The sequence below is a fragment of the Mobula birostris genome, chromosome 28 (genome assembly GCF_030028105.1).
Source record: "Mobula birostris isolate sMobBir1 chromosome 28, sMobBir1.hap1, whole genome shotgun sequence".
Lineage (NCBI taxonomy): Eukaryota > Metazoa > Chordata > Chondrichthyes > Myliobatiformes > Myliobatidae > Mobula > Mobula birostris.
In genome coordinates this window covers 12,972,568-13,094,796 of record NC_092397.1, presented here as the reverse complement: position 1 = coordinate 13,094,796, position 122,229 = coordinate 12,972,568, and the positions used below count along the sequence as shown (strand labels likewise).

General features: G+C 50.5%; 2 protein-coding genes and 1 long non-coding RNA gene across 3 annotated transcripts in view; 2 read left to right on the top strand and 1 right to left on the bottom strand.

Moving 5' to 3' along the window:
• The first annotated feature begins 1,704 nt into the window (after nucleotides 1–1,704).
• Nucleotides 1,705–86,597, top strand: LOC140189308 (EH domain-containing protein 1). Its single transcript, XM_072246018.1, has 5 exons — nucleotides 1,705–2,176; nucleotides 24,245–24,342; nucleotides 75,574–75,986; nucleotides 84,145–84,309; nucleotides 85,617–86,597. Exons 1-5 carry the CDS (start codon nucleotides 1,773–1,775, stop codon nucleotides 86,139–86,141), a joined length of 1,605 nt encoding a protein of 534 aa, XP_072102119.1. The 5' UTR covers nucleotides 1,705–1,772; the 3' UTR covers nucleotides 86,142–86,597.
• LOC140189309 (uncharacterized) lies at nucleotides 62,617–65,692 on the bottom strand. Its single transcript, XR_011883499.1, has 2 exons — nucleotides 65,581–65,692; nucleotides 62,617–62,934 (listed from the first exon to the last, which is right to left on the bottom strand). It is a non-coding gene; the product is annotated as an uncharacterized lncRNA (long non-coding RNA).
• A 14,186-nt stretch (nucleotides 86,598–100,783) lies between the features above and the next one.
• Nucleotides 100,784–122,229, top strand: part of LOC140188933 (serine/threonine-protein kinase MRCK alpha-like) — a 117,611-nt gene continuing 96,165 nt past the window's right edge. The window contains 4 exon segments of the mRNA XM_072245584.1: nucleotides 100,784–101,193; nucleotides 119,853–119,944; nucleotides 121,336–121,366; nucleotides 121,369–121,418. Of these exon segments, the coding sequence (XP_072101685.1) occupies nucleotides 100,956–101,193; nucleotides 119,853–119,944; nucleotides 121,336–121,366; nucleotides 121,369–121,418 (411 nt within the window). The 5' untranslated portion in view covers nucleotides 100,784–100,955.

Genomic DNA, 122,229 nt, shown 5'->3' with positions numbered 1-122,229 from the left:
TCCCCCCTCCTCCTCCTCCCTGTGCCCCTCCATCTCCCCCCTCCTCCCCGTACCCCTCCATCTCCCCCCTCCTCCCCGTGCCCCTCCATCTCCCCCCTCCTCCCCGTGCCCCTCCATCTCCCCCTCCTCCCCGTGCCCCTCCTCCTCCTCCCCGTGCCCCTCCATCTCCCCCCTCCCCCTCCTCCCCGTGCCCCTCCATCTCCCTCCCCTCCCCCCTCCCCCTCCCTCCTCCCCCCCTCCCTCCCTCCTCCCCCCCCTCCCCCCCTCCCTCCCTCCTCCCCCCCCTCCCCCCCTCCCTCCCTCCTCCCCCCCCTCCCTCCCTCCTCCCCCCCCCTCCCTCCCTCCTCCCCCCCCCTCCCTCCCTCCTCCCCCCCCCCTCCCTCCTCCCCCCCTCCCTCCCTCCTCCCCCCCTCCTCCCCCCCTCCTCCCCCCCTCCCTCCCTCCTCCCCCCCCTCCCTCCCTCCCTCCTCCCCCCCCTCCCTCCCTCCCTCCTCCCCCCCCTCCCTCCCTCCCTCCTCCCCCCCTCCCTCCCTCCCTCCTCCCCCCCCTCCCTCCCTCCCTCCTCCCCCCCCTCCCTCCCTCCCTCCTCCCCCCCTCCCTCCCTCCTCCCCTCCCCCCCTCCCTCCCTCCTCCCCTCCCTCCTCCCTCCTCCCCCCTCCCTCCCTCCTCCCCCCCTCCCTCCCTCCTCCCCCCTCCCTCCCTCCCTCCTCCCCCCCTCCCTCCCTCCCTCCTCTCCTCCCTCCCTCCCTCCTCTCCTCCCTCCCCCTCCCCCTCCCCCTCCCCCTCCCCCTCTCCCTCCCCCTCCTCCCCATCTCCCTCCCCATCTCCCTCCCCATCTCCCTCCCCCTCCTCCCCATCTCCCTCCCCCTCCTCCCCCTCCCCCTCCCCCTCCCCCTCCCCCTCCCCCTCCCCCTCCTCCCCCTCCCCCTCCCCCTCCCCCTCCCCCTCCTCCCCCTCCCCCTCCCCCTCCCCCTCCCCCTCCTCCCCCTCCCCCTCCCCTCCCCCCCTCCCCCTCCCCCTCCCCCTCCCCCCCTCCCCCTCCCCCTCCCCCCCTCCCCCTCCCCCTCCCCCTCCCCCTCCCCCCCCTCCCCCTCCCCCTCCTCCCCCTCCCCCTCCCCCTCCTCCCCCTCCCCCTCCCCCTCCTCCCCCTCCCCCTCCCCCTCCCCCTCCCCCTCCCCTCCCCTTCCCCCCCCTCCCCCTCCCCCTCCTCCCCCTCCCCCTCCCCCTCCTCCCCCTCCCCCTCCCCCTCCTCCCCCTCCCCCTCCCCCTCCTCCCCCTCCCCCTCCCCCTCCCCCTCCCCCTCCTCCCCCTCCTCCCCCTCCCCCTCCTCCCCCTCCCCCTCCTCCCCCTCCTCCCCCTCCCCCTCCTCCCCCTCCTCCCCCTCCTCCCCCTCCTCCCCCTCCTCCCCCTCCTCCCCCTCCCCCTCCCCCTCCCCCTCCTCCCCCTCTCCCTCCCCCTCCTCCCCCTCTCCCTCCCCCTCCTCCCCATCTCCCTCCTTCCCATCTCTTCTGCCTCTCTGGTGAACACAAGATCTCGCGAGAACCCGCCAGGCTCTCACCTTCCTGACTGAGGTGCTGTGCAGTCGACGCGGCAGCGGGTGTGGACTCGCCCACCACCAACCCCTCCCCCCGGCACCGGAGGAGATCTCGCGATAGCGGCGGTGCAGCCCGGCTCTCCGCCGCCCTATAAAAGGCAGGTGGGCGTGCGGCGCGCAGGCGCGGCTGCTGGCGGTTGTGGGGAGTGGACGCACGGAGAGTCAGTCGCTCGCCGTCATGTTCAGCTGGATCGGCAAGGACGCGCGGCGCAAGAAGGAGCCCGAGCTCTTCCAGACGGTGAGCGACGGCCTGAAGCGCCTCTATTCGCAGAAGCTGCTGCCGCTGGAGGAGAACTACCGCTTCCATGACTTCCACTCGCCGGCGCTGGAGGACGCCGACTTTGACAACAAGCCGATGGTGCTGCTCGTCGGCCAGTACTCGACCGGCAAGACCACCTTCATCCGGCACCTCATCGAGCAGGACTTCCCCGGCATGCGCATCGGACCCGAGCCCACCACCGACTCCTTCATCGCCGTCATGTACGGCGACCAGGACGGCGTGGTGCCCGGCAACGCGCTGGTCGTCGACCCCAAGAAACCCTTTCGCAAGCTCAACGCCTTCGGCAACGCCTTCCTCAACAGGTGGGCTGGGGCCCCGAGGGTGGGGTCGTCCCGTGGCTCAGGGTGGGGGTGTGCTGGTGGTCATCCTCCTCCTCCCCGTGCCCCTCCATCTCCCCCCTCCTCCTCCTCCTCCCCGTGCCCCTCCATCTCCCCCCTCCTCCTCCTCCCCGTGCCCCTCCATCTCCCCCCTCCTCCTCCTCCCCCTCCCCGTGCCCCTCCATCTCCCCCCTCCTCCTCCTCCCCGTGCCCCTCCATCTCCCCCCTCCTCCTCCTCCCCGTGCCCCTCCATCTCCCCCCTCCTCCTCCTCCCCGTGCCCCTCCATCTCCCCCCTCCTCCTCCTCCCCGTGCCCCTCCATCTCCCCCCTCCTTCTCCTCCCCGTGCCCCTCCATCTCCCCCCTCCTCCTCCTCCCCGTGCCCCTCCATCTCCCCCCTCCTCCTCCTCCCCGTGCCCCTCCATCTCCCCCCTCCTCCTCCTCCCCGTGCCCCTCCATCTCCCCCCTCCTCCTCCTCCCCGTGCCCCTCCATCTCCCCCCTCCTCCTCCTCCCCGTGCCCCTCCATCTCCCCCTCCTCCTCCTCCCCGTGCCCCTCCATCTCCCCCCTCCTCCTCCTCCCCGTGCCCCTCCATCTCCCCCCTCCTCCTCCTCCCCGTGCCCCTCCATCTCCCCCCTCCTCCCCGTGCCCCTCCATCTCCCCCCTCCTCCCCGTGCCCCTCCATCTCCCCCCTCCTCCCCGTGCCCCTCCATCTCCCCCCTCCTCCCGTGCCCCTCCATCTCCCCCCCTCCTCCCCGTGCCCCTCCATCTCCCCCCTCCTCCCCGTGCCCCTCCATCTCCCCCCTCCTCCCCGTGCCCCTCCATCTCCCCCCTCCTCCCCGTGCCCCTCCATCTCCCCCCTCCTCCCCGTGCCCCTCCATCTCCCCCCTCCTCCCCGTGCCCCTCCATCTCCCCCCTCCTCCCCGTGCCCCTCCATCTCCCCCCTCCTCCCCGTGCCCCTCCATCTCCCCCCTCCTCCCCGTGCCCCTCCATCTCCCCCCTCCTCCCCGTGCCCCTCCATCTCCCCCCTCCTCCCCGTGCCCCTCCATCTCCCCCCTCCTCCCCGTGCCCCTCCTCCTCCTCCCCGTGCCCCTCCATCTCCCCCCTCCTCCTCCTCCCCGTGCCCCTCCATCTCCCCCCTCCTCCTCCTCCCCGTGCCCCTCCATCTCCCCCCTCCTCCTCCTCCCCGTGCCCCTCCATCTCCCCCCTCCCCCTCCTCCCCGTGCCCCTCCATCTCCCTCCTCCCCGTGCCCCTCCATCTCCCTCCTCCCCGTGCCCCTCCATCTCCCTCCTCCCCGTGCCCCTCCATCTCCCTCCTCCCCGTGCCCCTCCATCTCCCCCCTCCTCCATCTCCCCCCTCCTCCATCTCCCCCCTCCTCCATCTCCCCCCCTCCTCCATCTCCCCCCCTCCTCCATCTCCCCCCCTCCTCCATCTCCCCCCCTCCTCCATCTCCTGCCCGTGCCCCTCCATCTCCCCCTCCTCCTCCTCCCCGTGCCCCTCCATCTCCCCCCTCCTCCTCCTCCCCGTGCCCCTCCATCTCCCTCCTCCCCGTGCCCCTCCGTCTCCCCCCTCCTCCTCCTCCCTGTGCCCCTCCATTTCTCCCCTCCTCCTGCCCGTGCCCCTCCATGGTCTTTCCCATTATTCTTTGGTGGAGTTTAGGGGAAATTACCCCCCTTCCCTTCCCCAATCTCTGCTTTACCCCAATCCCAGTTGGAGGCACTGCCCTCGCCCTTTTCCCCTCTTCCATCTCCCCCCAGCCTTTGTCCTCAGGGTCAGAATGTCGGTCCCTTTCCTGCTCCCTCTGCCCACCATAGGGTTACTATGGGGGAGCATTTCCCCTCCATGTCATCCCCATTTGTCTCCAGAGATGTGGGTCTTTCCCTATATTTTCTGTACTGCAGTTGGGGTGTGGGGTGGGAATCCCCTCTTCTCTCTGAGTAGCCACTCTCCCCCACTTGGTTGCAAGTCAAGGGACTCTCCTCTCCTTCCTGATTGTAGGGGTGTGGAGGAAAGAATTATTATTGATAGGCCGTTTCTCACTCTCTGTGTCCATTGTAGTGACAGAACTCTGGTAAAGTCGTATCCTCTCCCTCATCCGGGGAGAGGTTTCTATCCTTGGGGTATGGACGTCTCCCATGACCTCTGTCGGCAACTGCTCGCTGTGCAGGGTTAATTCTGTGCTTTGGGGGCACTCCTTGCCGCGTTCTTTTCATTCCTGCGCTGAAACAACAGATTTCCTGACGTACGCGGGTGACATTCGACCTGATTTTGGTAGTTCATTCCCATCGTTAAGGGGTGCTGAAGTCGAGACTGGGGCGTGAGATAAATCAGCAGTGTCTCCCGGACGGGGAGGTAATTTCTCCGAAATCCTCCCCACTGGGGGCACGGGCTTATGTCAGCCGGCAGGCTGCTGCCATAGTAGTCTTGCTAGTCTTAAAGTTCAGGGGATGGTCTTGGTGAGAATGTGGTTTCTGTCATTGAAGCCGCTCAGCCCCAAAGCAAAGCTGCCAACATTTGGGGGTGTTCAGTGCATTATTTGACACGCTGCTGCCCCCGCACACCTGTGAATTTTGTCTGCCGATCCCAGCCGGTGCAATGCCTTTCCATGTTTGTCTGCAGGCGGCTGTTCTGCCTCCCCCACCCCCACCCCAGCCAGCACTGGAATGTCGCTGTCAAAATCTACAGTTTGGATTCCAGCATCCAAGTTCCAGTCTCGGGATTGTTCAGCTTGTGTTGGCTGCATTCCAGCAGGATACTTGCCTAGTGAAGAGAGAGAGAGAGACACTCAGACAGACACTGGTGATCCCTGTATTTTTCCTTTCACTGGTTCTTGTGATGTGGATTTTGTGGCTGCAGAGCTTGCCTCCCGGGCTGCCGGGGTCTATCCGATGAAGGTTTCCCGGGATTCTGAGCTAGCGACTCTTCTCCAAGACGTTTGGCTGTCACAGTGCCGCCCTGCCCTGCCGCCCGCGTGCAGGATCTGTGCCCTTCTTGATGTTCCTCGTTTTCAGTCAAGACCGCTGTCGGGAGAGCGGGCTGTACACCAAGAGAATCTGGAACTGTGAAGGAATCGGGTTGTCCTCGATCTGAGAAGGATGGATGTGGTGCTCCTGATAGGAGCTGGAGTAATGAGTTCTGATGACCCCCCCGCCCCCCAGTGCATGTTCCGGAATCAGCCAGACTGGATTCGATGCCGAGTGTTCGGGTTCCCGCCATCTGCGACTCCCGGTGATGGTTGTGTCCCGGGATGAGGCCCAAGGATGTATCGGACATCTGGAATTTGAGGCCTGCTGCTCCGCGAGCCTCCTCGCAACCGCCGGGGAGGCCGCAGCCCAATGTCTCCGGGGCCCGTGTCTGCTGGAGCTGCAGCCCTGACCTGGAGTTGGAGGACTGCGTACGGGCGTGAATGGGGATCGTTTTTGCTGCTTGTCCTGTTCTGCGCTGCCCCACCAAGCATTGCGGGCTCGGGATGTGTGGTGACACTTGCAGGCTGCCCCCCCAGCACACCAACGGGGGTGGGGGGGTGTTCGGACGTTAACGCAAAGGATGCATCCCACCGTATGTCTTGTTGTACGCACAGGGCAATCTTGAATCTTCAGGAACAGGAAGATGCTGGAAATCCAAAGCAACACACACAAAACGCTGGAGGAGCTCGGCAGGCCAGGCAGCATCTTTGGAAAAGAGTAAACAGTCCGGGCTGAGACCCTACATCCTTAACGGTCTTAATGAAGGGTCTCTGCCCGAAGCATCGACTGTTTCCTCTTTAACATGGCCTGCTGAGTTCCTCCAGCATTCTGTGCGTTGAATCTTCACAGACTGAATGTTACATGCTGTTGAACCATAGTCCAGGACTTGCTGCATCTGGGTGTGTTTAGTTATATCTGAGCATTTACGGGAGGTAGTTGCCTTGTTCCTGCAGGTAAAACTCTTTGTCCTCTCGGTGGTGGGCTGCTCCCCCACCTTCTGTGTTTATAAGACATTGGAGCAGAATTAGGCTCTTTAGCCCGTCGAGTGTGTTCTGCCATTTACATAAGGCGGACATAAAGGCTGACCCTTTTTTTTCCTCCCCCTTCTAAGACCAACTTCCTGGCTTTCTCCCCATTTTTAGACCAAATCGTTCCTCGAAGCCGGACTTATGAGGGGCGTTAGATGGCTCTGGGGCTCAGAAGATTTGAAATTGCCACAAACAACTGTGGAGGCATAGTCTAAAGCAGCAGTTCATAGGTTCTTGATTAGTAAGGGGTGTCAAAGATTACGGGTGGGGGGAGCGCAGGAGAATGCGGTCGAGAGGGATAATAAATCAGCCATGGTGGGATAGCAGAGCAGACTCGATGGGCTGAATGGCCCACTTCTGCTCTTGTGTCTTATGGTCTCGATCAAATATTCTTAGTGCCCTGTTCCTAGTATTTGGCTACAGTTGTAATGTTGCTGTGTTTGGGAAGCCTGTTTTTGTGATGAAGTTTGCATCATTTTAACCCAATGCCTTGATGGGATTGTAGAATTTTTACTGGAATTTCATCTCTGCCCCCTGAATATTTCAGATCCAGATTTATCACTAGTACATGAGCATGCAGTAAAAATGCATTTGCATTAACAACCGACACAGTCTGAGACATACACACACACACACACACACACACACACACACACACACACACACACACGCAAACGCACGCAATGCTGGAGGAACTCAGCTGGCCAGGCAGCATCTATGCAAAAAAAAGTGCAGTCGACGTTTCGGGCCGAAACAGTCTGAGGATGTGCTGGGGGCAGGCTGCAAGTGTCGTCACGCATTCTGGTTCCAGCAGAGCGCGTCCATGACGTTCAGTCGAACGTGCAGTGACATAACAGCCAGCAACAGCAGGACAAACTCCTTCTCTTCCCCTCCCAGCCACACACCACTCGCACACAAGCAGGCCTTGAATCTCAGGACCCCTCACTGGCTCGGACCTCTGACCCCAGGCCTCGCCGACTCTCGTTCTCAGTGATTGCTGACATCCGACCTACAGCTTTTTCCCCTAACTCTTCCTTTACTGCCCCTGACCTCACTTCCATCATCCCTGTCCCTACTTCCTAACCTGACTCTTCTTCTCTCTCCCCCCACCCCAACTTCCCATGCTGTCCCAAGAAACATCCGTATGAAACTGAAAAGAAAAGTCAAATCTGAGACACGAACCCCGACAGACTTAGTAGCTCGGCACCAGCCTTGGAGTTATGGTGAATGGAGCTGCTTCTTCACGGTCCAGTGTTAGAAGAGACTCAATGGGCCGAATGGCCTAATTCTGCTCCTGTGTCTTGTGAGCCAAGTGGGGTTTTTTAAAAAATCAAAGCTCAAGCTATTGGGATACCTCAGTAGCACCTGTAGAGGGAAACATCAACAGTGCCTTTCCCACTGTAAATACTGTCTGACTTCAGTTCCATCAGCAGCTTGCCCGGTTTGCTCCACGCTCCGGCACCTGCAGTCTCTCGTTATGATGCTGCTCGATTTGCATCTGCTGCGACAACTGCTTTGTTGCAGATCTGCCCGTGGGTCTGTATTTGCATTTGCCGGCCGCCTCCGTGCACTTGGAGCTTCTGGGTCATGAGAACGGCCCTTGGCATGAAAGGGTTAACGTGTGAAGCGCTTTCGATGACCCTGGGCCTGTACTCCCTGGAGTCTAGACGAATGGGGGTGAGGGGGTCTCGCTGAAGCCGATTGAATATTGAAAGGCCTCGGTCAGGGGTTCCCATCCTTTTTTTAGGCCACGGACCCCCTACCATTAACAGAGGGATGTGTTTGCCCCTGCCTTGTATAGAGTGGACGTGGAGAGGGGATGTTTCCTATAGTGGGCGAGTCTGACACAGCCTCAGAATACGAAGGCATGACTGTAGACCAGGGATGAGGAAATTCGTCAGACGGGGTGATGAGTCTGTGGAATTCATCACCACAGACGCCTGTGGAGGGCAAATCACTGGGTACATTTAAAGCGGAGGTTGATGGGGTGCTGACTAAGGGCGTCACAGGGTTACACGGAGAAGACAGGAGAGTGGAATTGAGAGGGTTAATAAATCAGCCACGCTGGAATGGAGGAGGCAATTTGATGGGCCGAATGGCCCGATTGTGCTCCTGGGTGCCGGGTTGCAAGCGGGGGCTTTGGCCATGCAGAATATCACTGCAGACCTAGATTCTCTCACCTGGAGTCGCACAGTTCGGCGGCCAAGCTGAGAGCCACGGGGTGTCACCATGATGTGATCCATTCAGCCGGCAGGCGACAAGAGGTGCTGCCCTTGCGTGGGACCGAGCTGTGAAGCAGGAAGCGTAGTGTAAACTCCCGCGGCAGGTTCCTGTCGGCCCTTCGACTGACAAACTTTTGTTTAGATGGGCCGTTTCCCGAAGTGTCCACACTGGTGCTCAGCCAAGGGAGGAAATTGGCCTTCAAGTGAATTCGGTGGGAGGGGGAGACACTTTGCTTATGGGAGGGAAGGAGTTACTCAGGGTGGGGGAGGGGGATGAAAACTAACTGGATTGACCCCTCGTATGTAGTTTTGGTCACCTGCCCACAGGGCAGGGTTGGACTTGCAAAGTGAACAATAGTGTCCTGGATAAATCAGAGGGAACTGGGAATACAGATCCATAATTACAGCTAATCCAGAGCCAACTACCCAGGTTTAATTTCCCACCACTGTCTGTAAGGTGTGTGTGTGCGTTCTCCCGGTGGCCGCGTGGTTTCATCCCACAGTCTGAAGGCATGTCGGCTGGTCGGTTAATTGGTCACGTGTGTGAGTGCGAAGGTATGGAGCAGGTCAGGATGCAGGCAGCTGGGGCGAGGCGTTAAAATGGGTTGGCGCAGGCTAGATGGGCCGAAGGGCCTGGTCCTGTGCTGTACGACTCCCTGCCCAGCTTTAGCCGCCGGATGAATGCCAGGAATCGTGGCTGGTTCTCAGCGCCTGTGGCTGGTCCGCCAGTGTTGCAGCTCCGCGCTGAATGCTAAGCAAAAGTTCGTCCAGCATTTTGCATGCGCTGCTTTGGACTTCCGGCGCCTGCAAGGTCTTTCCCCCCCCCGCGTCCACGTCGAACCCTGCTGTCCTTACGACTCCTGTCTCTGTCTAGCACATGGTCATGGGATTCTGATCCTGTTCTCTGCAGTGGCCCTGCCTCTCTCCTCTCCCCAGCCCCCATCACCTTGGGCGCTGTCATCATTAATAGTGTCGGTCTGGTCACTGCTTCCATGCTTTGACAGCCCTGCCCTGCACAGTTATTTGAGACTATCGGGACTAATTACATCATCCTCTAGGCCTGACCCAATGTTTCCCATGGCCTTCTGCTATAAAAAGTTTTCCCAAAGTGCTTTAAACAAGGATTTGAAGGAGGATGCTGGTTCAAGGCTGTTGTTAGTGAAGCTGTTGTTAAAGCACTTGTCCTTAATTAGTACAGGTGTCAGCAGTGCGGGGTCTTAATTAAAATTCTTGGAGTTTCCTTGTCCGGTTGCTCGAGGAATTCGGTGATGTAACACTGCAAGAATGCCAGGCTTGTCCTCATTGTGTAAGCACAATTGGCCGGGGTTGTTCCTGGAATGTAGTCTGCCGGGCAGTGGTGATTCCTGTCCTCCCTCTGCAGACTGGGACTGCTGGCACCTTCTGTTTGTTCACTCGAGAGCCGTCGTTCGGTTGCCCTTGAGGTGACTGTGAGCTGCCTCCTTGCACCACCGCCACCCTTGAGAGAAAACTCGGGGAATTTTGACCCAGCGACAGTAGAGGAATGGCAGTGTGTGTGGTGTTGGATCCTGATGTGTTTGCGGTCCAGAGAATGAGGCGTAAAGCTTGCTGCTGGCAATTTTATTACGTGTTACATGAACAAAGAAAGACAAAGGGAAGAGTAGCCATGGTTCATTCTCTCTCAGACTAGAGATAATCAAAAATTCCAGTGATAACAATTAGCCTATTAAAATAGCCAGATTCAAGTGGCATGATACCTGCTACAGACAACTAAGAAGCTTTTGAAAAAATAGTGTCAACTTTCAGAATCAGGTTTAATCTCACTGGCATATTTCCTAAAAGTTGTTGACTTGAATTACACTATTTTAAATTAGTGCAAAATTAGTTTTTTTTAGAAAAAAGGTAGTGAGGTAGTGTTCATGGGCCCATTCAGAAATCAGATGGCAGAGGGGAAGAAGCTGTTCCTGAGTCGTTGAGTGTGTGATCAGCGTCCTGTGCCTCCTTCCTGATGGTAGCAATGAAAATAAGATATAACCCGGGTGATGGGGGTCCTTAATGATGGACGCCGCCTTTCTGAGGCACCGCTCCTTGAAGGGGTCCTGGTATCTTCGGAGGCTGGTGCCCATGAGGGAGCGGACTAAAGTTCACAACTCTGCAGCTTATTTAGATCCTGTGCAGTAGCCCACCGTCCCGTCCGTGCCAGACGGTGATGCAGCCAGTTAGAATGTTCTCCGCGGTACATCTGTAGAAATTTGCGAGTGTTTTTGAAGACATACCAAATCTTCTCAGCCTCCTGATGAAACATAGCTGCTGTTGTGCCTACTCAGTAGCTGCAGAGATATGTTGGGTCCACCCCTTGTGGCACATCGGGCGAGAACCTTGCTGGTTCCTTAGCGTTTGTCTGTGTTTTTTACAAGGCTGAGTCGCTGGCTCGGTGCTCAACCCCGCACGGAGGGAAAGCATGTGAGGAGCCAGCCGGATTCGAACCTGGGACCATTCGCCTCGAAGTCCGGTGCTGATGCCACTACACCAGGGGCTGGCTAAGGGGGTCCGGGTTAGCTCCTCAGAAATTTTGAAACCCAGGAACTTGAAATTGCTCACTCTTTCCACCTGATCCCTATGAGGACTGGTGTGTGTTCCCTCGTCGTACCCTTTCTGAAGTTCACAGTCAGTACCTTGGTCTCGCTGACATTAAGTGTAATTGAGCTGTAGTTGCTGGAAAACTCACTGAACAATCGTATGCACATCTGTGATCATAAGTAGAAAATTACGAGCAAGAATAGGAAGGTTAATCTAAAAGAAAAATAATAAAGGACAGAGATGAGGAACTGCGTTTCCCGGAGAGTGGTGAATCTGTGGAATTCTCTGCCCAATGAAGCAGTGGAGGCTACCTCAGTAAATATATTTAAGACAAGGGTGGATGGGTTTTTGCATAGTAGGGGAATTGAGGGTTATGGGGAAAAGGCAGGTAGGTGGAGATGAACCATGATCTTATTGAGTGGCAGAGTCAGCTCGATGGGCCAGATGGCCGACTCCTGCTCCAATTTATGTTCTTGTGTTCAAAGTACGTTTATTATCAAAGTGCATATATATCATTACGTAAGATTCGTAGGCTCCCCCAGCACATCACCGAGGTTCACCAGTGCCAATTTATCTTGAATGACAATATTCTTGTAGAATGACAACTTTACATCCTGGTACAAGAGTGTCTTGGAGGGTAATTTCCAGCAGACGTTGCATCCCCGTGCCCTTGTCCTTTGAACTGATGGAAGTTGTGGGTGTAGAAGGTGCTACGCACGAAGTCCTGGTGACTTGCTGTAAATTGGTGTACGAGGGGTGATTGATAAGTTCGTGGCTTAAGGTAGAAGGAGTCAATTTTAGAAAACCTAGCACATTTATTTTTCCTACGTTTACACACTTAGTCCAGCGGTCGTGGAGCATACGGATCCCTTTTTTGTAGAAGTCGGCGTCTTGGACCTCCAGAAAATGGTCCACAGCAGGGGTGATTGATAAGTTCGTGGCCTACAGTAGGTGATGTTATTAACTTCAAACTTTCTGTATTTTCACTCAGAGTTGAACTGCACGTGCATGTAACAAGCGCTGTATAACTCATCTCCTCGACCTAAGGCCACAGACTTATCAATCACCCCTGCTGTGGACCACCTGGAGGTCCAAGATGCTTTGATAATGCAGAAGGTTTGAAGTTAATAACTCATCTCCTTCTGCCTTAGGGCACGAACTTATCAATCACCCCTGCTGTGGACCACGTCTACAAAGAAGGGATCCGTATGCTCCATGACCGCTGGACTAAGTGTGTACATGTAGGAAGGGATTATGTTGAAAAATAAATGTGCTAGGTTTTCTAAAATTGACTCCTCCTACCTTGGGCAACGAACTTATCAATCACCCCTCGTACATCAGTGAGTGTTTAGCCCTGCAGTTGGTGTTGGCTATACCAACAGTGCAGGTAAATTGCTGTCAGAATGTGTAGCGACACTTGCGGGCTGCCCCCATCATATCCTTGGGTTGTGTTGGCAGACGGCACATTGCAGTGTGTCGATGTATGTGTGTTAAATGAACCTGAATGTAAAGAGGGTGCCCTGACTAATTTTCTTCGTAGTAGGGTAGCAGCTTTGGAGAGAGGAGGTTGAGTGGTTTTATGGTGCCTGTTTAGAAAAATATCACTGAAAGACATCTGGTAAAGATGGATGCCGAGCTGCAGTCTCTTGTCGACTGTCGCTCGGATTTCATTGGTTTTTAAGTTCTTTGGAGGACCTAGGGGTCAGGTTAAGAATAGGGATGCGAAGGGGTTAGATGTTAGGCCACTGCTCTGCTCGAAGTCCGGTGATGTGAAGGTGAAGGGCACCTGGAATTTAAGCCTCCGCTCCGTGATCAAAGGCCAGCAACGTGCCAGGTGATGAAGGACGTCTGTGGATGCCGGGCTGTCCCAGGTCGATGGGTCCTGGGATCAGATGGCTTTGTGGGCAGAAGGCTGGTCAGTTGGCGAGCCTAGAGTTTGGGGACCCGTTGTCAACCGGTCCAGGGCTGGTATTGAAGAATGATTGGAAGTTGAAGCCTGATGCCAGGAGGTCTGTCCCGGGGTTGAAGGACTATCGACGTGTTGGAACGGGGCTTGTTTTGGTGTTGCGTTCTGTGCATGCTGATACTGGAATGTGCAACGACACTGGAATGTGCAGCAACACTTGTGGCTTCCCCCCAATCTCATCCTGGTTGTTAACACAAACACAGTGCATTTTAAGATGTGTTTTGATGCATGTGCGATAATTGAATCTGAACCCAAGGGTGGAGTGGTGAGGCAGCGGTTTCTATTCACCCGAGTCGCTAGATGAAAGGTCGATGTAATTGAGGTGTTTAGGATCATTAAAGCATTCGATCGGGTAGATAAGGAGAAACCATTTCCTCATCTGGATAGAGTCCAGCACAGAGAGGTGATTTCAGCTGGCCCATTGCAGGGATGATGATGGGGGCTGTTTGTGGAAACTGGGACCTCATCCGGTCAAGGCTCAGTTGAAAATTTCAGCAGGCAGGGATTAGATTGTGGGTGCTTGGAGGTGAGCAGATTGGATGTGAACCTGCTCCCTTTCTGCCATTCATTTTGCTTATTGGATTATTGATCGGGGGTGATTCTCTCAGAATTAAGCTTCCTCCATGTTTTCCAGTATCTTTAAAATCGGGCTTATTTTCACCAGCAAGTTTGTTGTTTTACAATAGTAGTACAGTTCACTACTTACAAGTAAGTAGTGCAGAAAGAGCACAATACTAAAGTAGTGTTGATAGACGTGTTGGGGTGTATTCTAGAGTATGGTTTACATATAGCTAATATTAATTTCAACAACAACAACTAGTCTTCAAATCTGAATGGGGATTGTAGGTTGAAATTAAAATACAGCTCAGAACAATGGTCTTCCAGGAGCTGCAGTTTGGGGTTGATTGCAAACTGGGGAATGCCCGTTGACCTGAGATGTCTGCATGTGCATGAATGCAATAAGCACCCCATTCGCCTGAGATATCTGCCTATGCATGAATGCAGCTTAGAGAGGGCAGTGATTAACATTCGTTTTGGATGTCTTGAGCATTGGTGTGAAGATCTAGGTGTTTGAAAATTGTATGTAATTCAAAGGAGGCATTGTAGATATATTGTAACTATAGAATTGTCCTATTGTTACTTTTGATCTTTGGCATATAAAAATGTAATGTTGGTCACGGAGCTTCTAGTAAGAGAGTCTCCAATGATGCTTGCTTGTTGTCCTGAATAAAGACTTCCATAATCACCAGTTTCAATATCACTCCAGTCACAACAGACCATTCAGATATCAGATGGCAGAGGGGAAGAAGCTGTTCCTAAAACGTTGAGTATATGTGTCTTCAGGCTCCTGCATGTCCTTCCTGATGGTATTAATGAGAAGAGGACCAGTCCTGGATCGTGAGGGTCCTTAATGGTGGATGCCACCTTCAAAGAGACAGCACCGTTTGAAGGTGTCATCAGACGATGTGGATGCTGTGTCTATACCCTCTGCAGCTTTTTCCTGATCCTGTGAAGTGTCCCCTCCATACCAGACAGTGATGTAACTGGTCAGAATGTTCTCCACTGTACATGTGAAGAAATTTGCACGTGTCTGCTGTACAGATGGTTTCCTTGACTATGGTCCAGTAGGGAATGTCGGACTGGTGTGGAGCTTGTTCCGTCAGCTCTGGTGCAGCTGTGCCAGTTATAATATCTTCTCATCAGCGGGACTCACTCAAGGGACGTGCAAGTGGCCAGTCCCTGTCCTGCTTTATTCCTCTGATCAATTGCATTTGACTATGTGTTCTCCACAGCTCGCAAATACCCAACTGACGTAAAGACAACTTGTACAAACCAGCAAGCATCCGGGAGACCAGTGTGATGGATTTGACGGCTGCAGGCATCTTCTGCTGTGTGGAAACTTGGCTCATGCCGGCATTTTGAACTTGGGGGCTGTGTGGGTTCAGGCTGGGAACTCCCAAGTTCCCAGTTCCCTAGCTTTTCGTAGCCCAGGAAGGCAACCCTACTGTAACCTTGGAAGGACTGGTTTGTGGCTGTCAGCAGTTGTACGGTGCGGAGGAGAGCATATAATCTGTGAGCTCGTGGTGGGTTTAACAATAATCTGGTGACTTCACGGCTGCTTACTGAACCCAGCTGTTCCAGATTTAAGCCATCGTAGTCATTGGACACCACAGGCTCTTCGACCCATCTAGTGCGTGCAAACCTGTTTTCTGCTTAGTCCCATTTACCTGCACCCAAACCATAGACCTTTTCAAGTTTCTCTTAATTTATCAAATCTCCCTTCGTTCTCCCACTCTCCAGGGAATAAAATGCTAACCTATTAAACCGCTTTCTGTGATTCAGGTCCTCGAGTCCTGTCAACATCCTTGTAAACCTTCTCTATTGTTCGAGCTTAACCATCTTTCCTGTAGGTAGGTGACAGGGCTGCATACGATTCACCAAATTAGGCTTCACTGAAGTCTTGTATAACTTCAACATAGCATCCCAACTCCAGTACGCGTGCTCTGATTTATGAAGGCCAATTTTCCAAAGGCTCGCTTTTCAATCCTGTCTACCTGTGATGCATCTTCAACGAATTATGGAGCTGTATTCCCACATCCATAGGGTGGAGCTGTATCTCTACCTAAGGAACCGCAAGACGTTTAGCCCCCCCACCCGGACTAAGGGTCACATGACGCTATGGGAACAGGTTGTATGAGCAGCTGGTGCATATTATGCAACTGCTGACAATGGCTGGGGTCACCCATCTTGTAAAGACTCCTCCCCCCCCCCCCCAAAAGAAGGCAATGGCAAACTACTTTAGAAAGTATTGCCAAGGCAATGATCGTTTACATCAAATGAAACATTGCATAATTATAATAATTCCCAAGTCCCTCTGTTCCACCTTCCCAGATTCCTCACTGCCCTCCATTCCATTCACTGGGTAAGTCCTACCCTAGCTGGTCCTTCCAAAGTATAACACCTCGCACTTGTCTGCATTGAATTCTGTCTGCCATTTTTCATCCTATTTTCCAGCGGGTCCAAATCCTGCTGCGAGCTTTGATAGTCTTCCTTGCTGTCCACCACACCCCCAGTCTTGGTGTTGTCCTCAAATTTGGTGATCCAGTTTAGGCCAAGTGGCCGAATTCTTCTCATGGCCTTAAGTACTGAGAACAAGAGCTGTAGAGTCCTTGAAAGTGAGTCTGTAGGTTGTGGAACCAATTTGGAGTTGAGGTAAATCAATTCGGAGTTGTGGGGCCTAAGGCTCCTGCACCACCTTCCTGAAGGCAGAAGTGAGAAGAGAGCACAGCCTGGATGATGGGAGTCCTTCATGTTGCCTCCTTGTGCCAGTGCTCCTTGTAGGTGTGCTGAATAATGGGGAGAGCTTTTCCTGTGAAGGACTGTTTGGAATGCAGAGGGCCGCAATGTACACTGGAGGCGGTCTGGTAATGTGTGATTAATCTTGCCATAGAAGCAAAATCGTTGGGGAGATCTGTAGCTGATTTACTGTGAAAGATTGCAACCCGGTGTGACGTTCCAAGTTGGATCCTATTCCTGCAAGGAGTGGGCAGAAGGCCAGCGGCTGTAAATAGTTTCCATTTTTTTCAGCTGAGTCTTGTGTACAGTTGTGAGGGGGGAGGAACGCAGAATTTTAATAAAAAAAAAAAAAAAAAAAATTGGCCTTGAGTAGTTGTTTCTTGAACAGTTGCTTGTGGGTTGGATACGTGGCGGAGCTGTGCTCTGCACCCCAGCCCAGGGGTGTTTCGCTTCGGAACAGCTGTCAGGGCGGGGGCCAGAGGAGGGAGGTGTGTAAGGAGTTTGTACGTTCTCCCTGTGACCACAGGTTTTCTCCGGGTGTTCCAGTTTCTTCCCACCTTCCAAACGTGTGAGGTTAGTAGATTACTGGTTGCGTGGGTGTGATTGGGCTGGAATGACCTGTTGCTGTGCTTTCTCTCTCTCTCTCTCTGTGTCTGTGGTCATCTTCTCTCTTGCATTCAGCTGAGCTCTGGAATTCCTGCCGAACGTTGACACAGTAGTGGATAACCTGAGTATCATCTGCTCCCTCAGGGTGGGGACTGAACCTCGGTTAGGTTAAGATCTGGACTCTGACTTGACCATTCCAAAACATGAATTTTCTTCTTTTTTTGAAACCACTCTGTTGATTTACTCTTGTGTTTTAGATCATTGTCTTGTATCATCCAATTTCTATCATTTTATGTGTGTGTGTCTGCCATCAGTTTTCTGAACAGACACTGAACCCATCAACTCCTTTGAACTCTGCCTCCTTTGCTTTATTTTGCACCACTTATTTCATTTTTATATAAATATTGTGTATTGTGATTTCTAATTTTTTTCACTGCGGTTGGCGTCCGTCTGTCTCGAAGGGCAATAGGTTTGGTCTGAACCTCTTGACCACGTCTACATGCTTGCATTATCTTGAGTTGCTGCCACATGATTGGCTGATTAGATAGTTGCATTAACGAGCAGCTGCACAGTTGTACATAATAAAGCAGCCACCAAGTACACGTCAGTGATAAACCTGCCTGATGGGTTATAACTAAAAGGGAGTCGGGTGGCGAAGGCTAGAAAGTCTGGAGGCCAAGGATGGATCAGACTACGAGATTACTGCATTCAAAGCAGCCCTGAGGTGCTGACGAGCCTTCCCCTGCTTATCGTCTAATGAGGCAGACACCGCGAGGTTGTTTAAACAGGCACAGAAACACCGGCAGTTAACCGAGGGTTGAGGCTTTGACGTAGATTGCTCCAATTACCCACCCACAAACCGCAACAAAAATCCTCTGTCTCGGTGGGAACCTGAGAAGAGCACAGCAGGGGGGAGAAATGTGACCTGAGTGACTTTAACCATAGAATGATTGTTGGTGCCAGATGGGGTGGTTTGAGTATCTCAGAATCTGCTGATTTGCTGGGATTTTCACGCACAACAGTCTCAAGTTTACAGAGAATGGTGTGAGAAAAACGTACAGATGAAGGCTAATAATTAATATTCTGAAGATAAATTGTGCATATGAAAAAAAGCCGAGAACGCCAGTTAGAGTCCTTGAAAGCAAGTCTGTAGTTTGTGGAATTAGTTCAGGGTTGAGGTGCAGTGAAGTTATCCACACTGGTTCAGGTGCCTGATGGTTGTAGGGTAATAACTGTTCCTGACCTTGGTGGTGTGGGACCCAAGGCTCCTGTACAGATTTTCCCAATGGCAGCAGTGCGAATAAAGCACAGCCTAGATGGTGGAGTCTTTTGGATGCTGCTTTCTTGATGGCAGTCCTCCTTGTCGATGTGCTCAATGGTGGGGAGGGCCTATCCCATGATGGACTGGGGTGCATCCACAATTTTATGTAGACTGTTCCGTTTCTGGGCATTGGTGTTTCCATCTGAGGCTGAGACGCAGCCAGTTATGATACTCTCCACTGCGCTGCCTTAGAAGTTCTATAACAGCCCTTTGTAGGATGTATAGATGGAGACAATAAGCTTCGATTGCTCTCTTTCAATAGTTATTTCAAGTCAAGTTTATTGTCATTTAACTATATACATGTACTCAGCTAAAGGAGACAATGTTTCTCCAAACCAGGTGTAAAGTGGTGGTACAGTACAGATAAAACACAATAACTTAGGAAAATAGAACTAAATCTACAAATGAATTGCACATAAATGAAGTGCATAAGTTAAATATTGTAAGGTACAGAACAGATTAACTGGTAGCACTTTGAATACGATGCGGCAGGGAGTTCAGAAGCCTGATGGCCTGAGGGAAGAAACTGTTTCCCATCCTGACTGTTCTTGTCTTTATGCATCGGAGTCTCCTGCCTGATGGTAGAAAGTCAAAGAGGAATCTGGATGGATGGGTGGGATCCTTGATAATACTAAGACCATGAGACATAGGAGCAGAATTAGGCCATCGGGTCTGCTCCACCATTCAATCATGGCTGATCCTTTTTTTCTCTTATCTCCTCCTCAACCCCAGTTCCCGGCCTTCTCCCCGTAACCTTTGATGCCGTGTCCAATCAAGAACCTATCAACCTCTGCCTTAATTACACCCAATGACCTGGCCTCCACAGCTGCCTGTGGTAACAAATTCCACAAATTCACCACCCTCTGGCTAAAGAAATTTCTCTGCACTCTGTTTTGAATGGGTGCCCCTCTATCCTGAGGCTGTGTCCTCTTGTCCTAGACTTTCCCATAATGGGGAAACATCCTTTCCACATCTACTCTGTCAAGGTCTTTTAACACTCAAACGTTTTCAATGAGGTCCCCTACCCCCCCCCCGCCCCATCTTTCTGAATTCCAGTGAGTACAGACCCAGAGCCATCAAAGGTTCCTCATATGATAATCCTTTCATTCCTGGAATCATCCTTGTGAACCCCCTCTGGACCCACTCCAATGCCAGCAAATCTTTTCTAAGATGAGGGGCCCAAAACTGTTCACAATAGTCAAGGCCTCACCAGTGCCTTATAAAGCCTCAGCATCACATCCTTGCTTTTGTATTCTAGACCTCTTGAAATTAATGCTAACATAGCATTTGCTTTCTTCACTATCCACTGAACCTGCAAGTTAACCTTTAGGGTATTCTGCACAAGGACTCCCAAATCCCTTTGTATCTCAGATTTTTTGGTCTTTCTCCCCGTTTAGGAAGCAGTCCACACATTTATTTCTACTACCAAAGTAGTAGAACAATGCATTTTCCAACATTGTATTTCATTTGCCACTTTCTTGCCCATTCTCCTGATCTGTCTCAGTCCTTCTGCATCCTACCTGTTTCCTCAACGCTACCTACCTCTCCACCAGTCTTCGTATCATCTGCAAACTTGGCAACAAAACCATCCATTCCATCATCTAAATCATTTATATACAGCATAAAAAGAAGTGGTCCCAACACTGACCCCCTGCGGAACACCACTTGTCACTGGCAGCTAACCAGAAAAGGATCCTTTTATTCCCACTCGCTGCCTCCTACCAATCAGCCAATGCTCTAACCATGTTAGTACCTTCCTGTAATGCCATGGCATCTGAACTTGCTGAGCAGCCTCATGTGTGGTACCTTGTCAGAGGCCTTCTGAAAGTCCAAATATACAACATCCACTGCAACCCCTTTATCTATCCTACTTGTAATCTCAAATAATTCCAGCAGGTTCGTCAGGCAGGATTTTCCCTGAAGGAAACCATGCTGACTTTGTACTATCTTGTCCAAGTACTCCATCACCTCATCCTTAACAATTGACTCTAACATCTAAGGTCAAGTTAACTAGTCTATAATTTCTACTGCCTTCCTCCTTTCTTAATGAGTGGAGTGACATTTGCAATTTTCCAGTCCTCTGGTACCATGCCAGAGTCCAATAAATTTTGAAAGATCATTTCTGCCACCGTTATCTTTAACGCTACCTCTTCTGGAATCTTAGGATGCAGTTCATCTGGTCCGGGTGACTTATGTACCTTTAGGTCTTTCAGCTTTTTGAGCACCTTCTCTCTTCTAACAATAACTGCACCCACTTCTCTTCCTTCACACACTACAACATCAGGCATACTGCTAGTGCCCTCCACAGTGAAGACTGATGCAAAATACTTAACTGCTATCTCTTTGTCCCCCGTTATTATTTCTCTTGCCTCATTTTTATTTTTAACATACTTTTTAAAAAATTTTATTATCCACTTTATTATTTGCTAGCTTGCTTTCATATTTCTTTTCCCTGCTAATGATTTTTTTTAGTTGCTCTCTGTAGGATTTTTTTAAAAACTTCCCAATCCTCTATCTTCCCTTCTCTCTCCCCCCCCCCCCACTAATTTTTGCTCTGCTCTATGCCCTTTCTTTTGCTTTTGTAAAAGCTTTGACTTCCCTTGTCACCCATTTGAGTATTTCTTCATTTTTGGAATACACGTGTCTTGCAGCTTCCTCATTTTTTTCCCAGAAACGCACACCATTGCTGCTCTGCTGACACCCCTGCCAGCAGCTCCTTCCAATTTACTTCGACCAACCCCTCTCTCATACCACTGTAATTTCCCTTGCTGCACTGATACACTGCTACATCAGACTTTACTTTCCCCCTATCAAATTTCAAGTTGAACTCAATCATATTGTGATCACTGGTTCCTTTTACTATAAGCTCCCTAATCACCTCCAGTTCATTACATAACACCCAGTCCAGTGTAGCTGATCCCCTAGTAGGCTCAACTAACATGCCATCTCGTAGGCATTCAGCAAACTTAGTCTCTTGAGGTCCATTACCAACCTGATTTTTTTTTCCCTAATCGATCTGCATGTTAAAATCTCCCATAACTACCATAACATTGCCCCTTTGACTCGCCTTTTCTAGTTCCTATTGTAATCTGTGGCCCAGCTCCCAGCCACTTTTATCCTTGCAGTTTCTTAACTCAACTCACAAAGGTTCAACATCTTCTGATCCTATGTCACATCTTTCTACTGATTTGATGCTATTCCTTACCAGTAGAGCCTATCCCTCTGATATAACGTGTAACCTTGGACATTCAGCTCCCAACAACGCCATCCTTAATCCACGATTCAGGGATGGCCACAACTTCATACCTGACTATCTGTAATAGTGCAACAGGATCATCTACCTTATTTCTTATACTTCGCGCATTTAGATACAACACCTTGTGTACTGTATTTGCTATCCTTTCTGATTCTGCATCCCTAATGTTTTGATACTCAGACTGTTGGCTGCAACCAAGTCCCATCACTTGCCTGCCCTTCCTGACAGTCTGACTGCACGCTATCTTTACTTTTTCAGCATGCGTCCTATCCTGGTTCCCTTCACTCCAGTTCCTACCCCCCCCCCCCCCGCCAAATTAGTTTAAACCCTCCCCAACAGCTCTAACAAACCTGCCCGCAGGAATATTGGTCCCCCTCGGGTTCAGGTGCAACCCGTCACTTTTGAATAAGTCATACCTCCCCCAGAAGAGATCCCAATGAGCCAAGACCCTGAAGCCCTGCCTCCTGCACCAGCTTCTCAGCTGCAGATTTATCTGCCAAATCATCCTGTTTCTGCTCTCACTTGGCACGTGGCATAGGCAGCAATCCAGAAATCACTACCTGGGAGGTCCTACTTCTCAGCCTTCTACCTAGCTCTCTAAATTCTCTTTTCAGGACCTCTTTGCTTTTCTTCCTATGTCATCGGTACCAATATGAACCAAGACATCTGGCTGCTCTCCCTCCCTCTCCAGAATGTGGAGGACGCAATCTGAGACGTCCATGACCCTGGCACCTGGGAGGCAACGTACCAACTGGATGTCCCGGTCATGTCCACAGAATCTTCTGCCTGCATATGCAGTGCTCCTGATAAATGTCCCTGATGGATGGTAGGGATTTCCCTATGATTCTCTCGGCCATTCTCACAGTCCTTTGCAGGGACTAACGATCGACTGCTCCCACACCGGATGAAAATGCAGCTTGTCAGGACGTTCTCGATGGTGCACCTGTAAAATTCAATTATTATTGGGGTGGGGGAGCCTCACGTACCTCAAATGTCCTTTGGGTGTGGTGACGTTGCTGTTCCACCTTGTATTGGGAGACCAGTTGAGGTCATCAGTAAGGTGGACGTCCAGGAACTTGGTGCGCAATGGGTGACGGTTTATCTGTTCCTTCAAAAGTCTGCAATCATTTCCTTGGTCTTCTCCACCTTCAAACTTGGGTTGTTATTCCTGCGCCTCACCTTCTGTGTCTGGAATTTTTCGGCTGAACTCTTAGCTGCAGAATTGCCGTGGGCCAGAATTAAGGTGAATTGGCAGTTCTTGAAGCCAAAGAAACAGCTAAGTGGAGGAACTCAGTGGCTCAAACATCATCAGGGAACGGGCATCAGTTTAGTTTTCATTCTAGGTATCACTGCAGGCTCTGCAGAACACTCGGCATGGGCTAGATGGGCTGAAGGGCCTGTTTCTGTGCTGTGTTTTCTGCGACTCTATGGTGGCATGGTAGCGGAGTAGCGGCAGCAACCCAGGTTCTTTTCCGCTGCTGTCTGTAAGGAGTTTGCAGGTCCTCCCCGTGGCTGTGTAGGTTTCCTCCGGGTGCTCCGGTTTCAAGATTCAAAGCACACTTATGTATGCTGTGTATCACCCTAAGATGCGTCTTCCCCCATACAGCACCATGGAACCAACTCATTCAAAGAAAAGCATCAACCCCACCCATGCGTTAACAAAAATAGTGCAAACTGCAACTAGAGGAACAAGCAGAAGCATGAATATATAATGCAAAATTAAAAGGTGTATTTTAGTACAGTTAGCTTAGTGTTCATCTGCTGGCTCCCTCAATTCAAAAAATGTTCCCACTTTCTAAAGGGTTAATTGGTCACATGGGTGTGATTGGACAGCTCAAGCTCTTCAGGTGTTAAAGACCTGTTAGCATACAGTATCCTACCTGAAAGGAGTAATTCCTTTCCCTCATAATCCAGTGTCTTCTGTCATTCATTTTTTCAGCCCCCTCTTCCACCTGTCACTTCACACTTCTCACTTCATCCCTCCTCCCTGACCAATCCATATTCCCCCTCACCTGAATTTGCCTGACACTTGCCATCTTGTACTCCTTCCAGACCTGATGAAGGGTCTCGCCTTGAAATGTTGGCTGTCTATTCCTCTGCATTGATGCTGCCTGACCTGCTGAGTTCCTCCAGCATTGTGTGTTCGTGTTCCTTTAGATTTCCAGCATCTGCAGGTCGCTTATCTGGGGATGTGACGTGTTGGCTCCCTTGTTAAACACAGGCCCTTTGGCCCACGCAACACACAAAATGCTCGACCTCAACAAGCCAGGCAGCATCTATGGGGGGGGGCGGGCGTAGAAAGTACAGTCAACGTTTCGAGCCAAGGCCTCTTGGCCCACAGTGTTGTGCTGAACCAGCTGAGAAGCAAATCAAAAACGCACAAAACACAAAATCCCTTTTCCCCGGATGAAAGTAGATCTGGAGCTGAAGTAGATCATGGAGGCCACAAACACGAGAGATTCTTCAGATGCTGGAAGTCCAGAGAAATACACACAAAATCCTGGAGGAACTCCCCAGGCCAGGCAGTATTTATGGTGAGGAATAAATGCTGCCTAACCTGCCGAGTTCCTCCATCATTTTGCATTGCAGAGATAGGCAGCCTCCCTAGCACTACAACACCAGGACAAAACTACTCTGGTCTTTCCCCGCGTTACTGGCCGCTAGCTTGCCTTTCTCGCGTTACCGACCGCTAGATCGCCTTTCCCGCGTTATCGACCGCTAACTCTGCTTTCCCGCGTCACTGACTGCTAGATAGCCTTTCCCGGGTTATCAACCTCTAACTCTCCCTTCCTGCATTACAGACCACTAACTCGCCTTTCCCTTTCCTTGCTCAGGTTCAACTGTGCACAGTTACCTAACCCAGTCCTAGAGAGCATCAGCATCATCGACACCCCTGGCATCTTGTCTGGAGAAAAGCAGCGAATCAGCAGAGGTGAGAAGTAGACCTGGGCTGGTGCCCGTGATGAGACTTGGTTCTCCCCCTCCCTCCTGCCCTGGTGAAATTGAATGCAAGTAATTCGGATGATCTTTGGTGTTTGAACAATAAGTATCGGCTACTCTTGTGCACTAGTTTTGGTTTACTATTGTCACCTGTACAAGTGGTGTGGTAGTGTACTGGTTTACATAACACAGTTTTCATATTAAATTCTGCTTCCGTCGTGGCTGATTCATTAACCCTCTCAACCCCATTTTCCTGCCTTCTCCCCTTTGAAACCCTTGCTAGTCAAGAAACTATCAATCTCTGCTTTCAATACACCTAGTGTCTTGGCCTCCACGATCATCTGAGGCAGTGAATTCCACAGATTTACCACCCTCTGTCTGAAGAAATTCCTCCTCATCTCCGAAAGGGATGTCCTATTCTGAGGCTGGAGCCTTTGGTCCTACGTTTTCCCACTATTGGAAGCGTCCTTTTCACGTCCAGCCTGGTGGTGGGGGGGAGGGGGAAGGGGGCATGGAGCACTGTGGTTAGCGCATGAGATGGGTGTTGAATTCCCGCCGTCTGTAAGGCGCTTGTACGTTCTCACCGCGACTGCGTTGATTTCCTCCGGGTGCTCCGGTTTTATTCCACATTCCAAAGACATGCGGGTTGGAATGCCACGTTGGCACCGCAGCTTGGTGACATTTGGGTGCACTACCACCCCCCCCCACCCCACCCCCAGCACATCCTCGTACTGAGATCGTTGATGCAAAATGGCACATTTCACTGCATGTTTACATCACCCAAGACTTGCCCTCTTCTCAGTGCTATCACCAGGAAGGAGGCACAGACTCAATGTTTCAGGAACAGCTTCTTCCCCTCTGCCATCTGATTTCTGAATGGATATTGAACCCATGAACACTACCTCATACTTTTTAAAATTTCTGTTTTATATTTATGTATTGTGTTGTACTGCTGCCGCAAAGGCAAAAACTTGCCCGACACAGGCCAGTGATGTTGCATGTCACAAAGTTAATCTTGGAGAGATCAGCTTTATTTGTCACATGTACATGAAAGTGTCGAAACCGACAGCGAAAAGCATTGTTTTGCATCACAGCACCAGGGTGTCACTGAGGGCAGCCTGCAAGTATCACTGTGCTTCTGGTGCCAACATACCATGCCTGTTGTCGCCTGAATGAAGCCACCGGAGAAAAGTACTGGTAGATATGAAGCAGACTCTTTATTCAACGAAACAAGATACAGCAGGCAACATATGGAGATGCTTTTGTTCGAAAGGTCTGCTTGTGCCCAGTACTATACACACTTTATGTGCTAAGGGTCAAAGAAAATTCAGGACGATTCCAACAAGTCCATATTTACAATCTTCCCACCACGCCCAAAACAATTGTTCATCATTATCTCATACATGCATTGGAATGTTGATTGGACTCGTGCAGACAATCGACTAAATGCCTGCTTCCTGGCCTGTGTCAGAGCTGCATTTGGATCAAATCCGCAATCCATATTCAGATCTGAAGATCGGCAGCGGAAGTGAACGTGTGAAACCCAAATATCACTAACATTGCCCACAACTCACTCATCCTCACCCTATCCGTTCACCTTTGGAGTGTGGGAGGAAACCAGAGCACCCAGAGGAAACTCGCATAGTCATGGTGAGAGCGTGCAAACACCTTACAGACAGCGGTGGGTATCGAACTCAGGTAATCACCGGTGCTCTAAAGCTGTGCCGCCCTTCACTCTTTCTTCTCTAATCTTGGATGCAGCGAAGAGCTCTTGTGTGCTGTCCAGTCAGGTCATGCCGTACAAATGTTAATCGAGGTGGTAAAAAGAAGATTGGGTGGGGATGTATATAAAAGGAGGTGTAAGGCTCTCCCTCCCTCTGCTAGCATGCAGCTCACCCTTGGGCAAAGTGTAGCCCCTGATTAGTCCTCCACCCCGATCAGGGTCAAGAACAGCCATGGAAGCAGGCGATGGACGGTCATGTGAGCAGCCGGTGCATATCACAAGTTGTGGTAATGTAACAGCTGATGACAGGTAGACAATCTCTGATAATGGCTGGGGTCACCCATCTTGGAAACACTAGCCCAGAAGAAGGCAATAGCAAACCAATTCTGAGGGGGGGAAAAAAATTTCCATTACCAATCATGGTCATAGATTGGATGGTGGGGGAGTCCAAGACTAGAGAACACAGCCTCAGGATAGAGGGACGTCCATTTAGAACGGAGATGAGGAGAGATTTTTATCCAGAGAGTGGTGAATCTGTGGAATTTGTTGCCACAGGCAGCTGTGGAGGCCAAGTCTTTATGTATTTTTAACCCAGAGGTTCATGTTCTTGATTAGTCAGTCAGGGCATGAAGGGATTCCGGGAGGAGGCAAGAGGTTGGGGCTGAGAGGGGAAATGGATCAGCCATGACGAAATGGCAGAGCAGACTCAATGGGCCAGTTGGCCTAATTCTGCTCCTATACTTTTGATCGCCCACGTCATCCGACACGGCTCGTAATGATGACAGTGGACAAAGGAAAGCAGAATATAGCCTTGCAGTTGCAGGGAGATAAAATCCCAGGGTCGCGGTGAAGTAGATTGTGAGATCAAGAGTCGGATAACAGTGGATTCGGGTGAGGCCTTTTTGGGATTAGAGGACTGTGCATGTGGGGGGGAGGAGCAGGGCTTCTGTTGCTGTTCTGTTGCTTGTTGGGTTCTATTGTTCAACCAAGCATTGTGGGCATTGCTACGTTGGCATTGGCATGTGTGGTGGCACTTGCAGGCTGCCCCCACCCCCACCCCTGCCTCCAGTGCAGACTCCGGTGTTGGTAATGCAGACGACATCTTTCACTATGTTTCAAAAGCTCAAAGTAAAGTTTATCAGAATGCATGCATGTCACCACATACATCCCTGAGATTCATTTCCCTGCGGGCATCCTCAGCAAATCTATAGAATAGTAACTGTAAATGGGATCAGTGAAAGATCAAGAGCATGGAAGATGTGAAAATACAACTATAAGTGATGAGTGTGAAATAACAAGATAAAGAATCCTTAGTGAGATCATTGGTTGTGGGCACATCAAAAATAGAAAGAGTGTAGTTATCCTCTTCTGTTCAACAGCCGGATGGTTGAGGGGTAGTAACTGTTCCTGAACCTGGTGGTGTGAGTCCTGAGGCTCTTGTACCTTCTACCTGATGGCAGCAGTGAGAAGAGGGTGAGTTCTGGGTGGTGGGAAGTCTCCGATGCTACTTTTCTACGACATCGTTGCATGTCAACGTGCTCAATAGTTGTGAAGCCTTTACCCGTGATGTACTGAGCGAATCCACTACCTTTTGTAGATTCAAAAGTCCATTTATTATCAAAGTATGTAGGCAGTATGCAACCCTGAGATTCGCCTTCTCCAGATAGCCACGAAACAAAGAAAAACCATGGAACCTGTTTAAAGAAAAACATCAAGCCCCCCAATGCATTAAAAAAAAGAAAAAATACACAAGAGGCAAAAAACAAAGCACAGAATGCAATATACCAAATCAAAAAGGCGTCAAGCGTCCAGGCTTATTTAGTTTAGTGCAATCCAGTGCCGGGTCTCTCTCCATATACACCCCGATAAATAAGCTTAAATCTTGGACTGAAATGTGGTGCTGCATGCAACTAAGGCTTTTGTGTTGGAGTCCTTGATTCAATGCCTTATTCGCTGTAGCCTTCCCTCAGTACTGCACGAGGTGGTTAACTTTGTCTCCAACTGTTAAAACTGCCAAGAGATGATGAAAATTTTTCAAAACAAGCTGAGGAGATGCCTCGCCTGGAAATCCGGTTTTGTCATTCCCCCCTCATCGACTGCAAGGCATTCCTGGTCCTACCTGTGACTCGGCAAGTGCAAGGGATTCTGCAGATGCTGGAAATCCAGAGATACTGAGACACGGCACCCTCTGGAGGAACTCAGCAGGTCAGGCAGCATCTATGGAGGGAAATGGAGTCGATATTTCAGGCTCAGGCCCTCCATCAGGACTGGAAATGAAGTGGGGGGGGAGAATAAGGAGGTGGGGGGAAGGGGAGTACAAGCTGGTGGGTGATGGGAGGGGATTGGCAGAAGAGATAAAGGGCTGTAAAGAAAGGAATTTGATCGAAGAGGAGAGCGGACCCTGGGAGAAAGGGAAAGAGGAGGGGCACCAGAGGGAGGTGATGGGCAGGTAAGGTAGGTGAATGGAAAAAGAAGAGGAATTACTGCAAGTTAGAGAAATCGATGTTCATGCCGTCAGGTTGGTGGCTACCCAGACAATGAGGTGCTGCTCCTCCAATCTGAGAGTGCGGCCTCTTCGTTCCAGTGGAGGAGGCCGTGGGCTGACCGTGTGAGACTTGGTAAGGCGCCTCAGGTCTATTTATACAGCAGTCTGTGTCTTCAAAGCTTTCTCATGAAATAGCACTCGCAGTGGAAGTCCACGAGTACTCCCCCACACCCACCTCCTTGGGCTGTCGACTGTGATTGGCTTGCAAGCTGGAAACACTGCTAGCTTTGATAAGGGCCACATTCATCCGTATCACGGACCAAACTGTGCTTGTGTGTGCACATTAGTTTGTTGTGTACTCTGTACTTAATAGCATTTGGCCACATGCCATCTGGCCTTTCATTGAATTTGTTGTTGGCAATCGTACACTTATTTTATTAAGAGATACAGCGCGGTAACAAGCTCTTCCGGCCTTGCGAGCCCGCGCTGCCGGATTACACCCACTTGACCGATTAACCTACGAACCCCTACGTCTTTGGGAGTGGGAAGGAGCCAGAGCTCCCGGAGGAAATCCACGTGGTCGCGTGGCGAGCTTGGTGGGAGGTCTACGTTGTGGATCTGATGTTCTTGGGGCGACTGTCTTGAGCAGAGGTCTGGCCCCAACCATCTGTTGGCCGACCACAAGTCCTCCTTGCTGTCTGTCCCTGCTGGTGATTTCAGAAAGCTGACAGCTTTGAGTGCAGAAGTTTGGGGTGGTATATTGCATTTGCCTTTTGTAGGGCAGCAATGGAGGTCCCCCATCTCTGTTGGTGTTTAGGGCTTCCTTTATCGTGTCAGTAGCTACCTCTCGGTTTTCACTACTGTCAGTTATGCAAGTCCTGGGTGGAGACTCAGGAATACCGTTGCACTCAGATGGAGAAGGATTCTTCATTGCTGTTTCCGTAACAGTTTTGTTTGACCTGAGCTGAATCCCCGAATCTGGGGGACTGGTGGACCACTGTTAGTCTGGCTGCTACCCTTCGACCTGTTTAGCATGGCTGACCCTACCAAAACACAAAGCCCTGTCTCCAGCCAGCACAGCTCCCCTGGTCATTGAGGCAGGCAAACCTCCAAACCCTACGACAAGGTTGTGGTCCTCTTGGAGTCGTAAGATACTGGTGAGACCAAATTTGAAGAATTGTCTGCAGTTCTGGTTTCCTACGTACAGGGGAAAATCAATAAGATAGAAAGAGTACAGACAATTTTTAATTTACTTAGAGGTACAACACAGTAACAGGCCCTGCCCAATTCCATCCATGTGACCAGTTAACCTGCTAACCTGTAAACCTTTGGAACAAGCAACCACAGTCATGGGGAGAACGTACAAACTCCTTATGGACAGCGGCCGGAATTGAACCGGGGTTGCTAGCGCGGGTATAGCATTATGCTAAATTTTACAAGGGTGTGGCTGGCGATTTGAGGGCCTGAGTTAATAGAGAAAGGTTGAAGAGGTTAGGATTTTATCCCTGGAGAGAAGATTGGATAAAGTTATACAAAATCATGAGGGGGTGTAGATAGGGTAAATGCAAGCAGGCTTTTTCCACTGAGGTTGGGTGAGACTACAACTAGAGGTCATGGGTTAAGGGTGAAAGGTGATCTATTTAAGGGGCATCTTCACTCAGGGTGTGAGAGTGTGGAGAGAGGTGGAAGTGGTGGATCTGATTTCAACAATTAAGAGAAGTTTGGATAAGAATTTTTAACTAATTTATTGAAATACAGTGCGGAACAGAGCCTTTCAGCCCTTCAAGATGTTCCTGATTTAACCCCAGCCTGATCATGGCACAATTTACAAGGACCAATTAACCTGCTCAACTGGTCCGTCTTTGGACTGTGGGAGGAAACCCACGTAGTCACGAGGAGAGCGTACAAACTCCTTATAGACAGCAGTGGGAATTGAACTCTGTACTGTAAAGCATTGTTCTAACCACTACACTACCATGCTGTCCCCATGGATGGGAGGGCTATGATTCAGTTGCCTGTTATTCTGCCTGGGACTAGGCAGAATAACAGCTTGGCACGGGCTAGGTGGGCCAAAGGGCCTGTTTCTGTGCTCTATCTCTGTTAATCTCGTTCAGAGTTGCGGAGTGTGTTCAGTAAACTCGGCACGAATGCAGCAATGGGCCTTGCGCGGTGGAATGCCGATCTCCCTCCAATACTATTCCTGCTTCTTCACTTTGCTGAATGATTGAGGGATCTGGCTGGAAGGAATCTGTGCTTCCCCCCCCACCCCACCCCAAGCTCACTGTCAGGATTAAGCTAGAAGGGAACAGCACAGAATAAAGTGTAACAGCTACCAATAAAGTGCAGTGCAGGTGAACAACAGTAGTTCAAGATCATTCTGTGGTAGATGGTGAGGCCAAGAGTCATAGAGGTCTGTTCAAGAGTCTTCGTCGTCGTGGCTATCCCTCGAAGTCGAGGATGTTGGTCTTCCTTCTGAAGAAGTGGCCCACAGAGTGAAGATGCCTGTGTGTGTATTTGTTTAACATGTACTTGATGTTGCTCTCCAAGAAGCACACGGTACTTCACAAATCAACCAACTGATCCCAATGGCATGGAAGCCACGACGATTGGAGCTGATGGATTTGTTGTAGCCTTCATCCGCCTTCACAGCCGTCGAGCTCGAAGTAATTTCATCCGCCTGTTCCACCGCTGAGGTCTTGGTTGGATTGTTCTTTGTCAGGGACCTCACCCTCGACCTTACCGCCATGGGTGACCCTACCAGGAGCATAGCTCCAGACAGCATCGCTCTCGGGATCCCAGGACCACACAAGCTTCTCCACCACGACAAGGTGACAATCCATGGAGAAGTAAGAGTCTTAACAACAGTGGGATGGAAGCTGTCCTTGAGCCTGGTGGTAGGTGCTTTCAGGCTGAATTTCCCTCTAATTCTTGTTTGCAAGTTGGGGGTGTTAACCACCTTTCCTGATTTAAATTGTGGTTGACAATCAGGCACTTCCCCATAATGGTAGGCTCCAGGAGCGGCCACTTGCTTCCCTCAGTGGCTCTGTTTTACACAGCTCAGACTGATTTTTGACGTGTGTAAGGTCTATGCTTGTGCAAGGCGGGGAACCTTGCTCTTGGCTGTTATACTCCGAGATTTCGTGGGTGGGGTGGCGAGACATTGCTGTCATTGGGTGGTGCCAGTATCAATGAGCAGAACCAGGTCAGCAGTTCGACAGCCCCTCGATTTCAAAGTTCAGAGTAAATTTATTGGCAAGGTACGTGTACCATAACCTTGAGATTCATTTTCTTGCAGGCCCCTACAGGAAAATGAAGAAATACATTTTCCTATGAATAACCAGGACTGACAAACGTCCCTTGTGCAGAAGTGTGCAAATAATAAAAATTATTACTGAGACTGTGAGCTGCTGAACACCCCTCCCCCATGCCTCTTCCTTCAGCAGACAATGGATTATCTACTAAACTTAAAATGCTTCACCTGTGTCTTGACTTAGTTTTTTAAAAATTTACCATCACATCCTCCAAGTTCTAGATTTTAATTTTTTTTTATTGCAATAGAGCGTGGACCCTTCCAGCCTCATCGTCCAGCAATCTCCCAATTTAATCCAGGGTAATCATGGGACACTTTACAATGACCAATTAACCTACCAGCCGCTACGTCTTTGGACTGTGGGAGGAAACCTGAGCACCCGGGGGAAACCCACGCGGTCACTGGGAGAGGACGTACCAACTCCTTAGGAGCAGCAGTAGGGATGTCTCCCCGTCGTTTGCCCCTGTTCCCCCAGTCTTCCTCATTGCAAGATTGCTCCAGAACTAAAATCTGGATTTTTCCCCAGCCTAGCCTGTGTCCCATCTCAGTTCCTGTCCTTTCTCCTTCCATAACTCAGCTTGGTTATGCCAGGACCACTACAAATAAATAAATTACTTTCCCCAAGCAGTCAGGCTAATCAACACCTCCATGCACTAACCCACCTGACACCACCCCCTACCACCTCTATCTAATACACCAAGTATCAAACAATCAGTCTGTGTATATAACAGTTACTTGTATATTGCGTTTTAAAGGATTGCTGTGTATGTTTTTACTGCCGGACTGGATCCACGGTAAAAATCATTTCGTTCTCCTTTACACCAGCGTACTGCAGAATGGCAATAAGTAATCTTGAATCTTGGTAATCTTGTGCAAATATTCATTTGAAGTTTGGATTCTGCAGGCAAGTCCCCCTCAGTAACCTGTTTCCGAGGCCACCTTCAATGTAGATGGGAGCCGTGCTGCGCAGGGGCCTCCCAACCTTGCGTCCACACACCCCCTGCTTAATGGTGTTTTTAAGAAAAAAGGTTGGGAACCCCTGAGTGAGACGAGACTATTAAAAAAAACAATAGGAGCAGAATGAGACCATTTGGCTGTTGGCCTGCTGTTCCATCTCGGCTGATTGGGTTTGAAAGGAAAAATCGTTCTCCTGCCTTCTTGTAACCTTTGCCTCTAATTAAGAATGTAGATTGGAGATTCAGAGATTAGCTTTTATTTGTCCCATACAGTGAAAAGCGATGACTGAGTGCATTAAGTTCCCATTCCTGAGGGGCATTAGATGGAATATTTTATGGCGTATATTTAGAGATAGCAGGCCCAAGGAGCTCGCGCCACCCAATTACACCTGTGTGACCGATGAGCCTACTAACCTGTGCCTCTTTCGAATGTGGGGAGGTCACGAGGGGAGTGTTATAGCTCCTGACAGACGGTGGCTGGAATTGGACCCGGGTAGTTGGCGCTGTTACGGCAGCACGCTAACCGCTGCTCTACCGTGCCGATTGTTCTGCAGCAGTCTAATAGACCACACTCGCAGGCCCAAACTTTTATCCAGACTTTTGAATTTACCGAAGGGAAATGCCCTCGTGGTCACATTTGAACTCTGGCATCCAGGACTCTGAGCTTGTGCCAGCAGTCTGGAAGTGTTGATCAGCTGCAGATATCTCAGCGGGTTCTCAGGCAGGGCAGTCTTTTGATGTATTGTAGTGTGCTGCAGCCTTATCTCTGGATAATTCGCCGCAATAGTTGCACTCAGCAGCCACTTTATTAGTTTTCTCCTGTACCCAATAACATGGCCGTGCTCTCTGCTACTGTAGGCGATCCACTTCAAGGTTCAACGTGCTTGTGCGTTCAGAGATGCCCTTCTGCACAGTAGTGGGCAGGGGATCATGGGTTTGTGCCTCTGGTGGACTGTGATTCAGAGAACCGGCTGCTGCCCATGCAGCGGGCTCCCCCTCTCCACGTCACTGATGTAGTCCGAGGGAAGGGCAGGCACCGATACGGCTTGGCACCAGTGTCGTCGCAGAGGTTGCCAGAGTGACGTACACGACATCAAACTGCCCTAGGGACCCCGGCTCCGGATTTCTGCCTCGGGGTTTACCCCTGAAGCCTTACCCATGGGTGGGTGTGGCCGCAAGGCAGCAGAGGTTTAGAATCAGAGTCTCCCTAGGTGGACTGCTGTCCAAGACTGACGACCCCCGCCTGCCCAAAGCAACTGGTTTCAAGGTGCCTTTGCCCCTTCTCTGTTCCGCCGGGCCTAGTAGCTAAGCCACACGGGAAGGCCAAGAGTTGGACTTGGTTGTCCGAGGCTGTTAAAGACGCACGCCATTTGGAGCAATTTATAAGCAGTGGGTGCTTAGCCTCACTACCACCCCGGCCTATGACAACATTAGGAATGACAATTTTCTGCACACCACTGTTGTAACATGTGGTTGAGTTACTGTCGCCTTCCCGTCAGCTTGAACCAGTCTGGCTGTTCTCCTCTGATATCTCTCGTTAACGAGGTGTTCTTGCCCACAAAGCTTCTGCTCGCTGGGCGTTTTCTTGTTTCTCGCGCCGTTCTCTGTAAACTCTACTGTCGTGCGTGAAAATCCCAGTTCAGCAGATTCTGAGGTACTCAAACCACCCTATCTGCAACCAACAATCATTCCACGGTCAAAGTCATTTGGATCTCATTCCACCCCCCCCCCCCCCCCATTCTGATGTTTGGTCTGGACAACAACTGAATCTCTTGACCATGTCTGCATGCTTTTATGCATTCAGTTGCTGCCATGTGATTGGCTGATTAGATATCTGCAATACTAAACAGATGTACCTAATGAAGTGGCCACTGACTATGGAAGCCATGGATTAAAGGCATAGTTACTGAGGTTTAGCTCTGTACTTTAATTTTCAGGTTAGGTTTTTTCTGTGTTGTCTTCAGCATTGCTGTACACTGTATCTGGCTGAACTCTTGGACTGTGGTTTTATGTCGAGTCAGGAGGATTTTCATTGCAGCAGATTTAAACTGCTGATTGTGTTCCTCTAACCTTCCTGGACTTGCTAATTGACAGCGCGGGAAGAAGTAATGTGTTCCATTGTCTACAGCCAGCTGACAGTGTGATCGAGTCACGTTCCACTTCCCACCAAACAAGAACTGGAACCTTGTCTCGGTGGTCAAGCACTTTAATTCCCACTCTGACATTGTGCCGAGATGAGGCCACCCTCGGCGGAGGAGCAGTGGATTATATAGCCTCCGACCTGATGGCTTGAATTTTGATTTCTGGTGGAAAAAATTCCACCCCCCCCCCCTCGCCTTCTCTATTCCCCTCTCCTACCTTCCACTTCTCACCTGCCTATCTTTCCCCCTAGGTCCCCTCCTCCTTCCTTTTCTCCTGTTGTCTGCTCTCCTCTCCTATCAGATCCTTTCTTCTCCAGTCCTCCTACCAGGCTTCACCTGTCGCATTCCAGCTAGCCTCTTTCCTCCCCCCCCCCCCCCCAATCTTTTTATTCTGACATCTTTCCCCTTCCTTCTCAGTCCTGAGGAAGGGTCTCAGCCCGAAATGCCGACAGCATATTAATTTCCATAGATTCTGCCTGACCTGTGGAGTTCCTCTGGCATTTCGTGTCTGTTACTCTACAGCCTCGTTCGCGGGATATTGAGTATGATATTGGCATGTGTGGGCTTATGCTACCCCTGATTCTTACAGCCCATGACATCTGTGTGCCCAGCAGCCTGTCCCGACCTTTTTTATGTCATGGACCGATACCATTAAGCAAAGGGTCCGTGGATCCCAAGTTGGGAACCACTACTGCAGACGAAGGGCTAACTATAATTCAAAGTAAATTTATTATCGAAGTATGTATACGTCACCATATGCAACCCCGAGCACCACACACAAAATGCCGGAGGGACTCAGCAGACCAGGCAGCATCTATGGGGAAAAAAAGTACAGTTGACGTTCCGGTCTGAGACCCTTCAGCAGAGAGTAGTGAGTTAGTGTTCGTGGGTTCAATCAGAAATCGGATGGAACGAGCTGTTTCTGAATTGTTGAGTGTTCAATACAACCCTGAGATTCATTTTCTAGCACACGTTCAAAAAAAAATAAAATCAGTGAAAAACTACACGCCCAGGCTGACAAACAACCAATGTGCAAAATGATGCAAATAAAAGTAATTGTAATAAATAGCGAATAAATAACACTGAGAACATGAGTTGTAGAATCCTTGAAAGTGAGTCTGTGGGTTGTGGATTGAGTTCAGAGTTGAAGTGAGTGAAGTTAGCCCACGTTGGCTCAGACGCCTGATGGCCGAAGAGCAACTGTTCCTGAACCTAGTGGTGTGGTGTATCTCCTTCCCAAAGGCCGCAGCTGGAAGCAGGCGTTGTCTGGATGGTGGGGGGAGGGGGAGGTCTTTGATGGATCTGTTTTTTTTGGGGGTGCAGGGCCCCTTGTACATGTGCTCGATGGAGGGGAGAACTTTTCCTGCGGTGGACTGGGCTCCGTCCACCACTTTTTTTTTTTGTAGACTTCTCCCTACCTCTTTTCCACCAATAATTCTACCAATTCTGTAATGTTTAATCTCCTTTAGTTCCTGACTCTTCACTGGGGAAGAGGTAATCAAGAAGAGCTCCTACGGCCCCTCATTTTGTTCCCCTTGATAAAAGAAGAATGCTGGTTCATTCTCCAGGCCCGACAACATCTTGCATCTCCTCTGATCCTCTTGCGTTCTCTGCAGAATCAGGTTTAATATCACCAGGATACATGAAATTTGTCGTCTTTGCTGCAGCAGCCCAAAGCAATGCATAATAAATGCTGTGAAATACAGTAAATATATATATTTAATAGTTAAATAAGTATCGCAGAAACAGCAATAAAAAAGTAGTGAGATCCTGTTCATGAGTTCAATGTCCATTCAGAAATCGGATGGCAGAGGGGTAGAAGCTGTTCCTGAATCACTGAGTGTGTGTCTTCAGGCTCCTGTACCTCCTCCCTGATGGTAGCAATGAGAAGGAGGCCTGTCCTGGGTGATGGGGGTCTGTAATGATGGAAGCCGCCTTTTTGAGGCACCGCTCCTTGAAGATGTCATGGATACTGCAGAGGCCGGTGCCCACGATGGGGCTGACTGAGTTTACAACTCTCTGCAGCTTAATTTGATTCTGTGCAGTAGCCCCCTCCCCCCACCCCATACCAGACATGTTGCAGCCAGTCAGAATGCTCTCCACAGTACATCTGGAGAAATTTGCGAGTGTCTTTGGTGAGATACCAAATCTCCTAATGAAGTATAGCCACTGTTGTGCCTTCTCTGTAGCTGCATCGATATGTTGGGCCCAGGATAGATCCTCAGAGATGTTGACACCCAGGAACTTGGCATTGCTCACTCTGTCCACTTCTGTTCTCTCTCTGAGCTCTGGTGTGTGTGTTCCCTCATTTGTGACCAGACTAGTTTTCAGTTCTAATGTGACAGTTTCTAATCTCAAACACATTATAGTTAATCCTTGTAACCTCCCTGCTCTTGTACTGTTTGATAGTCGGTGTTTCTTTTCTCTCCTCTTCTGCCCCTCTCCAATCTCGAATATAGATAGATAGATATACTTTATTAATCCCGAGGGATAATTGGTTTCGTTACAGCCGCACCAACCAAGAATACAGCGTAAATATAGCAATACAAAAAACACAAACAATCAAACAACAAAATGCAAACTATGCCAGATGGAAAATAAGTCCAGGACCAGTGTATTGCCTCAGGGTGTCTGACCCTCCACGGGAGGAGCTGCATGTTCGATGGCCACAGGCAGGAACAGCCTCCCGTGCCGCCAAGTGTTGTATCACAGTGGAATGTGGCCGAAGTCCAATAGTAAAAAGTTCAATATCCAGTCTGCAAACACGTTCCTCGATCGTAATATACCCCGGATTGCACCATCTGTTGTTAACCAGAACAGTAAGCACCGAACTCCTTTACGCTTACTGCTCTCAGTGCACTTCCGGTCAGCCGAAATGCTATTACCCACCGAACTCCTCTTCTCCAAAAGTCTCTGTTGTCTCGACCCGGTCCTCTTTCCTCGGCTTTGTGATCCCCCTCTGTGTGTTTTCCTCCGGATTTCAGCAGGGGTGTCCACCGCTCTGCTCGCTAAGCGGACTGGTATTTGCTGGTCTGTGGAATACACAATGCGACCTTGGTTTTGTCCTGCGTGTCGGGATGTAACCATTTCCAGCGCTAAAGAAAACCCAAATAAAACTGTCTACCAGCATGTTAGAGAGGGTGCAGCTTCGACGTGTTACCGTGAGAAAAAAAATACAAAAAATAACGTAAATTAAAAAGTAAGAAGAAGAAAGTAAGAATAGATCGGAACAGCTCTACCAGGCAGCATGCATGACTGGCGCATGCGCACTAAGACCCAGGCGTAAATTTAAGGAGCGGGTAAGGTGTTGAGGCTCAGCGTTTACGAGGTGAGAGCGGTGGGTGTCTGGAAAGTTCTGCCAGAGGAAGCAGTGGTGTCCAAGAGAAATTTAGACAGACACATGAGTATAGGCCATTGGCAGGCAGCAGCCCTGGGGGAAAAAAAAAGGGTCTCAACCTGAACGGTCGACTGCTTATTCATGCCTATAAATTCTGTCTTTACTCCAGCGTTCTGTGTGTGTTCCGTGGATTAGTGCTTCCCAATATGGCCAGCACTGGCATTAAGGGCCGAAAGGCCTGCTTTCTCTCTTTTATTAAGAGCAGATTTCCCAAATGCCCTTTTCACTCCTTATCACCCTGGTGCCTTGGGGCCATGCTTTTCCTTTGCAGTGGCTCACTCCGTACTTGCAGGGGACTCCTGTTACCAGGAATGCCTGCTGCGGCTGTATTTCCCTGTCACTGCCGGGGGGGAAGCCACGCGGCTGTACGCGAAGGGGCATTACGGCGCTGCAGGGAGCCGCTAGCCGCTGTGTGTCTGTCACTGAGCCATGCAGCGCTGTCACTTTTTCCCCTCCACAACGCTGCCATTATTCGGAGTGCCCCCTTTTGTGTTTAAGAGCCATTGTTTTGGTCCAAAACAAAGTGGAAATTCTGCGTCTGCATAAATTTGACCTCAGCTCCAGGAAGTGTGACTGTGTGGCTGCGCACAGATTAAATCTGTAACCCTTCGCAGTCTGGTTTTCAAATGGAGTGGGTAACTCGGCACGAGCTGTTTGTCCCCCTCTGTCAAAGGGGCATTAAAATACAGATATAATAACGGCATCCAGATTGGTAGTGTTCTGGACATTAAAGATTGTCAAAGGATACTGGGGAAGTAGGCAAAACATAGAAACATAGAAAATAGGTGCAGGAGTAGGCCATTCGGCCCTTCGAGCCTGCACTGCCATTTATTATGATCATGGCTGATCATCCAACTCAGAACCCTGTACCTGCCTTCTCTCCATACGCCCGATCCCCATAGCCACAAGGGCCATATCTAACTCCCTCTTAAATATAGCCAATGAACTGGCCTCAACTGTTTCCTGTGGCAGAGAATTCCACAGATTCACCACTCTCTGTGTGAAGAAGTTTTTCCTAATCTCAGTCCTAAAAGGCTTCCCCCTTATCCTGAAACTGTGACCCCTCGTTCTGGACTTCCCCAACATCGGGAACAATCTTCCTGCATCTAGCCTGTCCGATCCCTTTAGGATTTTATACGTTTCAATCAGATCCCCCCTCAATCTTCTAAATTCCAACGAGTACAAGCCTAGTTCATCCAATCTTTCTTCATATGAAAGCCCTGCCATCCCAGGAATCAATCTGGTGAACCTTCTTTGTACTCCCTCTATGGCAAGGATATCTTTCCTCAGATTAGGGGACCAAAACTACACACAATACTCCAGGTGTGGTCTCACCAAGGCCTTGTACAACTGCAGTAGTACCTCCCTGCTCCTGTACTCGAATCCTCTCGCTATAAATGCCAGCATACTATTCGCCTTTTTCACCGCCTGCTGTACCTGCATGCCCACTTTCAATGACTGGTGTATAATGACACCCAGGTCTCGTTGCACCTCCCCTTTTCCTAATCAGCCACCATTCAGATAATAATCTGTTTTCCTGTTTTTGCCACCAAAGTGGATAACTTCACATTTATCCACATTAAATTGCATCTGCCATGAATTAGCCCACTCACCTAACCTATCCAAGTCACCCTGCATCCTCATAGCATCCTCCTCACAGCTAACACTGCCGCCCAGCCTCATGTCATCCGCAAACTTGGAGATGTCGTATTTAATTCCCTCATCCAAGTCATTAATATATATTGTAAACAACTGGGGTCCCAGCACTGAGCCTTGCGGTACCCCACTAGTCACTGCCTGCCATTCTGAAAAGGTCCCATTTATTCCCACTCTTTGCTTCCTGTCTGCCAACCAATTCTCTATCCACATCAATACCTTACCTTAAAGAATTTCTTTAGCCAGAAAGTGGTAAATCTGTGGAATTGATTGCCACAGGTGGCCGTGGAGGCCAAGTCATTGGGCATATTTAAAGCACAGGTTGATCGGTTCTTGATTAGTAAGGGGAGAAGGCAGGAGAATGGGGTTGAGCGGGATAATAAATCAGCCATGAAGGATGGCAGTGCAGACTCAATGTCCTCAAGTGGCCTGATTCTGTTCTTGTGTCCTTTGGTCTTGTGGAATGGCAGCTCAACTTTAGCTCTTAAAGTTAAATTCCACTTGCCACATAGAGTGCAAATCTGAACTGGTTTAACTTTGCAAAATGCAACATCTGCAGTGGCAAGGCGCTGTAGCGGTTAGCGTAGCACCGTTACTGCGCCAGTGACCCCAGGATCATTTCCTCTGCTGTCTGTGCACTCTTCCCATGACCGTGTGGGTTTCCTCCCACATTCCAAAGGTGCACGGGTTAGCAGGTTAATTGGGCCAGTACGGGCCCCTTGGGCCGAATGGTCTGTTACTGTGCTCTACCTCTAAATAAAGTGCAAGGTGTTGCATTTTGAGAAGCCAGAGCAGACTTGCCCCCAGATGCCAGGGCCTTGGGGTGTTTCAGAACAGAGACCTAGCAGTACAGATAGATAGGGATTGGTTCATTGTTACACACTCAGTGGCCACCATTTTCTAGGTACATGTTGTTAATTAAATATCAAATCAGCCAATCAGTGCATAAAAGCATGCAGATACGGTCAACAGGTTCAGACCAAAACATCTGAACGGGGAAGAAATGTGATCTCCATGACTTTAACGGTGTAACGATTGTTGGTGCCAGATGGGGTGGTTTGAGTATCTCAGAAACTGCTGATCTCCCGGGATTTTCATGCACAACAGTCTCTAGAGTTTACAGAGAATGATACGAGAAACAAAATAAAACATCCACTGAGCGGCAGTTCTGTGGGCAAAAGTGCCTTAATGAGAGGTCGGGTGAAAATAGCCAGACTGTTTCAAGCCGACAGGAAGGTGACAGTAACTCAAGTAACCACACATCACAACAGTGGTGTGCAGAAGAGCATCTCTGCTGCAGTGGACAGGGCCCAGCAGCAGAAGACCACGAACATGCACTCAGTGGCCACTGAGTTTATAAAACTTAATTTAGGCCGGGTGTTCCCAAACCTATTTATGCCATGGAGCCTTGCGTGGATAAAGCCATGATTGCTTGGCAGGAGGCAAAGAGTGGGATTACGGGGAGCCTTTTCTGATTGGCTGCCAGTGACTAGTGGTGTCCCACAAGGGTTGGCGTTGGGACTGATTATTTTTACGTTATATGTTAATCATTTGGATGATGGATTTGGCAGCTTTGTTGCAAAGCTTACAGATGAGAGAAAGGTGGAGGGGCAGGTAGTTTTGAGGAAGTAGAGAGGCTGCAGAAGGACTTAGCCAGATTAGGAGAATGGGCAAAGAAGTGGTAGGTGGAATACAGAATCGGGAAGTGTAGAATCATGCACTTTGGTAGAAGGAATAAAAAGGTTAGATGGTCTTCTAAATGGAGAGAAAATTCAAAAAATTTCAGATGCAAAGGGACTTGGAGTCCTTGTGCAGGATTCCCCAAAGGTTAATTTGCAGGTTGAGTCTGTGGTGAGGAAGACAAATGCGATGTTAGCACTCATTTCATGAGGACTAGAATATAAAAGCAAGGAGGAAATACTGGGGCTTTATAAAGCACTGGTGAGGCCTCGCTTGGAGTATTGTGAGCAGTTTTGGAATGGATGCCTTAAAAGGGATGTGCTGAAACTGGGTTGAAAGGAGGTTCACAAAACTGATTCCAGGTTTGAACGGCTTGTCATATGAAGAGCAACAGTTTGGCTGTGGGCCTGTGTTCACTGGAATTCAGAAGAATGAGTGGTGGCCTCGTTGAAACTTACCAGATGGTGAAAGGCCTTGGATGAGTGGACGTTTCCTGTGGTGGGGGTGTCGAAGACCAGAGGACACAGCCTCAGAATAGAGTGTCCTTTTTGAACAGATATGAGGGATTTCTTAGCCAGAGTGGTGAATCTGTGGAATTCATTGCCACAGGTGGCTGTGGAGGATAAGTCTGTACGTATACGTGAGCGGAAGTTGATTGGTTAGGGCAGGAGATTGGGGCTGAGAGGAAAATTGGGTCAGCCATGATGAAATGACAGAGCAGACTCGATGGGCCAAATGGCCTAATTCTGCTCCTATGTCTTATGGTCTTGCCCTCAGGTTGGGAACCCCTGGTTTAGGCCATGTTTGGGTGCTGCATTCCAGGAGGACGTGGCACCTTTGGAGAAAGTGCAGGAAAAAGTTGGCCAGGATGTTGCTGGAATCAGAGGGGAGAAGAGGTCAGGCAAACTTGGATTGCTTTCTCTGGAGATTCAGAGTGACCTTTGAGAAGTTTATAAAAGTTGAGGGAGATAGACAAGTTAAAGGTCATATTTCTGTGCCCCTCCCATGGTGTTAATGTCAAATGCTACAGGGTGGGAAGGGAAGATTTGAAGCAAGATTGAGGGTGGTGGGTGCTTGCAACATACTGCAAAGGGAGGCAGAAGAAGCAGTTACTGGTGACGTACAAGAAAGCTTTATTTGTCATGTCTACATTGAAATATCCAATAAAATGTGTTTTTTGCATCAATGACCGACACAGCCCGCAAGTGTCACGTTGCTTCTGACCCCGACATGGCATTTGGATAGGGCCGTGGACGTGCAGGGATGGGAGGGAGAGGGATCGTGTGCAGAAGCTGCAGAGAGTTGTAAAATTATCTCCATCATGAGTACCAGCCTCCGTAGCATCCAGGACCTCTTCAAGGAACTGTGCCTCAAAAAAAAAAGGCCTCCACCATCAGGGACTCCCCCATCGCCCAGGACATCCCCTCTTCTCATTGCCACCATCAGGGAGGAGGTACAGGAGCCTGAAGACACACTCAATGATTCAGGAACAGCTTCTTCCCCTCTGCCATCCAATTTCTGAATGGACATTGAACCCATGAACAGGATCTCACTATTTATTTTGCACTAATTGTTTAACTATTTAATATATAGTCATACTGTAATTCCGTTTTTTCTCTGTTATTATGAAATACACAGTACTGCTGCCACAGGGTTGGCAAATTTCACAACATTAAACCTGATTCTGAAGTGTGCGGTTTAAGTTGGCATCATGGGTGAACGTAGATTTTGCAGACTTCTGGGCTGCTCTGAAAATGAAACTAAAGGTCAGAAAGAGTGTGATGTTCTTCCAGAGGTAAAATTCCCCCTCAATAAAGCAACCTAACCAGTCCTTGCCTATCTGCAATTTCATCAACTGTAGATGATAATCGCAGGAAGTTTCAAAACCAATCAAAACTCTTAGACGTTAATGACATTCGGCGATCCCAGTTAGAGATTGAGCATATTATATACCTTTTTCCAAAAAATATTGTGTAAGTGCAGGAAAAATCTGCTGAAGTAGAACTTCAGACACACTCTTATTGAATGATGGCATTCGTGTGAGGGCTGAGTGGCCTCCTCCTGTTTTGAGAGGAATTCCATCCACCTTGGTTGGGGTTACAAAGTGATACAGTATTCAGGGATGTGGGGGTCTTGCTGGCTGAAATCTATTGCCAGTGGTAGTACCATAAGACAGAAGAGCAGAATTAGGCCATTCCATCTTGGCTGATCCTGGATCCCACTCGGCCCCATGCACCTGGCATATCCTTTGATGCCCTGACCGATCAGGCGATGATCAACTTCCACCATAAATATACCCACGGACTTGGCCTCCACTGCAGTCTGTGGCAGAGCACTCCACAGCTTTACTACTCTCTGGATTAAAAAAAAAAATTCCTCCTTACTTCTTTTCTAAAAGGTCACCCCTCAATTTTGAGGCTGTGTCGTCTAGTTCTGGATACTCCCACCATAGGAAACATTCTCTCCACATCCACCCTATCTAGTCCTTTCAACATTTGGTAGGTTTCAAAGAGATTCCACCCCCCCCCCCCCGCATTCCTCTAAATTCCAGGGAGTACAGGCCCAAAACTGCCAAATGCTCCTCACATATTAACCCCTTCATTCCTGGAATCATCCTCATGAACCTCCTCTGGACTCTCTCCAATGACAACACATCCTTTCTGACATATGGGGCCCAAAACTGTTGACAATACTCCAAGTGTGGCCTGACTAGTATCTTATAAAGACTCAGCATTATCTCCTTGTTTTTATATTCTATTCCCCTTGAAATGAATGCCAACATTGCATTTGCCTTCTTTACCACAGACTCAACCTGTAAATTAACCTTCTGGGAGTTTTGCATGAGGACTCCTAAGTCCCTCTGCACCTCTGATGTTTGAACCTTCTCCCCATTTAAATAACAGTCTGCACTATTGTTCCTTTTACCGAAATGCATTATTATACATATCCCAACACTGTATTCCATCTGCCACTTTTTCCCCATTCTTCCAGTTTTTATAAGCCCAGCTGCAATCGCATTGCTTCCTCAGCACTACCTACCCCTCCACCTATCTTCATATCATCTGCAAACTTTGTCACGAAGCCACCAATTCCATTCTCTAAACCATTGACAAACAGTGTGAAAAGTAGCGGTCCCAATAGTGACCCCTGAGGAACACCACTAGTCACTATGATTGATAGAAATCACAATATCTAAAGACAGACTAGAAGTTTTTAAAATTGTGAGCCTTAGATAGGGTAGACAGTCAGAATCTTTTCCACAGGGTTGAAATGTCAAACAGCAGAGGATGTGCTCTTAAGATCTTTGGAGGGTTTGTCCATTTATTGTGTGTCCTGTCATATAATGTGGGTGATCGTGGTCTTCCCATGACCATGATTGCTCTTGGTAAATTGTTCTACGGAAGTGGTTTTCCGTTGTTTTCTGGGCATTGTCTTTACAAGATGGATAATGGCGGGCCGTTATCAATACTCTCTGAGATTGACTGTCTGGCATCAGTGGTCACATAACCAGGACTTGTGATCTGCACCAGCTCCACCAGCTGCCCCCATGGCTTCACATGACCCTGATCGGATGGGGGGTGGGGGAGGCTAAGCAAGTGCTACACCTTGCCCAGGGTGATCTACAGACTAGCAGAAGGAAGGAGTACCTCACACCTTTGGTAGAACATATCGCCACCCTTACAGTGAAATGGAGGGTGGGCATCATTTGAAGGCAAGTTTTTGTTTTAAAAATGCAGAGTGGCAGGTGCCTGAAATGGGTTACAGTGGGTAGTAAGAGTAGCGGAGGATGTTAGAAGGGCCTTCCTGAAGATAAATCCAAGGAAGGTGATGGGCCCAGATGGCGTCCCCGGACGGGTTCTCCGGGCCTGTGCAAGCAAGCTAGTTGGAGTGTTTGCTGACATCTTCAACTGCTCCTTGCTTCAGTCTAAGATCCCCTCGTGTTTTAAGAAGGCAACGATAATCCTGGTGCCGAAGAAGAGCAAGGTGGCATGCCTGAATGACTATCGACCTGTGACTCTGACATCAATTGCTATGAAGTGCTTCGAACGTTTGGATATGGCACACCAATCACAGCCTACCGATCAACCTCAACGCTTTGCAATTCACTTACCAGAGCAACAGGTCAACGGCAGATGCCATCTCTCTGGCCCTACATTCCTCCTTAGAACACCTGGAGAATAAAGATGCGTACGTAAGGCTCCTTTTCATTGACTACAGCTCTGCCTTTAATGCCATCATTCCAAATAAACTGATTCCTAAGCTCCGGAACCTGGGCCTTAGCACTCAGATCTGCTGCTGGATTTTAAACTTCCTCACAGACAGGACCCAGGCTGTAAAAATAGGGGACAAGCTCTCCTCTACAGTCACTCTGAGCACCGTTGCCCCTCAAGGCTGTGTACTCAGCCCCCTGCTGTACTCACTGTACACCCATGATTGTGTAGCCAAGTTTCCATCGAACTCAACATATAAGTTTGCTGATGACACAACAATTGTGGGTCGTATCTCGGGTAATGATGAGTTTAAGTACAGAGAGGTAATTAAGAACCTGGTGGCATGGTGCGAAGACAATAACCTATCCCTCAACGTCAGCAAGACGAAGGAATTGGTTGTTGACTTCAGAAGGAGTAGCGGACCGTACAACCCCATTTAAGTTCCTCGGGGTCATTATTACAAATGACCTGACTTGGTCCAACCAAGTAGAGCCCACTGCCAAGAAGGCCCACCAGTGCCTTTACTTCCTGAGAAAGCTGAAGAAATTCCGCCAGCAGTAGTTGTGTCGTCGGCAAATTTATCGATGGTGTTTGAGGTGTGTCTGGCCACACGGTCGTGCGTCTAGAGAGAGTAGAGCAGTGTGCTAAGTACACATCTTTGAGGTGCACCAGTGTTGATTGTCAGTGAGGTGGAGATGTTGTTTCCGATCTACACTAATGTAGTGCTCATGGTGATGAGGCACTGCTTGCTGATGATGAGACACTGCTTGCTGATGATGACGCACTGCTTGCTGATGATGAGACACTGCTTGCTGATGGTGACACACTGCTTGCTGATGATGGCACCTGGTTTAACTTAAAAGTGTGCACAGTGCATTGGAATTGGTTTATTATTGTCATATATACACAAATACGATGAAAAGCTTGTCTTGCATACTATTCATACAGATCAGATCATTGTACAAGGCAAATCAGTAAAAGTGACTAGATGTCAGAGTTGAAAGGTGAAACATTTAACAGGAACCTGGGCTGGGTGGGGGAGAGGGAACTTCTCAGTGGCAGGAGTGTGTAACAAGCTACCAGGGGAAGTGGTAGATATGGATTTGATCTCTATTTTTAAAAAACTGATAAGACAATGGGTGGGAAGGGTACGGAGAGATATGCTCTAAGTGTGGGTCAATGGGGCTAGGCAGATTAACACAGACTAGATGGGCCAAAGGGCCTGTTTCTGTGCTGCAGTGCTATTTGATTCCAATACAGAATTAGGTGCAACAGTAGATAGACAGTTTAGGTGCAAGATCGAACGAGGTAGCTTCAGTAGCCCAGGGGAGAAGCTGTCGTTTGAACCTGGTGGGATGCGCTTTCATGCTTTTGTATCTGCTGCCCGGTGTGTGTTGTCCCAAAAGTTATTGCTAGGAACGAAAAACAAGCAATAAGACTGAGCCACGACATCGAGCATCGCAGCTGGGCATCTTGGCTCCTGTCCCTGACCTCCAAGTCTCCCTCATCCCTGTCCCTAAACCCAAGCTGAGCCCCTAACTCCCTGCACTGTCCCCGAAGCCATCCTACAAGCCTAAAAAAGAAAGCAACTAAGTTCGACTGCCCTGCCTGATATGTCACTCTACCGCACTAAGGAAAAGTATTGTTGGTCTGTTTCTCTATCTGGGATGTGGTACTGTTTGAAATGTCTGTCACTGTGGAAGCCCTGTAACTCCATTTTGCATTTTCTAACATGCTAACTTTGTCTCTGTGGTATCATGCATGCTTCAGTAGAACTGTACTTTGGGTTTCAGCTCCCTTCCAACTGTAAACTGGCATGTCCCCTGCATCAAAGGTTTTGTTTCTGACATGGTGTTGAACCAAGTTGCTTCCCAGCACTGTTCACCCAGTTAACTGTTCGGGCTCCTCTATCCTGGGTCGTATTTTTTCCCTCATGGAAACTGCTCACATAGCCATGAGGAAATCCCTGCTGTGTTTGTCTTGCACTTCTCCTCCGCAAGAGTTCATTTGCTGGCTGTGACTCGCTGGGGTGTGCCTGGGATTGTGAATAACGCCGTGAAGATGCCAGCACCAGGTTACTGACTGCAAGGGGCACTGAAGAAAGCAACATCCATCATCAAGGACCCCCACCATCCAGGCCGTGTTCTCCCCTCGCTGCTACCGTTGGGCAGGAGGTACCAAACTTGGGTCCCATACCAGCGGTTCAGGAACAGTTATTACCCCTCAACCGTCAGGCTCCTGAACCAATGTGGATAACTTCACTCACCTCAACATTGAACTGAATCCACAGCCTATAGACTCGCTTTCAAGGCCTCCTCAACTCGTGTTTTCAGTATTTATTTATTAGTCTTGTTTATTATTTCTCAGCTCAAACTGGTAAAACCAGAGGCACAGACATAGCCAAGCACACTCATTTCCCAATTGCTGGGAACTTTCAGACTATTCTCGTGGTTTTAGTATTGTGGCTTTCTGAAGATTTACACAGATAATTGCTTAATGCTATTGTGTAGTGACTTTGGGAAGATACCAGTTGTAGATATTACATTGGAACAATGTATACCCTGTTCATGTTCCATAGTCTATCAATTTCCTGTTTTAATTTAACATATTTCTGGTGTTTTTCACTTACTGATTTCTGCCAGTTATGTGTGTTTGGAATAGCTATATCTATTAAGTATGTTGTTCTTGCTTGTTTATCCTGTAATATATCATTATTATTATTCATCTTTTGCATATTGGTTGTCCGTCAGTGTTCGTATGTTGTTTTTCATTTATTCTATTGTATTGCTTTATTCTAATGTGAATGCCCGCGAGAAAATGAATTTCGGGGCAGTGTACGGTATACCTGCATCAAGTCAGAGGAAACCTGTCAAATGTTCAAAGGCCTCGACAGAATGGATGTGGAGAGGATGTTTCCTGTGGCAGGGGAAGTCTAAGAGCAGAGGACACAGCCTCAGAATAGAGAGGCATCCTTTTAGAACGGAGATAAGGAGGATTTTCTTCATCCAGAGAGTGGTGAATCTGTAGAATTCACTGCCACAGGCGGCTATGAGGGTCAAGTCATTGGGTATTTTTAAGGCAGAGGCTGATAGATTCTTGATTAGTCGGGGCATGAAGAGATGGGGGAAGAAGGCAGGAGATTGGGGCTGAGAGGAAAGATGGTACAACCATGATGAAATGGCAGGACCGACTCGATGGGCCAAATGGCCTATTTCTGCTCCTATACCTTATAGCCTTAAAAGTACAGCACAGAAACAGGCCCTTCAGCCCATCTAGTCTGTGCCAAACCATTTAAACTGCCGCTCCCATCAACCACTTTGATAATGGATATACTTTGGGGCAGGGCGGAAGAAAAGACTATCTTGGGAGTGAAATGGGGGCATTGACAACCGGCTTGATGTGCGGGAAGAAGCGGAGGACTGGGATCTCAGAGGCCATTTCTGCTGTCAGGAATTAGTGTGCACGGAGTTGAAAAAGAGCTGACCCTGAAAGTAACTGTCATGGGTGTGATAGTCTCTCCTTCGGGACCTGGTGTACTCGGCCCCTGATTAGGTCATTGTTGGCACGCAGTTACTCTCCCAGCAGTGTTAATGTGGTGGAGTATGTCACTGACCAAAGAACTGATTGTGGATTTCAAATAAGAGAATGTGAACCAGTCCTCATAGAGGGATCAGAGCTGGAGAGAGTGAGCAATTTCAAGTTCCTGGGTGCCACTGCTGTCACAGGATCTAACCTGGTCCCAATGTCTCTATACAACTGTAAAGAAGGCAAGACCGTGGCTATATTTCATTAGGAGTTTGAGGAGACTTGGTTTGTCACCAAAGACACTTGCAAATTTCGACAGATGTGCATTCTAGCTGGCTGTATCGCCGACTGGAATGGGAGGTGGGGGCCGGCTGCTGCAGAGAGTTGTAAACTCAGTCAGCTCCATCACGGACACCAGCCTCCGTAGTGTCCAGGACATCTTCAAGGAGCGGTGCCTCAGAAAGGTGGCGTCCATCATTAAGGACCCCCACCACCCAGGACATGCCCTCTCCGCATTGTTACCGTCGGAACGGAGGTACAGGAGCCTGAAGACACACACTCAATGATTCAGGAACAGCTTCTTTCACTCTACCATCCAATTTCTGAATAGACATTGAACCCATGAACACTACCTCACTATTTTTATTTCTGTTTTTGTACTACTTACTTTAGTTTAACTATTATATATATAATATACTGTAATTCAGTTTTTCTATGTCATCATGTATTGCATTGTGCTGCTGCCGCAAAGTTAACAAATTTCATGACTTACGCCGGTGATATTAATTCAGGATCTGTAAATTCTGCTGATTAGGGAGAGCAGAGCTTCTCTGCACATTCCAGAGTCCGAGTTTATTGCTGTGTTTGTGCGCTTATCTCCACTAATCTTCTGTTTCCAACCTCGTTGGCATTTTCCAGAGCCCCGCCATTGTCCTGCCTGCCCAGGAGTGTGCTGATTGACTGAGCAGTTAGCTCTGTACAGCATGGCTGCGTTGTTCAGTGTACTTGGACAGTTCTGTAAACTTTACATTCCATTTGTGTAAATTGAGGCTGTTGACTGCGAATTGGCTGGGGAAAGGAAAATGGAAAGTGCGTGTTGTGCTTTCCCTTGGCCCTTTGTCAAATTCCAGCTCGGATCCAGCTCCTGCCCATTTCAAGCCTGTTCTGGAGGAGGCAGCTATTCAGAACACACAACGGTGCAATCAGCCCACCATGTACAAATGCCTTCCTGTGTATAAGGCCATAAGACCCAGGAGGAGAGTGAGGCCATTGAGCCCATCGGGTCTGCTCTGCCATTCCGTCAAGGCTAATTTATTTTCCCTCTGAGCTCCATTCTCCTGACTTTCCCCCATGCCTTTACTCATCAAGAACCTAGTAACCTCCACTGCAAATATACCCAGTGACTTGGCCTCCACCGTGTCTGTGGCAATGAATTCCACAGATTCCCCACCCTCTGGCCAAAGAAATTCAGCCTCATCTCCGTTCTAAAAGGACTCCCTTGCATTCTGAGGCTGTGCCCTCTCGTCCTAGACTCCCCCACCATAGGAAACAGTCCACTCGGCCGAGGGCCTTCGATGTTCAATAGGTTTCAGTGAGGTTTCCCACACCCACCATATAAGTAACAGTGAGTACAGGCCAGAGCCATCAAACACTCCTCATACATTAACCCTTTCATTGCCAGGATCATTTTTATAAAGAACCTCTGGACCCTGTCCAGTGCATCCACAAGGAGTCCAGAGCTGCTCACAATGCTCCAACTGTGATCCTCCTAAGACTCACCCACACCCCTCCAGTCCCTTCATATTCATGTGCCTTGTCTTAAAACTTCTCCAAACTGTGTGCTTCCACTGCTAACCCGTTCCAGGCAGCCAGCACTGTGTTTTTAAAACAAAAGCTTGCCCCTCGTGCTGTCTTTAAACTATCCCCACCCTCCAGGGGGAAAAAAACCTTACAAGGATGCCCTCTGCTGCTTGACGTTTCAACCCTGGAGAGGAGTTTCTGACCTATCTGTGGCTTGCGCAGTTTAAAAAGAAGACATTCCCCAGCCTCTGCCACTCCAGTGAAAGCAGGCCAGTTTTGTCCGATTTTAAAGCTCGTACCTTCTAATCCAGGCACCTCTCCTGAACCCGGTCACATTCGCCACATCCTTCCTCTAACGGGTGGACCAGAACTGCACATGGCGGCCTGATAAAGTTTTCTGTATCTGCAGCACAACTTCCTTTTACCAGTGAAGGCACACACCCAAAAAAAACCCCTCAACTCTAACATCCCCCTCCCATTACCGTAAAAGTATGCCCCCTCATGTTAGCCATTTCCGCCCTAGGAACAAAAGGGGGTAACTACACTCACTTGCCCATCCATTGAGATGTTCCCACAACCCAACGATCTCACTTATCTCAACGTCTCATGTTCTCGTTATTTATTGCAAATGCAAATATAAATAGCACAGCCTTTTGTCCCTGTTTACAGTTGCTGTTCTATAGATTTGCTAAGTATGCCCACAGGGTAAAGAATCTCAGGGTTGTGTGTGGTGACATATATGTACCCTGATAATAAATTTTACTTTGGACTTTGAACTTTAAACCCTGTTGGCCGGCCTTGCCCGTAGGGTTGAACTTTGAGAGGTTCAGGGTTGTATATGATAACATGTATGTACTTTGATACTTTAGCTTCAACTTTGAGTAAGCTAATTTTTTTTGCCCTCTCTGGATACTGTGACCTGTAAGTTCAAGTTTGGGCCCTTTTCTCCCTGGGCGAGATTTTGCTGATAAATGCACCAGTTTGGATTTTTCACCTTTCAAGACTAGAAATTGATTTTGAGCTGAAACCTTGCTAAAATAAAGGAAGCACACACAGACTGCTGGAGGAACTCAGCAGGCCGGGCAGCATCTGTGGAGAAGAGTGCCATCCTGCTGAAGGGTCACAGACCAAAACGTCGCCGGTTTACTCTTTTCCACAGGTGCTGCTTGGCCTGCCGAGTTCCTCCGGTAGTTTGTGTGTGTTGCTTGGATTTCCAGCATCTGCAGATTTTCTCTTGTGTCTAAAATAAAAGAGCTGGGTTCCATTAAGAAAGGCCTTTGAACTGATTTGACGTCTGCTCCCCTGCCCACACTTTAAATATTCTCAGCATTTCCTGTTTTTATTTCCCATTTACAGCATCTGAATTTTTTTCAGGTATTTGCATTGACTCAGAGACACAGATGCACACACCATTCCTCCCCCCCCCCCCACACACACACCTCCCCCAACAGATTCCAGCTGCTTGAGTATCACTTGTGCAACATCAATGTACTATAGAAAGCATCCAACCTGGAAGTTCAAAAGCTTGCTACAGCAATTGCTCTGCTCTTGACCGTAACGCGTTAGCGTGACACTTTTACAGCTGGGGACTTCGGAGCTTGATCCCACTGTCCTCTGTAAGGGGCCTTTGTACGTTCATCCCCTGGAATGCATGGGTTTTCCCCCCGGATACTCCGGTTTCCTCCCACAGTCTAAAGACATACCAGCTAGATTAAGTGGTCATTGTAAATTGTCCCATGATCGTTGCTGTTGGGTCTTTACTGGAGCAGAGGCCTTTGATGACCGCCCGTCCCCATCGTTCCCTGAAATCCCTGTACATAAAAAGACCAAGGTAACGTGCCTGAACGACTGGCGTCCTGTCGCACTCACCTCAATAGTAAGCAAGTGCTCTGAGAGGCTGGTCAAGGATTACATCTGCAGCTTGCTACCACCCAAACTCAGGACGTGCGCAGCACAACTGGCAGGTGTGTTTACAGATATTTTTAAATCTCTCCCTCTCCTGGTGTAGAGTGCCTTCCTGCTTCAAATTATCCACCATTGTCCCTGTACATAAAAAGGCCAAGGTAACGTGCCTGAACGACTGGCGTCCTGTCGCACTCACCTCAATAGTAAGCAAGTGCTCTGAGAGGCTGGTCAAGGATTACATCTGCAGCTTGCTACCACCCAAACTGGGCCCCCGACAGTTCCCCTACCGACACAACCGATCGGCAGCAGCCATTGCTCTACATACTGTCCTTACACTTCCGGAGAAGAAGGATGCTTATGTGTGAATGCTGTTCTTGGACTACAGTTCAGCATTCAACACCATAGCTCCATCCAGGCTCGACAAGAAGCTCAGACACCTCGGCCTTGACCCTGCCTTGTGCCGCTGGATCCTGGACTTCCTGTCACATCGCCAGCAGCTTGTAAGAGTGGGCTCCCTCACCTCCAACCGTCTGACTCTCAATACAGGAGCCCCTCAGGGCTGCGTACTGAGTCCCCTCCTTTACTCCCTGTATACCCATGGCTGTATCGCCACCCACAGCTCCAATCTGCTAATTAAATTTGCTGATGACATTGATTGCCCTTATCTCAAACAATAACAATGTGCCTACAGGGAAGAAATCATCTCTCTGATACAGTGGTGTCAAGAAAACAACCTCTCCCTCAATGTCGCAAAAACAAAGGAGCTGGTTGTGGATTACAGGAGGAATGGAGATGGGCTAACCCCTATTGACATCAATGGATCTGGGGTTGAGAGGGTGAACAGCTTCAAGTTCCTCAGCTTCCACATCACCGAGGACCTCAAGTGGTCTGTACACTCCAGCTGTGTGGTGAAAAAGGCACAACAGCATGTCTTTCACCTCAGATAGCTGAGGAAGTTTGGCATGTATCTCAGTATATGTGGTAGCAATAAATGAACACCATGACTCTCCTCTTCATCGGTGAGCTCTCTGGACCTTTAATATAGAAAAGTACTGCACAGAAGCAGGCCCTTCGGCCCATCTAGTTCATGCCATTTAAACTGCCTACTCCCATCGCCATCCATGTCCCTATCCAAACTTCTCTTAAACGTTGAAATCAAGCTCGCATGAACTGCTTGTGCTGGCAGCTTGTTCCACACTCTGACAACCCTCTGAGTGAAGAAGTTTCCCCTCATGTTCCCCTTAAACTTTTCACCTTTCACCCTTAACCTGCGACCTCTGGTTGTAATCCCACCCAACCTCAGCAGAAGAGGCCTGCTTGCATTTACCTTATAATTTTGTATACCTCTATCAAATCTCCTGTCAATTTTCTATGTTCCAGTGAATAAAGTCCTAACCTAGTCAATCTTTCCATATCCCATCAACATCCTTGCAAATTTTCTCTGTACTCTTTCAACCTTGTTTACATCTTTCCTGCAGGCAGGTGACTAAAACTGCACACAATACTCCAAATTAGCCCTCACCAGTGTCTTGTACAACTTCAACATTCCATCTCCTGTACTCAATACTTTAACTTTTAAAGGCCACTGTGCCAAGCTTTGGAATTTATTCCCCCTCTCCACTTGACACCTAACTCACTAAATAAAGACTTCTTATCTTGTTCGGGAATCTCCATAAACTGCCTTGAGCTGTTTGTTAACCTAAGTTTTTTATGGGGGCATGCACTGACTGGAGAGTACACCGTGGCCCTGGAGGAATGTTGTTTCGTTTTTACTGTGTACTGTACCAGCAGTTTATGGTCGAAATGACAATAAACAGCGACTTAACTTGACTTGACTCATTACCCAATCCTAATTGCCCCTTGAACTCCCGGCTTTCAAAGGACATTTAAGGGTTGCCATGTCACTGTTAACTCCAGTGTCAGGTCCAGCCCAAACCCAGTGTGGACAGACTTCCTTCTCTGAAGGTTTACTGAATCAGATTGCTTTTTCCGTCCATCCTGTACTTTCACAGTAAAGGATGCCAGAATTTTTTAAAAATTCCCGACTTATTCAGTTAATCAAATCTAAATTTCCCCGGGGTTTGAGCTTGCGGTTCTGTTTATGAGGAAAGATTTGCTAGTTGAGGATCCTGCCACCATTCTGTTGTCGCTTTTGAATCTGACCACGTGAATTCTGGTGAGACCTGACCGAGACTGGGGGACCGCTTCATCCACCACAAAAAGCAGGATTTCCCGGGTGGCCACCCATTTCAATTCTAGTTTCCACTCTGACATGGCAGCCTGTGGCGGCCTCTACTGTCGCAATGAGACAACACTCAGGTTGGAGGTGCAACACCTTATGTTCCATCTGGGTAGCCTCCAACCTGACGGCCTGAATATTGATTTCTAGAAATTCTGGTAATTTCCCCCCCTCCCCCGCTTCACCATTCCCCATTCGTGTTTTGCTTTCACATCTTATCTCCATACCTGCCCATCACATCCCTCTGGTGCTCCTCTCCCTTCCCTTTCTTCCATGGTCTTCGGTCCTCGACTATCAGATCCCACCCCCCTGCCCAGCCCTGTACCTCTTCACCAATCAACTTCCTAGCTCTTTACTTCATCCCTCCCCCTCCCCGGTCCCACCTATCACCTACCACCTTGTACTCCTTCCTCCCCTCCCTGGTTCCACCTATCACCTACCACCTTGTACGTCATCCTCCCTTCCCCGGTTCCACCTATTACCTACCACCTTGTACGTCATCCTCCCTTCCCTGGTTCCACCTATCACCTACCACCTTGTACTCCTTTTTCCCCTCCCTCACTTATATTCTGACTTCGTACCCCTTCCTCTCCAGTCCTGGTGAAGGGTCCAGGTCCGAAACGTTGACCATTTATTCCTTTCCATAGTTGCTGCCTGACCTGAGGGCCTCCAGCATTTTGTGTGTATTGCTTTAGATTTCCAGCATCAGCATTGCACTGTGGCTGTGAATTCTGGGGACTCTCCTTTGAATCTCTGTATCTGATGCCGGGACACCTTTTGAGGAGGCAGTGGGGAATTTCTAGAAGCTCGGCTGTGCTTTGACATGTCTTTCTGAGTCGTGCAGGAACCTGTTTACATTCTTGACTCACCAGTGGCAGTGCTGGCAAATGAGGAAGAATGAGCAATAATTTTGCTTTTTGTTTTTTTGCATTCTTCCCCCTTATTTTAATATTTTCGCCAGCAACTCGCTCAAGTTTGACTGTGAGGAGTGTCACCTCCTTTAAGTCTGGAGTGTCGTAGGCTGAGGGCGTGGAGAGGGGAATTGTATAGAAATGTATAGAATTATATGGGTCGTAGATAGGGTGGGAAGTCTGTCACTTTTTTTCCTCCAAGAATGAAGATGTCAAATACTAGCTGGGCACAGCTTTAAGGCGAGAAGGGGATTTGTAAGGTCAGAATCAGGTTTATTATCAGCAGCATGTGATGTGAAATTTCTTAACTTAGCAGCAGCAGTTCAATGCAATACATAATATAGAAGGAATAAAACCATATAACCAGATAACAGTTACAGCACAGAAACAGGCCATCTCGGCCCTTCTAGTCCGTGCCGAACTCTTACCCTATCCTAGTCCCACTGACCTGCACTCAGCTCATTAACCCTCCATTCCTTTCCTGTCCATATATCTATCCAATTTAACTTTAAACGACAACACAGAACCTGCCTCAACCACTTCTGCTGGAAGCTCGTTCCACACAGCTACCACTCTCTGAGTAAAGAAGTTCCCCCTCATGTTACCCCTAAACTTTTGCCCTTTAACTCTTAACTCATGTCCTCTTGTTTGAATCTCCCCCACTCTCAGTGGAAAAAGCCTATCCACGTCAACTCTATCAATCCCAAATCGATTACAGCATACATATACTGAATAGATTAAAAATCATGCAAAATACAAAAATAATATATATTTAAAAAGTGAGGAGTGTTCAAGGGTTAAATGTCCATTTATGAATCAGATGGCAGAGGGGAAGAAGCTGTTCCTGAATCACTGAGTGTGTGCCTTCAGGCTTCTGTATCTCCTCCCTGATGGTAACAGTGAGAAAAGGGCATTCCCTGGGTGTAGGAGGTTGTTAATAATAGACGCTGCCTTTCTGAGACACCGCTCCTTGAAGACGTCCTGGGTACTTTGTAGGCTAGTACTCAAGATGGAGCTGACTAAATTTACAACCCTCTGCAGCTTCTTTTGGTCCTGTGCAGTAGCCCCTCCCCCCCCCCCCCATACCAGACAGTGATGCAGCCTGTCAGACTGCTCTCTACGGTACATAGAAACCTACAGCACATTACAGCCCCTTCGGCCCACAATGCTGTGCCGACAGTGTATACATCTATAGAAGTTTTTGAGTGTATTTGTTGACATGCCAAATCTCTTCAAACTCCTAATGAAGTATAGTCACTGTCTTGCCTTCTTTATAACTGCATCGGTATGTTGGGACCAGGTTAGAACCTCAGAGATCTAGACACCAAGGAACTTGAAACTGCTCACTCTCTCCAGTTCTGATCCCTGTGTGAGGATTGGTATGTGTTCTTTCATCTTACCCTTCCTGTAGTCCACAATCAGCTCTTTCGTGCTACTGGCGTTGAGTGCCATGTTGTTGCTTCGACACCACTCCACTAGTTGGCATATCTCACTCCTGTACGCCCCCTCGTCACCACCTGAGACTCTACCAACAATGGTATCATCAGCAAATTTATGGATGTATTGGAATGAAGTGGTGGAATCAAATACAATCAGTAGTTTCTGTCTGTTATGCCGCTGGCGTTTCGGGCAGCGATGAAGGTGCTCCATCTCTGTCTGTCCTCGGCCGTCTTCAGGGTCCTCATTTCTAACTCTGCGGTATGGCGCCAAGGTGCCTTTGGTCTCCCGTGTTTCCTCCACCCTTCGGGGGAGGCGTCCAATGACATCTTGATGATGGAGCTGTCCTCTCTTCTCATCACTTGCCCAATTCCTCTCCGACGTTTCCTCACGATGATTGTGGCCGTGTCCTCTTGGTGACGCTGAGGGAGTAGACCGGACTAGAGAATAGGGAGGATCTCTCAAAGGCTTGTGGTGTGGAGTGACGACAGCTTGGCAAGGTCTCCCTCTGTCTGACCCCGACGAGAGTGGACAGAACACCTTGGTGTGGATGCTGTACTTGGTTGATGTCCATATGTTACTCATTGGTCTGAAGACATTTCTAGTCTTGAGTCTGCACTGGATGGTGTCCTCGGTCCCACTATCCTTCCGAGTAATGCCGCCCAGGTAGTTGAATCCGCCAGTGCTAGGTAGTTAGTTCCTCTCCGTGCTTTGTGGCGCAACAGCCGGCAACCTTTGCCGTTTCTTTAGCATTCGTCTGCTTTTCATGAGGCTGAATTGCTAGCTCGAAGCTCAGCCCAGCAGGATGGAAAGTGTGCAAGGAGCCGACCAGATTCGAACCCGGGGCTGGGTGGGTCGACGCCGCATGCCTTGACGGGGGGGATGGGGGGGGAGGAGGAGGTTCTATATTGAAGGTCATAGTCTCGGTCTTTCTCTGGCTGACTCTGAGCAAATGCAACAAGCAAGGTTTAAAATGCATTTAGGCAGACGTGTGGGGAGGCAAGGAGTGGAGGGAGGGTTATGGATCGTGTGCAGGCAGATGGGATCAGCTAGACTGGCATCCTGATCAGCACAAACATGATGGGCAGAAGGGCCTGCTCCTGTTCTGTTCTACAACAACCAGTGTAATAAGTTAACTGCAGCATGAGCCCCCTCCCTCTCTCTCTCCTCCCCTCTCTCCTCCCCTCTCTCCTCCCCTCTCTCCTCCCCTCTCTCCTCCCCTCTCTCTCCCTCTCTCCTCCCCCTCCCCCCTCCCCCCTCCCCCCTCCCCCTCCCCCTCTCCCCTCCCCTCTCCCTCTCCCTCTCCCCTCCTCCTCCCCCTCTCTCCCCTCCCTCCTCACCCCTGCAGACTAGCAAGCATGCTCCAAGTAAAATCAATCCCCCAGTCTCTCGGAGCAGTGTTCAGCAGTAATTGCTGCAATTGTGCAATTCTGCCCGGAACGGCAGGGTGGAATTTGTAACCAGTGGCTGACTGTAAACCACGTCAGTGCTGTGTACTGTCAGTGTTCCTGAGGGTGCCCGCATATCCTGGGGGGGTCCTGATTCTCGATGACCTTTAGGGCCTTTGAGTTGGGATTTTCTCGGTTTCTTTCACAAAAATACATTCATTATGAATTCAAATCACTTCTGTACTGTTCCGCATACCCATTACAAACGAAAACCCAGACAAATTATGACAAACGCAGACTGAACTGACCCCCAAATGTTCTCAGAATCTCTTGAAAGATGTCGGTCTGTGTCCTCCTTGTGCCAAGAGGAGGCTGCCCTCAGTGGAGGAGCAATGCCTGGGGCACCACCAACCTGATGGCATGAATTACTCCTTCCAGTGAACAAACTCGCCTCCTCCTTCCCTTCCTCCCATGGTCCACTCCCTTCTCCTATCAGATCCCTTCTTCTCCAGCCCTTGACGTTTTCCACCCATCTGGCTTCCCGTATCACCTTCTAGTAAGCCTACATCCCCTCCCGCCCCACCCTGTTATTCTGGCGTCTTCCCCTTTCCATCTCAGTCCTGATGCCGGCCCAAAACATCGACTGTGTATTCATTTCCACGGATGCTGCCTGACCTGCTGGGTTCCTCCTGCTATTTGTGTGTGTGTGTGTGTGTGTGTGTTACTCTGAAATACCTCTGTTAGCTGTCGTTGCTGCAATTGTACAGCTACAATTGTATGGGAGAGTAGACACGATGGGCTAAATGGCCTAATTCTGCTCCTATATCTTAAGAAATGTGGAACAGGGTGTAGAGAAACTCTGCACATGTGTCAACCAGAACTGCACACCATGCAGCAGCCATGGCCTAACCAACGTTACACCAGAACCTCCTGTAGTCTCGTACCATTATACCCCAACTCATGAATCCAGCCAACCCGGATATTGCCTCCCCCACCCCAGCCACCGTCCGAGATTTGGACTTGCCCGCCTGCCGGGGTTACACCTCCACGCAAAGCGGCAGGGATCGCCTTCCCAGGCGCACTGCTATGAACCGAGCCGAATATTGGGCAGGCATCTCACCTACGGGGCGGCCCTCCCTGAATAAACATCACTCCCTCAACATTTGAGAAGGGGAACCTGTGCATGAACTCACTGAGTCTCTACTTGGATTTCTGCGGCAGTGTTTGTGGTTGGACTGTTCCTGGTGTGATGCACAGAATTGGATCACAACCCTCTCAGAAGGGAACCCAGGGATGAGTCATCACTGCCCTTGTGTACCAAGGCTAAGTCTGACTCAGCTTGGCGGTGTCACGTCCCTGCGAGTTGACAAAGCACTACTGGCAGCAAGCTGGGAGACCAGAGTAGAACATTGTGCTGCTTTCTTATCATTAAGCACTCTCTGGAAAACGAGTAGACCCCTGATGTTTCCATGCTTTGCCTCGCTGGGCGGTGGGGGAGTGGTGACCAGTGAGATTTTCATATGTTAAGTGAGTAACATTGCAGAGTTACGGAATGCACTTAAATCCCAGGTCCCACCTGCTGTTGGCGAAATTTTCTCCTTGTGTTCAAAGAACTTCCCACTCGGGATCAATAAAGTACTTATTATATTGATTGGCCTGACTCCAAATCTGACAGAGGCCATGAAATTTGATTAGTGGCGGCAGTACAAGAGATTCAAAGTACGTTTATTTTCAAAGTACCTGTGCAGTGTGCAGCCCTGAGTTTCGCCTTCCCCACAGACAGCCTCGAAACAAAAACCTTGGAATCCATTCAAAGTAAAGCATCAAACCCCCTCCCCCCCGCAACGCGGAAAGAACAAATCAACAAACAGAGATCACAATGTAAAACACCAAACCACAAAGTCATCGAAAGAGTCCGGGCATGTTCAATTCAGTTCAGCCCAGCCCAGCGCTGTGTCTTCATTATCTGCCCGTCTGTCCCAATCAAAATCGCGCAAAATGGCCACCAAGAGAAAAGGCAATACACGCACAAAATGCTGGAGGCACTCAGCGGCCAGGCAGCATCTGTGGAAAAGACTACAGTGGACATTTTGGGCTGAAACCCTTCATCAGGACGGGAGAAGAAGCAGATCAGTCAGAGTTAGAAGGTGCGGGGAGGGGGGGAAGAAGCACAAGCTGATAGGTGAAACCGGGGGTGGGGAGGGGTGAAGTAAAGAGCTGGGAAATTGATTGGTGAAAGAGAAACAGGGCTGGAGAAGGGGGAATCTGATCGGAGAGGCCAGGAGGCCAGGGAAGAAAGGGAAGGGGGAAGAGTGCCAGAGGGAGATGATGGGCAGGTAAGGAGATGAGATATAACCATATAACAATTACAGCACGGAAACAGGCCATCTCGGCCCTTCTAGTCTGTGATGAACTCTTACTCTCACCTAGCCCCACCGACCTGCGCTCAGCCCATAACCCTCCATTCCTTTCCTGTCCATATATCTATCCAATTGAACTTTAAACGACAACATCGAACCTGCCTCAACCACTTCTGCTGGAAGCTCGTTCCACACAGCTACCACTCTCTGAGTAAAGAAGTTCCCCCTCATGTTACCCCTAAACTTTTGTCCTTTAACTCTCAACTCATGTCCTCTTGTTTGAATCTTCCCCACTCTCAATGGAAAAAGCCTATCCACGTCAACTCTATCAATCCCTCCTATAATTTTAAACACCTCTATCAAGTCCCCCCTCAATCTTCTACGCTCCAAAGAATAAAGACCTAACTTGTTCAACCTTTCTCTGTAACTTAGGAGATGAAGCCCAGGCAACATTTTAGTAAATCTCCTCTGTACTCTCTCAATTTTATTGACATCTTTCCTATAATTCGGTGACCAGAACTGTACACAATACTCCAAATTTGGCCTTATACAATTTCAACATTACATCCCAACTCTTATACTCAATGCTCTGATTAATAAAGGCTAGCATACCAAAAGCTTGATGAGAGAGAGGGGAAAGGGAATGGGGAATGGTGAAGGCCGGTGGCGGGGGGGGGTGGGGGGGGAAACACATTAACGGAAATTCAAGATATCGATGTTCCAAAAAAAATGAACAGAAACCAGAAACACATTATAACGTGAACTCCAATCCACAAACCGCATCAACTAAACCTTCCCCGACACCCAGGACTCTGGCACCATCCTCCGACAGCATCGAGGGAGGGAAGGAGACCACTCGAATGCAGAGACCTTCCCCCGGAGTGGCGGGATAGAGGGATCAGCGCTGAACGCCCGCCTGCCTTCCACTCTCATCCTCGTTGGTGTCAGTCTCCCTCAATGCTTCGATCGGGGAGAAGCAGGAGTCGATTGCGTCTCCGGGCTCGATACCTCACTGACCTGCCTCGGAGATGGCAGAGCGCCAGATTACTCAATTGGCCCGGAAACACACCATCAAGCTGCACATCACAGACTCCAATAGTAGCAGAACCACATTTGAAAGGAGGAGTGAAAGAACTAATAAGTTGCAATTCAAATATAATTGGTATGGGTTTATGATTGTCACATGCACCAAGATACAGTGAAAAGCTTGTCTTGCTTACTGTTCATACAGATCAAATCATGACAAAATGCAATCAGCTGGAATAAAATATACAGCAGTGTATGGGTTAGCGCCAGGGACCCAGGTTCGATTCCAACACTGTCTGTTTCCCTATGGCCTGTCTGTTTCCTCCGGGTGCTCTGGTTTCCTCCCACATTCCAAAGACGTACCGGTTAGGTTAATTGTTCATAGGGGTGTAATTGGGCTTGTTGAGTTGGAAGGGTCTGTTACTGTGATGTATCTGTAAATGAAAGAAAAATTTAAAAAAAACTTAAAAGCTGCTGAAAAGTGCAGTGCAGGTAAACGGTAAAGTGCAAGATTATAACGAGAAACTGGGCAAATGTAAATATAAATAAATATCAATAAATGACGAGAGCATGAAAAAGCAAGATAAAGAGTCCTTAAAGTGAGATCAGTAGGTGAGTGTAGTTATCCCCCTTTTCTTCAGGAGCCTGATGGTTGAGGGCTGGTAACTGTTCCTGAACCTGGTGTTGCGAGTCCTGAGGCTCTTGTACCTTCTATCTGATGGCAGCAGCGAGAAGAGAGCACGGCCTGGGTGGTGGGGGTCTCTGATGATGGATGCTGCTTTCCCATGACAGCGTTTCATGTCAATGTGCTCAGTAATTAGGAGGGCTTTACCCATGATATGCTGGGCCGAATCCACTGCCTTTTGTAGGAATTTCCACTCAAAGGCATTGGTGTTTCCCATACCAGGCTGTAATGCAGCCAGTCAATACACTCTGCACCACACATCCATAGAAATTTGTCAGGGTTTTTGAAGTCATGTCGAATCTCCACAGACTCTGAAGGAAGTAGAGGCGCTGACGTGTTCTTTGCAATTACTTCATATTTAATTAAATTGACTTTATTTCTTACATCCTCCACTTACACGAGGAGTAAAAATCTTCTATGTTACATCTGTATCTAAATGTGCAATGTGCAATCATAGTAATTTATAATGAATAGAGCAGTCAATGTAATATAGAGTACACTCAAATCAGCGTGAGTTCATCAGTCTGATGGCCTGGTGGAAGAAGCTGTCCCGGAGCCTGTTGGTCCTGGCTTTTATGCTGCGGTACCGTTTCCCGGATGGTAACAGCTGGAATAGATTGTGGTTGGGATGGCTTGGGTCCCCAATGATCTTACGGGCTCTTTTTACGCACCCGTCCTTGTAAATGTCCTGAATCATGGGAAGTTCACATCTACAGATGCGCTGGGCTGTCGGCACCACTCTCTGCAGAGTCCTATGGTTGAGGGAAGTACAGTTCCCAAACCAGGCAGTGATGCAGCCAGTCAAGATGCTCTCAATTGTGCCCCTGTAGAAGGTTCTTGGGTTTGGGGGCCCATACTAAACTTCCTCGATTGTCTGAGGTGAAAGAGGCGCTGTTGTGCCTTTTTCACCACACAGCTGTTGTGTACAGACCATGAGGTCCTCGGTGATGTGTATGCCGAGGAACTTGAAGCTGTTTACCCTCTCAACCCCAGATCCATTGATGTCAATAGGGGTTAGCCCGTCTCCATTCCTCCTGTAATCCACAACCAGCTCCTTTGTTTTTGCAACATTGAGCGAGAGGTTGTTTTCTTGACACCACTGTGTCAGGGTGATGATTTCTTCCCTGTAGGCACATTGTTATTGTTTGAGATAAGGGCAATCAATGTCATCAGCAAATTTAATTAGCAGATTGGAGCTGTGGGTGGCGATACAGCCATGGGTATACAGGGAGTAAAGGAGGGGACTCAGTACGCAGCCCTGAGGGGCTCCTGTATTGAGAGTCAGACGGTTGGAGGTGAGGGAGCCCACTCTTACAACCTGCTGGTGATTTGACAGGAAGTCCAGGATCCAGCTACACAAGGCAGGGTCAAGGCCGAGGTCTCTGAGCTTCTTGTCGAGCCTGGATGGATCTATGGTGTTGAATGCTGAACTGTAGTCCAAGAACAGCATTCTCACAGAAGCATCCTTCTTCTCCAGATGTGTAAGGACGGTATGTAGAGCAGTAGCTATTGCGTCGGCTGTGGATCGGTTGTGTTGGTAGGTGAATTGTAGGGGTTCCAGTTTGGGTGGTAGCAAGCTGCAGATGTAATCCTTGACCAGCCTCTCAAAGCATTTGCTTATTATTGAGGTGAGTGCGACAGGATGCCAGTCGTTCAGGCATGTTACCTTGGCCTTTTTATGTACAGGGACAATGGTGGATAATTTGAAGCAGGAGGGCACTCTACACCGGGAGAGGGAGAGATTTAAAAATATCTGTAAACACACCTGCCAGTTGTGCTGCGCACATCCTCAAGGCTGATTTATACTTGTGCATACCAGCTTACGCTGTAGCCTACGCAAGTGGGCTACGCTGTTGTGAGCATTTATACTTGTGCGTTGGTGTGTCTGCATCGCTCTGCAATTTGGGCACATCACGCATGCGCACACACCTGCCCGTGCAAGGCTTCATGGTCATGGTAGTCTTTCTCGGGGTAAGCAAGTTTAAAGCGAGCATCTTTTTTCGTAAAAGCGAAATGCGTCCTCCATAATTTCGGAGGTCTGTAAAGCTTTATGGAAAGCATTGCAGCCAGAGTTCCTTCCCTGCCCTTCAGTTGCCCAATGGGAAGCTATTGCAGCGTAGGAGGAAATGCAATGCTACCAAGCGGACCAATCACAGTTGTTGCGGTCTGTGTTGCGGCGACACGTAGTTACATTTTGGGAGAGGTGCGCATCAGCCTGCGGCATAGGGATCTGCGTAGGGTTCGTGGTTACGCCGTGCCTACGGCGTCGATTTGACGCACATGTATAAATCAGCCTTAAGTCCTCACCCTGGGATGCAGTCCGGTCCCGCAGCTTTACGACTGTCCAGGACAGGTCCTCTGAGATAGTGACACGCAGGAATTTAGAGTTACTCACCTTCTGAAGAGGACTGGCTCATGGCCCGTGCTGGAGCTGGCTAAGTGTACAACCTCCTGCAGCCTCTTGCAATCAGACCAGGCAGAATACTCTCCACGGTATACATGAGGAAATTTGGTTTCTTTGTGCAGATCAATACATCCTCTACAAATGCTTCGGCAGTACATTGCTTTGTCATTTGGCAAACATTACTCATTCCAAAGGTTGAAATAATATTTACAGTATACTGTGTGGTTATTAATATTGGGGGTTTGCCAAGCCCTTTTCTAACAAGTTTATTGTCATGGGCATTCATACCCAGGTATAAAAGCTGTGGTGAAACGAGCTTTCTTTTTTCCGTAGCAGCACAATATACAACATGAGACTTATCATTGTTGAGTTACACAGTGCACTTAATTCTAGATCCCGAACTGCTGTTGGTGAGATTCTCCCCTTGTGACCATAAGACCAAAATACATAGGTGCAGGATTAGGCCACCTGACCGATCGGGACTGCTCCACCATTCAATCATGGCTGATCCTTTTTTTTCTTCTCCTCAACCGCTCTATCCTGCGTCTTGTCCTAGACTCTCCCACCATGGGAGACATCCTTTCCACATCTACTCTGTCTAGGCCTTTCAACATTCAAAAGGTTTCAATGAGATCCCCACCTCGTCCTTCTGAATTTCAGCAAGCACAGACCCAGAGCCATCAAACGTGCCTCGTATGATAACCCTTTCATTTCCAGAATCATCCTTGTGAACCTCCTCTGAACCCTCTCCAATGCCAGCACATCTTTTCTAAGATGAGGGGCCCAAAACTGTTCACAATACTCAAGGTGAGGCCTCACCAGTGCCTTATAAAGCCTCAGCATCACATCCCTGCTCTTGTATTCTAGACCTCTTGAAATGAATTCTAACATGGCATTTGCCTTCCTCACCACTGACTCAAGCTGCAAGTTGACCTTCAGGATGTTCTGCACAAGGATTCCCAAGTCCCTCTGCATCTCAGATTCCTGGACTTTCTCCCTGTTTAGAAAATAGTCTGCACATTTATTCCTACTACCAAAGTGCATGACCATGCATTTTCCAACATTGTATTTCATTTGCCACTTTCTTGCCCATTCTCCTAATCTGTCTAAATCCTCCTGCATCCTACCTGTTTCCTCAACACTACCTGCCCCTCCACCAATCCTCGTATCATCCGCAAACTTGGCAACAAAGCCATATATTTCTTCATCCAAATCATTTATATACAGGATAAAAAGAATTGGTCCCAACACTGACCCCCTGCGGAACACCACTAGTCACTGACAGTCAACCAGAAAAGGATCCTTTTATTCCCACTCACTGCCTTCTACCAATCAGCCAATGCTCTAACCATGTTAGTAACTTTCCTGTAATACCATGGGCTCTTAACTTGGTAAGCAGCCTCATACGTGGCACCTTGTCAAAGGTCTTCTGAAAGTCCAAATATACCACATCCACTGCATCCCCTTTATCTATCCTACTTGTAATCTCCTCAAAGAATTCCAACAGTTTGTCAGGCAGGTCTTTCCCTGAAGGAAACCATGCTGACTTTGTACTAACTTGTCCTGTGTCACCAAGTACTCCAATACCTCATCCTAAGCAATTGACTCTTAACGTCTTCCCAACCACTGAGGTCAGGCTAACTGGTCTATAATTTCCTTTCTGCTGCCTTCCTCCTTTCTTAAAGAGTGGTGTGACATTTGCAATTTTCCAGTCCTTTGGCACCACGCCAGAGCCCAATGTTTTTTTGAAAGATCATTTCTAAAGCCACCACAATCTCTTACACTACCTCTTTCAGAACCCTAGGGCACAGTTCCTCTGGTCCGGGTGATTTATGTACCTTTTGGTCTTTCAGTTTTTTGAGCACCTTCTCTCTTGTAACAGTAACTGCACCCACTTCTCTTCCTTCGTACTGCTAATGTCTGCCACAGTGAAGACTGGTGCAAAATACTCACTTAGTTTATCAGCCATCTCCTTGTCTCCTGTTATTATTTCTCCTGCCTCATTTTCTAGCAGTTTTATAATCCACTCTCATTTCCCTTTTATTTTTAACATACTTGAAAAAACTTTTACTATCTACTTTGATATTATTTGGTAGCTTGCTTTCATTTATCATCTTGTCCCTTCTAATGATTTTTTTAGTTGCTCTGTAGGTTTTTATGGTCTAATGATTTGAAAGTCACTGGTTCGAGCCTTGGCTGAGGCAGCGTGTGTGTCCTTGAGCAAGGCACTTAACCACACATTGCCCTGCGACGACACCGGTGCCAAGCTGTATGGGTCCTAATGCCCTTCCCTTGGACAACATCGGTGTCGTGGAGAGGGGAGACTTGCAGCATGGCAACTGCCAGTCTTCCACACAACCTTGCCCAGGCCTGCGCCCTGGAAACCTTCCAAGGCGCAACTCAGTGGTCTCACGAGACTAACGGATGCTTATTATTAGGTTTTTAAAAACTTCCCAATCCTCTATCTTCCCACTAATTTTTGCTTTGTTGTATGCCCTTTCTTTGACTTTTACATTAGCTTTGACTTCCCTTGTCAGCCATGGCTGTACTGTTTTACCATTTGAGTATTTCTTCATTTTTGGAATACACATGTCCTGCACCTTCCTCATTTTTCCCAGAAACACACGCCATTGCTGCTCTGCTGACATCCCTGCCAGCAGCTCCTTCCAATTTACTTTGGCCAACTCCTCTCTCATGTCACTGTAATTTCCCTTACTCCACTGAAATACTGCTACATCAGACTTTAATCATCCCTATCAAATTTCAAGTTGGTTGGATGGATCTGGATCAGAACTGGGTTATTATGACGGATGTGCTCAAAGTTCAAAGTAAATTTATTATCAAAGTACATATATGCCACCATATACTACCCTGAGGTTGATTTTCTTGCAAACATTCACGGTAGAATGAAGAAATATTATAGAATCAATGAAAAACCATACACAAAGATTTTCAAACTGCCAGAAGAGAAACTGTGCAAATATAAAAAAAACACTAATAAATAAATAATACTGGGAACATGAACTGTAGAGTTATTGAAAGTGAGGCTATAGGTTGTAGAATCAGTTGAGAGTTGGGGTGAGTGAAGTTACCCATTCCGGTTCAGGAGCCTGATGGTTGAAGAGTAATAACTGTTCCTGAACCTGGTGGTGTGGGACCTGAGGTTCCTGTACCTTCTTTCCGATGGCAGCAGTGAGTAGAGAGCCCGGCCTGGGCGGTGAGTGGTGCTTGATGATAGATTTGTGGTGAAATCGTGCAGCACAGTGCAATTACAATTTTTAAAAAACTGTGCAAATGATGAATAATCAAAATTAGATTGGCAGGGAAACAAAGGCATATGGAGAACCAGGTGGAACAGAAACTGGTATAGGGTAAGCTGTGTCTGAGCTGGAGATAGGACTTGAAACCATGCAGAATTCTTGATAAGTAACCAGTTCCCCTTGGCAACTTCACCCTGAAATCGTTTTTCACACCCCATTCAGAGTTGCTCTCCTCCCTGACTTGGGGCTCGTACGTTCACTGTGTGCCGATTTGAACGACGTGGGCGATTGTGGTCTTTCCGTGACTGTGTTTGTTCTCGGCAGATTTCTCCGCAGGAGCGATTTGCCGTTGCCTCCTTCTGGGCCGGTGTCTTTACAAGATGGGTGACCACCCCCAGCCATTATCAATGGTCTTCGGAGATTGTCTGGCTGGGGTCAGTAGTCGTCCAACCAGGACTTGTGACCTGCACCGTGCAACCATCAACCACTGGCTTCTGTGCCTTCACGTGACACTGGTGGGGAGGGTGGGGGGTGCTAACTAGGTGCTACTCCTTGCCCGAGAAGGACCCGCAGGCTAGCGGAGGGAAGGAGCACCTTACACCTCCTTTGGTAACATTGAGGGGTATATTTCATTCACTTAGAGACACAACACAGTAACAGGCCCTTCTGGCCAACGAGCTCACAGCACCGGTGTGACCAATTAACCTTCTAACCCGTCCATCTTTCTGGACTGTGGGAGGAAACCGGAGCACCTGGGGAAAACAGAATGAGAACGTACAAGCTCCTAGCAGACAGTAGCGGGATTGAAGCTGCGTCTCTGGCGCTGTAATAGCGTTACGAAAGCACGCTGGTCGGTCTTTTCCCCAGGGTAAGGGAGGCTGAAGCTAATGGGCGTGGGGTTGAGGCGAGAAGAACGACTTCAAGAGAGGAACAAACATGAGGAAGTCTGCAGATGCTGCAAATCCAAGGCAACTCTTACGAAATGCTGGAGGAACTCAGCAGGCCAGGCAGCATCTATGGGAAAAAGGTGCCGACGTTTCAGGCCGCGACCCTTCTGAAGGAGGAAGCCAGAGTAAAAAGGTGAAGGGAAGGGGAAGGAGAATGGCTGGAAGGTGATAGGTGAAGCCAGGCGGATGGGAAAGGTAAAGGGCTGGAGAGGAAGGAATCTGATAGGAGCGGAGAGTGGACCATAGGAGAAATGGAAGGAGGAGGGGACCCAGGGAGAAGTGAAAGGTCAGGGTAGGGAATAGGAGAGTGGGGGTGGGGGGGGGGAAGAGGGGATAGATTTGTTTACTGGAAGGAGAAATCGATATTCATGCCATCAGGTTGGAGGCGACCCAGATGGAATATAAGGTGTTGCTCCTCCACCCTGAGGGTAGCCTCATCTTGACACGTCGGAACGAGAAATGGGAATCAGAATGAAAATGTTTGGCCACCGGGAAGTCCCATTTGTGGCGGATGGCGCAGAGGTGCTGCACGAAGCGAGTCCCCCGATTTACCAGGGGTCTCGCCAGTGTAAAGGAGGCCACATCGGGAGCGCCGGACGCAATAGCGGTTTTGCAGGTGGAGGCGACCCGGGGAAGCGAGCTGCCAGGGGAAGTTGAGGAGGTGAGCTGAAATACACGGCTTAAATGCATTGGGCAGCTTCGTGGATAGGAACAATTTAGAGCAGATGTTCCCAGTGTTTTTTTAGCATTAACCGAGGGGTCCGTGTACCACAGGTTGGGAACCCCTAGTTTAGAGGGATATAGATCAAATGCAGGCAAATGGGACCAGCTCAGGCAGGTGGCTTGATAGCATGGTTGAGTTGGGCTGAAGGGCCTGTTTCGGTGCTGCATGGTCAATGCGGCCTGTAAGTGTTTCCATGCTGCATAACTCTAAAGACAAGATTTAGGCTAACAATAATCCCTCCTTTTGTAACCGTGCCTCTTCATACCACAAGCCCCAAAAGCTGCGAAAAGCACAGCACCTGCGACACTCATTGGGGTTTCAAGTGGTGCAAACTCGTCCGATCGCGCCGTGGGGTCTTCACAGCCTCTCCACCCCGGGACGGAGCGGGTCTGATCTTACTGAAACGTCTCACCGGAAGGCGAGGGCCGGGCCAGTTCTGCTCGCGGCTCCGCGGCGCTGAGGTGGTGAGACTGCTCCAGACTTTGTGTCTGCGAGCTTTGCGCCAGTTTGCCCAGTTGCGGGATGAGCTGGAGCTGTGGCTGCTCTGGGCTTCACATCGATTGACTCGGTTTTGTTCTGAGTGCAGTCGCTTGTTCTTATTGTTTGCATGATTTGTGTTTTTTTTCTCTCTCTGTCTCTGCATTGAGTGTTGGTCTTTGTTTTAATCAGGTCCTTTCAAGTCTCTTGTGGTTTCCTGTAAGCAGATGAATCTCAAGGTTGTATAATTTAAACATACTTTCACAATAAATGTACTTTGGTCTCTGACACATTTGGGTTGTACTCTAAGTCCCATGTGCCTGCCATCACCAAATCCCTTGATGGCAACGTTACCTTTTGCTGTTGAGAAGAAATCCTTTGCTTCATGACCTAATGACAGGCTGATACGCAAAAATCCGGATTGCGCAGGGGGAAATGGAGCATTGCAGTAGTCCGAAGCAAGAGGTTGCTGCTGTTCAGCGCAGTGGGTTGGTGTCAGGAACTTCCCTGGGCCACACATTGTATAGATTGCCCGACTGCTCACTAAATTCTGCCATATGTTTCCTGAAATGCACCACAGGAAATTACAGTGGCTCAGTTTCACCCCCAAGTTCCGGAAGTGCGGATTAGAGTGCTATAATTTTGAAATTACACCCTCTCTGTTTACCGCAGCCATGGGTGCCTCCTGGGTGCAGAACCTTGTGAGTGGGCGCCTGACAAACACTCCATTAATCCGCCACTCCGGGGGCTGGGTGATGCCTGTCCAGCAGCTCTTTGAGGCTATCGGATGTCCCTTCCTGACCCTATCAAGTAGTAACCCAATGCTTTCCACAAACACAAGGAAATCTGCAGAGGTCACTGGCAATCCAAAGCAACGCACACAAAATGCTGGAGGACCTCAGCAGGCCAGACAGCATCTATGAAAAAGAGTGAATGGTCTCGGGCTGAGATCTTTCCTCAGTCCTGGAACATCGACTGCTTACTCTTTTCTGTCTGGCCTGCTGACTTCCTCCAGTACTTTAGGTGCAGCCAAATACTTCCAGAAGTCACAGGTCAGAAATGACAAATCATTGGACACTACAGCCCTTCGATCCACAATGTTCTGCTCGCCTCTTAATGAATCACAATATCAATATACCTCTTCCCTCCCACAACCCTCCATTTCTTTTTAGTTATTTAGAGATACAGCACAGAACAGGCCTTTATGGACCCATTGGCCGTGCCACCCAACAACCCGCCCGTATAACTCTAGCCTAATCACAGGTGGCGGGTTGAAGATAGGCTTCTACCAAAGGAGGTGTGAGGCACTCCTTCCCTCCGCTAGCCTGTGGTCACCCCTGGGCAAGGTGTAGCACCTGCTCAGCCCCTCGATCCGGGTCACGAGAAGCCACGGGGGCAGGCGGTGGACGGTCGTGTGAGCAGCCGGTGCAGATCACAAGTGGTTATGTGACCACTGACACCAGGCTAGACTTTCTCTGAAGAGTACTGATAATGAATGGGGGGGGGGGGGGGGGTCACCTGTCTTGTAAAGACACTGGCCCAGAAGAAGGCAATGGCAAATCACTTCTGTAGAAAAATAAGCCAAGAACAATCATGGTCACCATGATTGCCCACGTCACACGACACAGCAGACGATGAACGTACTAATCATAGGAGTTTTTACAATGACCAATTAACCGACTAACTGTTACGTCTTTGGAGTGTAGGAGGAAACCAGAGCACCCGGGGAAAACCCACACAGTCATGGGGTGAATCTGCAAATTCCTTACAGGCAGTGTCGGAATTGAACCCTGAACTCCGATGCCCCGGGTTGTAATAGCATTATGTTAACCACTGTGACGCCCTGATCATATGTCTGTCTAAGAGTCTCTTAAATGTCCCTAACATATCTGCCTCTATCACCACCCCCAGCAGTTCCACTCACCCACCACTGTGTAAAAAAAAGACATACCCCCCCACCTTATATTTCCTCCGATCACCTTCAATTGAAGGCCCTCCTCGGATTACGAAAGCCTGACCTCTGTATGACATGCACACACAAACAACTGGGTGGATTTGCTGGCTTGGCTGGGTAGAGGGAATCTTCTGGGGAAGTCCGCACTTCCGACTTGCAAACTTTTCAGACTGCGGTCAGTTCACAGGAGTTAACACAAGTGACACATTTCTCTGTATGCTTCAAAGGATTCAAAGTACATTTATTATCAAGGTATGTATAAATTACACAACCTTGAGATTTGTCTGCCTGCAGGCAGCCTCAAAGCAAGAAACCCATAGAACCCAATTTAAAACAGAAAGACCAACCCCCAATGCGCAGAGAAAGAGGGGAAAAAAAACACAAATCTTGCATTCTGAACCAAACTGAGGCCATAGACCTGAATCCCCGGAGAAGGCCCAAAGCCTCTGTCTCAGTTCATCATATTGACGCGAATTTCGCAGGCGTGAAGCACGTAGCAGTGGGAGCGATCTCACAGCCTCAGCACCGAGGGGCGATGGGCATGACCCTCACCTCCGATCCTGACACCCTGCCCTTCCAGTCTATTTGGGCCGGCGTTTAAATCATCCAAACACCGGGTAGCACCGCGCACTAGGACCCGGGCCTTGTCGCAGCAGTACGCGCTGGGCCCGTACCCCACTGACCAGCGATATGTTCCAGGCCTGGACCTCGCTGCCCGGCCTGGAGCTGTTCTCGACCTCTCCAAATTGCTCACTGCAACTCCAACGGCAACACCGTCTCCAGAACCGCCTGGAACACGTCATACTCTGGCTTTGCAACTCACCAGCACGGCTCATCCCTCGAGTCACCTTCGCCTCCGCATCGTCTGCGGTGTCAGTTTACCACAATTTACTTCATGTAAAGTGTTATTAAAGACGCTTTCAGTCATGTTTCTTGCCTTTTGAACTACTAGTAAGATATTGCCCAACTTCAGTGTTTCAAAAGCCTTCTTAAGCCCACACACCTACCAAGGCACGGGCTGCCTGCAGCAGCTCACCAGAGTACTCAGCCCTTTCTTTACAGCCGGGCTTGGGACCGTTCATGGCAGAATTATGTTTTGATGTACTCCAACTCCGAAACCTGAGCCCTCCAGCGACCCGGGGAGGACTGCAGCTGGTACTATAATTTTTTCATTGGACTGAGTTCAGAAGTCAGGAAGTTACGCTGCAGCTCCAGTTCGGCCATTTCTGGAGTTTTTGCATACAGATCTGGCTGCCCCATTTTAGCAAGAATGCTGAGGCTTTGGAGAGGGTGCAGAAGGGTTTCGGCCCGACTGTACTCTTTTCCATCGATGCTGCCTGGCCTGCTGAGTTCCTCCAGCGTTTTCTGTGCATTGCTCGGATTTCCAGCACCTGCAGATTTTCTCTTGTGTGTGTTCATCAGGACGCTGCCCGGATTAGAGGGCGCGTGCTCTACCTAGAGGTTTGGCAGGCTTGGGCAGCTTCCTCTGGAGCAGCGGAGGCTGAAGGGAGACCTGGTAAGTCCTGTCAGATTACCAGAGGCACTGATAGAGTGGACAGAATCTTTTTCACGAGGTTGAAATGTCAGAGGGCGTGCAGGCAAGTTGAGAGGGGTTGAGTTCAAAAGAGATGTGAGGGGCAAGTTTTTTTTTGCAGAGAGGCTGGACTGCACTGGGGTGGAGGCAGATACATTAAAGACTTTTAAGAGATATTTAGGCCGGTGAATGTGAGGAAGATAGAAGCATATGGGTGTCGTGTTGGCACATCGGGTTAGTCTAGCTGACCATTTGGTTAATTTAGAGATACAGCACGGTAACAGGCCAACGAGCCCGATTACACCAAGTGACCAATTAACCTACTAACCGGTACGTCTTTGGACTGTGGGAGGAAACCGGAGCACCCGGAGGAAACCCATGTGGTCACGGGGAGAACATACAAACCCCTCGCAGGCATCGGTGGGAACTGAACCCAAGTCGCCAACGCTGTAAGGTGTTACTCTAACCACTATGCTCCCATGTTGTCCTAATTATCGATTTAATTGATTGCTAATTTAATTTGTACAGCTCAGTGCTGTGGCCTGAATAACCCGTTCCTATACTGTGTGCTGTACTTGTTCAATCTGTTGATAATGCAGTACTGTTCGGAAGTCTCAGGCACCCTAGATTTTATTTTAATGTGGTTTCAGATGTTATGGCTTCCACCGAGCCCTGATCTCAACATCACTGAGGCTGTCAGAAGCAAGCAAGACTGCCAAAGTCTGCAGAAGAACTGTGGCAAGTTCTCCAAGATGCTTGGAACAACCTGTCAGCGGATTTTCTTATAAAACTGCGCGACAGTGTACCTAAGAGAACTAAAGGCAAAGGGTAGTCACACCAAATGTTGATTTGATTTAATGTTTACTGCTCTCCATAGTAATTTTTTTAATATTTAGAAACTTTTTGATTCATTATTTTTGAAAGCATCTTTGCTTCGCAGAATTTTTTATGTGTGTCCAAGACTTGCACAGTTCCGTGGACCAAACAGGAAACACTCAGGCACTCTGGCTGTAGACCCATCCGAGTTTCTGCCCCCTTGGTATTCTGTGAGAGCACCCAAGGGTAACCTGCGTGTGTTTCCCTTGCAGGCTACGACTTTGCGGCCGTCCTGGAGTGGTTTGCAGAGCGCGTCGACCGCATCATCCTGCTCTTCGACGCCCACAAGCTGGACATCTCCGATGAGTTCTCAGAGGTGATCAAGGCCATGAAGAACCACGAGGACAAGATCCGAGTGGTGCTGAACAAGGCCGACCAGATCCACACGCAGCAGCTGATGAGGGTCTATGGGGCCCTCATGTGGTCCCTGGGCAAGATCATCAACACGCCCGAGGTGATCCGAGTCTACATCGGCTCCTTCTGGTCCCAGCCGCTCCTCATCGCAGAGAACAGAAAACTCTTTGAGGCGGAGGAGCAGGATTTGTTCAAGGACATTCAGAGCCTGCCGAGGAACGCAGCCCTGAGGAAACTCAATGACCTGATCAAGAGGGCGCGGCTAGCCAAGGTAAAGGCCTACTCTGCACTGGTCTCTCACTCATTCTTTCTGTGTGTGTGTGTCTGTCTCTCTCTCTCTCTCTCTCTCTCTCTCTATCTCTATCTCTCCCTCATTTCTCTCACTCTCATTCTCTCGTTCATTCTCTCTCCCCTCTCTCTCTCTCTCTCACTCCCCCACTCTCACTCTCTCACTCTTTCATTCTCTCCCTCACTCTCACTTTCTCATTCTCTCTCTCTCTCTCTCTCTCACTCTGCTGTGTTATTAAAACATATTTTAATTTTTTATCCTGTTGACTGCTGTCAACAGGAAACTTTGCCAGGCTTTTTCCTGAAATGAGTGACAGGAGTTTCAATTTCACCCCCTAATTCAGGAAGACTGGAAGCACGTGACTTCCACATTAGAGTTCTGTCGGTTACCATTCACTCCCCCTCAGACCACAGCCGAGGGTGTGTGGTCTCATGGGCGGTTGTGAAGACACAAACTGGCCCAGGTCTCACTACAGAAGCCCCAACAATCCTGGTGCCACAGTCTCGTGATCTTTGTGCTGGTGTTGGATGCTAGAGGAACTTATGCTCCTGGGCAGGCAGTTCGCTCAGACTGTCTGTCCCTCTTGCCAGGGTCCATACCTGGGTGTCCCCGGAGAGGGGAAGCACGTGAAGTCCGCTGTCTCTGTATAGACCAGGGGATCCCAACCTAGGCTCCGTAGACCCTCGATTCATGGCATTGGTCTACGACATCAAAAGGGTTGGGAACCCCTGTTATAGCGTGTCATAGAATATAAGAACAAAACAAACTCTGAGTACGTGTCAGCCAATTTCTTCACTCAGAGGGTGGCGAGAGCTGCCAGCGGAAGTGGAGGATGTGGGTTTGATTTCAACAAGGGAAATTTTGATCGGGTACATGGATGGGAGGGCTATGGTGCGGGTACAGGTCAACGGGACTGGGCAGAAAAACAGTTCAGCAGGGGCTAGGTGGGCCAAATAGCCTGTTTCTGTGGCTCTGTACAGCCTGTCGAGCTCGCTCCACTGTTCAATGAGATCATGGCCGATCTGGCCATGGATTCAGCTCCGCCTTCTCTCAGTAACTTTAATTCCCTCTGTGTTTCGTCCCTGGGTGTTGTCCCAACTAATAGATTTTCTGGATTATTGAATGTTACTCCTATTAATGCCCAAATGTTTTTCCTTCCCTCTTGTTACAAAGTGGTGTTATTTTCCAGTGACCCCGGGGAGTTTAAAACAGGGGAATATATATTTTTTCTGGTCACAGACTGCCCCTCATGTTCCTTGCTCCTGGCATTATAGACCTGGACCCCAGTTGCACATCCCGTTCACGGTCCAGACCCTGGCCTGGCTGCACTCCCCACTTGCATTCCAGGCCTCCAGCTCGCACGCCAGATTAGCGGGCAGGCTGGGTAACCAGATCGCTGGCACTTCCGAGCATCGGAATAAAAGTCTGCGATCTCGCCATCTTGCAGAACCTCCGACGTCGATGTGATGCTGGGAGACTGAGAATGTTGATTTTTTTTAAAAATGTTGATTAAGGAATAAACCACAGCGAATTAATCCCATTGCTTTATAGTGGCTCCCCCATCCCTCCCCACTGATCTCCCTCCTGGCACTTATCCTTGTAAGCGGAACAAGTGCTACACATGCCCTTACACTTCCTCCCTTACCACCATTCAGGGCCCTAGACAGTCCTTCCAGGTGAGGCGACACTTCACCTGTCGGCTGGGGTGATATACTGCGTCCGCTGCTCCCAATGTGGCCTTCTATATATTGGCGAGACCCAACGCAAACTGGGAGACCGCTTTACTGAACACCTACGCTCTGTCTGCCAGAGAAAGCAGGATCTCCCAGTGGCCACACATTTTAATTCCACATCCCATTCCCATTCTGACATGTCTATCCACGGCCTCCTCTACTGTAAAGAAGAACCCACACTCAGGTTGGAGGAACAACACCTTATATTCCTTCTGGGTAGCCTCCAACCTGATGACATAAACATCGACTTCTCTAACTTCTGCTAATGCCCCACCTCCCCCTCATACCCCATCCGTTATTTATTTTTATACACACATTCTTTCTCTCACTCTCCTTTTTCTCCCCCCGTCCCTCTGACTATACCCCTTGTCCTTCCTCTGGGTTCCCCCCCCCCGTCTTTCTCCCCAGACCTCCTGTCCCATGATCCTCTCATATCCCCTTTGCCAATCACCTGTCCAGCTCTTGGCTCCATCCCTCCCCCTCCTGTCTTCTATCATTTTGGATATCCCCCTCCCCCTCCCACTTTCAAATCTCTTACTAACTCTTCCTTCAGTTAGTCCTGACGAAGGGTCTCGGCCCGAAACGTCGACTGTACCTCTTCCTAGAGATGCTGCCTGGCCTGCTGCGTTCACCAGCAACTTTTATGTGTGTTGCTTTATAGTGGCTACCTGTTTTGTTAAACAATAACTTCTTGGATCTGACTCTCTGAGACAGAAAGAGGCAGACACCAATCATCTATTTGGAACTGCAAAATTATGTTTGTTAGGACAGAAGTGGAGCAAGCGTGAAAATGCTTGTCTAGGTGTGCACAGGCTCCTGTTACTGCAGCACACCTTCCACTCGACCCGTGGCGCTGTTCATGACCTCGAAGAGCTGCCGAACACTCTAATTTTACACCCTTTCCTCTGCAGTTTGGATCAGCACACAGCATCACCTCGAGCCACCAGTTTGGAACCAAGTCATCACTGGTCACCAGTCCTCACCCCTGTGTCCGACTAACTGCCACGTTCCCACAGTGTTGTATGGAGTTTTCCCACAGCTGCAATCAAAGCTCCTGCAGTCACTTCTGTTACCTTCGAGGCCACTGTCGGCAAGCATAAAGATTAACTCTTCACAATCCACTACCAGAGTCTATAGTCTAACCAGAGTTTCATAGACCAGTACAGTGCAGGAACAAAGGTTTCAAAGCTACATTTATGTCAGAGAAATGTACACAATATACATTCTGAAATGCTTTTGTCTTCGCAACCATCCATAAAAACAGAGGAGTGCCCCCAAAGAATGAATGACAGTTAAATGTTAGAACCCCAAAGTACCCCCCAGCTCCTTCCTCCCATGTGTAAGTGGCAGCAAGCAACGATCCCCTCCTCCCCCCACCAGCAAAAAAAAGCGTGGCACCTGTCGCCGAGCACTCAAGCGTGCAGCAAAGGCACAGACTTGCAGTACTCCAAAACTACTCATTCAACCAGGTATTTGACATACCACAGGCTCTCTCTCTCCCTCTCTCTCCCTCTCCCTAATAAGGGAGAAAGAGATGTCTCTTTTTCACAGCGAGAGGGGAACAGGTCTTTTGACACACCGTGTCAGTGCCGACCATGTTCTCGAACTAACCCCTCCATCAGAATCAGGTTTATTATCACTGGCATACAGTACTGTGCAAAAGTCTTCGGCATATAGATGACTTTTGCACACTGCTGTAATAATTTTATGTATTGCACTGTACTGCCGCTGCAAAAAAAACAAATTCATGACAGATGAGTGATGATAAACCTGATTCTGATCTAGGTCTCTATTGTGGACTGAGAGTGGGAAGGGGCAGGGAGAGGGGGATCATGTTTGGGAAAAGGGGAAGGGAGAGGGGAGGGAGCGGGAAGCACCAGAGAGACATTCTGTAATGATCAATAAACCAACGACCTTGCCTGGTGTATCAGGGCTGGGTGTGTCTGCACCCCACCCACCCTGGCACTCCTCCTCTGCCACTCGTCCCACGGCGCTCCACCCTCGCCATTCCCAAAGTCCTTTTTCTCCCGCCAGATTTACAAACTCACTCTCCGCTCTACGTCGATAAATACAGTCCTGTGCTAAAGTCAGGCACCCTAGCTATGAATATATGCACCTAAGACTTTTGCACAGTCCTGTATGTCATGAAACTTGTTGTTTTTGCAGTTCAATACATAATATACTATAAATTACACTGAGGGATATACTGTATATTAAAAATACATGGTGCAAAAGAGAACAAAAATCATGAGTGGCCTCCTCCCTCTGTCCCCGTTATTCCCTCTTTTATCAGGCAGCCCCTTAAACAAGGCTGTCATGTCTGCCTCCGCCACGAGCCCTGACAACACATTCCAGCACCACCTTCTGTATTTGAAAGGAAACAGATTTGCCTCAAATTTCTCATAAACCTTCCCACTCTTTCATGTCGTCTACTATTTGAGACTCATACCTCAGCAGAGTGGGAGGAAGATTCAGATTATCCCCCTTACCAAAACTTTATAAACCATGATCTTGGTCTCCCCTCGGCCTCAGAATACAATCCACGTTTGTCCTGTCATAGCTCATACACCCTAATCCAGGCAGCTGCCTGGTCATCCTCTTCCCGTCCCTTCTCCAGTGCCTCCATGTCCTTGTGTAATAGAGCAAAGAGAGCTGCGTGTGTTAGAAGCATCCTAGCCAGTGCTTTGTATTTCTGTAAAGGATTTCTGTATTTCTCCACAGACCGAGCCGTGCGTGGAGAGATTGCTGCCTTGGAGGTCCTGCTGTTCAGCCTCTTCCCCAACTCCCTATACTCACAGCGCAAGACCTCTTCCCCCGTTCTACCTATGTCATTAATGCCAGTGTAGCGTGCACCACAACCTCCGGCTGCTCACCCTCCCTCTTGAGAGTAAGCTGCAGCCGCTCTGAGACAGCCTGGACCCTGGCACCTGGAAGGCAACACACCATCCCGGCGTCTCTTCAGCAGCCACAGAATCTCCTGTCCGTCCCGCTAACTGTCGAATCTCCTGTTGCTACCGCTCTGCCTGACTTCACCCTTCCCCGCTGAGCCTCAAGCTGGACACAGTGCCACTGGCCGGGCTGCTGCTGCTGTGCCCCCCCCCCAGCAGTATTCAAAGGGTTATATTTGTTGCTGCAGGGAATGGTCACCGGGGAAGCTTGCACTGTCCACTTCTGCATCTACTGTCTGAAGCCTGCACTTTGGGTGTGACCACCTCAGTAAAAATCTCATTGATGACATTTTCAGCCTCCCCTATGGTCCTGACAGCATCCAGCTCCAGTCCAAGCTTGTCAGTCAGGAGCTGAAGTTGGGTATACCTCTCGCAGATGTAGTCACCAGGGAGACCGTTAGCTCCCACATCTCACAGGAAGAGCATTTCATTCCCTGAACTATCATCCGACCTACACTTGTTATGCCTCCAACTTCTCAAGCCTCAGCTCTAGCCTGCACCTGTTCTTGCCCAAGCCTGTTGAGCCAAAACCTGACCACTCTAACACTGGCCCACTCTATCAATGGCCACTCCACCTTCACCTCGCCTCTTTTTATTGGCTCCTGAGAGATCGTTATGATTGCAAAAGTTCCAAAAGGCCCCAAGCTCTGTTTAAACTTCACACCGCCTCAGCCAATCAAGCGACTGCTGGCAACAATTGTGTTGCTGAGCACTACAGTGTGTTCTGTATGTAGTACAAACTTCAGTGGTGGAATGAGTGAATAGTTCTGGATGGAGTATCCATCAAGCCAGCTGCTGTGTGTCGAGCTTCTGTTGTTAAAGTGGCACTCGCCCAGGCAAGTAGGGTGTTCCTTCACACTAAGAACATGAGCCTTGTAGATAGTGGACAAAGTTTAGGGTCTGGATAAACCTCAAACTCCTCGACAAGATGCTCCTTTAACTCGGCTTTATTTCATGTGGTCCCCTATTGCCTGTAACGCTGCTGGCGTTAGGGCAGCAATGAAGGTCCTCCAACTCTGCCTGTCCTCGGCCACCTTCCCTGTCATGCCCAGGAGTGGTTCACGGCGATCTACGGTACGGCGCCATGTTGTCTTCGTCTCCCACGTTCTCTCCCTTCAGGACTCCAGTGGAGTGCCGTCTCGATGACGGAGTTGGCCTCCCTTGTCATCACTTGCCCCAGACCACCTCCGCCGTTTCTTCATGGTGATTGTGGCCACGGGCAGTTGGTGGCACCGAAGGAGGAGAGCACGTTTGGAGATCTTTGTTCCCCAGAAAATACGGAGGATCTTCCGGGGTCTGGTGGTGTGGGAATGACGACAGCTTGGCGAAGTCTCTCGCTGTCGCGTGCCAGCGTTCTGGCCCGTAGAAGAGTGTGGACAGAACACAGCTGCCGTACAGCTTCACTTTCGTGTGTTTGCTGTACTTAGTTGATCCCCACTTGTTACTCCTCGATCTGAGGGCGTTTCTAACTTTGCTGAGTCTTAATCGTACAGCGCACTGCGTCTGTGCTAGCTATAAAGACAGATCGAGTGTAAAGCTGGCTGTGCAACACAGAGGGCACCTTCCCGCTGGCGGGAGCTTCCTCCCTGGAGGAGTGCGGTGGGGGGGCACCCCCTTCGTTCCAAACCTCTTGTCGGTACCTGTGTGGCCGCAGTGGTCCGTGTGAGGGGGGGGGGCAGAGCTTCCCAATGTGAGTCGAGGGCCTTCGGAGGTCAGCGTCTACAGGTGAAGAGCCTTTCCTCCTGCCCTGAACGGTAGCACAGTGTCTGTGGAGTCTGCTCTGGGAGTAGCCGTCAGGATCGGAGGTTGGTGGGGTAGGTGGGATATTGTCATAGATGAACTGCATTCATAGAATTACCAACCTTGCGTACCTTGTTGCCTCATCTGCCTGCGTGTGACCCACATCCCTTGAAACCAGGGTTAACCCAACCTCATTCATGCCGTGGACCCCAACCATAAACCGAGGGGTAGGCGGACCCCAGATTCAGAAACCTTTCCTCTTCAAGTATCTGTCCAGTACTTTTAAAATGCAATTGTACTGTGCCTGTCGCTAGCACTTCACACAACGCTGGCCCACGATGTGGTGAGAGCCCTTTCCTACTCCAATATCACTATATCTCTTGGGGTTCCCAACCTTTTTTGTGCCACAGACCAATACCTTTAAACCAACGCCCCTGAACCCTTCCCTCCTACAAAGCCCTCAATTTTTCTATCTAAGAGTTTCTTAAATGCCCCTAATGTATCTGCCGTTACCTCTACCCCTGGCAGCACATTCCCCACACCCACCACTTTGTGTAGTTAAAAAAAAACACTTCCTCTGGCTGCGTTATTCCATATTGTGCCTTCCTCTACCACTTCTTCTGGCAGCTCGTTCAGTGCACCGACCGCCTTCTTGTGGGTGGGCGGGTGGGGAGGCTCGTCCCTCAGAATCCCTTTAAATCTTTCAGGCAGAAATAACAGCCTGGCGTGGACCAGATAGACCAACGGGCCCATTTCTGTTCTGTAGTGCTAGGTGACTGGATAACTTTTTTTTAAAAAAGCCCTTCCTGCTTTGCCAACCGTGCCTGAGGGGTGGGTGGGGGGGGGTGTATTTGTGTGTGCTGTTGGCGTGTGGCAGGAATCCAGCACAGTTCTCAGTTCCTGCTCAGCCCCGCAGAGGTAGTACCAGCCACTTGCCAGTTCTGTTAGGAGCCATTTCAGACGCACCTCCCTCTGAACCTGACGAGCAGTGTTAGCAGGCCGGATAGTTTGGCTGTGCGCCGGTGCAGGTCTCTGCAACGTTCCTCGGAGTTCCCCAACGGCGCTTTACCCAAATTCCCTGCTGCTTTTCTTCCAGGCTTGTTGCATTCTGGGATGCCCCACGCACCTGGATTTATCCAAAAATAAATTATGTTGTGACTTTTTACTCTGACTGTCCCTGTCCTTGGGGTGCATGATGGGACGGTGTAGAGAGAGCCTCACTCTGTAATCCGGGTAGTGTGTAATGGGACGGTGCGGAGGGAGCTTCACTCTGTGTCTGACCCCGGGAGTGTGTGATAGGATGGTGTGGAGGGAGCTTCACTCTGTGTCTGACCCCGGGAGTGTGTGATGGGACGGTGTGGAGGGAGCTTCACTCTGTGTCTGACCCCGGGAGTGTGTGATGGGACGGTGTGGAGAGAGCTTCACTCTGTGTCTGACCCCGGGAGTGTGTGATGGGACGGTGTGGAGGGAACTTCACTCTGTGTCTGACACTGGGAGTGTGTGACATGATGTTGACTGTTTGCTGTCTGTTGATATGGCTCCCTCTGCTGTCTGATCTCTGAAAAGCACCCTCCATTCACCATCTGACTGGTTTGAGGTTCCGGCTTATCCTGAACCAGCCCCATTGTGCTGGAGAGCTAACAGAGAGCTCCTGCCCTGCTCCTGCTGCCCCTCCCAACACCAGCTGCCTCTCAACCATCCTTCCCTCCTCCTCTGCAGGTACACGCCTACATCATTTCGTCTCTGAAGAAAGAAATGCCAAGCGTTTTCGGCAAGGAGAATAAGAAGAAGGAACTCATCAATAGCCTGGGGGACATTTACCAGAAGATTGAGCGCGAGCACCAGATCTCGCCGGGAGACTTCCCGGGACTCAAAAAGATGCAGGTAAGCCATCGGCCGGGTGGGGGCCAATGGCATATTAACAAAGCCCGTCTCCCCCCTCCACCTCCTGCAGAATTGCAGGCAAATGACCGAGGGGATGGGATTGCCAGCGAGCTGAAAGGCCTGCATAGGAATCAAAAGCGTGCGTCTTTTCAGTGTTCTGGGAGAAGTGTGGGGAGTCTGCAAGCGAACTTCCATCAAGACAGAAGGCACCTATTTTGGAGCTGGTGTTTGGGGGGCAGCTGCAGTTGGAGTGCCCATTCTCCCCAGACAAGCCCTACCCCGCGCCCCCCCCCCACCCACCCTAGTATGTCAGCAGCTGTTCGACTGCAAGCACCAGCACAGCCTGGACCAGGACGTCACAATCAAAGTGCACGAGTAGCGGCATCCCTTTGTCACCTGTCTCCCTCCAGAGAGAAGTATTGGCACCGTGACGCCCATGCCTCTCCCCTCCCAGTTCCCTACCCCAGCGGGACGCAGAGGCCGGACCCTTTGGTCTATCAGCTGGGTCGAAAAGGGCCCTCGTTTCCCTGGAAGCGCAAGAGGGGGCTGCTATTGGATAGCAGGAGAGGTGTGAAGGGCTGACTGGTCTCCCCCTTGTATCACAGGTGCAGTGGGATATGTACAGCACATAGCATCAGACAAGAAAAACACAAACGTTAATTCTACACTTTTTACAAGAAAGCACAGTTGCAGCACAAAAACAACTTAATGCAAAGCGGCCACAGTGTTGCTGTGCTGATGTGGCGATTAGGAGTTGTGAGGCTTGGCTCGGGAGCCGAATGGTCGAAGGGAAGGAGCTGTTCCTGAACCTGGTGGTGTGGGACTTCCGGCTGCGAGGAGATGGCCCGGCCTGGATCCCTGCTGGAGATCCTTGATGGCAGACGTTGCTTCCTCTAGATCCTACCGATGGTGAGGAAGGAGGTGTCCGTGATGTATCGGGCTGAGTCCACGACTCTCTGCAGTTTCTTGAGGTCCTGCAACCAGTCAGGATGCACTTAACAGTAGTTGGGATAGGGTGTGGTGTAAAAAAAAAACCAAGCAGAGACCGCCTCGGCTGCAGACGCGCCGCATTTTACTTCAAGGCACTCACGATAAAGAGGGAGACACACAGCCGAGGGCTGGACCCTGATGACTTTGCTATCCACCCTGACGATCCAGGGATTGATGATGGGGGTGGGGGGGGCGGCGTCACTGGTGTCTCCGTTTGCACGGTGGGACGAGGTTGATTGGGCAGCTCGTTGGTGCGTTTTTGGCTGCAGGAGGGGTGAAAACAATTGTGTCACTTCTGTCTTTCTTCCTCCCTTCAGGAGCACCTCCAGATGATGGACTTCACCAAATTCCAGAGCCTGAAGCCCAAGCTGCTGGACATGGTGGATGACATGCTGGCCAACGACATCGCCCGGCTGATGACCATGGTGCGGCAGGAGGAGGCGGCAATGCCCAAGCAGATCGTCCACGGCGGCGCCTTCGACGGGACCATGAACGGGCCGTTCGGCGCCGGCTACGGTGAGGGGGCCGGCGAGGGCATCGACGAGCTGGAGTGGGTGGTGGCCAAGGACAAGCCCAGCTACGACGAGATCTTCTACACCCTGTCGCCGGTCAACGGCAAGGTGACCGGCGCCAGCGCCAAGAAGGAGATGGTCAAGTCCAAGCTGCCCAACACGGTGCTGGGCAAGATCTGGAAGCTGGCGGACGTGGACAAGGACGGCATGCTGGACGACGAGGAGTTCGCCCTCGCCAACCACCTGATCAAGGTCAAACTGGAGGGCCACGAGCTCCCCAACGAACTGCCCGATCACCTCGTCCCACCGTCCAAACGGAGACACGAGTGACGCCTCCCCCCCCGCGACTTCTCCCCAGGCTCGCCCTCCCCACCTCCCGCCCCCTTGCACCACCCACCCCCCCCCCGGATCGGCGGGGCGGATACCAAAGTGATCAGGGTCCACCTCGGGCCGCAGGATATCCTCTCTTGATTCTGTGCGCAAGCACTTCGGCGTGAAACATGGCTGGTCTTCTGCTCCGGAGGTCTCTGCTGTAGGAGTGTGGAGGCTGAGCTCATCTCCCCCCCTCCAGCCAGCTTCGAGCTCCCTTCCTCGTAAGGTCGCTGCGCTCTTGGTTCGGATTGAATGTTGAACGGGGACAGGGTAGTGGTGGGGGGGGGGGCGCGGGGGTGGTTTTAACTTTAAACGTCCACCATTTTAGATCCTGTGCACGTCCCACGCACCGCGAGCAAGCACCCTCACAGCATGGCACTTAACGTCCCTCCCCGTCCCCACCCCTCTGAGATACAAACACACCCCGTGACCCCATCGCCCCTGCACACTCCACTGATTTTTATCTCAAGAAATCAAAGTTGCCACTCAGCGATAGACAGAGTGAAGGGTCTTGCATTTTACACCCCCTTCGTGAAGCTTTTAAATTGATGAGCCCCTGGCTTGGAATGTTACCTTTTGCAGATGGAAGGGGGGAGATTTATTTAGTAGGGAGGGGAGGAGTAGAGGCAGTACCCATTGATCAGACCCCAGGAGAGGCTGACCTGTGTGGGGCTGTGGGAGGTGATTTTCGCCCCTGTCCGTTCTAATAGGAACCTGCAGAACAGCAGCACTTTAAATCCCACCTCCTCCCCCCTCCCCAAGCCTAAACTGCGAGCGTATCGAATCAAAGACCAGGATCGCTGGCTTCGAGAGGAGCTCACCTGGAATGCGTGAACCTCTGCAAGAATGTACAGTGTATTCTGAGTGTGATGACTGTCTCCCCACCCCACCCCCATCCCAGGCAGGAAGAGAGATCTTCCTTCAGCCTCCCCCGCCACCGTGACTGTCTTGGCACTGTTTCGTCAGCAGGAAACCCCTGTGGCAATGGTGTCTCCTCCTTTTCCCCCCATCAGACTGCTCCTTGTACAAGCTGCCTGTTCCACCCCACCACCCCAGCATCCTCCGCCCGAACGCAGGCTGTCGGATCTCGTGGCCTGGTTTCTTGCATTCTCTTAATGCACTGAAACGCGCTCTGGCCGCGCGACAGTTCGTTGCAGTGCCGTGACGCCGGGAACCAGCCGCGGTGCTTTCTACGGGGGCAGGTGGCGGGGGGGGGGAGGCGGGCCAGGGTTTCTGCTGCTGACCGTGTCCGGGAGTCACTGAGCAGAGGGGTGGGCCGGGGTGGTGTGTGGAATCAGCTACCCCATCACCTCCCAGTGTCCTCTGGGTCCCTCTGGGCTTCCTGCTACCCCAACGCCACCCTGCAAACACTGGGGAGAGGAGCCTGCTCCCTGTCGCTGCTCTGTGACCCTCTGGTTAGTGAGGGGTGGAGGGAGGGGAATCAGCTGGGCTTCCTGTTCTCCATAACCGGCCAGCGACCCCTGGGTTAGAGTGAGTGCAGGGTTCACCGCCAAGTGACCCCTGGGCTTGGAGGGGCAATTGGCCGGCGTTTCCGACTGTGACTACCTGGGTGGGGGGGGCGGGGTCTGTGTTTCACTGTCTGTAACAGGTAGGCGGTAAGCTGTGTCGTCTCGCCTGTGTGTCGTAACTGTTGGACCTGTCTGTGTATAAATAAAGATTCCACTTTGAAATCCATTCTGGCAGACCGCTTGTCCTGTCGCTGATTCCCGAGTTCCCTGGATGGGGCGTGGAGGTCTGCCAGTGCCTGGTTAAGCCAGCCCAAGGAGGGGAACTCGAAAGCACTGACGGGGAAGGGGAGTGGGGGTGGGGTGGGCTGCTCGGCTCGGGTTCTGCACATTGTCGCTCCTGGGTCGCGCTGCCTACCCAAGCTCAGTTACAGCAAGCTGGCCCTCTTTGGCGAAGCGGTGGGGAGGTGGGGTGGAGGGACTCTCAGTTACAGCTCAGCGTGGGTCGTTGGGCTGATGGGGAAAGTTCACCAAGAGCAATTCAACCAGGGGGATTCTGACCATCACCGGGGGCCCTTCCATGGTGTGCCAGGCACCCGATCCCTGCCTGTGATTACCCCGGGTCAGAGCAATAATTAGCCGTGGGTTCTGACGCTGAATAGCAGGGTGGGGGGGAGGGTTGAAATCGGCCAGGGTTCCTGCTCCCCATCACTGACCAGTCACCCCTGGTTTGCCGGGTGGGTAGAGATTGGCTGTGGTCCCTCTCCATCTCCCTCACTCCTTGATTTCAGCCATAAGGTTTTGCTCAGTCCTTGGAGGCCCATGTACGCTTGAACGACTGACTGGTAATCACACAGCACACCCGGTTAGAGGGGCTGTTAACTGACCTGAGGCATTCCGGGTCCCACAGAGCCAGCATTGTGGAGCAGAATACCTGGAGCATGCGTTAGTCGAGGCAGATCAGAAAGACCCTGGAGAAGTTGCCAGGTCTGGGGGGGGGGGCTTGTTATTAAGGAGAGACCGGATAGCCTGAGACTGCCTTCCCTGGAGCGTAGGAGGCTGAGAGGTGACCTGATAGAAATTTAAAACCATGAAGAGCGTTTGTAAGGGAAGTCCTCTTTTCCTTCCCCGTCAGGGGAGGGGAGTCTAGAGGGCGTAGGTTCAAGTAGAGGGAGGAAAGATTTAACTGGAGTTGAGGGGCAACAGTTTTCTACACATTCTGAGTGTCGGAACGAGTAACCAGAAGAAATAAGGCCGTAAGATGTAGAAGCAGAATTAGGCCATTTGGCCCATCGAGTCTGCTCCACCATTTCATCATGGCCGATCTATTCTCCCCCTCAACCTCAATCTCCTGCCTTCTCTCCATATCCCTTCATGCCCTGACTAATCAAGAAGCTACCAATCTCTGCCTTAAATATTCCCAAAGACTTAGCCTCTACAGCCGCCCAGACAGATTCACCACTCTCTAGCCAAATTCCTCCTCGTCTCCCTTCTGAATGGACATCCCTCTATTCTGAGGCTGTGTCCTCTGGTCTTAGACTCCCCCACCATCGGAAACATCCACTCTTAATCGACTTTCTAAAAGGTTTCAATGAGGCCACCTCCCATTCTTCTGAATCTCAGCGAGCAGAGACCCAGAGTCATCAGATGCTCCTCCTATGACAAGCCTTTCAATCCCAGGATCATCTTCGTGAACCTCCTTTGAACCCCCTCCAATGTCAGCACATCCTTTCATAGATAGGGGGCCCAAAACTGCTCACAGTACCCCCAAGTGAGAGGTGAGTACAGTCGCAGTATTGAAAGCATATTCGGGCAGCTAGACAGGTAGGAACGGGATGCAGGCCGAACAGGGAGCAAGCTCAGGAAAGAATCTTGTTCGGCATGGTCAAGTTGGGCAGCAGTGCCTGTTTCTGAGCTCTGATCCTAAATATATCAAAGACAGAGAGTTGAGTTCATAACAGGATTTGAGGTGGCACTACCATTGTGGGCTGAACGGCCTTGTTCTGTGAAAGCTCACCTTTCCCATGTGTGCCTGTTGTGTGATTGGCACATTGGTAGTACGATGATGGAGGATCTGGAGCTGAAATGCTGACTTTTTTGCTTTCCACAGATGAGCTGCTGAGTTCCTCCAGCATTTTGTTGTGTGTTAACCGGATTTCCAGCGTCAACAGTGTGTCCGAGACTCCCCGGCCCCCGGCAGTGTCCGAAACTGCTCAGTCCTCAGCTGCACAGTGCCCCTCCCATATCCTACCCCAGTGACACGGTCCCCTTAAGTTCTCCCCCACCCCTCTTCTCCGTCTCCTGCTGGGTACCAGCGTGTCTTGCCAGCCTTTTGCAGCTGTAAGCTTGACTTACGGGGTCCCCAGTGGTAAAAGGCTTAAAAAGAACTAGTCACAGTCATGAAGCAACACACAGAGGCACTGGAGGAAGTCAGCAGGGTGGGGAGCACCTAGGGAGACCCTTCATAAGGTCTGGAAAGAAAAAGTCAATATAAGAAGCTGGGGGTGAAGTCAAGGTTAGTAGAGTAGTACTTGGTATTCCTCTTTGCTAGTCTCCAGCCTAAATATTGATTTTTCTTCCGATAACCACTCCCCTCTGCCCCATTGTTTCATTATCCTCTTGGCCTTATCACCCCTTCTTTCCCCTCTCTCGCCCTCTCGGTCTGCCCATCGCCCACCCTCTGCTCCATTGTCCTTGGATCAGATTCCATCTCCTTCAGCACTTTGTCTCCTTCACCTGTCACCTCCCAGCTTCTGACGTTATTCCCAGTCTTTCCTCCCTCTCCCTCACCTGGATCCACACGTCACCTGCCAGCTCTTGCTCCATCACTCTCCCCCACCCGCCGCCCTGCCGTTGTTCCTTGTCCCGCAAGAATGCTCCAGATTTCCAGTGTCTGCCGTCTCTTGTGTCTCCCGCAGTTGCAGCCCTTACCAGTTCTTTAAGACAAGGAAGTTCTCATCTTATTGAGGCTTGAGGAGTGACTAGAAAAGTTTTCTGAAGGGGGAGTAGAAACTTGAAACTTTTGTAAAGTGTGGTGCAGTGGTTGCAGCCGCTGTCTCAAATCTCCAGAGGCCCAGGTTCAATTCCAGCCTCCGCATGTGTGGATCTTGCACGTTCTCCCTGTAACCATGTGACTTAATCATCCCCACCCCCCCCCACCCCAGGTTCTCTGGTATCCTCCCACATCCCAGCGATGGGCTAGGTTGGAGGGCTCATTGACTCAACCCTCTCGTGTGCGGGTGATGGGTAGAATCTGGGGGCAGTTGCTGAGAATGTGGGGGAGATAAAATTGGATCGGTATAACTGGGCTGTTGGTGGAAAGCACAGAGTCGATGGGCTGATGGGCATAACTTTATGCCGAGAGGTTAAGTGGGGTGAACAGAGAATCTTCACCAGACAGGAGACACCTGACACAAGTATCCTTAAATCTGATTCACTAAATGAACGCCCATCAGGAATCCAGTGGAATTTCCTTTCATTGCAGTGGGAGATTGGCAGATATGACATCATTTACATCGCTGAGTTGTGGCTGAAAAAAGATCATAGTTGGGAGCTCTGCTTCCAAGAATACACCTTGTATTGCAAGGACAGACAGGTAGGCAGAGTGGGTGGCGTGGCATTGTTAATAAAAAATGAAATAAAATCCTTAGAAAGAGGTGACATGGGATTGGAAGATGTAGAATCCTTGTGGGTAGAGTTAAGAAATTGCAAGGGTAAAAAGTTACATACAAGCCTCCAAACAATAGCCAGGATGTGGGATATAAGTTACAAGGGGAGACTGAAAAGGCATGTAATAAGGGCAATGTTACAATACTCATGGGGGATTTCAATATGCAGGCAGGTTGGTGCTGGATCCCAAAAGAGAGAATTTGTAGAATGCCTACAAGATGGCTTTTTAGAGCAGCTTGTGGTTGAGCTCACGAGGGGAAAGGCTATTCTTGATTGGGTGTAATGTAATGACCCAGATTTCATTAGGGAGCTTAAGGTAAAGGAACACTCAGGAGACAGTGATCATAATAGATTAGATTAGATTATGGGGACACTCAGTCCTTGTTTATTGTCATTTAGAAATGCATGCATTAAAAAATGATAAATAGATTAAAAAAATCACCCTGCACTTTGAGAGGGAGAAGCCAAAGTCAGATGTATCAGTATTGCAGTGGAGTAAAGGAAATGACAGAGGCATGAGAGAGGAGTTGGCCAAAGCTGATTGGAAAGGGTCACGAGAAGGGACGACAGTAGAGCAGCTGTCATCCAGAACAGAATAGCTGAGATTTTAGGAGAAATTTGGAAGGCACGGGATCGATACATCAGGAGGGATGAGGCAACCGTAGCTGACAAAGGGAGTAAAAGACACCTTAAAGCAAAAGAGAGGGCATATAATATAGCAAAATTTGTGAAATGTTGTTGGGAAGCTTAAGACCAACAGAAAGCCATAAGGAGAGAAAAGATGAAATATGAAGGAAAGCTAGCCAATAATGTAAAAGGATATGAAAAGTTTTTTTTCAGATTTATAAAGAGGTGAGGGTGGATATCGGATCTCTGAAAAACATGAGAGTATCAGGGGACAGCAGTGTAGTTGCTATTAAGAAGGAGAAGGTGCTTGGGAAGCTGAAAGGTCTGAAGGTAGATTGGACAGAATTGATTACACCCCAGAGTTCTGAAAGAGGTAGCTGAAGAGATTGTGGAGGCATTTGTAATGATCTTTAAATAATCACTAGGTTCTGAAATGATTCTGGGGGACTGGAAAATTGCAAGTGTCTCTCCATTCTTTAAGGGAGGAAGGAAGAAGAAAGGAATTTATAGGCCAGTTAGCCTGACTGCAGTGGTTGGGAAGATGTTGGAGTCCATTATTGAGGAATGAGGGTTTGGGGTGCTTGGAGGCAGGTGATAAAGTATGCCAAAGTCAGCATGGTTTCCCTGAGGGAAAATCTTGCCTGGCAAATCTGTTGAAATTATTTGAGGAGATAACAGGCAGGATAGACAAAGGAGAACCAGTGAATGTTGTTCACTTGGATTTTCCAAAGGCCTTTCATGAGCTGCCGCACATGACGTTGCTTAACAAGGTAAGCACCCATGGTATTACAGGAAATATACCAGCATGGAGAAAGGATGGGCTGACTGGCAGGAGGCAAAGAGTGGGAATAAAGGAGGGACTTTTCTGGTTGGCTGCCAGTGACTAGTGGTGTTCCACAGGGTCAGATTGGGACCACTTCTTTTCATGTTATATGTCAATGGTTTGGTTGACGGAATTGATGGCTTAGTGGCTACACTTGCAGATGATAGGTGCAGGGGCAGGTAGTGTTGAGAAAGCAGGGAGTCAGAACGGGTAAAGAAACGGCAGATGAAATATAGTGTGGGGAAGTGTATAGCCATGCACTTTGGTAAAAATAAAGGTGTAGACTAGTTTCTAAAGGGAGAGAAAAATTAAAAATCAGAGGTGCAAGGGGACTCGGGAATCTTTGTGAAGGATTCCCTAAAGGTTAACTTACAGGTTGAGTCAGTGGTAAGGAAGGCAAATGCTATGTTAGCATTCACTTTGAGCAGACTGGAATATAGGATCAAGGATGTATTGCTGAGGCTTTACAAAGCATTGGTCCGACTGCATTTGGGAGTATCGTGAGCAGTTTTGGGCCTCTTATATAAAAAAGGATGTGCTGGCATTAGAGAGGGTCCAGAGGATGTTCACAAGAATGCTTCTGGGAATGAAAGGGTTAATGTACGAGTAGCATTTAATAGCTCAATGGAGTTTAGAAGAATGAAGGGTGGGATCTCATTGAAATCTGTGGAATATTGTAAGGCCCCGATTAGAGTGGAGTTGGAGAGGATGTTCACTATCGTGAGGGAGTCTAGGGCCACAGCCTCAGTGCAGAGGGGCATCCGTTTTGAACAATGATGAGGGGGGAGTTTCTTTAGGCAGAGATGAGTGACAGCTGTGGAGAACAAGTCACTGAGTATATTTAAAGCAGAGGTCGATAGTCAGCATGTCAAAGGTGCAGGGAGAAGGCAGCGGAATGGGATTGAGAGGGATAATAAATCAGCCATGATGGAATGGCAGAGCAGACTTCTGGTCCCACGAAAGAAAACTGGTGGGTAGCTCAGCTTTCTTCTTGAACTACTCTCCTAAACCGTGGAACTCAATACCCAAAACTACAAGGGATGCAGGCTCATTTGACATTTAAATGCCAGCTCAAAACCTATGTATTTAACCTATCTACTATCTAATATCATTTTGTCTTTATCATTATGTTGGCATTTTATCCTATTGTAAAGTACTTCGAACTACATTGTATAAAAAGTGCTCGATAAGTAAGTTGTTAATTATTGCTTCCTCGGGGAGGTCGTTGCACATGTGCACTGCACTAGTAGGTTTTAAGAGTAAAGAAAAACACAGCACAGAGACAGGCCACTCCATGCCGAACCATTTAAACTGCCTTTTCCCGTCGACCTGCACTGGGACCGTAGCCCTCCAATCCCCCGCCATCCAAACTTCCCTTAAACGTTGAAATCGAGCTTGCGTGCACCGCCTGTGCTGACAGCTCGTCCCACACTCTCACCACCCTCATGTTCCCCTTAAACTTTTCACCTTTCACCCTCACCCCGTGACCTCCGGTTGTAGTCCCACCCAATCTCAGTGGGAAAAGCCTGGTTGCATCTACCCTATCTATACCCCTCAGAATTTTGTGTACCTCTATCAAATCTCCCCTCAACCTTCTATGTTCCAAGGAATGAAGTCCTAACCTGTTCAACCTTTCCTTATAACTCAGGTCCTCCAGACCCAGCAACATCCTTGTAAATTTTTTCTGCACTCTTTCAACCTTACTTACATCTTTCCTGTAGGTAGGTGGCCAAAACTGCTCACAATACTCCCAGTTAGGCCTCAGCAATGTCTTGTACAACTTACATCACATCCCACGTCTTGTACTCAATACTTTGATTTATGAAGGTGTGTTATTGTCACATATACAAAGAGCCAAAGACATACATACTGTTCATTACAGATCATTGCATCATATCAGTGCATTGAGGTAGCACAGGTAAAACAATAACAATGCAGAATAAAGTGTACCAGCGACAGAGAAAGTGCAGAGCAGGTAAACGATAAGGTGGAAGATCATAATGAGGTAGATTAGGAGGTCACGAGTCCATCCTATCGCACTAGGGGACCATTGGGTTCGAGCCCCACGTTGGGTGAGTTTACTTAGATATTGTAGCAGCTGAGCACATCGCATTACAGCACCGACGATCACTGATCAGAGCCCAGTTTCTGCTGCTGCCCGTAAGGAGTTTACACATTCTCCCCATAACTGCGTGGGTTTCCTCTGGGTGCTCTGGTTTCCTCCCACAGTCCAAAGACCTGTCAATTGGTAGGCTAATTGGTCATTGTAAATTGTCCTCTGATTAGGCTGGGACTAAGTCGGTGTTTGCTGGGCTGAGCGGTGCAGCTCAAAGAGCTGGAAGGGCCTATTAAAAACAATAAAAATAGGCTATAATCCTCCATTTTTCTGTCATCCACGTGCCTATCTAAGTCCCTTAAATGTCCCTATTGTATCCTCCTCTACCACCACCCCTGGCAGGGCATCCACTCGCTGTGTAAAAAATCCTATCTCTGGCAAAGCTGGATAATTTCCTCCAAACACCTTAAAATTATGCCCCCCCCCATATTAGCCATTTCTGCCCCAGGAAAAAGGCGCTGGCTCCCCATTTCAATCCTCTTATAATCGTACGCACTTCTATATAGTGACCTCTCATCCTCCTTCGCTAAACCCATCCTCGTAAGAAATGGTCTCCAATCCACGCAGCATCTTGGTAACTCTCAGCACCCTCTCTAATAAAGTTTATTCTTTACTTTGTTCCAGATGACCCCCCCCCCCACCCATGATCTTTCACCTCCCTCACTTGACAAGACTCTATCTGCCTCCCCCTTTTAAAGTTATCCAGGGATTCTTTTTCAGCCTGCCCTTCAGGAAGTGAGTCCCAAACACTTGTTTCATTTTGCAGTTCTCTGACTTATCGAGTGAACCCTTCGAACACTGAATTCTCCCACAAAAGGACACGTCCTCTCCACACCCACTCTGCTAAGACTTCTTAGCGCCTTTTGCATTTCAGTCAAATTCTCTCCCACTCCCTCTCCCTCCCACCATCTCCCCCTCACCCACTAAAACTCCAAAGTCTCTCCCACCTCTCTCATTCCTATCCCCAAATCCTCTCCCCATCCCGAATCTCTCATTCCTCTCCCACCTCTCCCCATCCTGTCTTCTCTCTTCCTTCCACCCCCAAACCCTCTTCCACCTCTCCCCATCCCATATCTCTCGTTCCTATCCCTAAACCCTCTCTCACCTCTCCCCATCCCCTTTTCTCTCTCCCTTCTACCCCCAAGCCCTCTCCCCATCCCGTTTTCTCTCCCTTCTACCCCTGAAACCCTCTTCCCCTCCCCCTCTCCCGTACCCACCCACCCTCCCTCAGCACCTCTCCTCGCTGCCCCTCACCCACTGTGGAGCTTGGCCTGGGCTACATAGAACATAGGAGAGTACAGCACAGGAACAGGCCATTCGGCCCATAATGTTATGTTGAACCAGCTAAAAAGCAAGTAAAATCCAAAACCTCATCCCTCCTACCTACATCATGTCCACATCCCTCCGTCTTCCTCACATCCATGTGCGTATCCAAATGTCCCTTAAAAGCCTCGAATGTACCACTCTCCAAGTGAAAACCTTACCTCTAATATCCCCCTTTGAACCTACCTCCTCTCGGCTTCAATGCACTCCCTCTGGTATGAGACATTTCAACGCTGGGAAACAGATACTCCCTGTCCACTCTATCTAAGCCTCTCATAATCTTATAAACTTCTATCAGATCTCCCCTCAGTCTCCGGCACTCCAGAGAAAACAACCCAAATTTATCCAACCTCTCATGCCCCCTAAACCAGGCAGCATCCTGGTAAACCTCTTCTGCACCCTCTCCAAAGCCTCAACAGCCTTTCTACAGTGGGACGTCCATTTTAGAAATCTAGAGTTTTATAAAGTTGCAACTTAATCTCTTGACTTTTGAACTCAATACCTCGACTAATAAAAACAAGCATTCCACAAGCCTTCTTAACCATCTTATCGATCTGTGTAGCCACTTTTAAGGAGCTATGAAATTGGACCCCAAGATCTCTGCTCAGCAACATTGTTAAGGGACTTGCCCTGCCAAGGTGCAACATCTCACATGTATTTGGGTTAAACTCCATCTGCCATTTCTCTGCCCATATCTTCAACTGATCTACGTCGTGCTGTATTCTTTGCCGGTCTTCTACACTATCCACAACTCCACCAATCTTGGAATCATCCACAAACTTACTAACCCACCCATCTACATTGTCATCCAGGTCATTTATATACATCACAAATATTAGAGGTCCCAGAACAGATCCCTGAGGAATGCCACAAAGTACAGACCTTCAGCTCGAGTAAGTCTGTTCAACCAGTACCCTCTGTCTCTAAATGCAAGCCAGTTCTGAACCCAAACTGCCAATTTGCCGCGGATCCCGTGAATCCCAGTCTTCCGGATGAGCCTCCCATGAGGGACTTTGTCAAACGCCTTACTAAAATCAGCGTAGACAACATCCTCTGCCCTACCCTCATCAATCTCTCTCGTTGCCTTGTCAAAATGCTCAATCAAGTTGTTAAGGCACGACCTGCCCCGCACAAAGCCATGCTGGCTCTCCCCAATTAGCTCATAATTTTCAAATGCTCACACATCTTATCCCTAAGAAATTAAGTGTGTGAGTTTTACATTTGATTTTTTTTCTCACTTTTTCTGCTTAGTAGGTTTTTTTTTGTTATCACTATTTTTTTCAACCTTTAAGATAATGTCTTTTTGAGACATTGTAAGTGTTGTTACTTCAATGTACTCGTGTTATTTCTTTTGTATAATATAACAATAAAAAGATTTGAAAAGAAAAGAGTTTACATTTGAATTAAAGTGTTCTGACTCTGAGGTAGGGTGGCTGAGACGTACACGGGTGATATATCTGGAACGACGGAGGAATCTGTGATGCCCAGGGGCACAGAGTTTGGGGTTCATTCTCCCCCAGTGACCACTGACTACAGGGAGTCCGGAGGGGTGGATCGACCCAGTCCGCAGGAACATTGTCACACCTGGGCATTTCACCAGGTGGCGCTAGAGAGTCGTGACAGAGCAACACCAGAACCCTTTCCCCATCCCGTCTTGTCTCGTTCCTATCCCCAAACCTTCTCCCACCTCTCCCCATCCCGTCATCTCTCCCTTCTACCCCCAAACCTTCTCCCAACTCTCCCCATCCCGTCTTATCTCTCCCTTCTACCCCAAACCTTCTCCCAACTCTCCCCAACCCGTCTTATCTCTTGTTCCTACCCCCAAACCCTCTCCCCATCCCGTCTTATCTCGTTCCTATCCCTAAACCTTCTCCCACCTCTCCCCATCCCGTCTTCTCTCTCTCTTCTACCCCAAACCTTCTCCCACCTTTCCCCAACCCGTCTTCTCTCCCTTCTACCCCAAACCTTCTCCCACCTTTCCCTTCTAACCCAAACCTTCTCCCACCTCTCCCCATCCCGTCTTTTCTCCCTTCTACCCCAAACCTTCTCCCAACTCTCCCCAACCCATCTTCTCTTGTTCCTACCCCCAAACCCTCTCCCCATCCCGTCTTATCCCGTTCCTACCCCCAAACCTTCTCCCACCTCTCCCCATCCCGTCTTTTCTCCCTTCTACCCCAAACCTTCTCCCAACTCTCCCCAACCCATCTTCTCTTGTTCCTACCCCCAAACCCTCTCCCCATCCCGTCTTATCCCGTTCCTACCCCCAAACCTTCTCCCACCTCTCCCCATCCCGTTTTCTCTCTCCCTTCTACCCCCAAACCTTCTCCCAACTCTCCCCATCCCGTCTTCTTTCTCCCCTCTACCCCAAACCTTCTCCCACCTCTCCCCATCCCGTCTTATCTCTCCCCTCTCCCCATCCCGTCTTCTCTCTCCCCTCTACCCCCAATCCTTCTCCCCTCTCCCCATCCCGTCTTCTCTCTCTCCCTTCTACCTCAAACCTTCTCCCACCTCTCCCCATCCCGTCTTATCTCGTTCCTACCCCCAACCCCTCCCTATCCGTCTTCTCTCTTCCTCCTATCCTCAAATCCTCTCCCACATAATCCTCTCTCACCTATCCCCATCCCGTTTTCTCTCTCCCTCCTATCCCCAAATCCTCTCCCACCTCTCACCTTCCCGTCTTCTCCCCCAAGAACTGCCCTATTCCTCTGACCCTCCTATCCTCTGATCCCTCTCCCTCTCTTCTCCAGCCCCCTCCCCTTATCCCCAACCCATATACCTCGCCCACCCCATCCTCTCCCCGTCCCCAACCCGTCTTCTTTCCCCTTCCTATCTGCAACCCCTGTCCCATCTCCCTCCACATCATCCCCATCCATTTCCCATCATCTCCCGCCACACTTTTCCCCACCCCATCATCACCCCTCTGCCCGGTGTGTGTGTGCGTGTGTGGGGACAGGGGGTGGTCTGTGTAGGAAGTGCGTCCCGGGATGAGCATGTCTTTGGGATCTTGCTGTGTGCAGACTGGGAGATTATTTCCTAAAATTACAAGGGCGACTGCGTTTCAGACGTTTGGAAATTGCTTTGGGTCGTCATGTCGTGGAGGAGGGGTCGGCTGTAGACTGCACCCCCCATCCCCACCACTCTTTGTATAGTGGAAGATTGTCGTCCTCACTCATGCATTTAAATAGAGGGCTTTCAGGTCGCGAGGGATTCTGGGATGTTTCGTCCGCCATCGCCTGGTTGGCAATAGCGAGTGTGAGGGAGTAAACAACAGGAATTCTGCAGTTGCTGGAAATTCAAGCAACACACATCAAAGTTGCTGGTGAACGCAGCAGGCCAGGCAGCATCTGTAGGAAGAGGTGCAGTCGACGTTTCAGGCCGAGACCCGCAAGTGGTTTGTGCGCGGAACCTAAAGGTTGGGTGCTGGAGCGAGAGGGGAAGAGCGAGAAAAAGACGAGGAGTGAGAGGGACGGGAAATTAGAAACGCGGGAGCAAGAAATACCTAGTTCCACAAACACGCATATGTTGGAGGAACTCAGCAAGTCCTGAGGAAGGGTCTCGGTCGGAAACGTCAGCGGTCCGCTTCTCTCCAGACGATGCTGCCTGACTTTCTGAGTTCCTTCAACATTTTGTGTGTGTTGCTCAAGATTTCCAGCGTCTGCGGAATCTCTTATACGGGCAGTTCAGTCGGAATTAGGGCGAAGGATGAAGGCGATCCAACAAGCTCTCGGGCAGTGGGAGGTGTCAAAAATAGTGACAGGGCACAGACCTAACCCCGCTGTCCCGAATCCCAAGACGTCTTTACCGACTGACCTCTGACCCAGACCCAGTTTCCAGAGAAATTGCACCACGGCCTTGCTCCCTGAGGCATGCCCTTTGACCCCGTGCACTAGTTCATTCGTACCCCACACCCACTGTGAGTATTCCGATGCAGTGCCAGAGTGAACCCGCATGTCGAGGGATCCGTAACCTTGACCTATATATCCTCTGAGCCGGTACCAAAGTGAACCGCACGATAAAGGAATCTACAACCTTGACCTGTGGCCCCTGACCCGGTACCACTGTAAAATGTAACCCCCGGATCCCGGAGGACACTGTGTCCAGGGGCACACAGTGCCCTCCAAGGCCAAGTAGAGGCGTCTCGCTCCCCCCGTGCCCAAGCGCGGTGACCCCCCCCCACCCCTCCCGCGGAAAGGGACTGAGTTCACAGCTCGGTACCTGAGGGGGAAGAAACAGCTTGACTTAGAAATGGGAGGAGCATTCACAGGCGCCCGAACCGGGGCAGGGATTGGTCGCGGTGTCTGACAGGTGAGTGGGGGAAGGAAACACGGGAAGAGAAAGGGGAGGGACGGGGAGAGAGGGAGGTTAAAAAAAAACACATTGGAGGGAGGGTAGAGAGGAAAACAGGAACAGGTAGGCGTGAGGAGGGAGAACACATACAGACGGGAGGGAAAAAGGAAGAGGTTAGAGAGGGGAGGGAGGAATAGAGGAATAGAAGAGGGAGGGGAGAGGAGGGAGAAGAACAAGAGAGGAGAGAAGGAGGAGTAGGAAGTCAGGAGGAAGTGGTGAAACAGAAGAAGGGGGTAGGGAGGAGAGAGGAGGCAGAAGGGAAGGGTACACGGAAGGCAAAAATCGACTGGAAGGTGGAACCAGAGGAAGACAGAAACAAAAATAAAGTGGATAGAGAAGGGAGGGGGCGGGAATCACGGATTCGAGGCGTGGTGAGAGAGTCGAGGGAAAGGGACGACCCGATGGACGGAGGGTCGGGGAAAGGTGACGAGAGCGGCGCGCCGAGTGTCGGGACGGTGTCTCCGGAGCAGAGGCTGAGGCAGCTGGAGCGGCTGATGGCCTGGGGCGCGGCTGCGGATGCCCAGGCCGATCCGAGAATAAGCCAGGAGACGCTGCTCGACCTCCTCCTTTGCCTGTTCTACGAGTGCAGCAGCGCCCGGCTCTGCAGAGAGCAGGCCATCAGCAACTTCCTACAGCGGGGTAAGTCCGCCCCTTGGCCTTGCCCAGCCTCCCCGGCGCCGGGTCCAGTGTCGACCTTGTCCTCACCGAGAGCCCCCGCAATGTGGCTGGGAAGGATGCTCGGAGACACAGATCCATTCTAAACCGTGAGAAAGATATCAGTCAGAGCAGAAATAAGGGAGTGGACCCGTCTCCGCCCGTACTGTACCCCAGTGTTTATAGTGACAGACCCGTCCCCACCGGTACCGTACCCCAGTGTTTATAGTGACAGACCCGTCCCCACCGGTACCGTACCCCGGTGTTATACAGTGACAGACCCGTCCCCACCGGTACCGTACCCCGGTGTTACACAGTGACAGACCTGTCCCCACCGGTACCGTACTCCGGCGTTATACAGTGACAGATCCGTCCCCACCGGTACCGTACCCCGGTGTTATTCAGTGACAGACCCGTCCCCACCGGTACCGTACCCCGGTGTCACACAGTGACAGACCCGTCCCCACCGGTACCGTATCCCGGTGTCACACGGTGACAGACCCGTACCCACCGGTACTGTACCCCGGTGTCACACAGTGACAGACCCGTCCTCACCGGTACTGTACCCCGGTGTTATACAGTGACAGATCCGTCCCCACCGGTACCGTAACCCGGTGTCACACAGTGACAGACCCGTCCCCACCGGTACCGTACCCCGGTTTTACACAGTGACAGACCCGTCCGCACCGGTACCATACCCCGGTGTCACATAGTGACAGACCCGTCCCCACCGGTACCATACCCCGGTGTCACATAGTGACAGACCCGTCCCCACCGGTACCGTACCCCGGTGTCACACAGTGACAGACCCGTCCCCACCGGTACCGTACCCCGGTGTCACACAGTGACAGACCCGTCCCCACCGGTACTGTATCCCGGTGTCACACAGCGACAGGCCCGTCCCCACCGGTACCGTAACCGGTGTTATACAGTGACAGACCCGTCCCCACCGGTACCGTACCCCGGTGTTACACAGTGACAGACCCGTCCCCACCGGTACCGTACCCCGGTGTCACACAGCGACAGGCCCGTCCCCACCGGTACCGTAACCGGTGTTATACAGTGACAGACCCTTTCAGTGCCTCTAACAAGAATTCACCGCCTCCCCCGGAAGTTTTCATGTTTTATTGTTTACGATATGGAATCACAGTGGATTTAATTTGGCTTTTTTGACACTGATCAACAGAAAAGACTCGACAAATTGGTTGAAATTCATTACAATTGTTAAACACAAAGTAACTGATTGCATAAGTATTCCCCGCTTCAAGTCAGTATTTAGTAGATGCACCTTTGGCAGCAATTACAGCCTTGAGTCTGTGTGGGTAGGTCTCTATCAGCTTTGCACATCTGCAATATTTCCCCATTCTTCTTTACAAAACTGTTCAAGCTCTGTCAGATCGGAATCAGGCTTATTATCAGCGGCATGTGTCATGAAATTTGTTTACTTAGCAGCAGCAGTTCAATGCAATACATAATATTAAAAAAGTAAATCAATCACAGTATATGTACATTAAATAGATTAAGAATTGTACAAGAACAGAAATAATATATATTTTAAAAAGTGTGGTAGGATTCAATGTCCATTTAGGAATCGGATGGCAGAGGGAAGAAGCTGTTCCTGAATCGTTGAGTGTGTGCCTTCAGGCTTCTGTACCTCCTCCCTGATGGTAACAGTGAGAAAAGGGCATGTCCTGGGTGCTGGAGGTCCTTAATAATGGATGCTGCCTTTCTGAGACACCGCTCCCTGAAGATGTCCTGGGTAGTTTGTAGGCTAGTACCCAAGATGGAGCTGACTAGATTTACAACCCTCTGCAGCTTCTTTCGGTCCTGTGCAGTAGCCCCCCGCCCCCCATACCAGACAGTGATGCAGCCTGTCAGAATGCTCTCCACGGTACATCTATAGAAGTTTTTGAGTGTATTTGTTGTCATACCAAATCTCCTCAAACCCGTAATGAAGTATAGTCACTGTCTTGCCTTCTTTATAACTGCATCGGTATGTTGGAACCTCAGAGGTCTTGACACCCAGGAACTTGAAACTGCTCACTCTCTCCACTTCTGATCCCTCTACGAGGATTGGTATGTGTTCTTTCATCTTACCCTTCCTGAAGTCCACAATCAGCTCTTTCGTCTTACGGATTAATGCTGAGTGCCAGGACGTTGCTGCGACACCACTCCACTAGTTGGCATATCTCACTCCTGTACACCCTCTCACCTCCACCTGAGATTCTACCAACAATGGTTGTATTATTAGCAAATTTATAGATGGTATTTGAGCTATGCCTAGCCACATAGCCATGGGTATAGAGAGAGTAGAGCAGTGGGCTAAGCACACACCCCTGAGGTGCACCAGTGTTGATCGTCAGCGAGGAGGAGATGTTATCACCAATCTGCACAGATTGTGGTCTTCCGGTTAGGAAGTCGAGGATCCAATTGCAGAGGGAGGTACAGAGGCCCAGGTTCTGCAACTTCTCAATCAGGATTGTGGGAATGATGGTATTAAATGCTGAGCTATAGTCGATGAACAGCATCCTGACGTAGGTGTTTGTGTTGTCCAGGTGGTCTAAAGCCGTGTGAAGAGCCATTGAGATTGCGTCTGTCGTTGACCTGTTGTGGTGATAAGCAAATTACAATGGGTCCAGGTCCTTGCTGAGGCAGGAGTTCAGTCTAGTCTTTACCAGTCTCTCAAAGCATTTCATTACTGTCGATGTGAGTGCTACTGGGTCATAGTCATTAAGGCAGCTCATATTATTCTTCTTAGGCACTGGTATAATTGTTGCCTTTTTGAAGCAAGTGGGAACTTCTGCCTGTAACAGTGAGAGGTTGAAAATGTCCTTGAATACTCCTGCCAGTTGGTTGGCACAGGTTTTCAGAGCCTTACCAGGTACTCCATCGGGACCTTCCGCCTTGCGAGGGTTCACTCTCTTTAAAGACAGCCTGACATCAGCCTCTGAGACGGAGATTACAGGGTCACCGGGTGCAGCAGGGATCTTCACAGCTGTAGTTATATTCACCCTTTCAAAGCGGGCATAGAAGGCGTTGAGATTATCTGGTAGTGAAGCATCGTTGCCATTCATGCGATCGGCTTTTGCTTCGTTGGAAGTAATGTCTTGCAAACCCTGCCAGAGTTATCGTACATGCGGTGTCGCCTCCAACCTTACTCGAAATTGTCTCTTCGCCCTTAAAATAGCCCTCCACAAGTGATACCTGGTTTTCTGGTGCAGGCCTGGGTCACCAACCTTGAATGCCACAGATCTAGCCTTCAGCAGACGACGTACCTCTTGGTTCATCCATGGCTTTTGGTTTGGGGATTGCATGGGGATCGTGAGTGAACAGCTCTTTCCAAGTCCAGCCACCAAGTCTCCATTGGATTGAGGTCTGGGTCTGACGTAGCCACACCAGGACATTAACTTTGATGTTTTTAAGCCATACCTGTATAGATTTGGCTTTCTGCTTGAGGTCATTGTCTTGCTGGGAAACCAACTTTGCCCTAAGCCGCAGTTCTCTTGCAGACTGCATCAGGTTTTCCTCCAGGATTTCCCTGTATTTTGCTGCATTCATTTTACCCTCGACCTTCACAAGCCTTCCAGGGCCTGCTGCAGTGAAGCATCCCCACAGCATGATGCAGCCACCACCGTGCTTCACGGTAGGGATGGTGTGTTTCTGATGATATGCGGTGTTTGGCTTACACCAAATATAGTGCTTTGTCTGATGGCCAAAAGGCTCAATTTTGGTCACATCAGACCACAGAACCACCTTCCAGCTGACTTCAGAGTCTCCCACATGCCTTCTGGCAAACTCTAGCCAAGATTTCATGTCAAATTTTTTCAACAGTGGCTTTATCTTTGCCACTCCCCCATAAAGCTGTGACTGGTGAAGCACCCGGGCAACAGTTGTTGTATATACAGTCTCTCCCATCTCCACCACTGAAGCTTGTAACTCCTCCAGAGTTGTCACAGGTCTCTTGGCGGCCTCCCTCTCTAGTTCCTTTCTTGCACTCAGTATTTGAGGACGGCCTGCTCTGGGCAGATTTACAGCCGTGCCATATTCTTTCCATTTCTTGATGATTGAATTAACTGTACTCCAAGGGATAGTCAGTGACCTGGAAATATTGTTGTATCCATCTCCTGACTTCTGCTTTTCAATAACATTTCTGCAGAGTTGCTTGGAGTGTTCTTTTGTCTGTGTGGTGTAATTTTTGCCAGGATACTGACTCACCAGCAAAGTTGGACCTTCCAGATACAAGTGTATTTTAACTACAATCAATTGAACCACCTTGAATGCACATAGGTCTCCAAAAACAGATCTCCATTTAACTAGTTATGTGACTTTGAAAACCAATTGGCTGCACCAGTGATGATTTGGTGTGTTATATTAAAGGGGGTGAATACTAAGGCAGTCAATTATCAAAGGGTTAGGGTTCGGGTAGTCTGTAGTAGTCTGGTGGACAGACTTCTACCTTGCTGAGCCCCAGCGCCATCTCTCAGACACCTCCTCTTACTTGTCCCTCGAACGGGACCCCACTAAGGAGCACCAGGCCGTTGTCTCCCCCACCATCACCAACCTTATTGACTCTGGGGACCTCCCATCCACCGCCACCAGCCTCATAGTTCACTCATCACGCCTCCTGTTTCTGCCCCCTACCCAAGATCCACAAACCTGCCTGTCCAGGTAGACCCATTGTCTCAGCTTGACTCTGCCCCTCTGAACTCGTATCTGCATACCTCGACTCTGTTTTATCCCCCCTTCCTACCTTCAGTCCCTTCCTACTTACACCCGTGACACTTCACGTGCTCTGGATCTTTTCAATGATTTCAGGCCCCCTGGCCCCCCCATCATCTTATTTTCACTGTGAATGTCCAGTCCCTACACACGTCCATCCCTCGTCAGGAAGGCCTCGAAGCTCTCCCTTTCCTTCTGTACACCAGACCCAACCAGTTCCCCTCCACCACCGCTCTCCTCCGCCTGGCGGAACTTGTCCCCACTCTAAATAATTTCTCCCTTGGCTACTCCCAAAGGGTGCAGCCACAGGCGCTAGCATGGGTCCCAGCTCTGGCTGCCTGTTTGTCGGCTACGTGGGACGTCTGTGATCCACGTTCCGCAGGGGGTCGGTGTTGGGACCGCTTCTTTTTATGCTGTGTATAAATGACTTAGATGATGGAAGATCTGGCTTCGTTGCCAAGTATGCAGATGATATGAAGATTGGTGGAAGGGTAGGTGGTGTTAAGGGAATAGGTAGGATGCAGAAGGACTTAGACAGATTAGGAGAATGGGCAGGAAAGTGGCAAATGGTCATGCACTTTGGTAGTAGAAATAAATGTGCGGGCTATTTCCTTAACAGGGAGAAAATCCAGGGATCTGAGATGAAGAGGGCCTTGGGAGTCCTTGTGCAGAACATCCTGAAAAGGTTAACTTGCAGGTCGAGTCAGTGGTGAGGAAGGCAAATGCCATGTTAGAATTCATTTCAAGAGGTCTAGAATACAAGAGCAGGGATGTGATGCTTTATAAGGCACTGGTGAGGCCTCACCTTGAGTATTGTGAACGGTTTTGGGCCCCTCATCTTCGAAAAGATGTGCTGGCATTGGAGAGCGTCCAGAGGAGGTTCACAAGGATGATTCCAGGAATGAAAGGGTTATCATACAAGGCACGTTTGATTGCTCTGGGTCTGTACTCGCTGGAATTCAGAAGGATGATGGGGGATCTCATTGAAACCTTTCGAATGTTGAAAGGCCTAGACAGAGTAGATGTGGAAAGGATGTTCCCCATGGTGAGAGAGTCTAGGAGAAGAGGGCACAGCCTCAGGATAGAGGGGCGCCCTTTCAAAACAGAGATGCGGAGAAATTTCTTTAGCCAAAGGGTGGTGAGTTTGTGGAATTTGTTGCCACATGAAGCTGTGGAGGCCAGGTCATTGGGTTTATTTAAGGCAGAGATTGATAGGTTCTTGATTGGACACGGCATCAAAGGTTACAGGGAGGAGGCCGGGAACTGGGGTTGAGGAGGAGAAAAAAAGAATCAACCATGATTGAATGGAGGAGCAGACTCAATGGGCCAGATGGCCTAATTCTGCTCCTGTGTCTTATGGTCCTATGTTCCAAACCAACACTGGTGACCGTCCCACACTCTTCCTACGCTACATCGATGACTGCATTGGTGCTGCTTCCTGTGCCCATACTGAACTCGTTGATTTCATCAACCTTGCCTCCAACTTCCTCCCCGCCCTCAAGCCTACCTGGTCCATTTCCGACACCTCCCTCCCTTTCTCGATCTCACTGTCTCTAACTCTGGTGACAGCTTATCCATCGGTGTCTATTATAAACCCACCGACTCTTACAGCCACCTGGACTATACCTTGTCCCACGCTATTACTTGTTAAAACACCATCGCCTTCTCTCAATTCCTCTGTCTGTACCACATCTGCTCTCAGGATGAGGCTTTTCATTCCAGAACGAAGGAGATGTCCTCCTTTTTCACAGAAAGGGGCTTCCCTTCCGTCACCATCAATGCTGCCCTCAACTTCATCTCTTCATTTCACACATGTCTGCTCTTACCCCATCCTCCTGCCACCCTACCAGGTTCCTCTTGTCCTCACCTACCACCCAACCAGCCTCCGCGTCCACTGCACAATTCTCCGAAACTTCCGCCATCTCCAACAGGATCCCACCACCAAACACATCCTTCCCCCCCCCCACTTTCTGCTTTCCGTAGGGATCGCTCCCTACGCGACTCCCTTGTCCATTCGTCCCTCCCCACTGATCTCCCTCCTGGCATTTATCCTTGCAAGCGGAACAAGTGTTACACCTGCCCCTACACCCCCTCCCTCGCCGCCATTCGGGGCCCCAAACAGTCCTTACAGGTGAGGTGACACTTCACCTGTCAGTCTATTGGGGCCATCCTCTGTGTCCGGTGCTCCCAGTGTGGCCTCCTGTATATCGGTGAGACCCGACGCAGATTGGGAGACCGCTTCGCCGAGCATCTACGCTCCGTCCGCCAGGACTAGCGGGATCTCCCAGTGGCCACCCATTTTAATTCCACCTCCCATTCCCATTCCGATATGTCCATCCATGGCCTCCTCCACTGTCGTGATGAGGCCACACTCAGGTTGGAGGAACAACACCTCATATTCATTTTGGGTAGCCTCCAACCTGATGGTATGAACATCGATTTCTCAAACCTCCGGTAATGACCCCCACCCTCCACCCCCGTCACCATTCCCCATCCACTTTCCCCCCTCTCACCTTATCTCCTTGTCCACCCATCGCCTCCCTCTGGTGCTCCTCCCCACCCTCCCCTTTTCTTTCTTCCCTGGTTTCTGAATCTTTCACCAATCCCCTTCCCAGCTCTTTACTTCATCCCTCCCCCTCCCGGTTTCACCTGTCGCCCTGTGTTTCTCTCCCCCCCCCCCCACCTCTTAAATCTACTCCTCAGCTTTTATTCCCCAGTCCTGCCGAGGGGTTCCGGCCTGAAACGTCGATTGTTTACTCTTTTCCATAAATGCTGCCTGGCCTGCTGAGTTCCTCCAGAATTTTGTGTGTGTTGCTCGGATTTCCAGCATCTGCAGATTTTCTCTTGTTTGCAATCAATTATATCTTTTTTTTAATTTCTAATTAATTTAGATCACTTTGTCGAGATCTGGTTTCAATTTGGAAAAAGGGGAGTCTTTTTACCGTTGATCAGTTAAATCCACTGTGATTCGAATGTTGTAAAACAATAAAATATGAAAATTTTATAGATACTGTAACATTGGGGTACAGTTCCGGTGGGGACGGGTCGGTCGCTGTGTGACACCGGGGTACGGTGCCGGTGGGGACGGGTCTGTCACCGTGTGACACCGGGGTGCGGTGCCGGTGGGGACGGGTCTGTCACCGTGTGACACCGAGGTGCGGTGCCGGTGGGGACGGGTCTGTCACCGTGTGACACCGGGGTACGGTGCCGGTGGGGACGGGTCTGTCACCGTGTGACACCGGGGTGCGGTACCGCTGGGAACGGGTCTGTCACCGTGTGACACCGGGGTACGGTACCGCTGGGGACGGGTCTGTCACCGTGTGACACCGGGGTACGGTACCGGTGGGGCCGGGTCTGTCATCGTGTGACACCGGGGTGCGGTACCGCTGGGAACGGGTCTGTCATCGTGTGACACCGGGGTACACGCTCTCAGGGGAGGAGGCCGGTGTCGGATCCTGTGTCCCGGACTGGCTTCTCCGCTGTAGGAATGCTGCCGGGCTGGTTGTGTGCGGGCCGCGCCGCTGACTGATCTCGGAGACGCCGGTGACTCATTTCTGCTGCTGTCTCTCGCTCTAACACTCACCGCGGCCCTGCCATTCCCGCTCCCAAACCAGGGCGCAGCGAGAGGCCTCCCCACTGTCGTTCAACGTGACCCCCTCTCCCCCCACCCCCCGGACCCCACCTCCCGCCCTGTCTAACAAATCTCCCGTTGAAGGTGATTTTCATCCACTGTCCGTTGTTAAAGTGGACCATTTTTCAATGCCATTCCCCTCCGCTGACTTCCTTGGTCGAAATTCCCATATCTATCCCCAGTTCCGGACTTCCCAACCGAGGAATTGAGGTTCCTCCGTCAACCTGCCGCATTCTGTGCCCGTCTGACGGGGCAGACCATCGGGGGCTTTCCCCTGCATCTGACCCGGAGGCGGCAACCTCTTCCTTGTAGAGTTGGGACATTGAATCGTTTGCCGCGGCCACGTTATCAGTCATATCGAAAACAACGTGACAGAGAAGGGGCCATTTGTCCTGCCCCTCACCACCTTAATCTGGCTCCTTCCCACTTCCTTTCCAGTCCTGATGAGGGATCCTGGTCGGCTCTTCTTTATTCCTCTCCGGAGATGATGCCCGGCCTGCCGAGATCTCCCCAGCGCTGACGGAAGAAGCGGGTTCTCCCAGTGGAGACCCATTTTGATTCCCCTTCCCACTCCCACCCCGACACGTCGGTCCTACTGTCGCGATGCGGCCACGCTCAGGTTCCAGGAGCCACATCTGGGTAGCCTCCAACCTGACGGCATGAACATCTGTTTCTCAGATTGTCAGTAACGCCGTGGCCTCTATCCTCTCCCTCTCCCATTAATGTGGATAAACGTGAGGTTATCCACTTTGGTGGCAAGAACAGGAAGGCAGATTACTATCTGAATGGTGTCAAGTTAGGAAAAGGGGAAGTAACAACGAGATCTGGGTGTCCTTGTACATCAGTCACTGAAAGCAAGCATGCAGGTACAGCAGGCAGTGAAGAAAGCTAATGGCATGCTGGCCTTCATAACAAGGGGAGTTGAGTATAAGAGCAAAGAGGTCCTTCTGCAGTTGTGCATGGCCCTGGTGAGACCACACCTGGAGTACTGTGTACAGTTTTGGTCTCCAAATTTGAGGAAGGACATTCTAGCTATGGAGGGAGTGCAGCGTAGGTTCATAGAACATAGAATAGTACAGCACAGTACAGGCCCTTCGGCCCACAATGTTGTGCCGACCCTCAAACCCTGCCTCCCATATAAGCCCCCACCTTAGATTCCTCCTTATACCTGTCTAGTAGTCTCTTAAACTTCACTAGTGTATCTGCCTCCACCACTGACTCAGGCAGTGCATTCCACGCACCAACCACTCTCTGAGTAAAAAACCTTCCTCTAATATCCCCCTTGAACTTCCCACCCCTTACCTTAAAGCCATGTCCTCTTGTATTGAGCAGTGGTGCCCTGGGGAAGAGGCACTGGCTATCCACTCTATCTATTCCTCTTATTATCTTGTACACCTCTGTCATGTCTCCTCTCATCCTCCTTCTCTCTAAAGAGTAAAGCCCTAGCTCCCTTAATCTCTGATCGTAATGCATACTCTCTAAACCAGGCAGCATCCTGGTAAATCTCCCCTGTTCACGAGGTTAGTTCCCGGGATGGTGGGACTGTCATATGTTGAAAGATTGGAGCAACTGGGCTTGTACACACTGGAATTTAGAAGCATGAGAGGGGATCTGATTGAAACATATAAGATTATTAAGGGATTGGACACGCTAGAGGCAGGAAACATGTTCCCGATGTTGGGGGAGTCCAGAATCAGAGGCCACAGTTTAAGAATAAGGGGTAAACCATTTAGAACAGAGTTGAGGAAAAACTTTTTCACACAGAGGGTTGTGGATCTGTGGAATGCTCTGCCTCAGAAGGCAGTGGAGGCCAATTCCCTGGATTCTTTCAAAAAAGAGTTAGGTGGAGCTCTTAAGGATAGTGGAGTGAAGGGATATGGGGAGAAGGCAGGAAAAGGGTACTGATTGTGGATGATCAGCCATGATCACAGTGAATGGCAGTTCTGGCTCAAAGGGCTGAATGGCCTACTCCTGCATCTATTGTCGATTGCCAATTCCCCCTTCTCCAGCCCTGCATCTCTTTCACCAATCAAATTCCCAGCTCTTTACTTCATCCCCTCCCCCTCCCAGTTTCACCCATCGCCCCTTCCCCTGGAAAGGAGTAATAATAACAGGGTTGTTGTGGTGGGAGATTTTAATTTCCCAAATATTGATTGGCATCTCCCTAGAGTGAGGGGTTTAGATGGGGTGGAGTTTGTTAGGTGTGTTCAGGAAGCCTACAAGAGGAGAGGCTGTACTTGATCTGGTATTGGGAAATGAACCTGGTCAGGTGTCAGGTCTCTCAGTGGGAGAGCATTTTGGAGATAATGATCACAATTCTATCTCCTTTACCATAGCATTGGAGAGGGATAGGAACAGACAAGTTAGGAAACGTCTAATTGGAGTAAGGGGAAATATGAGGCTGTCGGGCAGGAACTTGGAAGCATAAATTGGAAACAGATGTTCTCAGGGAAATGTACGGAAGAAATGTGGCAACTGTTCAGGGGATATTTGCATGGGGTTCTGAGTAGGTACGTTCCAATGAGACAGGGAAAGGACGGTAGGGTACAGGAACCGTGGTGTACAAAGGCTGTTGTAAATCTAGTCAAGAAGAAAAGAAGAGCTTACAAAAGGTTCAAAAAAACTGGGTAATGATAGAGATCTAGAAAGTTATAAGGCTAGCAGGAAGGAGTTTAAGAATGAAATTAGGAGAGCCAGAAGGGGACATGAGAAGGCCTTGGCGGACAGGATTAAGGAAAACCCCAAGGCATTCTACAGGTATGTGAAGAGCAAGAGAATAAGATGTGAGAGAATAGGGCCAATCAAGTGTGTCAGTGGAAAAGTGTGTATGGAACTGGAGGAGATGGCAGAGGTACTTAATGAATACTTAGCTTCAGTATTCACTACGGAAAAGGATCTTGGCGATTGTAGGGATGACTTACAGTGGACTGAAAAGCTTGAGCATGGAGATATTAAGGAAGAGGATGTGCTGGAGCTTTTGGAAAGCATCAAGTTGGATAAGTCACTGGGACCAGACAGGATGTATCCCAGGCTACTGTGGGAAGCGAGGGAGGAGATTGCTGAGCCTCTGGCAATGATCTTTGCATCATCAATGAGGACAGGAGAGGTTCCGGAAAATTGGAGAGTTATGGATGTTGTTCCTTTATTCAAGAAAGGAAGTAGCCCAGGAAATTATAGACCAGTGAGTCTTACTTCAGTGGTTGGTAAATTGATGGAGAAGATCCTGAAAGGCAGGATTTATGAACACTTGGAGAGGCGTAATATGATTAGGAATAGTCAGCATGGCTTTGTCAAAGGCAGGTCCTGCCTTATGAGTCTGATTGAATTTTTTGAGGATGTGACTAAACATATGATGAAGGCAGAACCATAGATGTAGTGTATATGGATTTCAGCAAGGCATTTGACAAGGTACCCCATGCAAGGCTTATTGAGAAAGTAAGGAGGCATGGGATCTAAGGGGACATTGCTTTGTGGATCCAGAACTGGCTTGCCCACAGAAGGCAAAGAGTGATTGTAGACAGATCATATTCTGCATGGAGGCCGGTGACCAGTGGTATGCCTCAGGGATCTGTTCTGGGACCCCTACTCTTTGTGATTTTTATAAATGACCTGGGTGAGGAATGGGTTAGTAAATTTGCTGATGACACAAAGGCTGGGGGTGTTGTGGATAGTGTGGAGGGCTGTCAGAGGTTACAGTGGGATGCAAAACTGGGCTGAGAAGTGGCAGATGGAGTTCAACCCAGATAAGTGTGAGGTGGTTCATTTTGATAGGTCAAATATGATGGCAGAATATAGTATTAATGGTAAGACTCTTGGCAGTGTGGAGGATCAGAGGGATCTTGGGGCCGAGTCCATAGGACACTCAAAGCTGCTGCGCAGGTTGACTCTGTGGTTAAGAAAGCATACGGTGCATTGGCCTTCAACAATCGTGGGATTGAGTTTCAGAGCCGAGAGATAATGTTGCAGCTATATAGGACCCTGGTCAGACCCCACTTTGAGTACTGTGCTCAGTTCTGGTCACCTCACTACAGGAAGGATGTGGAAACTATATAAAGGGTGCAGAGGAGATTTACAAGGATGTTGACTGGATTGGGGAGCATGCCTTATGAGAGAATAGATTGAGTGAACTTGGCCATTTCTTCTCGGAGCGATGGAGGATGAGAGGTGACCTGATCGAGGTGTATAAGATGATGAGAGGCATTGATCGTGTGGGATTGTGTGGAGGGAGCTTCACTCTGTGTCTGACCCCGGGAGTGTGTGTTGGGACGGTGTCCCATCAAAAGAGGCTTTTTCCCAGGGCTGAAATGGCTAGCACAAGAGGGCACAGGCTTAAGGTGCTGGGGAGTAGGTACAGAGGAGATGTCAGGGGTAAGTTTTTTTACGCAGAGAGTGGTGAGTGTGTGGAATGGGCTGCCGGCGACGGTGGTGGAGGCGGATACGATAGGGTCTTTTAAGAGACTCCTGGGAGGGTACATGGAGCTCAGAAAAATAGAGGGCTGTGGGTAAGCCTAGGTCTAAAGTAAGCACACGTTCGGCACAGCTTTGTGGGCCAAAGGGCCTGTATTGTGCTGTAGGTTTTCTCTGTTTCCCCCCAACCTACCTTCCACCTCCGACTCCTCAACTTCTTTTCTCCAGTCCTGCTGAAGGGTCTTGGCCCGAAACGTTGACTGTTTACTCCGTTGCCTGGCCTGCTCAGTGAGTCCTCCCAGAATTTCGTGTGTGTTGCTCTTCCCGAGCCTCGCGAGCAGCCTTCGCAGGCCCGAGCAAGTCAGAGTTGGGAGAGGCGTGGACAAAGATTCAGTCAGTATGTTGGCTGGCCCTTCGGCCTGCTCGTCCATGCCAGCCGTGGTGCCCAATCTGGCCAGACCTGTTTCTCTGCATTTGACCCTTATCCTGCTCGAAACCCTAGCTATCAATTGATCAAGTATTTACCAAGTAATCTCTTTAATGTCGTTATGGTACTTGCCACAAGCACTTCCTGTGGGATATCTCGTACTCATCTCCCTCTGCACAGATGTTGGCCCTTGGGATGTTATTCAAATCCCCACCCCACCTCCAGGTACCCTCTCTCCCTCCCCTCCTCTCCCCCCTCTGTTCCCACAAATGAAACCCATCAGGATCCATTAACCTTCCAATCGCCAAAGAAAGAAACTGAATCTCCCTCTACACCATCCCATCACACTCTCCCAGGGTCAGACACAGAGTGAAGCTCCCTCCACACCGTCCCATCACACACTCCCAGGGTCAGACACAGAGTGAAGCTCCCTCCACACCGTCCCATCACACACTCCCGGGGTCAGACACAGAGTGAAACTCCCTCTACACCGTCCCATCACACACTCCCGGGGTCAGACACAGAGTGAAGCTCCCTCTACACCGTCCCATCACACACTCCCGGGGTCAGACACAGAGTGAAGCTCCCTCCACACCGTCCCATCACACACTCCCGGGGTCAGACACAGAGTGAAACTCCCTCCACACCGTCCCATCACACACTCCCGGGGTCAGACACAGAGTGAAACTCCCTCTACACCGTCCCATCACACACTCCCGGGGTCAGACACAGAGTGAAGCTCCCTCTACACCGTCCCATCACACACTCCCAGGGTCAGACACAGAGTGAAGCTCCCTCCACACCGTCCCATCACACACTCCCAGGGTCAGACACAGAGTGAAACTCCCTCCACACCGTCCCATCACACATTGCTGGGGTCAGACACAGAGTGAAGCTCCCTCCACACTGTCCCATCACACATACCCGGGGTCAAACACAGGGTGAAGCTCCCTCCACACCGTCCCATCACACACTCCCGGGGTCAGACACAGAGTGAATCTCCCTCCACACCGTCCCATCACACACTCCCAGGGTCAGACACAGAGTGAAGCTCCCTCCACACCGTCCCATCACACACTCCCGGGGTCAGACACAGAGTGAAACTCCCTCCACACCGTCCCATCACACACTCCCGGGGTCAGACACAGGGTGAAGCTCCCTCTACACCGTCCTATCACACACTCCCGGGGTCAGACACAGAGTGAAACTCCCTCCACACCGTCCCATCACACACCCCCGGGAACGGTGGAGGACCCTCTCGTCTGGGCGAGGTGGGGTTGGTGTCACCGAGAGTGGGTGCAGACTTGTGGTGGGGGTACTGGGGACCACTTGTCCTGTTTTGTGACACTCCGCACAAGGGATACCACAAAAGCAGGTTCCCGTGGTGGAGTTGTAAACCTTCTCTGACTGCAGTGCGATCTTTTCCCGAGGCTGTTCCTGTCCTGCACCTCCCAATTCTGTCAATGTCTTGATCCTAGTACCTTCCCCGCCCTCCCCGTCGCTGCCTGAATCTGCTTTAATTCCTTCCCCCACCCCCACCCTGTCCCTCCGTGGCCTCGTGCAGATATCTTCAAAGCTCGCCAACGAATCAGCCCCGGAAGGCTTTGGCGCAGGCCACTCAGCCCCTCGTGACCCTGCCCCACCCTTTCTGAACATGGACACCAGCCCAGACCACAGTTCTGACTCTGAGAGGTGCCTTGTGGAAGGAAAAGGCAGGGGAAGCATCCCAGGAGAAGTTCGGCAAATCTTGGTTTGTGCAGAAAGCAAATGGCTGGAAGAGCTCGGTGGGTCAGGCAGCATCTGTGGAAGGGAAGGGACGGTCACTGTTCCGGGTTGACACCACATCCGGCCTGAAAGGTGGCCAGAGTCAGTCTGTAGTGCTGATGTCCCTTCACAGTATCTGCAGGCCGGATCCTCCGGTCAGGGGAGTGGGGAGGAGCAGTTCCCTCAGTTGTGTCTTCCCCACGGGTGCCTTCTACCCCTCCCCCTTGTTCTTGCCCCCATTCTCCCCCACGTTCACTCTCTCCCTCCCCCCATTTCTGTCTCCCTCTCCTCCTCTCTTTATCTCTCTCCTTTCCTCCCTCTCACTTTGTCTTTCCCTCCCCCTCACCCCACTTTCACTCTCGCTGCCTCTCACTTCCACCCTACCTTCTCCCTCACACCCCCTCAAATTCTCCAACTTCCTCTCTCCCTCCCTCTCTCCCTCGCTCCCCTCGTCCCACCCCATCACCCTCACCTCACACCTTCTCTCGCTCTCTCCCCCTTCTCTCTCACACCCCCCTTTGCCCCCTCTTGCCCCATCACCCCTTCTGTTGCCCCTCTCCCTCTCACTCCCCCTCCCCTCTACCCCCTCTCTGCCCCCTACCCCTCTCTCTACCCTCTACCCCTCCCCTCTCTACCCCTCCCTCCCCTCTCTACCCCCTCCCTCCCCTCTCCCCGCTCTACCCCTCCCCTCTCTCTCCCCCTCCCCTCTCTCTACTCCCTCACCTCTCCCCACCCCCTCTACCCCTTCTCTCTCCCCCTCTCCCCCTCCCTCCCCCTCTCCCCCTCCCTCCCCCTCTCCCCCTCCCTCCCCCTCTCCCCCTCTCCCCCTCCCTCCCCTTTCCCCCTCCCCTCTCCTCCTCCCCTCTCCCCCTCCCCTCTACACCTTCCCTCTCTACCCCCTCCCTCCCCTCTCTACCTCTGCCCTCTCTCTACCCCCTCCCTCCCCTCTCTACCTCTCCCCTCTCTCTACCCCCCTCCCTCCCCTCTCTACCTCTCCCCTCTCTCTACCCCCCTCTCTCCCCTCTCTACCCCTCCCCCCTCTCTACCCCCTACCCCCTCCCCCTCCCTCCCCTCTACCCCTCCCCTCTACCCCCTCCCCTCCCCCCTCTACCCCTCCCCTCCCCCTCCCCGTCTACCCTCCCCTCCCCCTCCCCGTCTACCCTCCCCTCCCCCTCCCCCCTCTACCCCTCCCCTCCCCCTCCCCCCTCTACCCCTCCCCTCCCCCTCCCCCCTCTACCCCTCCCCTCTCTACCCCCTCCCCCTCCCCCCTCTCCCCCTCCCCCTCTACTCCTCCCCCTCTCTACCCCTCCCTCCCTCCCCTCTCTACCCCTCCCTCCCTCCCTCCCCTCTCTACCCCTCCTCTCTCTCTACCCCCTACCCCTCCCCCTCCCCCTCCCTCCCCCTCTCCCCCTCCCTCCCCCTCTCCCCCTCCCTCCCCTTTCCCCCTCCCCTCTCCTCCTCCCCTCTCCCCCTCCCCTCTACACCTTCCCTCTCTACCCCCTCCCTCCCCTCTCTACCTCTGCCCTCTCTCTACCCCCTCCCTCCCCTCTCTACCTCTCCCCTCTCTCTACCCCCCTCCCTCCCCTCTCTACCTCTCCCCTCTCTCTACCCCCCTCTCTCCCCTCTCTACCCCTCCCCCCTCTCTACCCCCTACCCCTCCCCCTCCCTCCCCTCTACCCCTCCCCTCTACCCCCTCCCCTCCCCCCTCTACCCCTCCCCTCCCCCTCCCCGTCTACCCTCCCCTCCCCCTCCCCGTCTACCCTCCCCTCCCCCTCCCCCCTCTACCCCTCCCCTCCCCCTCCCCCCTCTACCCCTCCCCTCCCCCTCCCCCCTCTACCCCTCCCCTCTCTACCCCCTCCCCCTCCCCCCTCTCCCCCTCCCCCCTCCCCCCTCCCCCTCTACTCCTCCCCCTCTCTACCCCTCCCTCCCTCCCCTCTCTACCCCTCCCTCCCTCCCTCCCTCCCCTCTCTACCCCTCCTCTCTCTCTACCCCCTACCCCTCCCCCTCCCCCTCCTATCCCCTACCCCCCCTCTGTCTATCCCCTCCCCCTCCCCCTCCTATCCCCTACCCCCCTCTGTCTATCCCCTCCCCCTCCCCTCCCCACTCCTATCCCCTACCCCCCTCTCTCTACCCCCTACCCCTCCCCCTCCCCAATCCTATCCCCTACCCCCCTCTCTCTACCCCCCATCCCTCCCCTCCCCACTCCTATCCCCTACCCCCCTCTCTCTACCCCCCACCCCTCCCCGCTCCTATCCCCTACCCCCCTCTCTCTACCCCCACCCCTCCCCCCCGCTCCTATCCCCTACCCCCCTCTCTCTACCCTCTACCCCTCCCCTCTTTCTACCCCTACCTCTCCCCTCTCCAACCCCTCTACCGCTCCCCTCTCTCTACCCCCTCCCCTATCTATCTCGCCCACCCCTCTCCTATCCCCTCCCCTCTCTACCCTCTCCCCTCTCTACCCTCTCCCCTATCTATTTCGCTCACCCCTCTCCTATCCCCTCCCCTCCACTCTCTACCCCCCTCCCTCCACTCTCTACCCCCCTCCCTCCACTCTCTACCCCTCCTCTCTCTCTACCCCTCCCCTCCCCCTCTAGACCCTACCCCCTCTACCCCCTCCCCTCTCTCTACCCCCTACCCCTCCCCTCTCTCTACCCCCTACCCCTCCCCTCTCTCTACCCCCTACCCCTCCCCTCTCTACCCCCCACCCCTCCCCTCTCTACCCCCCTCTCCGGGGGGATCAAGGAAAAGTGTGCAGGAGTGGGAACGTGCCGATTTCCCCACTTTCCGAGGGCAGTCACTGCCCCAGAGGGAGTTGGGGGCCGGCTGGGGGCCGTGTGCTCTCTCGGCTGACAGTGTGGAGCCGGAGAGCGCTGGGAAACGCCGGCGAGCCCAGGGCCGACTATCTGCCTGCACACGTCCGGGGAGGCAGAGGAATGTAAAGCGAGACTGAGGAGGCGCCGCACCCCACCGACCGGCTCCAGTCACGTCAGGGAGTGGCGAAGGATTCGCCCTGTCTGTCCCAGACGCTTTTGATGTAACCATGGAGGCTGGGGGGTGACGGTTTGCAGTGACACCATGCCTCCGCGCCTGGCCCTCGGCCCCTCTTTGTCTGATAGCTGTTCCCTGTCCGGAGTCTGCGGGTTCGAATCCCGACAGCCCCAGTCCGGGCATTTGCTCCAGGGACGGGGAGGGTGGCGGTTGCTGGTGAGGAAGGAGCTACGTACTGCTGGAGGGAGCATTTCCGAGGGAACGCTCCCCGGGGCTGCAGGGCCGGCGTTTCCTCCGAAACCTGGCTGTCGTCAATCAGTTATTGTGTCTTCTTGTGGGATCTCCCTGTGTATAGCGTGCATGGGTGGGGTGAGCTTCTAGTGTGGCTGCCCCTCATTGGTTGTCGGGGATGGGCATAGGAGGGGGGAACCATTGTGATCACCCCAGCAGAGGTCGATAGGCCGAATGACCGGGGGGGGGGGGTTGCATCATATTGTATCGCGGTCACGCTGATTCGAGCAGGCGTCATTTTTTAAAATCCATCTTCTTTCTCCCCTTCCCATCCTCCCCCCCCCCCATTATCCCGTCTCCCTCCGCCTCTACCCTCCCCTCCCACTCTTTCCTGCCCCTTCCCCTCTGCCCCCTATTCCGAACCGTCTGGCCTCCCTCCCTACCCCCCACCTTCTCCTCCGTCTACCCCTCCCTCAGTCACTCCATTCATCACCAGAGTGAAGGAGCTCCAGTTCCATCGCGACGACTTCGAGATCCTGAAGGTCATCGGGCGGGGCGCCTTTGGAGAGGTGGGTGGTGGGGAGGACTGTACGATTGAGGAGAGGAGGCTGCCGAGCAGTGGGGTGAGGCAGCGTCACTGGGGACGAGGGGCTAGCGAAAGTTGTTGCCGAATCGTGGGGGGAGGTGGTGCTGGGTGAGGCGAGGGGTGTCAGGTGGACGCACCCCCTCGGTGTGAGGGCTCTGAGAGATGGGGGCAGGTGTGGGCGAAGACCACCCCCCCCCGGGGGAGGGTCCCGACACCAACAGAGTCCGAGGATCTGGGTGACATTACCCCACCACTAAGCTGCCAATGGGCAGGGTGTAGTGGGCGCTAAGGGGGTTAATGGAATCCAAGGAGTAAACGGTGTGGAATTGAAGACACTGAAAGGGTTAATGGGGCTGAGGGAGTTAATGGTGATGAAGGGGTTAATGGTCCTGTAGGAGTTAATGGGGGCTGAAGGTGTTAATGGTGATGAATGGGGTTAATAGTCCCGCAGGAGTTAATGGGGACTGAAGGAGTTAATGGTGATGAAGGGGTTAATGGTCCTGCAGGAGTTAATGTCGCTGAAAGGGGTTAATGGGTGCTGAAGGAGTTAATGGTCCTGCAGGAGTTAATGGCGCTGAAAGGGGTTAATGGGTGCTGAAGGAGTTAATGGTCCTGCAGGAGTTAATGGCGCTGAAAGGGGTGGGACAAACACAGGCATATTGACAGAGCGGGACACGGAACTGACTCCTGATACGGATCAGGCTGTGGGAGCCGACACAACCGGTCCTCGGCGACAGTGCAAACCCCTGACACACCCGATCCCGGCAATGGATCTCCGGAGCTCCCGGAATGGGGGACGAACATGCAGACACACACACAGACACACACAGACACAGACACACTCACACACACACACACACAGACACACACACTCACACACACACACACACACAGACACACACACTCTCACACACACACACACACACACAGACACACACACAGACACACACACACAGACACACACACCCTCACACACACACACACACACACACACACACACACCTGCACAGACACACACACTCACACACAGACACACTCACACACACACACACACACCTGCACAGATGCTCGCGTGCTGACACGCATTCTCACGCTCACTCTCACACATTCTGACACTCACAGAAACACACACATTCACAGTCACCGACACACACAGACTCTCTCTCTCTCACACACACACACACAATGCCTATTTCCGTAGCGGCTAAGATGTTTCCACAGGCCAGGATCAAGTCTGGGCCTTGCCTGTGTTTGTGTGTGTGTCTGACAGGGTGAGGGAGGTGGGGAGCCCATTGAACTGACTGCTGGGGCCGGGCCGCTCCGCTGCGCTCCGAGTGTGTCAGTAATCTCCACCCTCGCTCCCCACTCCCCCAGGTAGCCGTCGTCAAAATGAAGGAGACGGAGAAGTGTTTGCCATGAAGATCCTCCATAAATGGGAGATGCTCAAGAGAGCGGATGTGAGTCCGCATGGCGATGGTGGCCGGGAGCGACCGTGGGCAGTCAGTCTGTAGACAAACCATAAGCAACTCTTCCTCCTCTCATATCCCAACTCCCCCCCCCACGCCCCTCCCCTACTCCTACAACCCCTCCCCTCCCTACACCCCTCCCCTCCCCTACACCCCTCCCCTCCTCCTACACCCCTCCCCTCCCCTCCCTACACCCCCTCTCCCCCTCTACACCCCTCCCCTACTCCTACACCCCATCCCTCCCCCTACAATCCCTCCTCCCTACAACTCCTCCCCTCCCCCTACACGCCTCCTCCTCCCCTCCCTACACCCCCTCCCCCTGCACACCCCCTCCCATACACCCCCTCCCTCCTCCTACACCCCTACCCCTCCCCTCCCCTACACCCTTCCTCTCCTCCTACAACCCCTCCCCTCCCCTACAATTGCTCCTCTCCGCACCCCCTACACCCCTCCCCCTACACCCCTCCCCAACACTCCTCCCTCCTACACCCCCTCCTCCTACACCCATCCCCCTCCCCCTCCCCTACACCCCTCCCCTCTCCTACAACCCTCCCCCTCCCCTACACTCCTCCCCTCTCCTACATCTCCTCCCTCTCCTCCTCACCTACACGCCCTCTCCTTCCTCCTCCCCTACACCTCTCTCCCTCCCATACACCACTCCCACTCCCCCTACACCCCATCCCTCCCCCTCCTCATGCACTCCATCCCTCCCACTACACCCCTCCCCTCCTCTTCTACATTCCTCCCCTGCACCCCTCCCCCTCCCCCTCCCCTCCCCCCACAACCCCTCCTCCTCCTCCTC

Excerpts from the sequence above, each read along its gene's own strand:
- LOC140189308 (XM_072246018.1), top strand. The coding sequence starts at position 1,773 with ATGTTCAGCTGGATCGGCAAGGACGCGCGGCGCAAGAAGGAGCCCGAG. Across the intron at positions 2,177-24,244 it reads GGCAACGCCTTCCTCAACAG|GTTCAACTGTGCACAGTTAC; the intron begins GTGGGCTGGGGC and ends TTCCTTGCTCAG. Across the intron at positions 84,310-85,616 it reads CGGGACTCAAAAAGATGCAG|GAGCACCTCCAGATGATGGA; the intron begins GTAAGCCATCGG and ends TCCTCCCTTCAG.